Source organism: Phytophthora ramorum (assembly GCF_020800215.1).
Source record: "Phytophthora ramorum isolate Pr-102 chromosome Unknown Phyram_PR-102_s0002, whole genome shotgun sequence".
NCBI lineage: Eukaryota > Oomycota > Peronosporomycetes > Peronosporales > Peronosporaceae > Phytophthora > Phytophthora ramorum.
Genome location: NW_027150648.1, coordinates 819385 through 959811, shown reverse-complemented (window position 1 = coordinate 959811; position 140427 = coordinate 819385). Strand labels below are relative to the sequence as shown.

Below are 140427 nucleotides of genomic sequence, written 5' to 3'. Positions count from 1 at the left end.
TGACGGGTCCAGTAAGGAGAGTGACGATGAGAGCACGGTGACGGAGGGGGAGGACGATAACGAGAGCGAAAGGAAGCGCACGAAGAAAGACGCTATTAGTGCCTACAGCCAGGTGCCAGCTCTACGCTCGAGCTCGGTGCAGATCAGCTCCGCGGAGGACCTGCTGTCGAGTATGGATGATATTATCAAGAACGAAGCGGAAGCGGATGAAGCTGTGCAGCGAGGTAGCAGCAGTCAGGATGTGAAGTCAGAACCAGTTGTGTCTGCTGGCAGTTCACGAACAAAAAGGGCTGCTACAGTGAAGAAGAAGGTAAGCCCTCCGCCCAAGCCGACACCTGAACCGGTGAAGCCGCCTCGTTCAATTCCACAAGTGGATGAACCGATGGACTCGGAAGAAGAAGATATCCTTGACATGCTATCGTAGCCAGGCTTTGGTATTATTTCACGAATGAAAGTCAGTTTTGCTCTAGCAACTTGTGGGGTCTTGTGTCAGAAGAAATGTCTTGTTCAAGAGATGCCGACCTCGTGTCTGCAGCTCTGCAAGTTCCATCATATTGTACCGATCACCCTTTAGCTCCCCGTGTGAAACTCACGTTCCAAAGGCCAAGTCGCGCGCTAGCGAAACAAAATATGACTTGCAGGAAGATGATATCTCCAACAAGTTTATGAATGACCAATGGAGATGATAGAGTAGCGATGTACGACCAGAACACCTTTGCTCTTCATGCATATCTGATTATGATGCTGATGCCAGCACTATTGGCTGCCTTTGTACCTTTTGCTTTGGTCTCCCCATTTCGAGCATACCAACGAATTATTATGGCTTACAAAACGAAACTCCTTTTCCCTCAGTCAATGAGCTATCAGCCAGAAACTCGCAGTCATCCAGTTGATGCTTGCAGTACCGCAGTAGCCATTCCATGATTCCTACTCGAGCAGCCGACAAAATACATGCTGGGGGATCGATATTCTACACCTCTCTCTGCATACAGACAGATGCAGCACAATGTCAAAGTTTCCTCGGGACACAGCATCTTTTATTACTACAGGACTGCAACCCTCGGCTCGATGTCTGTGGATCCGTCCAGATACCCGGCACTCACTGCAAGCACTTCCATGGCGCGAGTAGAACATCATTTTGTGCACTTGGAATACAAAAACTTCACAGCCTCAAGGTGACCCCTGCCTGCAGTAGTGTCCATTGCTACCGTACTGCATCCTTCAGCTCGATTCGCATGCAAACATTCCACGATTTCTAACTGGCCTCTGCTGTAGAAGCGGCCAAATCCATGGTTGCAGATGTGCATCCCTCATTTCTATTCCCACTCAACCAAGCGACTCCAGCTAAATAAACCACTTTCAGCAGCGCCGTCCATTGCTGCAAATGTGCAGCGTCTGTGGTTCCTGGAATGGGCTGTTGAAGAGGAAGTGGTAGGCGACCGTACCGGGACAGGGGTTGCAGCTGATCATGACAGTTTACAGAACGACAAAGGCCACTGCGTTTGAGAATGCTGTCCAATGGAGATTTGAAAATGTTGAAGTGGTTTCATGAAAAAGACTGCAGCAACAGCACGATCAAAATTAGCAGACCGATCTTCCAGCTCACAATGCATGAGTATCCACTGTACCACTCCCCAATGGTACTTGTGCTGGGCCGTCCTCTTGTCTCCATCAGCTGCAACCCGATGCATCCTGTATCCACTCAACAAGACGTTGATCTCCTTGTGCAGCAGCCCCCAACAGCAATTTTGCCGCGTATTCTCGGTCAGATTGAGCATTTACCTTCAGCCACTCGATCACTTCAACGTCGTACTTCCAGATCGCGCCACACATTTCCATGCCACCTCGGTACCAGTAATCCCAAATTCCGGTGGTCGGCATGCAGCCCTTTCATAATTTCCAGATGTCCTCCTGCTGAAGATGCACTTACTGTCTTGGTGCGCTCGATAAAAATATTCCACCAGCCCTTTGCTTAAATGTTTGAGAGTGCTCATATCAACACTCATGACAACGTAAACTGAAGGAAGTCGGCAGGGCTGTTTTAAAATGAAGGCGGTTGTGGTGCAGTGCCGAAATGTTACATAACCGCTTGACCCGGAAATGGCCATCAAACCAAAAGCTACTCACAAACTTTTACTTCCAAGTATCTAAAATAATGCAATAAGTCGAGGATAACTTACAGTTAAGTTAACCTGAACTTTGACCAGTGTGATGATGATTCATCTATCCCATTAGATTCAATTTTGTCCTCGCATATTTCACGTAGTATCGGGAGTTTGCGTGATTTATCAGCACCTCTCCTGATACCCCCCTCATTCCCAGCGCCGTTACAACGTAATCGTTTGATCTTCCAGTCACTCCCCAAATCCACGCTCTCTCGAACATCTCCAGCTTGGACGCCTCGCTATCAAAATTAGTACTCACTAGAGGGGGCGTCTTGCGCCTGGCCTCCACTGCTCGCATAGCATTATCGTCAAAGATATTTACATAGCGGACGTAGGTCATGTAGGCGTCGGTACTGCGAAGCTTGTCAACAGGAATGTCACTCAGCTTCAAGCTGTGACAGGCCTCTGTCATACGGGTGCCACCGCGTGTGCGCGGTGGCCAATCAGAGTCGAGCGTACAACCGTTGGTTGGGACGGTCTCGAGTCTCGACACTGCATGTCCACATCAATCAATTAGAGTTCATTTTACCTACTTCCTCGCAACTACAGTATACGTCGGTAACGGGTTCTGTTAGCCCGTTACACCTGGTAGCACTTCGTCGTCCGTTCAACGCCCAAGATCAAGATGAACGACATCTCGAGTATGTCGTTGGAGCACGAGAACTTCCCGCACCTGACGCTGATGGAGTGGGAAGCACTCCACCGCCTGGCAGCGGTGTCAGGCGACACGGTCGTCAAGACGCTCCTGACGACTGGAACGGAACACGAACAACGCTTGTGTGCTCAAGAGTTCTTAACGCGTGAGCTCGCTGATCTACGTCGGCGTGCGACGACTCCCACGCCGTCCAAGAACAAGACCGACATCGTCAAGCTCGATGTCTCCACATACAGCGGCGAAGGCAAGACCCGCCTTCACCTGAACCGCTGGTTCTGCGAGGTGGACATAGCGATCGAAGCTCGGCAATTGTCTACCGAGCTCGCGCGCACGCGCTTCCTGCTTTCCAAGTTGTCCGGGAAGGCGAAGGAGTGGGCGCTCGGCCGACTCGTGGCCGACGCCTCCTGCTTCCCGACGATGGCAGCTATGCAGGCTGACCTGCGACTCGCGTTCGAGCCGCCCCAAGATGAAAGCGTTCAACGGTCGGCATTCCTTTCGCTAAAGCAGGGACGTCTGACCATGCTCGAGTACATTCAACGCGCGCGCCATCTCGCCTCGTGTATCACGACGCAGCCAGTCGACATGGCCACACAAGTCCACGTCTTTGTCTCCGGTATGAATGCTGGCTACCAGCGCTTCTACTTGACCCGCAAGACGCCATCGACGCTGGAGGAAGCCTTCACTGTCGCTTTGCGTGAAGACTATAGTGTGTCGGCATCGCAAGCTTTCGATGTCTCACGGCCTCTTGTCCCTGACCCAGAGCCCGAACCCATGGAGGTGGATGCTATCCAGTCCTATCGCGGACGTCGGGAGCCGACGTCGCCTTCACGCCAATCCTCCACTCGGGGGTCGCGTCCTATGAAGTGTTTTCGATGTGGCAAACCTGGCCATCGCGCGGCGGTGTGTCGTGCTCCGTCGCCCATGGCGGCGAACGCTACGACTGCGAACGACGTCGCCGCTCCAAAAAACGGCGACGACCAGTAGGTGCGGGGCGCCCTACTGGGTGTGTACGGAGCGATGGTTCTCTGGTGGCAGAACCTCCTCCTAGCCCTCCCGTGCTTCACGCACGCCTATCAGCCACCACATCTGGCAGCGACTCGAGACTGATCGTACTCAGTCTCCACGTTGAAGGTGCACAGCGCCCAATACGCGCCCTGCTGGATTCCGGCGCGACGAACAACTTCGTTCGCGCCGCGAGTTTGTCGGCATTGCCGGCGGACATGAGCATCCGCGAGAGCGGCGGTGAGATGATCGTAAAGTATGCTGACGGGAAGCCGCGGCGTACGCCACGGCGATCTGCCACCTTCGCGTACGAGTTTGACGGGTTCCGCGGCTCGGAGGAGTTCTTGGTGATCGAGCTGAGTGGCTCCTTCGACTGCGTCTTCGGAATCCCGTGGCTCGCTCGCCACCAGCCTGCCATCGATTGGCTCGCTGGTACAGTCCGCCCCCGCGATATCGACGTGAATGCCGTCGAAGCGTTCCTGTGCGGAACGCCAAACCAATGGCCGCATGTTACAGTCATGGACCCCGAATCCATGGCCCATGCTGCACCCGAAGCGAGCGATGGCCCTTCATGTGCAGTATGCGAAAACGCAACCTGCGCCGGTCCTGAGCAGGAGTCTCAGGACGCGTCCGATGTGGTCGAGCATGGGTTCCCACGTCCCGATGAGCAGTGGTTCTCGGATGAAGACGATGATGACGTGGTCGAGCATGGTTTCCCACGTCCGGATGAGCAGTGGCTCTCCCCCGAAGAAGAAGATGACGTGGTCGAGCATGGGTTCCCACGTCCGAGTGATGATGTGGTTGAGCGTGGCCTCCCACTTGCGGTCGAGCATGGATTCCCGCGGGTGGTCGAGCGAGAGCTCCCCGAAGAAGTTGACGCGGCCGAACAGCTGGCTCCGCGTCTTGGTGCCGATGTCGAGTTCCGGCACCCCGAGTCTGCTGACGTGATCGAGCATGGGTTCTCACTGTCAGCTGTGGAAGACTCTCCACGCCCGGTTCGTCGTCGCGGTCGTCGTAAACCGCGACGACCTCGTGCGCCGTCGCGGGATCCAGTCGAAGCTGAGACCGAGATGATCTCAGTCCTGGTGGGGAATGACGCGGACGAACCTCCGCGTGCGTGCAACGTCGAGGTCGCACGTCCTCCATGCGACGCTGCCGAGATCACTCGACTGCCTGGCCTCTCGTGGAAACATTTCCTTCGCGACTTGAAGAAGGGCGAGATCGAACAAGTGTGCATGATCGTCGCCGAAGACGCCGCATCCATCGCAGCCGTCGAGACCCACGCATCGGACTCAACGTCCGACGCTCGCACACGTCCGAAAGGTGCTGAGCCAAAGAACGCCCGCGCAGCACGATACGCTGCCCAGTCGTTGCCGGCTCTAGAGGCTGCCGGCAACCCAGTCGCTCCTCTTGTACGCGAGTTCAGCGACATCTTTCCGGACAAGGTTCCAGCCGCCCTTCCACCCGATCGTGGCGTTCGGCACGAGATCGACCTCGTGCCAGGCGCGAAGTACTGTGTGACGCGGCAGTGGCCGCTTCCCCGAGATCAAGTCGAAGCGATCGACGCTTTCTTCGAAGGTCGCCGGCAAGCCGGCCACGTCCGCGAGAGTCTGTCCCCGCATTCCAGCCCGACGTTCTGCGTGAAGAAAGCCACCGGCGGATGGCGGATCGTCCACGCCTTCAACAAGCTCAACGACGCCACCATCCCGGCGCAGACGCCGATTCCGAGGAAAGACATGGTGCTCGACACCATGTCCGGCAGCACCAAGTTCAGCGCCATCGACCTGATGGATGGCTTCTACCAGATCTTGATGCGCGAAGCCGACGTGCCGTTGACTGCCGTCAGCACGCCCAGTGGAATGCTCTGGGAATGGCTCGTGATGCCGCAGGGGCTCAAGAACGCCCCTGCCACCTTCAATCGCATGGTGTCAAATCTGCTCCGGCCGTTCCGCGACTTTGCGCCCAGCTACTTCGACGACATCTTCATTCACAGCCGTGCCGCGGGCGGCATGACGGACGTCGAGATGCACCTTCAACACCTGAGGCAGGTGTTCGAAGTGATGAGGGAGAACAAGCTGTATGCCAACTTGAAGAAGTGCATCTTCTGCGCTCCCGAGATCCCAGTGCTCGGGAGCTACGTCAGCACGGAAGGTGTCCGTGCTGACCCGGAGAAGATCGAAGCCATCTGCGCTTGGCCCGCTCCTCAGGATCAGAAGCAGCTCCGGCAGTGGCTTGGTCTCGCGACGTATACTCGAAGAACTTCGCGGCAATGATCCGTCCGTTGTCGCAGCTTCTGAAGGCAGATGCCGCGTGGTCGTGGCGTCCTGAGCACCAGTCGGCTTTTGACGCGGTGAAGACGAGCTTGTCCACCGCGCCCGTACTCATGCTTCCAGACCACTCGAAGCCCTTCCATGTCGTGTGCGACGCGAGCGACTTCGCGATCGGCTGCGCCTTGATGCAGTTCGATGACGAAGGGCGCGAGCGGGTCATCAGTTACCAGTCGCGCCAGCTGAAGCCGGCAGAGCGGAATTATCCGGTCCATGATAAGGAGCTGCTGGCCATGCGGTACGCCCTCATCAAGTTCCGCGTATATCTCCTCGGCGAGCAGACCTTCGCGATCTACACCGACCACGCGTCGTTGAGAACAGCGACGAAGAGCCCTCACTTGTCCCAGCGCATGGCGCGCTGGCTCTCGCTATTCTCCGAGTACAACTTCGTCGTCCACTACAAGCCGGGCAAGGCCAACATCCTCGCCGACGCGCTCTCGCGTCGGCCAGACTACGTGCAGTCGGGTCGACACGCAGTTGGCGACGAGGATGACGACGAGTGCGCTGTGTGTGTTGCTGAAGAGGTCGCTGCAGTGGAAGTCGCAGCGACTACTCCACTCCGAGACCTGATATCGGCCGCGTACGAGGCGGACGCGGCGTGCTCCGAGATGATCAAGTACTTGGGAGACCCGTCCGACACGGCGCGGCGCCGATTGTCCGCACGGAGCCGTGCCCGCATTGATCGATACCAACTGGAAGGAGGCCTGCTGACATACAGCGTCGATCGCGCCGATCCGCCGCGCATCGTCGTCCCGCTGGACGATGACCTTCGGGCTCGGCTGATTCACGAGTTCCATGACGCTCCCAGCGGCGGCCACCTCGGACGCGAGAAGACTTTCGCGTCGCTCTCGCGAGACTTCTATTGGCCGCACATGTACAAGTGGGTGCGGAAGTAGGTACGCTCCTGCGAAGCGTGCCAACGAGTCAAGCCGTCGCAGTCGAAGCAGGCCCCGCTTCGACCCCTCCCAGTTGCGGCGGATCCGTGGTCTTCCGTGAGTATGGACTTTGTCTTCGGGCTGCCTCGAGATGCTCAAGGCCGCACTGGGATTCTCGTCTTCGTAGATCGTTTCAGCAAGATGCTTCATCTTGCTCCGGTCGCTGTCACCATCACCGCGGCGCAGTCCGCGGCGATCTTTCTCGACATCGTCTACAGGCACCATGGACTGCCGACCTCGATCATCTCCGATCGCGATCCCCGCTTCACCGCCGCATTCTGGACCGAGCTCTTCAAGCTAGTGGGGACGCGGTTGAAGATGTCCACCGCGTCACACCCAGAGACGGACGGCCAGACCGAACGCGCAAACAGGGTCGTCGAGGACGTGCTGAGAAGCTTCGCCACGTCGTTCGAGTCGTGGAGCTCGTTCCTGCCTATGGTTGAGTTCGCTCTCAACAACGCCGTTCACACGTCGACCGGTCTCACGCCATTTTACGTCAACTACGGTCGCCATCCCCGCGTTCCAGCGCTCCTCGGCATGGAGCGCTCGATTCCCCAAGGCGGCGCTGACGACGAGAACGACTCGGCGCACCTTTCCAATGCCGACCAAGTGCCCAGCGGCACTGAGGCCGCTGACGGCGCTACCTCCGCCTTGATGAACGGTGTCACGACTCGGCACGGTGCCCGAGCCTCAACTCGAGGCATGCGTACGCGTGCCGCCACGAGGGCGGCACCATCCGACATCGCATCTTGGACACGTCGGACGCTGATCAACCCACGTCAGCGTCCTCGTGCAATTGCATATGAAGACACGTCCGGCGCGGCGACCCCGCCCGCGCCGCCTCCAGCAAACTTTGACCCCATTCCGTCCCCACAACCGCGCGACACAGCGGCTGTCAGCAAGTTCTTGCAGCGACGCCAGAGTGTGGCGCGCTATGTTCGTGACGCGATTGCAGTGGCAGTCGATCGTCAGAAGGAAAACGCTGATCGACGCGGCCGCAAGAACATGGAGAAGTTCGCCGTCGGCGACCGCGTCTTGCTATCGACGTCCGGCATTCAACCCATTTTGGTTACCAATTTGGGCGCGAACAAGCTCGCGCCAAGGTATATTGGACCATTTCAAGTGTTGAAAGTGTTAGGAGATGCCTACACGCTACAGCTACCTACAGCGCTCCGGCTTCATCCTACTTTCTACGTCGGTCGGCTGCGGCGATACCATCCCGCGCTTATCCCCAGCGACGACGCTGCCACTCCCCAGCGTTCCGGTCTTGGCCCCGCTGCGGCGATTGGCGCCGCGGCACTCGGCGACGCAGCTCCTGGTTCTCATTCTCCAGCACGTCCAGACGACGCGCCTTCCGATCCAGACGCTGCGCGATCGCAGCGTCCTGTCCGCGATTCTCCGTTTGAGCGGGACGGCCCCGCTCCTCTCGTCGATGGTGCTGGTAATATTCGCCACGTGGTCGAGGCCATTCTCCAGCACGATGATGCCCGTGCTGCCCCTCGTTCCGGCCGTCGGAGTCGCGGTGGTCGTCACCGCGACGACCCCGTCCCCAGTCACCGCCAGTATCTTGTTCGCTGGCTTGGCCCCATGCCGGATAGCTGGGAGCCCCGTGCGATCCTTCTTGCCGACATTCCGGACTGCGTGGCGGCGTACGAGGCAAGCCTTGGAGAGGGGGCAAGTCCTCCGGACGGCGCGGCGCGGCGCCACGCCGCGCCTAGACGCATGAAGCGAAGCTTCGAATCTTCCTATCAGTCGACGCTCGGACTCGGTGAGCGGATACTCCTCAACCTGGCGCTGCCACTCTTCTGCACTCGGTCGCGGGAGATCGAACCCGCGACATCGTGGACATCCTGTCTTGAAGTGCACGAAGCAGGATTTGCGGTCGGCGTCGTACGACGTCTCACAGATTTCGAGGGCCAGAGCACTGACGGACAAGCGCGAGTGCGTGGCCTCGCGCTGCTCGAGTCTCTGCGTGAAGATCTCCTCACCCTCAATGTTCCAGCGCTCCACGAAGGACGTCCACGATCGGTCCATGGACCGATAGGTCACGGTGCCTCTCGCCGCGACGGGCTTACTGCGAGTCGATCTCCATCGGTTGAACAACGCGATCATCTCGTCCGCACTCCGATCACCTTGCACGGCGCTGCAATCGTGCAGCGCCCACCGCTCCAGTGTCTCTTCGTACGTGAGGTCTCCAGTGTCCATCGCAGCTCCAATTCTCGACTGACGAAGATCCAAGCTTCGCCTTCTCTGCGTGTTTCTTAGCCTGAATGGGGAATGGTGTGACAGGCCTCTGTCATACGGGTGCCACCGCGTGTGCGCGGTGGCCAATCAGAGTCGAGCGTACAACCGTTGGTTGGGACGGTCTCGAGTCTCGACACTGCATGTCCACATCAATCAATTAGAGTTCATTTTACCTACTTCCTCGCAACTACAGTGTACGTCGGTAACGGGTTCTGTTAGCCCGTTACACAAGCGCTCCCAGGCACCAAGCGTGGTAAGCTTCTCGTTTCGGTACCACTTGCCGAGTTTGAAGTTCAGGTAGGTACGGTAGTTCGGATGCGCTTTAAGCGCTGCTCCTGACAAGGCCTTCATTCCGAGCTCGCTTTTGACAAAGTCGTCTGATTTGCCTCTCCAGCGCCACAATTTGAGTTTCACAGGCTTGGAAATTTTTGTCCACAAATTCACCCTCTCCTCGGAGTCGCCGTCTTCGACGTTTGTTGTTTGTTCCACACGCAGCGATCTTCCTCCCGCGACGATTGAGTGGTCATGAGTGAGAGTGTCAGTCAAAGTCACCGCTGAGCGCTTGATCGGGTCGGTTTCCACGGCTCCAGCGAGATCGCTACAGGCGAAGAGGGCAACGACGGTGACCAATAGAACTTGGGAAACTCCCATGGGATGCAGGAACACAAGCAATGCGTGGCGTTCGGAGTGAATTGGGAACTGTCAGAGGCTGGCCATTCATTGACCACCAGTGGTCGTTTATCCATTCCGCCAGAGTCTGTAAATCCTGCATTAGATACAGCATCTTATGCTTTGCTGTAGCCAGGTTTATGGACTCAAAGATCTGGCTACATCATGTAGCCTACATGTACCGTTACACGCAACAAATAGATCATCACTGAAGAAGGAGAAAACTCAAGATGGGATCCATCCAGACTTATCTTCAATACTAATCCATGTATGGAGTAGATAATGACTGTCAGCAGCCGCCCTGTTTTTTTAACAAGAGCAGGTGCCCTGCATCATCATTTCGGTCCGGGTGTACCATGTCAACATTGAATCGACTTCGATGCGTTTGAAGTGGCGTCCATAACTACAGATGTCCCCGGCAAATTTGCAACTGCAAGCAGCAATTTACCTCGCACAGGGAGTACAGATGTGCATGGGATTTGAAACTGGTCATCTGGGGAAGTACATGTACTACAGACAACGATGGATAAATCCGACAGACACTAAAATCCGACAGAACGAGTTGTACTTTTTACAGTGGGAATCGATCTAGCCAATCATACTAGTATTCTATTATTATACATGCTAAACCATTTGCTTTTGCGTATTTTCTACAACTTTACGGGTATTTTATGCGATGCTGCGCGTGGTTTATGCAGAATCCATGATGACATTAAGCCGATCCCGACAGAGAAGCAGCCCTTTTACAATGAATTTAGTATGGGGGATGTCAGTCAGTGGTGTCGGATTTATCCGTCGTTGTCTGTAACTCAGTGTACTTATGCATCTATATGACACCTGAGCGAATCTTGCAGCCTCGCAGTCTTTATTGGTCCGACCTTTGCAAATTTGCCGGGGACATCTGTACAGTGAAGGATGTGTATTATTAAGTATAGAAAATATCGTTACATGTATTACTGGTGAGATTACCGTATTTTCACACGAACCGATCTGAGCAACACAACAAGAATCCAACACAAAAAGATATGGGCGGGACAACAGACCGGCCCTTTCTGCCGGCCAGCCCAGCGCAGAGGAAATATAATTTTCAGACGTTAACATCTGACCAGCACCATAACCCATTTCCCACAATACGCAGGGACGGGTCAGTCTCGGAAGCCCCGCTCCCCGGCTGCGCCCAGTCGCCAATCCTGATGACACCGATGCGCACCGGGCTCCATTTAATGTGGACCACACCAGAAGAACGTGCTGTGGTGCACGCCACAATCTCCCTGACGAGGAAGCTTGCAGCGCATCCGCGCGTCCAGCACTCAGCCATCGACGATACCGAGCCTCAGCGCTGCGGAGCTGCCTCCGCAGGCGCTCCACGCAGGCGACGTGATAGAGTACTTCTCGCGCGCTTTCGTGTGGTGGGACAGCAGAGGGTTTCGCCGCGCCGTCGTCACCAGTGTTGACGGCGGCGGCAGCGGTAACTTCCCAATTTCGGTGGACACCGCCTAGGCCATGCCGACCGATATGATGGTCAAGCTGGTCAAGGCGCGGTCCAGCAAGCCCGTTCCCGGTCTTTGGCGCAAGACGCGGACGTTCCAGCTGGTACCTGGGACCTTCGTGGCTCCAAACCGTGCCGGCGCGCTCAAAACGGCGCTGGAAGGACCAGTCACAGCCGCTTATGAAGCTGTCCGTGAGGCGCTAGAGGACGCGTGCGGCGAGATCGTCCCAGAAACACCTCAGAGCAGCGTATGCAGCTCCCCGGACCGAGTGTCCGGGTTGGAGGACGTACCGGCGCCCGGCGCTCCCAGCAGCGCGATTTCAGCGCCAGCGGTGTAATGGGTCTGCTTAGACCCACTACTTAAGCATACACGTGTGCACACGTGTATGAGGAAGCGTAGGAGTGATTTACTTAAGTTCAGTATACTTGTATCCGCAAGTATACTTAAACCTAGATAAAGGAACTGAACGATAGCTTTGGTGCTGAATGAGAACTGTATTGATTGTAAATGGGGTTTCCTCCTAAAACTGATATTTCTAATGAGAGGTTCTGCCATTGGATGGCTGGCAGAGCCCCTATCTATTGAATGACTCTCATTGGTAGAAAGGTGTTACTTTCTACCAGTCATATGCCTTTTGCTATGAATGTGGACCACCCTGTGGGGTGGTCACCCGAATGTATTCCTTAGTGCATGTTGCACTAAGGTAGGAGGTGAACCGAATGTGTAGCCCCGCTACACCATCCCCCCGTTAGGATTTGACGTGCCGGTCTCGACACGTCAATCCGTATTTTCTTCGGGAGAACACGTGCTCATTCCCAATGAGCACGCCAACGACGTCTTCGTCTAAGACGCCGGCCGCTTCGGCAACAGAGAGTCGCCTCTCTGTCGCTGGATACCACTCGAGATGGCATGTTTCTCATGCCATCCGAAACAAGACAGGCAAGATCATTGCTGTCGAAACCGGAGTGGGTATCTACTCTCCGGGTGGAGAGGGAGTTCCCCTCGACTACGGAAGCGAAGTCGAGGAGGGAGAACTCGAAGGAGACAAGGACACCTTGTCTCCGGGCCACACTGACCCCAATGTGGGTCTACGTCGTCCACGCGAGGACGACTCGAACGCTTCGGGCTCGAAGCGTTCGCGCAGCGGCAGTGGAACACCGCTCGCTGCCGCTGGAGCCTTAACGACTCCGCGGGATGGAGATGACTCCGCTCCATCCGCTGTTGTTGTGGCCTCGCGCACTGAGCCAGTGCGCGAGCCGTGGATGCCGTCTCAACTTGAGATCGGCAGCCGATTCGGTGCGACCGCGCCACCGAATCTATACGCGCTGTATTCGTGCAACGCCATCGTTGACGATGACGTCGCGAAGCGATTGCACTTTGATCCGATGACGGACCAAAGGCGCGACTACTACATCGGGCTCTTCCATGAGCTCCGATGGTTTGCGAGCAAGAAGACTTCTCGCAGAAGCGAAGTGCCCGAGTGGCAGGCACTTTGTCAGAGTTGGAGTGCCTTTGTTGAAAACTTCAACAAAAACCCCGCTGGCTATCGCGATCGGATTAGCCAGGCGCGGGAGCGCTACGAGAAGTTCTCGAAGCGTGGTAAACTTGAACGACTGCACCATGGTGCAGTCGGTATTGGACTTCCTTGCGCAGTGCCTTATGACACTGCTTGTGAGTACTGCTACCCCGGAGCAGTACGCATTACTGAACGGGACATCAACGGGTACACGTCCATGTGTGTACCTGACGACCTCAAGACCCTGCGCGCTAGTTTTCAGGTGCATGCGTCTTCTAGTGCTGCGGATACTCGCAGCACTTATCCGAGTGCTGTAGGCGATTACAGCGCTCGCCCAAGTTTTACGCCCTTCGGTGGAGGTGGCGGCCTTCGTACGGGTCGTCTGCGCAACTTCCGCGAGCTGAGCCTTCAACAAGCTCAGCTCCTGACGCAGAGCAGCGAACTGCGACGCTTGGAGACGCTCAACAGCCTCCAAGCGAGACTCAAGGTTTGGTTGACCAAACCCGGGGCGTCTTCCCCCCACCCCGTTGCGAGACGCACGCGGGGCAACTCGCTGGATCGTCCAGCGAATTGTTGGTCATCGGTGTTGGCTTTTGTGTGCGCCGTGATGAATTTTGTGTGTGTGGGGTGTTGTGTGGTTTCCGTGATTCCCACGTATCGTGTTGGGGAGGAAATCCTCTCCAACGAATACGAAAATGAACCGGACCTCGGGTCTGGTTCCGGTGACCAACAATTCGCTGGACGATCCAGCGAGTTGCCCCGCGTGCGTCTCGCAACGGGGGTGGGGGGAAGACGCCCCGGGTTTGGTCAACCAAACCTTGAGTCTCGCTTGGAGGCTGTTGAGCGTCTCCAAGCGTCGCAGTTCGCTGCTCTGCGTCAGGAGCTGAGCTTGTTGAAGGCTCAGCTCGCGGAAGTTGCGCAGACGACCTCGACCTTTACGTTCGAGGTCGGGACGAGGCTCTCTGGCGCCTTGAAGCGCGTCGCCGCGCTCGAGAGCGCTTTGGCGAGTCACCAGACGTAGGTGACTCGTGCTGCATGTATGGCTTCAGTCGCCCAACGTAAAATGTTGGGTGCAAGCGCATGCTGGACGGTATGTCCAGTGTATACGCGTTGCCATGCTTCGCCAACACGGTGAATGGCCTAATGAAGCGCGGAGCAAGCTTGCTTGCTCCGAAATCGGAAACTGCATGTTTAGCTAGGTTCTGTGTAGCTAACAGAACTAATTAACCAACTTTGAATTCATTTGTGTTTCCTCTGCCGGTGTTATCGGCATCCAGCTTCTGTCGATCGACAGAAGCTGCTATTGCATCTTGGACAAACCGAATTACGGCTTGTCGGCGCTGGACAAAGTCCATTGCATCCGAGCTGAACCCCTGGTTCAGTTCGTGCTCCTTGTTCGCAGCAGGCCCGGCCTGCGCGTGATGTTCGTTGTTGTTTAAAGTGTCTACGCTCGTCGTAGACACTGTGTTGTCGTCGCCATGACTGCGCGCAGTACGTGCGCGAGTCGTCACAGCTGATACATTGCTTGTATCAGCGTGCTTATCCGGTTGTTTCGAATTAACCGGATACCCTCCCCCACTTAAGGAAGGAGCTACCGCACCGAGTACGCTCGGTACGCGTGGGTGCCTCATGGCATTCACGTAGAACGGTGTGTGTCCTGTCGAGACATGCACCGAGTTGTTGATGGCGAACTCCGCCATCGGCAAGCAGTCGCTCCATTGATGGAACGAGTGCGCGTAGCTCTTCATGGTGTCAACCAACACGCGGTTGACACGCTCTGTTTGTCCGTCGGTCTGCGGGTGATCCGCAGTCGACATGGACAACTGCGTCCCAAGAAGTGTAAACACTTCTTGCCAGAATCGCGCTGTAAAGCGCGGATCCCGATCCGACACGATGTCGAGTGGCATACCATGGTGTCTAAACACCATGTCGACAAACAGACATGCCGTCTGTTTGGCTGTCACCTCGGCTGGTACTGCAGCAAGATGCACCATCTTGCTGAAGCGGTCAACAAAGACCACTATACCAGTCCTCCGCTTGTTGTCTTGCGGAAGACCAAAAACAAAGTCCATTGAAATGGACTGCCAGCACTCCGACGGAGTCGGTAGTGATTGAAGCGGAGCCTGCGAGTTGGGCGCAGGCTTCACGCGCTGGCATACCTCGCAAGCACGACCGTACTTGCGTACCCATTTGTACTGGTGACTCCAGTAGAAGTCACGCGTGAGAAGCAAGTATATCTTCTCACGGCCAGGATGTCCCGATGTCGGGGCATCGTGGTACTCGTACGTGGTCTTGAGCTTCAACTCATGATCATCCGGCACGACAATGCGATCTGCGTTGTCGTCGACTGCGCTGTAAAGCAGCAGACCATTGTGTACACGATAACGGTGTACGCGAGCACGAAGGTGTTTGGCCAGCTTCTGACGAGACTTGTCAGAAGGTGTGGAGCAGTACTCCAACAACTGCTTCGCATCCGCATCATGCGCGTATGCGGCCTTCACGTCATCCAACAAGGACGACGAGGGTGTAGTCGTCCTGACGACGTCAACTGCGTTGGCGTCGGCCTCTTGCACCGCATAATCTGGTCGACACGAAAGCGCGTCGGCCACGACATTCAACCTTCCAGTTTTGTACTCAACCTGGAAGTTGTATTCCGCAAAGAATGACAGCCACCGTGCCATTCTTTGGGATATGCGCGGCGACTTAATCGCCGTACGCAACGATGCGTGGTCGGTGTAGACCACGAATGGTCTACTCCCACGTAGATACACTCGAAACTTTGCGAGTGCATACTTCATGGCAAGGAGTTGTAGCGGGGCTACACATTCGGTTCACCTCCTACCTTAGTGCAACATGCACTAAGGAATACATTCGGGTGACCACTCCACAGGGTGGTCCACATTCATAGCAAAAGGCATATGACTGGTAGAAAGTAACACCTTTCTACCAATGAGAGTCATTCAATAGATAGGGGCTCTGCCAGCCATCCAATGGCAGAACCTCTCATTAGAAATATCAGTTTTAGGAGGAAACCCCATTTACAATCAATACAGTTCTCATTCAGCACCAAAGCTATTGTTCGGTCCCTTTGTCTTAGTTTAAGTATACTTGCGGATACAAGTATACTGAACTTAAGTAAATCACTCCTACGCTTCCTCATACACGTGCGCACACGTGTAAGCTTAAGTAGTGGGTCTAAGCAGACCCATTACACCTGGTAGCACTTTGTAGTCCGTCCAACGACCGACTAACACGTTCGTATGGAATACGAACGCGGGGCTGAGAACCTGCCCTCGGACAGTAACATGTCTGTGGGTAGCCCAAACACGTCTGCAACGCATGTTGCGCGTGCAGACTGCCCCCACCTGTCGGAACCAGAATGGGAGGCCCTCCAACGACTGTCAACAGTCATTGGGGAAGCGGCGGTAGCAACGATGTTGCGAACGCTATCGCCGACGGAGCAACACGGTGTTGCTCTGGGTTTCATCGTGAAGGAACAGCGTAAAACCGCTGCTCGAACTTCGGTGTGGCCGATGGCGACACCGCGCGTGGAGTCATTGAAACTCCACGTAAGCAGCTACGTTGGAAGAGAGGGGGAACCTCTCCTCCGTTGGCTTGTCGAGGTCGACACTGCCATAGCGGCTCGACGTATCGTCGACCCGTTGTCGAAGGTTGCGTTCGCCATGTCATGTCTTGGCGGACGAGCGAGGAGTTGGGCGTACGGACGCCGACTCACGGACCCTACGTGCTTCATCACGTACGAAGAGTTCAAGGAGGAGCTCAGACTAGCGTTTGAGCCCCCGCAGAACGAGTTCCGATCGAGGGCGGAGTTCCTCGATCTGCAACAGGGCAAGCATGACGTGCATGCTTACGCCCAAAGAGCACGGTACTTGGTCTTGAACATCGTGACCAACCCGATTGACGAGGCGACAAAGGTCGTCACGTTCATGAAGGGCCTTAGAGATGGGCCTGTGAAGACCTATCTCTTCCGAGAGTATCCCAATACTCTCGAAGCTACCATTGCGCTCGCAATGCAAGAAGAGTTTAGCCTGCGGCAGGCTAAACTGCATGTGAACGCCCCACGGCTGATGCCACGACCGGTGGCAAGGCCGTCGGGAGGTCCCGAACCAATGGACCTCTCGAGTGCGACCGCTGCTGGTTCCCAGCAGCGTCGTGGATCAACGAGTGTGCGTTGTTTCCGCTGTGGAAACATCGGTCACTACGCCCGCGAGTGCACAGCACCTGTGCACGCGGCGAGGAGCCGTCGTGGCGATACTGGGTATCGCCACGGGCAATCAAAAAACTAAAGGGACCAGCAGACGCGGGGCGCCCTGCTGGTGATGCGGTCGAGCGTGTCGACATCAGACACGCTGCAATGAAGATCGCTGCCCCCAGTGAGAGTCAATCTCACTGCAAGAAGCAAGATGACAAGCCGAACCTTGTCATCCTGAAGGTAAGCTCGAAGAGAGAGAAGTCTCTTCGTGCTCTAGTGGACTGTGGAGCGTCGAACAACTTTGTTCGACTGCAGAGCCTTCCAAGACTTGACTTCGAGGAGGTGGAAACACCTCGAAGTCTATTGGAAGTGAGGCTAGAAACGGGTGTCGTTGTTAGAACCGAGAAGCGTATCGTACGCGTACGCTTCTCTTATCAAGAGAAGGAGTTCGTCGACGAGCTTATCGTCCTGGAACTGGACGATAAGTTCGATATGGTGCTGGGCATGCCGTGGCTTGCACGGCATGATCCGGTGATCGACTGGACGAAGCGCACGATCGTGCGCTTCGGGAGCAGCAGCAGCGCGACAGAGAGCGATGGCCCTGTCGGCGCAGCACATGCACCGCATGGTGCATGCGGCCCTCCACTAGAGACAGCGCGGAATGCGGCTGTCTCCGGTCACCCCAAGCGAACGCCAACGACTGCGAGAGTCGTTGGGAGAAGATGTGAACCGAATCAGCAGGGCCTGGTTCAATCCGATTCGAGAGGGTCTCGAAGCGTCCGGGGCGACGCGGTAGTGTCGACAGGTAATGTCGACACACAATTGGTCGAAAGACACTCCGCCGTTAGGCGTAGAGGTAAAGAAGACGCATCGGCTCTGGGAGCCGACGCTGCAAGCAGTGCGGACGGTTGCAACCGTCCCGCACCGGAAATGCTTGCGAGCTCGCGTGCAGCCGGACTGCACGACGAAGCGGTGCGCGATCAAGCCGGGCTTGAACGCGTGCGCCCGCGGGTAAAACCCGCCGGCGAATACAAGGAACAACTGTCCACGGCCGGGCCTGGACAAGAAGAAACTCGCGGAGCCGGGCTCCGCACGAGAAGTGAACGGCGCAAGCGAGAAAAGCTACGCAAGTCTCGGTCAGGGACCGAGACACTACAAGCAGTGTCTGCCGGGCAGACACAGGAGTTGGAGACGACCGTCGAGACATTGAGTGTCTTGACGCGTGCGAGTATCGGTCTCCAATACAAGAAGATGAGGCTGGATAATCCTCCGACGTTAGCGTCGGAGTTGATGTCGCTCCCAGTCACAAGCTGGAAGCGTTTCGCTCGCGACCTGCACGATGGACGCATCGAGCAGATCTGCATCCTCTCGGACGTCGAGAGGATGACGTGTGAAGCAGAAGAGCTGAATCAGCTCATCTCTGAGGGCGCGGACGCCCTCAGCGCGAAGTCGAAGAAGGAACTCTTCGACGAGCAAGGCTGGGACTCGCTCAAGGCGAGCCCCTTTTACAAGGTCTTGCGTGAGTACAAGGATGTACTCCCGGACGACATTCCTGCGGAGTTACCGCAGGACAAGGGTGTTCTGCACGAGATTGATCTCGTGCCGGGAACGAAGTACTGCGTCACACGACAGTGGCCACTGCCGCGTGAGCAAGTCAAGGCAATCGACGATTTCTTTGAAAGTCGTCGCAATGCAGGACAAGTGCGGGAATCGAAGTCCCCGCACAGCGCGCCTACGTTCTGTGTGAAGAAACCACAGGGCGGGTGGCGCATCGTTCATGCGTACAACAAGCTGAACGATGCGACGGTACCGGCGCAGACGCCGATATCTCGAAAAGATGTGATCATCGATTCGATGACCTCGAGTACTATCTTCAGTACTCTGGATCTGAGAGACGGGTTCTATCAGATCCTAATGCGTGAGAGTGATATCCCTCTCACAGCGGTAAGCACTCCGAGCGGCATGCTCTGGGAGTGGCTCGTAATGCCGCAGGGGCTAAAGAACGCCCCAGCGACGTTCAACAGGTGCATCACGCACTTGTTGCGCTCGGTGCGCGACTTCGCACCGAGCTATTTCGACGACGTGTTCATTCACAGCCGGGCTGTGAATGGGAGATCGGATGTGGAGATGCACACAGAGCATCTCCGCAAGTTGCTTGAGCTCATGCGAAAGTACAAGCTTTACGCGAACCTGAAGAAGTGCATCTTCGGGGCGACCGAGATACCCGTACTTGGGTGTCTCGTGGGGAAGAACGGCGTACGCCCTGACCCAGGAAAGGTCAGAGTGATCAATGAATGGCCTACGCCTTCAAACGTAAAGGAACTACGGCAGTTCCTTGGACTCGCCACGTACTTGTGCAAGTACGTGAGCAACTACGCGGGCAAGATTCGCCCGCTGTCGCAGCTCTTGAAGAAAGAGGCTGCATGGGAATGGCCTGCTGATTGTCAGCAGGCCTTCGAAGCAGTCAAGCAGGGCTTGACTGAGGCGCCGATCTTGGCGGTGGCCGACCAAGATCGCCCATTCCACGTTGTGTGCGATGCATCCGATTTCGCGATCGGATGCGCACTGATGCAACTCGATCACGAAGGTCGAGATCGTGTGGTTTACTACCAATCGCGTCAGCTGAAGCCAGCTGAGCGCAATTACCCGGTACATGACAAGGAACTCCTTGCCATAAAGTATGCACTCGCAAAGTTTCGAGTGTATCTACGTGGGAGTAGACCATTCGTGGTCTACACCGACCACGCATCGTTGCGTACGGCGATTAAGTCGCCGCGCATATCCCAAAGAATGGCACGGTGGCTGTCATTCTTTGCGGAATACAACTTCCAGATTGAGTACAAACCTGGAAGGTTGAATGTCGTGGCCGACGCGCTTTCGCGTCGACCCGATTATGCGGTTCAAGAGGCCGACGCCAACGCAGTTGGCGTCGTCCTTGTTGGACGACGTGAAGGCTGCATACGCGCATGATGCGGACGCGAAGCAGTCGTTGGAGTACTGCTCCACACCTTCTGACAAGTCTCGTCAGAAGCTGGCCAAACACCTTCGTGCTCGCGTACACCGTTATCGTGTACACAATGGTCTGCTGCTTTACAGCGCAGTCGACGACAACGCAGATCGCATTGTCGTGCCGGATGATCATGAGCTGAAGCTCAAGATCACGTACGAGTACCACGATGCCCCGACATCGGGACATCCTGGCCGTGAGAAGATATACTTGCTTCTCACGCGTGACTTCTACTGGAGTCACCAGTACAAATGGGTACGCAAGTACGGTCGTGCTTGCGAGGTATGCCAGCGCGCGAAGCCCGCGCCCAACTCGCAGGCTCCGCTTCAATCACTACCGACTCCGTCGGAGTGCTGGCAGTCCATTTCAATGGACTTTGTTTTTGGTCTTCCGCAAGACAACAAGCGGAGGACTGGTATAGTGGTCTTTGTTGACCGCTTCAGCAAGATGGTGCATCTTGCTGCAGTACCAGCCGAGGTGACAGCCAAACAGACGGCATGTCTGTTTGTCGACATGGTGTTTAGACACCATGGTATGCCACTCGACATCGTGTCGGATCGGGATCCGCGCTTTACAGCGCGATTCTGGCAAGAAGTGTTTACACTTCTTGGGACGCAGTTGTCCATGTCGACTGCGGATCACCCGCAGACCGACGGACAAACAGAGCGTGTCAACCGCGTGTTGGTTGACACCATGAAGAGCTACGCGCACTCGTTCCATCAATGGAGCGACTGCTTGCCGATGGCGGAGTTCGCCATCAACAACTCGGTGCATGTCTCGACAGGACACACACCGTTCTACGTGAATGCCATGAGGCACCCACGCGTACCGAGCGTACTCGGTGCGGTAGCTCCTTCCTTAAGTGGGGGAGGGTATCCGGTTAATTCGAAACAACCGGATAAGCACGCTGATACAAGCAATGTATCAGCTGTGACGACTCGCGCACGTACTGCGCGCAGTCATGGCGACGACAACACAGTGTCTACGACGAGCGTAGACACTTTAAACAACAACGAACATCACGCGCAGGCCGGGCCTGCTGCGAACAAGGAGCACGAACTGAACCAGGGGTTCAGCTCGGATGCAATGGACTTTGTCCAGCGCCGACAAGCCGTAATTCGGTTTGTCCAAGATGCAATAGCAGCTTCTGTCGATCGACAGAAGCTGGATGCCGATAACACCGGCAGAGGAAACACAAATGAATTCAAAGTTGGTTAATTAGTTCTGTTAGCTACACAGAACCTAGCTAAACATGCAGTTTCCGATTTCGGAGCAAGCAAGCTTGCTCCGCGCTTCATTAGGCCATTCACCGTGTTGGCGAAGCATGGCAACGCGTATACACTGGACATACCGTCCAGCATGCGCTTGCACCCAACATTTTACGTTGGGCGACTGAAGCCATACATGCAGCACGAGTCACCTACGTCTGGTGACTCGCCAAAGCGCTCTCGAGCGCGGCGACGCGCTTCAAGGCGCCAGAGAGCCTCGTCCCGACCTCGAACGTAAAGGTCGAGGTCGTCTGCGCAACTTCCGCGAGCTGAGCCTTCAACAAGCTCAGCTCCTGACGCAGAGCAGCGAACTGCGACGCTTGGAGACGCTCAACAGCCTCCAAGCGAGACTCAAGGTTTGGTTGACCAAACCCGGGGCGTCTTCCCCCCACCCCCGTTGCGAGACGCACGCGGGGCAACTCGCTGGATCGTCCAGCGAATTGTTGGTCACCGGAACCAGACCCGAGGTCCGGTTCATTTTCGTATTCGTTGGAGAGGATTTCCTCCCCAACACGATACGTGGGAATCACGGAAACCACACAACACCCCACACACACAAAATTCATCACGGCGCACACAAAAGCCAACACCGATGACCAACAATTCGCTGGACGATCCAGCGAGTTGCCCCGCGTGCGTCTCGCAACGGGGGTGGGGGGAAGACGCCCCGGGTTTGGTCAACCAAACCTTGAGTCTCGCTTGGAGGCTGTTGAGCGTCTCCAAGCGTCGCAGTTCGCTGCTCTGCGTCAGGAGCTGAGCTTGTTGAAGGCTCAGCTCGCGGAAGTTGCGCAGACGACCCGTACGAAGGCCGCCACCTCCACCGAAGGGCGTAAAACTTGGGCGAGCGCTGTAATCGCCTACAGCACTCGGATAAGTGCTGCGAGTATCCGCAGCACTAGAAGACGCATGCACCTGAAAACTAGCGCGCAGGGTCTTGAGGTCGTCAGGTACACACATGGACGTGTACCCGTTGATGTCCCGTTCAGTAATGCGTACTGCTCCGGGGTAGCAGTACTCACAAGCAGTGTCATAAGGCACTGCGCAAGGAAGTCCAATACCGACTGCACCATGGTGCAGTCGCTCAAGTTTACCACGCTTCGAGAACTCCTCGTAGCGCTCCCGCGCCTGGCTAATCCGGTCGCGATAGCCAGCGGGGGTTTTGTTGAAGTTTTCAACAAAGGCACTCCAACTCTGACAAAGTGCCTGCCACTCGGGCACTTCGCTTCTGCGAGAAGTCTTCTTGCTCGCAAACCATCGGAGCTCATGGAAGAGCCCGATGTAGTAATCGCGCCTTTGGTCCGTCATCGGATCAAAGTGCAATCGCTTCGCAACGTCATCGTCAACGATGGCGTTGCACGAATACAGCGCGTACAGATTCGGTGGCACGGTCGCACCGAATCGGCTGCTGATCTCGAGTTGAGACGGCATCCACGGCTCGCGCACTGGCTCAGTGCACGAGGCCGCAACAACAGCGGATGGAGCGGAGTCATCTCCATCCGCGGAGTCGTTAAGGCTCCAGCGGCAGCGAGCGGTGTTCCACTGCCGCTGCGCGAACGCTTCGAGCCCGAAGCGTTCGAGTCGTCCTCGCGTGGACGACGTAGACCCACATTGGGGTCAGTGTGGCCCGGAGACAAGGTGTCCTTGTCTCCTTCGAGTTCTCCCTCCTCGACTTCGCTTCCGTAGTCGAGGGGAACTCCCTCTCCACCCGGAGAGTAGATACCCACTCCGGTTTCGACAGCAATGATCTTGCCTGTCTTGTTTCGGATGGCATGAGAAACATGCCATCTCGAGTGGTATCCAGCGACAGAGAGGCGACTCTCTGTTGCCGAAGCGGCCGGCGTCTTAGACGAAGACGTCGTTGGCGTGCTCATTGGGAATGAGCACGTGTTCTCCCGAAGAAAATACGGATTGACGTGTCGAGACCGGCACGTCAAATCCTAACGGGGGGATGGTGTAGCGGGGCTACACATTCGGTTCACCTCCTACCTTAGTGCAACATGCACTAAGGAATACATTCGGGTGACCACCCCACAGGGTGGTCCACATTCATAGCAAAAGGCATATGACTGGTAGAAAGTAACACCTTTCTACCAATGAGAGTCATTCAATAGATAGGGGTTCTGCCAGCCATCCAATGGCAGAACCTCTCATTAGAAATATCAGTTTTAGGAGGAAACCCCATTTACAATCAATACAGTTCTCATTCAGCACCAAAGCTATTGTTCGGTCCCTTTGTCTTAGTTTAAGTATACTTGCGGATACAAGTATACTGAACTTAAGTAAATCACTCCTACGCTTCCTCATACACGTGCGCACACGTGTATGCTTAAGTAGTGGGTCTAAGCAGACCCATTACACATTGCCTATTCCGGCACCGACGTCCATGAAGACGTCGTCCTCGCTCAGTGGTCCCATCGCGGCAAGCATCGTGGCGACACCCGGCTGAAGCAGCTCACCCGCGTTAGTTTGGGTCCTGGCGAATATCACTCGCCGTGATGTTAAAAATGGTGGCCAGAGCGCTGGATGCGACAGGCGTCGTGAGCAGTGACGTGGACTGCACCGCCGGCGCAACAGCCGCCTCCTTCTCCGCAGACTCCTTCTCCTCGACCGTGAGCAGTGACACGGACTGCACCGCCGGCGCGACAGCCGGCTCCTCCTCCACAGACTGCTTTTCCACACTTTCTATTGTCTTCAGCTCCGCTGGTGTCCGTTCGGGTGATGGCGGGAGTGTCGGCAGTGAGCGCTGACTCCCAGCGCTTCTACAATGTGATGGACATCCGCTCGATGATAGCAGGCACCGCCCTGGCGCTGATCCACTGAAGAAGCAGCGCGGGAAGTCCTTGACCGCCTTCCCATAAGTCCGCTTGAGGGCCGCGAGGAGTAGTCGGAGCTGAGTGGCTGTCCGCTTGGACTTCGCCATGTGCCTCACCACGTAGCCCCATATCACCCGGATGCCTTCTCTCTCGAACTCGAGCGCAATCTGCACTAACTGTTTGTCTTCCCAATCAAGAAAGCTGGTCCGCATGGCGATCAGGAAGAGTGCGTGTCTCTTGATTTAACTATGACCACAGGACTGCTCAATGGTGCCTATGTCTTAGTCTTTGTATTGCCAAGACGAATGGCGCTGATTGGCTGACTGGTTTGGTAAGATATCAAAACATCATGAGATCCCCGGTTTATGGCCACAGATCAGGTGACTCCAGCGACGTGGCGCTATATATTACGAGCCAGTCCTTCGCACATGCCAGTACGCAACCTTTTGATTGGCGGAAACAAAAGACGATAGCGCCGACGCGCTTCAGAGCTAAAAGGGCACAAAATGCGCCCTTGTAGGGCCCTCTTGCCCACCGTGTTTTGCAAATGTGCTGAAAAATGTACCCTTCTACCGCGAAAGGGTTAATAATACACACCCTTCACTGTACATATGTTCCCGACAAAAAAAGGTCGGATCAATAAAACTGCGAGGCTGCACGATTCACTCAGGTGTCATACAGATACTATTCCGTTCCATTACAAGAGCACGAAGCTTGAAATATGATGCGTTTAAATTTTGTAACAAAAGGTGTTATAGCCTGTATCAAAACACGCGACTCGCTGCTGCCAGTAGTCTGGTATACTCAGTTGTCTATAGAGCTCAGTATTGGTGACGCAATGGTTGGTTGAGTGGCGCTAGCATGCCATCGCTGGCTGGAACGTAGATTCTCAAACGTAATTTCGCCCATCCTCGCCCAAAGACCACCAATTACCATGGAAAAGTCAGCCCCGCTAGCAAGACCAACCTAACTGGGCTTAGCGTCTGCAATTTTCACTATCGCACATACAGCGAGACACGATGTTGTACGACAAGATGTTCGACACCGTGCACGTAAACAAAAAACTTTTTTACATCACTCAGGCTTCCTGCTCCTGCCTGACGAAGAGGCACCTGTTCGACTACTTCGCAGCAAGCGCTACATCACTGAGGTGATGTTCTTGGCTGCGGTTGGCCGTCCGCGCTTCGACCCCGTAACACACCAGGTCTTCGACGGAAAGCTGGGCACCTGGCCCTTCGCTGAGCGCGCGCCAGCCCAGCGATCCTTAGCGCCACATGAAGAAGGCGAAGCTAGAGCGGGAGGGACGACCCCCCTTATCAATCCGCTGTTGCTTCCGTGCCGAGGAGATACTAACGGAATCAGCTGCTTTGTAGTCAGCAGTCCGATTGTTTAATCTAGTTTAATTTTCGTGCTCTTTTAATGAAACAACGATCAAGTTGGCTTCGTGCTCTTGTAATGGAACGGAGTGGTACATAAGTACTGAGTTACTCTGAATTTATTGTTTGCATGCACAGAAAGCTTCCCGTAACGATATTTTCTCACCAAGTTGCATCTACCTCAGTACCGCAAAACTCTTATCGAAAGGCACCCCTTGCAGCACCAGGGATGCCGAATGCATGGGAAGAGGCATCTGCAAATAAATAACAGCTGCATCACTCGGAATTTATTTATCAAGGATATTTTCCTGAATAGATTACGGTCACCTCGCTGGTTCAGTTGGTGAAAGCGGCTGTCGTTGATGCGACAGACTGAAAGCCCGTTGCCTTGGGCAACTTGTTTGGCGATGTCATCACGGGCTTCAAACCACTTGTGCAGTTGCCGCTTCGGGCTTCCGCTTGGAGAGAGGGATAGAAGCGTGTTACTGCTGCTGCCATGCCGTTCTGCTCGACGAAGGTATTAATAATATACTTGCGCTGGTAGCTGATAGCAGTGCGAAGGCACTGGCTTGGCGAAGCCTCGAAGCCTTTCACGCGTGGGCGGCTTCCTCGGGGCATTCTTGCAGACTGAGTAATGGCGAAGTGCAGTGCTGATGAATGGCTAGCTCGCTGCGTAACCAATCGACTGGTGGTAATATATCTCCGGGGTGCCTTTCGATATGTCTGATAGATGATCAAAATGGAGTAATCTGATAGGTTGATATTTTTTAACCGTCGCTTGCAAGGGGTGCCTTTCGATAAGAATTTTGCGGTGTATCCCATCCCGATCAGTTTCAAATCCCATGCACATCTGTACTCCCTGTGCGAGGTAAATTGCTGCTTGCAGTTGCAAATTTGCCAGGGACATCTGTAGTGACGGACGCCACTTACAGCGCATCGAAGTCGATTCAATGTTGACGTGGAAGGAAAAAACACATAAACATCAAATAGAAGGCCACTTTACTACAGTGGCCTTCTATTTGATGTAAGGTCCTCACCACCATGCCAAATGTTGACGTGGAAGGAAAAAACACATAAACATCAAATAGAAGGCTACCTTACCACCATGTCAAATGTTGACGTGGTACATCCGGATCGAAATGATGATGCAGGGCACCTGCTTTTTTTAAAATGGTCGGCTGCTAACAGTCATCATCTACTCCATACATGAAGTAGTATACCGTATAACCTGTGTAGTATCCGACACCCTTCTGACTTTTGGGTTTGGCCCCCTTAAAAATGATAATTCACAATCCCTGTGGAAAAGCAGACGTTTTGCTAAAAACCACCGAATTAGCACTCGCGAATGCTGCCATTAGATTCAGGAGGGGGGTTTACCCAGAGAACCCTCCCAGCGCGGGGAACGATTCGAACAAAGTCCAACGATTGCATTAGACGCTTACTTCTCCTCTAGACATCATATCTACTACGTCTTCTTCATCAGCAACCTCACCAACATCAGGATCAAGGAGCTGCAAACGCTCTAGTTCCTCAGCAAGAGCATTAGACGAGGCCTCGAACATTGGGTCGACAGGTGGCAAGGCAAGTATGCCGTTAAACCCGTTCGAGATCGTCGAAGCGGACAGCCCCTCCCACGCACTGGCAACCCAGTCAACCACATCATTCCTGGACGGCGCCTTGACCTCGCTGCTGCTGCTCTCCCTCCCCGCCATCTTGGTCATCATCCAGCTTACCCAGCGCTGCCGCAGACGCTGCATCAGCGGGCGGTTCCAAGCAATGTCCGCCGGCTGGCAGACGCCTGTGTGCCCTGCTGGTACGTCCAGCAAGTGGATGTTGAGGTCATGAGCGCGGTTGCGTACCTCCGGCGTCCAATGTGCAGAGAAGTCGTCGAGGAGTAGAAGGACAAGCTGTTCTGGATGCTGACGTCCACCGAAATGATACTCCAGCCAAATGAGAGTCAGCGACGTGTTCCACCAACCCGTGTTATTAACGTAGATTTGGACGCCATGTCTGTCCTGGAGGCTCTCGATCTGCTTCCAAAGATGCTTGCCGAAGCCGTGTCTTAGGTCCACGTTATCGGCTTGCGTCGCTGCGACCTTGGATGGGCGGCCCTTCAGTATCAAAAACGGCGTCCGCTTCTCGCCGAAAGAGGACCCAAGCAGCATGCACGTCATCCTCTCCTTGTCCTTGCCACATGTACGAACCCACACCGTTCGTGCGCCGCGCTTGTTGAGCGTCGTGCGCGGCACGTACTCGAAGACAACGGGCGTTTGATCGGCGTTGTAGACGACATCAACGCCTAGGCGGTGCATGACTGCGCGCATCCTGGTATTAAAAGCAAAAACAGCAGCCTCGCCGTCTGCGGGGCTCTTCTGTCCTTGGCGCGTACGCGCACGAATCCAGCCCGCCAAGCCCATGTACCGGTGAAAACGCCGCGCGGTATACCAGCTGCTGCCGCATACTCCTGGGCCTTGAGCTGGAGCATTAGAGTCGAAACTGGCGCCCCATCGGCGCGGTAGGAGTTGACCCAACGAAGAAGCTGAGACTCCGTCTCAGACGACAGCACAGTGGCACTTCCTGCAGGTCTGAGCTTGCGCAGTACGCTGGACGAGCTGCTCTTCCCGGCCTTCTCGATGGTATCGCGGCGTTTCCGCCACAGGTAGAAGCTCTTGCGCTTAGTCTCGAGCGAGGAGCCTTTGGCCTCAGGGTAGAACTTGGCGAGTGCAGAGGACACTCCGTGAGAATTAGAATGGTGAATGACATGGAGTCGAAACTCATACGTGCGTTGAGCGCTTGTACTGCCGAGCGCGGCGGCCTCCATCTTCACTTGCTCGTGCTCGGCCCATGAAGAGTTGGGAAATGACTGAGCTTCAGTGGTCTGGTGCCTAACTTTTATCGATCCTTGGCCACCATTTTTGGAGCTGTCGGAAATGACAACGATCCGGTGGTGTCGAAATTTCAGTCATTGGATTGGCTAATATGGCTTGTCGGATATAACATTCTATCAGATACTACACAGGTTATACGGTAGATAATTCGGGATGGATCCCATCTTGAGTTTTCTCCTTCTTCAATGATGATCTATTGTACATACATGTAGGCTACAGCGAAGCATAAGATGCTGTATCTGATGCAGGATTTACAGACTCTGGCGGAATGGATAAACGACCACTGGTGGTCAATGAATGGCCAGCCCCTGACAGTTCCCAATTCGCTCCGAACGCCACGCATTGCTTGTGTTCCTGCATCCCATGGGAGTTTCCCAAGTTCTATTGGTCACTGTCGTTGCCCTCTTCGCCTGTAGCGATCTCGCTGGAGCCGTGGAAACCGACCCGATCAAGCGCTCAGCGGTGACTTTGACTGACACTCTCACTCATGACCACTCAATCGTCGCGGGAGGAAGATCGCTGCGTGTGGAACAAACAACAAACGTCGAAGACGGCGACTCCGAGGAGAGGGTGAATTTGTGGACAAAAATTTCCAAGCCTGTGAAACTCAAATTGTGGCGCTGGAGAGGCAAATCAGACGACTTTGTCAAAAGCGAGCTCGGAATGAAGGCCTTGTCAGGAGCAGCGCTTAAAGCGCATCCGAACTACCGTACCTACCTGAACTTCAAACTCGGCAAGTGGTACCGAAACGAGAAGCTTACCACGCTTGGTGCCTGGGAGCGCTTGAAGCTGAGTGGCATTCCTGTTGACAAGCTTCGCAGTACCGACGACTACATGATCTACGTCCGCTATGTGAATATCTTTGACGATAATGCTATGCGAGCAGTGAAGGCCAAGCGCAAGACGCCCCCTCTAGTGAGTACTAATTTTGATAGTGAGGCGGCCAAGCTGGAGATGTTCGAGAGAGCGTGGATTTGGGGAGTGACTGAAAGATCCGACGATTACGTATTAACGGCACTGGGAATGAAAGAGGTATCAGAAGAGGAGGTGCTACACCACGCAAACTTCGGATATTATTACATATATATGAAAACATCATTGGAAATGACGTATCTAAAGGGATAGATGAATCATCACACTGGTCAAAGTTCAGGTTAACCCTTTCGCGCTAAAAGGATACTTTTTTCGCCCTTTAAGGGTTTTTGCAAAACATGGTGCGAATGAGACGTGTCCAGGGGCGCATTTTGTGCCCTTTTAGCTTTTTGAGGTCTGACGTACTCACGTATTTTGTTACTACCAATCACAGCAGAGGGTGCAAGCGCATGCCTTGGTCTGGCTCTTTAAAATACGTGCGACGTCACCCATTTGCGTTCATAAACTGAGGAACCCCCATCATTTTTTTTATCTTACCGATTCAACCCTCCCCTCAGCGCCAGTCCTTACAAACAGCTATACACATGCACCATTCAGTTGCAGTGGAGCTATAGTTAAATTAAGACACACGCACTACCTCAGCCATGCGCACCAGCTTTCTCGATTGGGAAGACAAACAACTTGTTCAGATTGCCTACGAGTTTGAGAAGGAAGGCATTCGGATCACATGGGCTTACGTGGTGCGTCGCATGACCAAGTCTAAGCGGACAGCTGCCGAGCTTCGGCTGCGCCTCGCATCTCTCAAGCGGATGTATGGTAAGTTCGTCAAGGACTTTCCGCGCTGCTTTTTCGGTGGATCAGCGCCAGAGCGGTGTTTGCTGTCGTCTGCAGATGCCCGGCACGTGGGGTCGTCAGGAAGCGTAGCAGTGAGGCGGAAGGTGGAGCCATCATGGTGAGGCGACAGATGGGCGCAGTGACGAAGCGGTCGGCTGCGGTGATGAAGCCGTCGAGCAGTGCAGTGATGGAGCAGTTGGGCGGCGCGTCGGATTCGTCGATCACTCCGGCGATGGAGCAGTTGATCTGCGCGTTGGAGCCGTCGGCGTGCGCAGTGGTGAAGAGACCTGATAATGCGTTGGAAACGCAGTCGGTCAGTGTAGTGCTGGACTTCAGGCTCCGCCCCGATTGCCAGCAACGTCATGCTCTTCGTTGCTCCTGCTGCATGACGCAATACGAGTCCTGGCCTCGATATTTAGCAATATTACTGCGGGAGACATTCGCCAGGACGCTGGTAGAACGCAAAACAATGCGGGGGAGTTGCTGCCACCCGGGGTTGCTGCCATGATCACGGCTCTGGGGCCATTGAACACGCATGACATCTTTCTTGATGTGGGCGCTGGTATTGGCAATGTACTAGCTCAAGTTGCTCTTACTACCTGCATTAGCAAATGTGTTGGGGTCGAAGTTCGCTCTGATTTGTGTACTCTCGGAGAACAGCACATTCAAAGACATGCTGATTCATTCCCACTTCTGCGGAAGGTGGTCATGAAGGCTACAGACGTACGAGACGTGGCACTATCTGTACGAAGTCCAACTTGTGATGCTACAATTATCTACGCGAATTACTTTCTTTTCGAAGAATCAGCAAAGCTGTTTGTAGCCCAAGAACTTAGCGCCATGCCAAACGCATGAATTATTGTTGCGACTGCTCGCTTCTGTCCGCGACACAGTGGTAGATGTTCGCAACCATTCTGTCTCCGCTGGAAGCTAGCCGACGAACGGATGGTTGAATGCAGCTGGAAGTCTAATTTGACCCCGATCTATATTTTCAACAAAATATAGTGATAAAACCACCAATACTACAAACTTCTTGAGCACTGCGAGGAACGCGTCTGCACGAACACCAATAGCTTGGCCGACAGCATGTTCACACCATCATCCCGACCGTCACCGCTAGCGGCGGTGGCAGAACCACCCCATCCAGCAGCAGCAGAAGCACAACCTGGCCAGCATCGCGCCAGCTTCAGCAGCTCACCCACCGACGACAGAAGCTATAAGATAATTTGACGCACAACGTCTGGCTTTGGGCTTGGTTCAGGTAGGTTGCGCTTGGTAGGATTACTTTCAGCAGCGGTGCTTTTAGCTTGAGCTAGAGACGAGCCCCTGCGAATGTTACCTTTCACGGTGGACAGATCTTGGAGCAAATAAAACCTGTGAAATTTATCCCAACATGTCCAAGATTGCTGTGGACACATCCAGCTCGGTGGGTGCTTCTCGTTTACTTCTTGACACAAGGACACACTGTGAGTAAGGCAGTATGTTGTTACCTCTGTCGGGTAGCGATCCTCCCAGCCGCACACAACACATCTGCGTCGTTTCCGGCTCTTCTTGCTGTGAATTTTCTTCGAGGCAACGGCAGTGCATCGCTGGACGGGAACGTTTGCACTGGGGATCGACACTAGTGTCGGCGCAACGCCTTCAACATCCACGGCCTCGTTTAGTGAACTACTTCCGTACACCATACGACCCTCGCTGGGAGCTTCAATCCACTTGCCATTCATGAGCTGACACGCCAAATCCATGACATATTCGCGATGTGGATCACGCGCAGGAGGACCGACTCCTGCTAGCCGCCGCGTCAAATACGCATTTGATCGAGCAATATCTATCATTGCTGAGGCAAGGTTTTTATGCCACTTCTTGAAGGAGTAACCATCTGCAATGGAAAATCTGCCTCGGATCTGGTCCAACCTGTCCACCCCTTGCATTTCTGGTTGTACTGACCTATGCATGTCGGAGCAGCAAATTCTTGTGACGAATTGCCCACCATTCTTGTAACAGGTGTAATCGTAGATGGGTCGGCATTCGACACCATGTTGACGATGTCGCCGTCGCACCATGACGCAGCGATCATGCTATAATCATGGGAGATGGCCTGGAGGAGGTCGCCGCGCGTACATTTAGAATCATCCAGGATCGTGTGACGAGGGAAGTGCTTGCTGTTAGATTTGATGGTTCCTCGACCGTAAAGACCTTTGAGCTTCAGCTCTTGAAGCAGTTGGACCGAAGTGTAGTAATTGTCCATGTTGATGATGCGGTTAGTGCCGAAAAATGGCCTCACGACCTCCAACACGTGCTGTCGAATCTTAGACACCTTGTCAAATTCTACTCGCAGCGACAGTGCTTCTTCCTGTACAACTACGCCATCGAGCCGGTCGCCAACATCACACCTACTGCAATGTAGCTTGTAGTTTAGAGCGATCCAGGTAGATGAGCAGCAGGCAACATAGAACCGAAAATTGTATTTACCCGTTGGCTTCATGGGATTGAATACAAGCATGTGCCTTTCTTGTCGAGCCCGACACGCTATACTGGCTTCGTCCAAAGCCACATTACGTCCAACCTTGACATAGAGACCACCAGTCACTTTCAGCAAGTTTAGTAGAGGTCGGATACGAGCAGCAGCGTCACGATCCAGTGTGGTCGGTACAGCATTGAAACTCAGGCAGCACCGCAGAAGTTTGAAGCGACTTAGAGACATCACGCTATCCAGCGAGACGGAGTTCCCACCAAATATCAGGTCTTCTGGTTGTTGGCCCCAGTAGTTCGCATAGTCACCTTTGTCGTTCAAGGCCATATAAAACATGATGCCTAGAAACGCCATCAGCTCCGCGAGTGTGAATGGTGCTCCAAATTTGATGTCGTGCACAATAGCATACTTGTTCGTCTCGAACAGCACTTGGCGCCAGAAGTACAGAGGCAGGTACGCAAAAAAGCTGGAGGTGGCCGAGTGTTCAAACAGGTGTTTATACTGTGGTAGAAGGGTCGTTTTCGTTGAGCCGTCGGCAAGCTGGTAGAGGTCAGTCGGCGCGTCAACTTCTCCGTTGGGCTCAAATCGCAGATTTCGATTCGCTTCGACTTCTTCCATATTGGCAGGAAGCAAAACACCCGGATCAAATTCTCTGTATTCTTCCACCACTTGCAAATTGTCGTCATCATCCACGTCAATGTCATCGTCGGCGTCACCCGTTACTATCCCTTGCCGGTCGGGGTTGTCCTTCAACCGGGTAAGCTCCTTCAGCTCCAGATTGAACACATCCGACACTCACATGTTCCACAGCGTTCTGGAACTGAGCATCCAGCCAGTGGATCTCAAACAGTGACGCAAACTTTCCTCGCATCGGACGTCGGCAAACACGTCCCACAATGTATGCCGGTCCGATAGGGCGGTAGAGCTTGGACTTCATCCAGGTCTCGCGCTCCGGAGTGAATGCCACCAACTTATTCATGTATACCTCCTGCAGCATTATCGGAGGTGTCCTCGCTGGCTGGGTCAGATGTAACGAGTAGGGCGTTTGCCCCCGAGTTGTGGCTTGTGGCGTCCCAGGAACAGCGCTTGATACTACAACAAGTATACAAATATCCATATTAATACATACATGATGAATGCTTAAACAGCAGACGGCAACAAGACAACTACGCACCCATTCCATCGCCACGTCCTTCATCACTGCCACGTCCGCCGACGCGGCCACCACTGCCACGGCCGCCGTCACTGCCTGCCATGTCACGTCCGTCGTCGCCACCAACATGTCCACGAGCGCGAGCAACAACACCACGTCCGCCGTCGCCACCAACAATGCCATGTCCGCCGTCGCTGCCACCACCACTGTCCGCGTTTGTTTTGAGCTCCATCCACACTTGGCCTGGATGCCGGCAGATTACCGCTGCCGTCTTTGTTACTGCCTGTTGCTGCTACGCACCACCACGCACAAATATCATCAGCTGCAGTCACTACTCTTGAATCAAGTCGAATACGCACCCGGTGCCACGCCATGGCCGCCATCGCGGCCATCACTGCCTCGCCCGCGCTCGCGCCCTCCTCGATCTTCGTCCACTCTTGACCTGGATTCGGCAAGCTCGTTGCTGCCGTTGTCGTTTCTGCCCCCTGATGACATAACAACCCCTCATGCGTCGTTAGCACCACCGCCGCGCACGTTCACACAAGCAAGACTCGTACTTGTGAGGGCGGCAGCATACCGAAGAACAGCAGCCTCGCCAAGAAGGTAATCGACGCCTTCTTGACCGTCTGCATCACCATCCGGTCGAACGTAGCGATAGCGCAGGTCCAGACTACGTCTGGGAGGCGGTTTAGAATACCAGCCAGACTTCTTGAGCCATGTCCACACGTCATTGAATGCGACGACACCGCCCAGATCGCTTGCTGCGCTCGCTAGGTGGCGCACCCGTCGACGTGGACGCTTCTCTATGATTTTTCGCGCTTCATCGCGGTCGCGCTTCGGCATCCCCGCGAGGGAGAAAAATGGGTTGTGTGGCCTGCGAGCGTCATGGGTTTTATGTCTCAAGGCATAAATTAATAGAGTTATGATGCCAGACATAATTTATTCATTACTCTAATTGATACCAATCGGTTTGGGAAGGTGATCATTTTATAGGTTCGCGCCAAAAACTAAAATTCACCCAGGGTCTCTTTGGATGAGTAAATCGGTCAACGGCATAGTGAGACAGAGATATTTACTCCCATTGGTGCTTATGGATAGAGCGGGAACAGACAGGCATAGGATTTACCAATCAGATGCATATATGGAAGACCAAATCAGTAAAACTCACAATTCATAATAGCCAAGCGCACAGCAGTTCAGCGCTCATCTCTGCTAACCAGCCTTGTAAACTCAACTCTCTGGTCTATCTATTCCTCTGCTAAACTACCTTTCCCCACTGCACTAGACGTCCATACGACTGTATATTGTGCTCCCGCACAGACCGCGGCTAGCCTGCGGCAGGCTGCCTGCCTCGCTAATCCAGGGCAACTAGCTTGCGTCGTCATCGTAGTGACGTGTACGCAGCTTCAACCGCGTCATCGCGCGGAGACGAGACTGGTATGGTATTTTACGAAGGCTGCGATTTCTTACCGCGTAAATTTCGTTGCATTTCAACCAATGATCGTCGAATTCGTCTAGTCGCCGCAAGAAAAAAAAATGAGCCAATCCGCTGCGTCTTTGGAAACTACCATGAAAACCTTAAAGGGCGAATTTTGTACCCTTTTAGACCGTCCGGCTTTCTCTATCCCGCATCCGGGAGGATAGTGAAGAGCACTCAAGCCTCACGCGAGTACCGTGAAAACCTTAAAGGGCGAATTTTGTGCCCTTTTAGATCGGAGTATCTTGACCTTGTATAGTATACTTTATCCAAGGGCGTCGCGAAAAGGTTAACTTAACTGTAAGTTATCCTCGACTTATTGCAACGCCGAGCATTGTTTTAGATACTTCGAAGTAAAAGTTTGCGAGTAGCTTTTGGTTTGATGGCCATTTCCGGGTCAAGCGGTTATGTAACATTTCGGCATAGTGCACCACAACCGCCTTCATTTTTAAAACAGCCCTACCGACTTCCTTCAGGTCACGTTGTCATGAGTGTTTGACGTCCCGAAATAAGAGATCTGGGCCATATGACACGCGCTATCGACGAGTTTCTGGACGTCTTCTCGCTGAAGTGGACACCTATACACACTCTGCGCCTCGTGTCGGCCATTGCAGTTTCTGCGCGCTCGAGAACCTCCGAGTCGTGACACAAGCTACAACGGCCCATTTTGAACGATGCGGCTTCTGCACAAGGTGATATGAGCACTCTCAAACATTTAAGCAAAGGGCTGGTGGAATATTTTTATCGAGCGCACCAAGACAGTAAGTGCATCTTCAGCAGGAGGACATCTGGAAATTATGAAAGGGCTGCATGCCGACCACCGGAATTTGGGATTACTGGTACCGAGGTGGCACGGAAATGTGTGGCGCGATCTGGAAGTACGACGTTGAAGTGATCGAGTGGCTGAAGGTAAATGCTCAATCTGACCGAGAATACGCGGCAAAATTGCTGTTGGGGGCTGCTGCACAAGGAGATCAACGTCTTGTTGAATGGATACAGGATGCATCGGGTTGGAGCACACGTATTTGACAGTACCCAACGTTCCTCTCGTCGCCCACACTCCGAAAATGCTTTGAATGGCTTTCTCTAAATACTGTAAGTAAACTAACATTGGAGTATCTGGACGGCGTCACGCTGGTAAATTACTCGACAGATCTAGCTGGCACGTTCCAAATGCACCACCTCGAGCCAACTAATCGGGCGCTCGCCCTCCACGGACAGAAAAATCGCGTTCCTGAGCGTGTTTTTATCTTGTCACTCCATTGCAGTTGCACGCAAGAAACAGAGAAGTGGACCATCGTGAGCGCCACCAGTACATTTTCAGCTAGACCAACACGAGCTATCCAGCATTTTTACGTTTGCAGCGCCCGTGTTTTACGTGAAGTGTACCTCCATACCGCCAGAGACGATGAAGCATGGGGGGCTTTGACTGACGTTCCAATATGATGGAGCATCAGTATTAGAGAGTTGAGGAGCAGAGTAAAGTACATGTAAGCAATTCAGGTAGCCATGTTCATTAGTATTGTTTGTAGTTAGCTTCCTGTTTTGGTTATCTTCAGTTTTACTTCATTCTCTTCTCCAGCGCCATATCTACTATTTGCACCCAGAAAATCACGAAGTGCAAGTTGAGTTGCTCTATGCCAAAAGACTTCTGTTGCTGGATGAAAAACGGCATTCTAGGTGGAAGATGAGGAAGTATTTGATGAAGACGTTCCTGTTATATTTCAGCTGTTCATGCTGAAAGGAGCGACCAAGTTCAGCTTTCCCAAAAACGTCAAAGCGGACCTCATCCGCTGGTTTGGCGTGAATCCAAGGGAAAATCCGACTGAAGAATATCTCAGCACTTTGAAGAAAATTGCGACACTGGACAAGAACTTGCAGCCACACAAGCCTGGAGTGGATACAAAGATTCCCGTGCGAATGGTAATTGGATTTACTTCGGACGCTTCAGGAGGATTATAGCGTTGCAAGATGTTTGAAATGCTGAAAATGCGGTAAGGGAGGAATGGGGAGTTTATCAGCGGAATGCGAAGGTCAAAGACGTCGAGCTTGGATCATTGCGATGCACATATGTGATGGAGCCAATAATTTTAGACCACGGCGACGCGGCGGTGCCTCCCTCAGTAGCCGATATGGTCATTGAGTTGATGCGCGACAATGCATGGTTGTCTCAAGTGCTCAACGCCTACGTGAACGCGGATCCAGAAAGTTATACTTTGATGAAACAACAGGTGAACAATCGCCATCACTCCAAATCGGAGCCGTTGATATGAACTTTGACAACCAGCCTCCGAGCCCATGATTATGAGGCAATGTGTTCCGCTGTCGTGAACAATAAGATAACCAAGAATATTTCGATGCATGCGAATAGAAATTCCAGCCTTGATGGTGGAAACAGTGGATACAAGTGTAAGGGACTTGCTTATGCCTTTTGAGCCCGTGAAAACTCGTCGCTGGAGTCTTTGGCACTCACTTCCATTGACACTGCCACCATCGAGGACATGGAGGGTTTTACTGCTATCCTGAATTCGGATCATCCCGAAGAAGCCCTTTGTGGCTAAAGACAGAAGCTAAGACCGCACTTCTGAGTGCACTTCTCCCCCAGAGAGTTTCATTAACAAACGGAAACGCGAGGACTGTGAGTCTATATTTCGCATTGGCGCGCTGGATGATCCCGTACTGTCCAACATTTTTCGGTTCGCTGCTCATATTCTACGTCAGGTCTATTTCGACAAGCCTATCGGTAGAGCAAGCAGTCTTTTTGAGTTTGAAAATTGCCGCGCTCCAGTACCGATTTAATAAATCCGCAAAGGTGATTGCTCTCTTAAACATCCCTTTCGGGGATGTTTCATTGAACTTCAGCACGACACAATCAAAGATAGCAGGTTACTGTTAGCAAATTCTGGAGCATGAAAGGTGGTACATTCATAATATCACGGTCACCAACTTCGAGCTTGAGATTTCGGAAACTGGTTGATCTAACAAAGTATCCAACATCTCACAACTTTGAAGAAGTATCTCGATGAGAACCTTAGCTCCTTTGGGACCGACATCACAATTCTGGGCGAGTGGATGCCTTATTACCGAAACGAGCGCCTCTGTTGTGGAACTAAAGAGTCAATCACCCAACAATGGGTTGATTGACACAGCGACACCACATTTCAGTTAGTTTAGCCCATCAAACCTCCTCACTTCACAATCTTATATGTCTCTGTCAGAAGTTGCTGCGGTGGATGCGGACGCCAGTGCTTCTTCGTCCCTGTCGCTCTTCGTCCTCTGCAGCCGCGTCTCGTCGTCCAAGCGGCAGAACGAGGTGCTGCAGCTGCAGCTTCTGGACGCCTCGACGCTGTTGGAGACCCAAGTCGCTCCCAGTCACAAACCGCGAGCGCTTGACTGCTCGGGCGTTGAATATGTCGCGGCCATCGAGACAGCGCTCAGTCCTTTAGCGAAGGATGAGGCACCTCGCTTCGAGCTCCGGTGGTCGAGAGAGACACGGACGTTGACGCTCATGGAGCGCGCAGGGTTCGCTATGAAGTTCTCGCGTATTAATTTCCAGAGGTCAGACGACGAGGACAAGTGGAGGGAGTTGCTGCATCTTGTGGCGCAGCAGCAGAGAGAAAATGGGGAGAAACTAAGAGATACAGAGGGGAAAGTCGCGCAGCTGGATACGCTGTTGAAGCAGAAGGAGGCGTTGCTGGACACGGCGTTGACGCACAAGCAGAAGACGGAGGATACGTTGTTTGAAGGGTTTTGTGCCGTGCTGAACGCCAAGAAAGATGAGATTAAGAGACTGCAGAATGAGATGGAGAGGGCTCAGGAGGTGGCGGCCTATGATATGCAATCGGATGCGAAGAGGAAAGTCCCGGCGGGGAAGAGAGCGAGGAAAAAACCAGGCGCGAAGCTCAAGAAGGTGGAGAAAGAAGAAGATGATGAAGATATGAGTGACGGGTCCAGTAAGGAGAGTGACGATGAGATCACGGTGACGGAGGGGGAGGACGATAACGAGAGCGAAAGGAAGCGCACGAAGAAAGACGCTATTAGTGCCTACAGCCAGGTGCCAGCTCTACGCTCGAGCTCGGTGCAGATCAGCTCCGCGGAGGACCTGCTGTCGAGTATGGATGATATTATCAAGAACGAAGCGGAAGCGGATGAAGCTGTGCAGCGAGGTAGCAGCAGTCAGGATGTGAAGTCAGAACCAGTTGTGTCTGCTGGCAGTTCACGAACAAAAAGGGCTGCTACAGTGAAGAAGAAGGTAAGCCCTCCGCCCAAGCCGACACCTGAACCGGTGAAGCCGCCTCGTTCAATTCCACAAGTGGATGAACCGATGGACTCGGAAGAAGAAGATATCCTTGACATGCTATCGTAGCCAGGCTTTGGTATTATTTCACGAATGAAAGTCAGTTTTGCTCTAGCAACTTGTGGGGTCTTGTGTCAGAAGAAATGTCTTGTTCAAGAGATGCCGACCTCGTGTCTGCAGCTCTGCAAGTTCCATCATATTGTACCGGTCACCCTTTAGCTCCCCGTGTGAAACTCACGTTCCAAAGGCCAAGTCGCGCGCTAGCGAAACAAAATATGACTTGCAGGAAGATGATATCTCCAACAAGTTTATGAATGACCAATGGAGATGATAGAGTAGCGATGTACGACCAGAACACCTTTGCTCTTCATGCATATCTGATTATGATGCTGATGCCAGCACTATTGGCTGCCTTTGTGCCTTTTGCTTTGGTCTTCCCATTTCGAGCATACCAACGAATTATTATGTCTTACAAAACGAAACTCCGTTCCCCTCAGCCATATCAATGTGAGCTGTCAGCCAGAAACTCGCAGTCATCCAGTTGGTGTTTGCAGTACCGCAGTAGCCATTCCATGATTCCTACTCGAGCAGCCGACAAAATACGTGCTGGGGGATCGATATTCTACACCTCTCTCTGCATACAGACAGATGCAGCACAATGTCAAAGTTTCCTCGGGACACAGCATCTTTTATTACTACAGGACTGCAACCCTCGGCTCGATGTCTGTGGATCCGTCGAGATGCCCGGCACTGCAAGCACTTTCATAGCGCGAGTAGAACATCATTTTGTGCGCTTGGAATACAAAAACTTCACAGCCTCAAGGTGACCCTAGTGTCCATTGCTACCGTACTGCATCCTTCAGCTCGATTCGCATGCAAACATTCCACGATTTCTAACTGGCCTCTGCTGTAGAAGCAGCCAAATCCATGGTTGCAGATGTGCATCCCTCATTTCTATTCCCACTCAACCAAGCGACTCCAGCTAAATAAACCACTTTCAGCAGCGCCGTCCATTGCTGCAAATGTGCAGCGTCTGTGGTTCCTGGAATGGGCTGTTGAAGAGGAAGTGGTAGGCGATCGTACCGGGACAGGGGTTGCAGCTGATCATGACAATTTACAGAACGACAAAGGCCACTGCGTTTGAGAATGCTGTCCAATGGAGATTTGAAAATGTTGAAGTGGTTTCATGAAAAGACTGCAGCAACAGCACGATCAAAATTAGCAGACCGATCTTCCAGCTCACAATGCATGAGTATCCACCCCAGTGGTACTTGTGCTGGGCCGTCCTCTTGTCTCCATCAGCTCCAACCTGATGCATCCTTTATCCACTCAACAAGACGTTGATCTCCTTGTGCAGCAGCCCCCAACAGCAATTTTGCCGCGTATTCTCGGTCAAGCTGAGCATTTACCTTCAGCCACTCGATCACTTCAACGTCGTGCTTCCAGATCGCGCCACAAATTTCCATGCCACCTCGGTACCAGTAATCCCAAATTCCGGTGGTCGGCATGCAGCCCTTTCATAATTTCCAGATGTCCTCCTGCTGAAGATGCACTTACTGTCTTGGTGCGCTCGACAAAAATATTCCACCAGCCCTTTGCTTAATGGGTTGAGAGTGCTCATATCACCTTGTGCAGAAGCCGCATCGTTCAAAATGGGCCGTTGTAGCTTGTGTCACGACTCGGAGGTTCTCGAGCGCGCAGAAACTGCAATGGCCGACACGAGGCGCAGAGTGTGTATAGGTGTCCACTTCAGCGAGAAGACGTCCAGAAGCTCGTCGATAACGCGTGTCATATGGCCCAGATCTCTTGTTTCGGGACGTCAAACACTCATGACAACGTGACCTGAAGGAAGTCGGCAGGACTGTTTTAAAATGAAGGCGGTTGTGGTGCACTGTGCCGAAATATTACATAACCGCTTGACCCGGGAATGGCCATCAAACCAAAAGCTACTCGCAAACTTTTACTTCGAAGTATCTAAAACAATGCTCGGCGTTGCAATAAGTCGAGGATAACTTACAGTTAGGTTAACCTGAACATTGACCAGTGTGATGATTCATCTATCTTTCTAGATTCAATTTCGTCCTCGCATATTTCACGTAGTAGTCGAAGTTTGCGTGACGTACCAGCGCCTCTCCTGATACCTCCTTCATTCCCAGCGCCGTTAAAACGTAATCGTCGGATCTTTTAGTCACTCCCCAAATCCACGCTCTCTCGAACATCTCCAGCTTGGACGCCTCACTATCAAAATTAGTACTCACTAGAGGGGGCGTCTTGCGCTTGGCCTTCACTGCTCGCATAGCATTATCGTCAAAGATATTCACATAGCGGACGTAGATCATGTAGTCGTCGGTACTGCGAAGCTTGTCAACAGGAATGCCACTCAGCTTCAAGCGCTCCCAGGCACCAAGCGTGGTAAGCTTCTCGTTTCGGTACCACTTGCCGAGTTTGAAGTTCAGGTAGGTACGGTAGTTCGGATGCGCTTTAAGCGCTGCTCCTGACAAGGCCTTCATTCCGAGCTCGCTTTTGACAAAGTCGTCTGATTTGCCTCTCCAGCGCCACAATTTGAGTTTCACAGGCTTGGAAATTTTTGTCCACAAATTCACCCTCTCCTCGGAGTCGCCATCTTCGACGTTTGTTGTTTGTTCCACACGCAGCGATCTTCCTCCCGCGACGATTGAGTGGCCATGAGTGAGAGTGTCAGTCGAAGTCACCGCTGAGCGCTTGATCGGGTCGGTTTCCACGGCTCCAGCGAGATCGCTACAGGCGAAGAGGGCAACGACGGTGACCAATAGAACTTGGGAAACTCCCATGGGATGCAGGAACACAAGCAATGCGTGGCGTTCGGAGCGAATTGGGAACTGTCAGGGGCTGGCCATTCATTGACCACCAGTGATCGTTTATCCATTCCGCCAGAGTCTGTAAATCCTGCATCAGATGCAGCATCTTATGCTTTGCTGTAGCCAGGTTTATGGACACAAAGATCTGGCTACATGTACACACGCGCAGACAGCAAAGTTTGCTGCAAACGAAGTGGTTACCTACAGCCACATACTATTCCACACAAAAAACGAGTATGTGACGAGTATGTGGCTCAACACATCATAGGGCATAAATAAATTCCCGCTGTCGCGGGCCGCAGCGCTGTGCAGCAAGCGAAAGCAAAGGGCCCTGCAGCTCATCGCGCACGACCAGAACACAGCGGTCCCGGAGGTGGGGAGTCTCCTGCTCTCCGTCGTCGCGGACCGCCGCCGCCTTACAGACACGAACGGCAAGTTACGTGGTGCCGTCGGCATTCAACGCAGACGAAAGCAGGTACGAGGGGAAATAGATCACTAAAAAGCATAATGGTCAGGTGAGGACCAGTCTGTCTACGATGGGATGTAGGTCCATAACGAGCGCTCAGGATGCGGTACGCACTTCTTGGGTGAGTATATTTGCTACATTCGTATCACTAGGTCTTAGTGACTTCTAACGTGTTCTCTATGTGTGTTTCAGGTAAACACCACGCCCATGAACGCGCTCTCGCTTCAGTTGAATTGTCCCAAACGAACAGCATCGCTCGTAGCCCTACGACCTTGTCTCTCTCCGCGTCTGCTATTATGGCTATCTCGCAAAGAGTACTGTGACTATACGTTTTAAGATTGGCACTAATAATGATATCCATTTCTCATTTTCGACTGCAGGTAAGGTAAGGTAAGTATTTACGTGTTCGCGAAACCAAATTATACTTGCGCTAGGCTCAACTTAGCTAGTCGGCGGCATATAGTGGTGATTGTACCGTCGTGCGCGGCTAGCATTCTTGCTTCTAGCGCTTATTGTTCTCCGCTTTCTACAGGCCTCGAGCAGATGCAGCTTGATGTGCTTACTTAATCGGAACTTTGCGGTAGTTGGAGTATGAGAGCTGTAAATTACGATCTTCGAATATATTCTTGAACCACATACATGTCCTTTCTCAAGGAATAGTATGTGGCAGTATACTGTACTCGTCCCAAACAAATGGACCAAGGAGAGAACGCAAGATGGGATCCATCCAGACTTATCTATACTACTTCATGTATGGAGTAGATGGTGACTGTCAGCAGCCGCCCTCTTTTTTAACAAGAGCAGGTGCCCTGCTCATCAATCCGGCTGTACTTAAGAACCACGTCAACATTGAATCGACTTCGATGCGTTTGAAGTGGCGTCCGTCACTACAGATGTCCCTGGCAAATTTGCAACTGCAAGCAGCAATTTACCTCGCACAGGGAGTACAGATGTGCATGGGATTTGAAACTGGTCATCTGGGGAAGTACTGAGGTAGATGCAACTTGGTGGGAAAATGTCGTGCTCGGGAAGCTTCCTGTATTAATACATGCAAACAATACAGTGAAGAATGTGTATTATTAAGTATAGAAAATATCGTCATTACTGGTACAGAATCTGCAAAAGGTCGATCATTTCAGTAAACCAGTAAGGCAATGAGTGGACACTGCCTGAAGTCCGGAGGCCTGACAGCCTTTTCACAAGCCGCAATGGGGCAACGCTGGTGAGTGCTGAAGACTTAATCGGATACAGCTGCAGATGAGAGGCTTGTTTCAAAGTGGACACTCATTCTCCAGTATAATTCGTTTGAGCGGCAAGTATGCGAACAAGTATCCGAATACGACTAGCCTAAGCGCGGAGCCGGTGGTGCAAAACCCGCACAAGGAAAATTGTGGACGTTTGCCGAGTGAAGCTTAGTCGAGAGAGAAAAGGGCACGGAATGTGGGTGATGTTCACTCGGCTAATGGCGTCGGTCTTCGTCACTATGCGTTGCGTATCGGAACTTGCATATTAGCGCTTAAATGGGGCAGTATCCATCTGGAGTGTACGTGTACATGTCTTTTCATGTTGAATCGTTTGGTGAGCCAGACTACAAAAATGCAGGTGAAAACGGAGCCGCACGACGAGACAAGCTCAAGCTGGGAAATGGCTAGCGTGCGCGTTGTTTCGAGACATGCACGAACTTATTTGTCTGCTTCCACTCCTTTTCGATTCGTGTATGAGTACTGCTGAAGTGGAACCCTTTGCGACTGGGATCACCCAGAACACTCTATTGGCTGTCCTTGCGTCAGCGTCGAAGCCAGAGATGCTACAGTGAAAGAAGAAGCTTCGGTGAATTGGGAACTAAACAATCGTGGTCAACCGAGAAAAAGCTGCCGTGTTACAACTTGTCTGTCTGATATGCGCTCGGTCAGTTTCTGCCGTCCATGTAAAACTCCCATGGGAGTGCATTTCTTCGAAGCTTCCCTGAGCTACCGCTTATTGATAGCGCGACATGAGGGCGCTCAAGCTCCCGGCTGAGGTGAAGCTTGCTTTTCTGAGCGTGTATTCAACCCGATCGAATCGAGGATCGCTTTTCTGAGCGTGTATTCAACCCGATCGAATCGAGGATCACTAGGTCGGAACTGAATCGATTGCGTTTGCAGCTCCTCGTAGATCCACCTCACGACAATGGGGAGAAGCTAGACTGGATGGCTATTTGGATTGGCAAACTCGAAGGGCAGATACATCTGCGGAAGCACTTGTCTGGCATGAGGTATCTCGATTCGTGGCGACCATAAGTCACTCAGAAACATGGAAGGAGATAAGGAGAAGAACGCAATCAAGCATGACAAAACTATGCATTCTGTGCAGTCCATCAACAACTCCGAAAGTTGCTTCCTCACACCGGTATAATCATGACTTCCTACTTCGTCTCAAGCGTCCCTGCTGACTGTACCTCGGACGCATACTCCCTTTCACGAAACCCCCGAACACAACTTCAGCGTACTAGTGAAAATTCATGTTCTGCGCGAGATCTGCACTCTCCAGGGCAGTCAACTCCGCAGCCAGAACATCCTTGATCACCTCCAAGAAGAACTTCGGACATCCGCCCATTTCGATTAGCAGTTGGGCATCTTCTCGGAACAAGTCCTTCTTCTGAAGGTGCAAGTTCGCCACCATTCGGTACCAGTAGATCTTGATACTCGCGTCGAGTGAAGGCTGGTCCGTCTCGAGGAGAGTCGTGAATAGGTTTACAGCAGCCACGTAGTCCTTCGCCAAAAACGTGTCCAGGTTATTTTCCAGGAGTGAAGGTGCTGCTGGATTGATTCGCCACTTGTGGCACTCATTCCACGATTGATCCAGTGGACGGTAGCTACTAGTGAGCACGAGACGCCGAAAAGCAGAGCCCGAGGCTGGTGGAGAGATCAAATACGTGTCTTGGCTCACATTGTAGATTGCAAAAGCCTGGTCTGGATCCCTCAGGACCTGCGTGGCAGTATTTTCGAGCTCCATTTCCGTTCTGCATCGTTGAAATCGTAGACAAAGGCGGTGTGTTGCCGCCAACCGTTCGAGTTCATGAGCGCCTGGGACGCTGTTCCTCTTTTGCAAGCCCCCGGGTATGAAGTCACCATTAAATTCAATAGGTTAGAATTTGTCGCTAGCTTTTGTACGCTTGCTAAATGGGACGTGTTTTTTTTATTGTTGTCTAGTTTGGCCAGTAATGCCAATGCGAACGTGGCTGAACTACGTAGGACACAAACATTAGCATGTCGAGGATCACGCGTACAATCGTCTCCTCTCCCTTCGGTATCTGCCTCGGAATTTGGGGCTAAGCAGGTGATTGTAGCCAAGCGCAACAAATCCGACGTTTTCGTGGCATCTCCTGGGTGAGAAATTCTGGTGGTCCAGACGGGGGAGCTGCTGATCGTCCACTGGCAACAAAGGCCACCGAGTTCTTGGCCATTAGTTTGGCGATCTTCAACAGAGTCGTTCTCGCAGAGATCCTTGGTCCATTTCAGCCCAGATTCTCCAAAGTCTCGGCCGAAAGCGTTGCGTCTGGGGAAGTCGGTCGCGAAGTGGCCAACGGCGGGAGACTCGGGACGTTGACACTGTTTGGCACGAGCCACACGAAGTTTGACATAGCAACCACCAAAGAAACTGAGAATGAAGCAGTCGCAAATGTGCCGATGATGAAACTGCGAGGACGCAGCTTAGTGACCAAAGTCTAACGAGGTATAAGCGATATTGGGGAGTGAACTGAGCAAGGCGACCGGAGGAAGTGCAGTTTACATGAAAACAAGGCCTTGCACTTCGTGTCACTGCAAATACGTATTAGATGGTGTGAGGATACCTGCGGAGCGACAAGTTCTTGCACAATCCCAACATTGATGTTGAGCTAGATATTTCGTGGCCGATTCTGGATAAGGACACAGGATAAACGTCAACATCATCAACTCCTTGCTACTTTATTACGATTTTTGTAGGTGTTCAGCAGACTGTTGCTTTATCACTGATATCGTTGCTACCACACAATCTGCAGCACAGCGGGGATGGCTGCGAGCATCATAACGATTGCACTGGTGGGTTGCAATATCAAAGCTGCTGATGCGTCACCCATCGAGATGTCCACTTCACTATCTTCATCTTCATCTGGACTGTTCTTGCTCGCTTCAGCCTCTGCTTTAGCCTCGGCGTCCGCTTCAGCTTTAGCTCGTACGACTTCACAGTCGAGACTCACCCAGCGAGACTCGTCCGACGTCTTGGAATCATCACCAGGGTGCGATACACCTTTAGTCCACTGGGGCGTGTTGCGCTCGGCCCAGATGCAACAAGGGTCTCCCAGTTCTTGGCCATTTGTCTGGCCGTCCTCGTCGGAGTCTGCCTCGCATAGTTCCCTCGTCCATTCTGTACCAGCTTCCTCGAAAGCGATGCCGAAAACGTTTCGAATCGATTCATCGCCAGTGGTGTCTTCATGGCCGAGGGCGTTGACGCCCGGGACATTGTCGCCATTCGGGATCCGCGTCACGTACAATGGGACACCTTCGACGTGCGAAAGCAGTGCCGCTGCGAGGATAGTTACACTGGCTGCCTTCATGATTGGATGGGGATCGGATTAAGTTGTGGGCACGCCGTTCCAGCTCTGAGGTGAGCATCAGGCAGATCAGACCCGACGATTCTAGCTAGTCTCAGAATGGAAGACGAAACTCCTCACCAACTTGTTTTTAGGGTTCAATTTCAAGACTGCAGCTCGCACTTAGGTACCGGAACAAAGTAAATTGCATTGAAACATGTACTATACTGTGTGTTTCCTCCGTGGACGAAACACCACGACTTGAAGCCTTCATGCAGCGAATGTTCGATAGACCTTGGTGTCACCCACGCGCTTCGCACTCATGTAAGCAGCTTTATTAAGTTAGTATGGTCAAAATTGCATGCCTAAGAAATCGAGGCTGTTGTTGACGACGTAATTGGTCTATTGTTGGCTCTCACCTCCATATTTTGCTTTCCCTTCTTTGTGTCCCTTGAACTCGAAGCCGTATCATTATCGCCGTCACCTTAGCAGGAATCATATTCTTCCTTTACGATGATCCCGATCTGTTCTTCGCCGCCTCCAGTCGCTTCCTCTATCTCCGTCTGGAACAGATTGGGGTCTATCGAGAGTACCATTTCACAGCACACCTTCCGCTTGGACCACTCCCTCCCTCTAATCAGTTAATATCAATAATACTTGAACGCTTTGTGGTAGCATACACGCCACTCTGCCGTCAGCTGCAGAAAAAATTGCCAGATATTGCTTCATAGATACCCTTCGGGCATTGGTGCCCCCATTAGGGTAGCGTGTTAGTATCACCCATGGCCGCCGCTTGCGTCGCCTCTTGCTCACCTTCGTTCTCCTCAAGTTGAAGCGATTTCCGCGCACTAAACTTTCTAAAATATCCCACCTAATATCTGAAATTTACTGAAATAGCCTTCAGGCGGTCGATTCGTAGAGTTCTCACTGTTTAGTACTCGAAGCTCAGACGAAACCGGACAAAACTAAACACGCACTCACTTCCCTCTGTTGACCGTCGTGGCTGTCGCCATCACTTCTAAAGCAGCGATCGATTGAGAACATCGAATGACCGCTCAGGAAAAAGCTGTGGTGACTGGGAGTGAACCACATCAAAAGACAGAGGCTACTAAAGAGGGAAATATCCAAAAGTATTTGACTTCAATTGAATAAAGGAGTCTCTATTGCAAGCATCACGGAGGGGTAAATATCCAGGGCTTCCCGGAAAACGCATGGCATTAGTACGATGGCATTGGTCGCGGCTGTTTGCAGACTTTGCTGAAACAGAAATGGTCCATTTTGAATGACGCTACGGTAGTAGTAAACGTGTTCTCGCTTTCATTACGCTAGTGTAGAGTCATTTGGTTGAGCTTGAGCTTCCTTGCTGTTGGAGTCCTGCTTCCGTCTGCTGTCGGTGACAGCCTCTGGACTGTAGCCAGACCCATGCTGAACTCATGCTGGCCACATGTGTGCATGGACCAACCAGTATTTCGTACTGAAGTCAGAAGTCAACTTGATAGGTTATGCAAGTGAAGGTTGTTGAAGTGCACCGGAGTGATTGCTAAGGGTCCTGGTGCGAAGCAGCTCCTCTGCCCATAACCGGCTGAGCAAACATGTAGGTAGAAGTAGGTAGAGCTTTAGGTAGCTCGGCTAGCACGAGAAGAGATCGCTCACTCCAAATGCACTCGTTTTCCCAAAAAACCTCAAGCATCACAAGCGTCCTACAACAAGCACCTCATTAGCCTTGCTAGTGTAGCGTTCACATATGGCGGATCTCTCTCTTATAAGGACGGGTGGCTGGTGGAATAGTATTATCCCGGCCATTTCCTCACGAAGACAGTAAGTGCAGCACCAAGAAGATTATTTTAATACATGCAGCAGCAAAAACTGGCAACACGAGAATCGGACACTGTGCATATCAGTAAGGTAGGGCTTCGCTTGGATTACGCTACTTTTTCGGCAGCAAGGATTACATCTATTAATACAACTGTATTCGAGGTATATTATATTGTATGAATACATGGCGTGTTATCATTCAGTCTCTTACTCCTCAAATCTCTGTTGCTACAAGAAATCCGCCATGCGTACCAGGTACCTTTTGGCTCTTGTGCTGGTCCTATTCGCCCCAAGCTGCAGTGGTCTGCGTCCCGACGATTCCGCCCGGAATGCCGAAGCTGCTATCAATCGCATCGAACGCACGGCAGACAACGCGGAGACCCTTGATGCGCGAAATGAAGAGATAGGCATTTTTGACCTCTTCAAGTTTAAAAATCCGTTCCGGAAGAATCAGGCGCTGAAGACTTTGTCACAGAAGAATCTCGCTTCCGACACGGTGATGGCAGTTGCTCAGAAGAACCCTGCTAGCAGCAGACTCGTGGGGGCCCTAGGAAAGAATTAACCGAAACTCACGGAGAAGGACGTCTTGTTCTTCAAGAAAAACCCTGTATTCGGGAAACTGAAGGCGGTTTTCTCAAAGAAGCCGGCGGAGATCACCAAGAAGGACGTCCAGCTGATGCAGCAGACTCCTGGTTTGAGCAGAGCGAAGTCACTGTTGGGGAAGGACCCGTCCAAGGCGACACCGAAGGATTTCAAGCGTGTGGGAACCTTTCTGTCGAAGAACCGTGGCAACCCTGACAAGTACTGGAATATCTTCTACGGCCTCATTTGCTTGGCTGTGCTGGGAGTTATTGTTTCCATTGCGTTTGTTGGGTTGTAAAAGGTGGGCAATTCTGCATCAAGCGCCCGGGCGTCCAGAACAAACAAATGAAATCTGAGTGGGTTGATGTACTACTGAATTATGACCATAAACGACAAGAGTCGTAGTATTTTGCATTGGTCGAATCAAAGAGTCGTCCTTACTTCGGTGCGCTAGTAGCAAGAGCATAGATCAAGACTGCGAGTGCACTTACTCCAAAAGTTGCCATCACGACATCTATAGACCCGCTTCATGCCATTCTTGGCCAAATACCCCCGAAGTATGCCAGCACTCTCTTTGTTGAGCGTCGATGGTTTTTTGCTCAGTAGTCCTTTGAGTTTGTTCTTCTTCTTGAGATCCTCGACATTCTTTTGGGTGAGCTTGGTTGGATTCTTTCCGACTAGTTCTTTGAAGCGGTTGAAAGAGGAGTTCTTGTCCTTCTGTGCGAATGTCTTCAGCACGCTGGGACTTGGGCCTCTCTCTTCTTTATGGACGTCCATCGGCTTCGCAGCACTCGTCGTATCGGTGTTCCGTAGATCCCGTAAATGAAATGTTGATAAATCCGCGTTATGAACTTCGCCTCGTTCTTCGGCCTCAGCTCTGGGTTTGATCTGTTCGAGGTTTACACGGGTACCGTGGGGAATGGAGCGAATCTGGACATGGCTGTTGCCATCGATTTTCTTCATGTTCAGTCCATGGCAATTGGCAGCGAGCACGACGAGCTCTATTAACAACAGGGATCTAAGGTGCATCCTGGGTGGCGTCGTGTGAAATGTTGAAGGCAAGGAGAAGGTAAATTCAGAATGAAAGGATGCATGAATTCCAGGTTCTTATCGTATTTCCCAATGGTAAACACATACTACTGTAACAGGGTGGTGACGGGCAGTGACCCCGAGCGGCTGGATCGGCACCGAAGGCGTGGACAGCAGACGGAGTACAACGAGTACACGCGCCAGAGGCTGACGACGATGAGTGGTGACACGATCGACGGACAATTGAAGTACGACGGTGGGACGAATGAGGTCTCAGGAGCTGCAGAGTGGATGGATCGGCAGCACAACGAAGTGGGTGAGCAGTCGAATGGGCGGGTTGGACAGCAGTGCGAGCAGCATGGAGCTGCTCACCTCGAAAGCTGTCTCGGAGGGCACTAAGCAGAGTTTCGAGGGAGGTTTGAGGTAGAGGACAGTCGACTGAATAGCTGCACGGATAGTACAGGCGCCCGAGGCGTACGTCCGAGTGGCCAAGTTCGGCGTCGGCCAGGAAAACTTCATTAGGAACTCTAATGGGCAGCTAAGTGTAGACGACAAGTGGACGTAAATAAAGTAGGTGTCGCTACCAGACGGGTACGCACCGGCGCGGACGACAACAGTTGTCTCCGACGGCCATCCAGACTTTGGACTTTATCAGCACTGGGCATACGGCCAAGCCCCACGTGCAGGGTAGAAGAAGACATGGTCATACAGGGGCGCTGATTTGAAATTTTTCCGAGACTAGAATGACCAAGGGGAAAGAAAGGACGAAAACAAAAACGGCGGCGCCTGGTAGAGCAGTTACCAGATCGCAATCGGCTCCCAGAACGACGGGCGCGGTACAGATCACGATAACGACGACGACGGTGGACGCTCCGGTCACGCAGACTTCTGTGTGGGCGGCGACAGGACTCCCCGTAAGCGATCAAGTGGCGGCAACCCCAGCAGTGAGTACGACAACACGCAGTGACACGCCTGTCTCAACAACACCCGGCGGAGTCGGCGGAGTCGAAAATCAACCAACCATGACGACGCCAACGACCAGCGGCGGCACGGCGACGGCGATGCATACGAGCGACAGTGCAGCCTTAGTGACGACCCTCCAACAACTGATGACTACAGTGGGTCGGCTGGAGCAACGGATTGATGGCATGGAAACTACGCGTACGACATCCGTAGTGCCACCACGGACGACACTAACGACGACGGTACCTCAAGTCGGGGTGGCAGTAGGCGCGACTCCTGCGGTGCACACAGCAACTGTAACGGCTCCTGTTCCAGCGAAGACAACGATCAACGCACCACCGGCGCTCGCCGCGCTCGGAGAAAGTGTGGTGAGGTCGATGAAACCTTTACCGCCCAGAGGGGTTCGTATAGCGCGCTCCAGGAATTCCTTCTCCAGGATTGAAAAGGGAAGACTTGTAGGAGTCAACAATTACCCAAGCTTCCACCGCGAAGCGAAACCTTGGGTTCTTGGTGGCGTGGGTACCTTGCGGAATCCCTGTCGGCTCGTTTGTCTTTGACGAAACGGCACTTCACCGAGCTTGTGGCCTTGAAGTTGTGCCGAGCGTACGTCCACTTCAGGATGCACTCTCAACGACAGAAAGGCAGAGTGTAGTCTGGATTTCACACCCAGAGTATCGGAGATTCAGGATGCATCTTTACCCTGGACGCACCCCAAACACCAATAGCCAACAAATACAGAGTTATATACAATACACACAGCCGTCACTTATTCTTATCGACCCTTGGACGGTGGGTCACTCGCTAGGCTCACTCGAGTCTTACAATTCAGACACCTAGTCCCTCTGAACACTCGTACAAAACGCGCATCACTCTCAATTAAGAGAAAAACTATCAAATACTATAGTCAGTCGATACACACAGCAGTTAAACTATCACTTCGGGGGACAACTGCTAGTCAGTCACCTCAAATAGCAAGGGAATATGAAATGGGCAAACACCAGCACGCTAGCGACCCAACTAGAATATGAAATAGGTGGGTCATCCCAGGGTGCCGGAGCGCCTCTGGTCACCACCTAACTGGACTTGATGTTATGAGGTGGAGATGCCACAGACGACCCGACCTTAATGGTCGCTGCGCCCCTTGTTGTATCGCAATCGTAGTCTCGGGTCCTCCGTATTTCCGTCGGCAGGCTTGGCCAAATTCACTTGCGCAGTACGGGGTGAAACAAACACTGTTGTTGGCTGTAAGCCTTAAACTATCAGTTCTTTCTAGATCTCGGCTCTGGGTGATTTATCTTGATTTCACTATGGCTTGGGTCAAATTGTCTTCGTAGCTTCAAAAGTGTCGACTCAACAGTTCTGTAATGGGTCTGCTTAGACCCACTACTTAAGCTTACACGTGTGCGCACGTGTAGGAGGAAGCGTAGGAGTAAATTACTTAAGTTCAGTATACTTGTATCAACAAGTATACTTAAACCTAGATAAATGAACCAAACGGAAGCTTTGGTGGTAAATGAGAACTGTATTGATTGTAAATGGGGTTTCCTCCTAAAACTGATATTTCTAATGAGAGGTTCTGCCATTGGATGGCTGGCAGAACCCCTATCTATTAAATGACTCTCATTGGTAGAAAGGTGTTACTTTCTACCAGTCATATGCCTTTTGCTATGAATGTGGACCACCCTGTGGTGGTCACCTGAATGTATGCCTTAGTGCATGTTGCACTAAGGTAGGAGGTGAACCGAATGTGTAGCCCCGCTACACCATCCCCCCGTTAGGATTTGACGTGCCGGTCTCGACACGTCAATCCGTATTTTCTTCGGGAGAACACGTGCTCATTCCCAATGAGCACGCCAACGACGTCTTCGCCCAAGACGTCGGCCGCTTCGGCAACAGCAAGTGCTGTCGTCGCCTCCAAGGCGACGACGGCCGCTGCCTCAGTCACGACCGCTACTGGCATCGCCTCGACGGCGATGCCGACAAGCGCGGCAACAGAGAGTCGCCTCTCTGTTGCTGGATACCACTCGAGATGGCATGAGAAACATGCCATCCGAAACAAGACAGGCAAGATCATTGCTGTCGAAACCGGAGTGGGTATCTACTCTCCGGGTGGAGAGGGAGTTCCCCTCGACTACGGAAGCGAAGTCGAGGAGGGGGAACTCGAAGGAGACAAGGACATCTTGTCTCCGGGCCACACTGACCCCAATGTGGGTCTGCGTCGTCCACGCGAGGACGACCCGAACGCTTCGAGCTCGAAGCGTTCGCGCAGCGGCAGTGGAACACCGCTCGCTGCCGCTGGAGCCTTGTCGACTCCGCGGGATGGAGATGACTCCACTCCATCCGCTGCTGTTGCGGCCTCGCGCACTGAACCAGTGCGTGAGCCGTGGATGCCGTCTCAGTCTGAGATCGGCAGCCGATTCGGTGCGACCGCGCCACCGAATCTGTACGCGCTGTATTCGTGCAACGCCATCGTTGACGATGACGTCGCGAAGCGAGTACACTTTGATCCGTTAACGAATCAAAGGCGCGACTACTACATCGGGCTCTTCCATGAGCTCCGATGGTTTGCGAGCAAGAAGACTTCTCGCAGAAGCAAAGTGCCCGAGTGGCAGGCACTTTGTCAAAGTTGGAGTGCCTTTGTTGAAAACTTCAACAAGAACCCCGCTGGCTATCGCGACCGGATTAGCCAGGCGCGGGAGCGCTACGAGAAATTCTCGAAGCGTGGTAAACTTGAACGACTGCACCATGGTGCAGTCGGTATTGGACTTCCTTGCGCAGTGCCTTATGACACTGCTTGTGAGTACTGCTACCCCGGAGCAGTACGCATCACCGAGCGGGACGTCAACGGGTACACGTCCATGTGTGTACCTGACGACCTCAAGACCCTGCGCGCCAGTTTTCAGGCGCAGGCGTCTTCTAGTGCTGCGGATAATCGCAGCACTTATCCGAGTGCTGTAGGCGACTACAGCGCTCGCCCAAGTTTTACGCCCTTCGGCGGAGGTGGTGGTGGCGGCCTTCGTACGCCGTCACCATTTCCGGAATGTCCTCCATCAGGACATTCCGTGATTCCCACGTATCGTGTTGGGGAGGAAATCCTCTCCAACGAATACGAAAATGAACCGGACCTCGGGTCTGGTTCCGATGACCAACAATTCGCTGGACGATCCAGCGAGTTGCCCCGCGTGCGTCTCGCAACGGGGGTGGGGGGGGCGGGAAGACGCCCCGGGTTTGGTCAACCAAACCTTGAGTCTCGCTTGGAGGCTGTTGAGCGTCTCCAAGCGTCGCAGTTCGCTGCTCTGCGTCAGGAGCTGAGCTTGTTGAAGGCTCAGCTCGCGGAGGTTGCGCAGACGACCTCGACCTTTACGTTCGAGGTCGGGACGAGGCTCTCTGGCGTCTCGAAGCGCGTCGCCGCGCTCGAGAGCGCTTTGGCGAGTCACCAGACGTAGGTGACTCGTGCTGCACGTACGGCTTCAGTCGCCCAACGTAAAACGTTGGGTGCAAGCGCATGCTGGACGGTATGTCCAGTGTGTACGCGTTGCCATGCTTCGCCAACACGGTGAATGGCCCAATGAAGCGCGGAGCAAGCTTGCTTGCTCCGAAATCGGAAACTGCATGTTTAGCTAGGTTCTGAGTAGCTAACAGAACTAATGAACCAACTTTGAATTCATTTGTGTTTCCCCTGCCGATGTTATCGGCATCCAGCTTCTGTCGATCGACAGAAGCTGCTATTGCATCTTGGACAAACCGAATTACGGCTTGTCGGCGCTGGACAAAGTCCATTGCATCCGAGCTGAACCCCTGGTTCAGTTCGTGCTCCTTGTTCGCAGCAGGCCCGGCCTGCGCGTGATGTCCGTTGTGGTTTAAAGTGTCTACGCCCGTCGTAGACACTGCGTTGTCGACGCCATGACTGCGCGCAGTACGTGCGCGAGTCGTCACAGCTGATACATTGCTTGTATCAGCGTGCTTATCCGGTTGTTTTGAATTAACCGGATATCCTCCCCCACTTAAGGAAGGAGCTACCGCACCGAGTACGCTCGGTACGCGTGGGTGCCTCATGGCATTCACGTAGAACGGTGTGTGTCCTGTCGAGACATGCACCGAGTTGTTGATGGCGAACTCCGCCATCGGCAAGCAGTCGCTCCATTGATGGAACGAGTGCGCGTAGCTCTTCATGGTGTCAACCAGCACGCGGTTGACACGCTCTGTTTGTCCGTCGGTCTGCGGGTGATCCGCAGTCGACATGGACAACTGCGTCCCAAGAAGTGTAAACACTTCTTGCCAGAATCGCGCTGTGAAGCGCGGATCCCGATCCGACACGATGTCGAGTGGCATACCATGGTGTCTAAACACCATGTCGACAAACAGACATGCCGTCTGTTTGGCTGTCACCTCGGCTGGTACTGCAGCAAGATGCACCATCTTGCTGAAGCGGTCAACAAAGACCACAATACCAGTCCTCCGCTTGTTGTCTTGCGGAAGACCAAAAACAAAGTCCATTAAAATGGACTGCCAGCACTCCGACGGAGTCGGTAGTGATTGAAGCGGAGCCTGCGAGTTGGGCGCAGGCTTCACGCGCTGGCATACCTCGCAAGCACGAACGTACTTGCGTACCCACTTGTACTGGTGACTCCAATAGAAGTCACGCGTGAGAAGCAAATATGTCTTCTCACGGCCAGGATGTCCCGATGTCGGGGCATCGTGGTACTCGTACGTGATCTTGAGCTTCAGCTCATGATCATCCGGCACGACAATGCGATCTGCGTTGTCGTCGACTGCGCTGTAAAGCAGCAGACCATTGTGTACACGATAACGGTGTACACGGGCACGAAGGTGTTTGGCCAGCTTCTGACAAGACTTGTCAGAAGGTGTGGAGAAGTACTCCACCAATTGCTTCGCATCCGCATCATGTGCGTATGCGGCCTTCACTTCGTCCAGCAAGGACGACGAGGGTGTAGTCGTCCTGACGACGCCAACTGCGTTGGCGTCGACCTCTTGCACCGCATAATCTGGTCGACGCGAAAGCGCGTCGGCCACGACATTCAACCTTCCAGGTTTGTACTCAACCTGGAAGTTGTATTCAGCAAAGAATGACAGCCACCGTGCCATTCTTTGTGATATGTGCGGCGACTTGATCGCCGTACGCAACGATGCGTGGTCGGTGTAGACCACGAATGGTCTACTCCCACGTAGATACACTCGAAACTTTGCGAGTGCATACTTCATGGCAAGGAGTTCCTTGTCATGTACCGGGTAATTGCGCTCAGCTGGCTTCAGCTGACGCGATTGGTAGTAAACCACACGATCACGACCTTCGTGATCGAGTTGCATCAGTGCGCATCCGATCGCGAAATCGGATGCATCGCACACCACGTGGAATGGGCGATCTTGGTCGGCCACCGCCAAGATCGGCGCCTCAGTCAAGCCCTGCTTGACCGCTTCGAAGGCCTGCTGACTATCAGCAGTCCATTCCCATGCAGCCTCTTTCTTTAAGAGCTGCGACAGCGGGCGAATCTTGCCCGCGTAGTTGCTCACGTACTTGCACAAGTACGTGGCGAGTCCAAGGAACTGCCGCAGTTCCTTTACATTTGAAGGCGTAGGCCATTCATTGATCACTCTGACCTTTCCTGGGTCAGGGCGTACGCCGTTCTTCCCCACGAGACACCCAAGTACGGGTATCTCGGTCGCCCCGAAGATACACTTCTTCAGGTTCGCGTAGAGCTTGTGCTTTCGCATGAGCTCAAGCAACTTGCGGAGATGCTCTGTATGCATCTCCACATCCGATTTCCCATTCACAGCCCGGCTGTGAATGAACACGTCGTCGAAATAGCTCGGTGCGAAGTCGCGCACCGAGCGCAACAAGTGCGTGACGCACCTGTTGAACGTCGCTGGGGCGTTCTTCAGCCCCTGCGGCATCACGAGCCACTCCCAGAGCATGCCGCTCGGAGTGCTTACCGCCGTGAGAGGAATATCACTCTCACGCATGAGGATCTGATAGAACCCGTCTCTCAGATCCAGAGTACTGAAGATAGTACTCGAGGTCATCGAATCGATGATCACATCTTTTCGAGGTATCGGCGTTTGCGCCGGTACCGTCGCATCGTTCAGCTTGTTGTACGCATGAACGATGCGCCACCCGCCCTGTGGTTTCTTCACACAGAACGTAGGCGCGCTGTGCGGGGACTTCGATTCCCGCACTTGTCCTGCATTGCGACGACTTTCAAAGAAATCGTCGATTGCCTTGACTTGCTCACGCGGCAGTGGCCACTGTCGTGTGACGCAGTACTTCGTTCCCGGCACGAGATCAATCTCGTGCAGAACACCCTTGTCCTGCGGTAACTCCGCAGGAATGTCGTCCGGGAGTACATCCTTGTACTCACGCAAGACCTTGTAAAAGGGGCTCGCCTTGAGCGAGTCCCAGCCTTGCTCGTCGAAGCGTTCCATCTTCGACTTCGCGCTGAGGGCGTCCGCGCCCTCAGAGATGAGCTGATTCAGCTCTTCTGCTTCACACGTCATCCTCTCGACGTCCGAGAGGATGCAGATCTGCTCGATGCGTCCATCGTGCAGGTCGCGAGCGAAACGCTTCCAGCTTGTGACTGGGAGCGACATCAACTCCGACGCTAACGTCGGAGGATTATCCAGCCTCATCTTCTTGTATTGGAGACCGATACTCGCACGCGTCAAGACACTCAATGTCTCGACGGTCGTCTCCAACTCCTGTGTCTGCCCGGCAGACACTGCTTGTAGTGTCTCGGTCCCTGACCGAGACTTGCGTAGCTTTTCTCGCTTGCGCCGTTCACTTCTCGTGCGGAGCCCGGCTCCGCGAGTTTCTTCTTGTCCAGGCCCGGCCGTGGACAGTTGTTCCTTGTATTCGCCGGCGGGTTCTACCCGCGGGCGCACGCGTTCAAGCCCGGCTTGATCGCGCACCGCTTCGTCGTGCAGCCCGGCTGCACGCGAGCTCGCAAGCATTTCCGGTGCGGGACGTTTGCAACCGTCCGCACTGCTTGCAGCGTCGGCTCCCAGAGCCGACGCGTCTTCTTTACCTCTACGCCTAACGGCGGAGTGTCTTTCGACCAATTGTGTGTCGACATTACCTGTCGACACTACCGCGTCGCTCCGGACGCTTCGAGACCCTCTCGAATCGGATTGAACCAGGCCCTGCTGATTCGTTTCACATCTTCTTCCAACGACTCTCGCAGTCGTTGGCGTTCGCTTCGGGTGACCGGAGACAGCCGCATTCCGCGCTGTCTCTGATGGAGGGCCGCATGCACCACGTGGTGCATGTGCTGCGCCGACAGGGCCATCGCTCTCTGTCGCGCTGCTGCTGCTCCCGAAGCGCACGATCGTGCGCTTCGTCCAGTCGATCACCGGATCATGCCGTGCAAGCCACGGCATGCCCAACACCATATCGAACTTATCGTCCAGTTCGAGGACGATAAGCTCGTCGACGAACTCCTTCTCTTGGTAAGAGAAGCGTACGCGTACGATACGCTTCTCGGTTCTAACAACGACACCCGTTGCTAGCCTCACTTCCAATAGACTTCGAGGTGTTTCCACTTCCTCGAAGTCAAGCCTTGGAAGGCTCTGCAGTCGAACAAAGTTGTTCGACGCTCCACAGTCCACTAGAGCACGAAGAGACTTCTCTCTCTTCGAGCTTACCTTCAGGATGACAAGGTTCGGCTTGTCATCTTGCTTCTTGCAGTGAGATTGACTCTCACTGGGGGCAGCGATCTTCATTGCAGCGTGTCCGATGTCGACACGCTCGATCGCATCACCAGCAGGGCGCCCCGCGCCTGCTGGTCCCTTTAGTTTTTTGATTGCCCGTGACGATACCCAGTATCGCCACGACGGCTCCTCGCCGCGTGCACAGGTGCTGTGCACTCGCGGGCGTAGTGACCGATGTTTCCGCAGCGGAAACAACGCACATTCGTTGATCCACGACGCTGCTGGGAACCAGCAGCGGTCGCACTCGAGAGGTCCATTGGTTCGGGACCTCCCGACGGCCTTGCCACCGGTCGTGGCATCAGCCGTGGGGCGTTCACATGCAGTTTAGCCTGCCGCAGGCTAAACTCTTCTTGCATTGCAAGCGCAATTGCAGCCTCGAGAGTATTTGGATACTCTCGGAAGAGATAGGTCTTCACAGGCCCATCTCTAAGGCCCTTCATGAACGTGACGACCTTTGTCGCCTCGTCAATCGGGTTGGTCACGATGTTCGAGACCAAGTACCGTGCCCTTTGGGCGTAAGCATGCACGTCATGCTTGCCCTGTTGCAGATCGAGGAACTCCGCCCTCGATCGGAACTCGTTTTGCGGGGGCTCAAACGCTAGTTTGAGCTCCTACTTGAACTCTTCGTACGTGCTAAAGCACGTAGGATCTGTGAGTCGGCGTCCGTACGCCCAACTCCTCGCTCGTCCGCCAAGACATGACATGGCGAACGCAACCTTCGACAACGGGTCGACGATACGTCGAGCCGTAATGGCAGTGTCGACTTCGACAAGCCAACGGAGGAGAGGTTCGCCCTCTCTTCCAACGTAGCTGCTTACGTGGAGTTTTAATGACTCCACGCGCGGTGTGGCCGATGGCGACACCGAAGTTCGAGCAGCGGTTTCACGCTGTTCCTTCACGATGAAACCCAGAGCAACACCGTGTTGCTCCGTCGGTGATAGCGTTCGCAACATCGTTGCTACCGCCGCTTCCCCAATGACTGTTGACAGTCGTTGGAGGGCCTCCCACTCTGGTTCCGACAGGTGGGGGCAGTCTGCACGCGCAACATGCGTTGCAGACGTGTTTGGGCTACCCACGGACATGTTACTGTCCGAGGGCAGGTTCTCAGCCCCGCGTTCGTATTCCATACGAACGTGTTAGTCGGTCGTTGGACGGACTACAAAGTGCTACCAGGTGTAATGGGTCTGCTTAGACCCACTACTTAAGCTTACACGTGTGCGCACGTGTAGGAGGAAGCGTAGGAGTAAATTACTTAAGTTCAGTATACTTGTATCAACAAGTATACTTAAACCTAGATAAATGAACCAAACGGAAGCTTTGGTGGTAAATGAGAACTGTATTGATTGTAAATGGGGTTTCCTCCTAAAACTGATATTTCTAATGAGAGGTTCTGCCATTGGATGGCTGGCAGAACCCCTATCTATTGAATGACTCTCATTGGTAGAAAGGTGTTACTTTCTACCAGTCATATGCCTTTTGCTATGAATGTGGACCACCCTGTGGTGGTCACCTGAATGTATGCCTTAGTGCATGTTGCACTAAGGTAGGAGGTGAACCGAATGTGTAGCCCCGCTACAAGTTCTGCTGGGTTCTTTGGCGGTAGTTCAAGTGCGTTTCACTTGATGACGTACCACTGTCTTCGAAGTCAAATAGTCAGTGGTCAACCGTCAAGATTCTGGTATTCTGGATTCAGGATTTTGGAGTCAGGATTCAGGATGTACTTGACATCCAGACTCTTTGGGCTTCCAGCGCACGACTTGGGTGTTGGTAGTGTATGATCTTGGTTCAGTATCTTTAGTAGTCACTCTGAACCACAGCAAGATGAGGTACAATCTGAGATACGTTCTCAACCGCACTTCCCGCCAAGCTTTAGGCACTCATCGTAAGGGAAAGTCCGGGGGTTGGACATAATGCGGGTTTGCAATCGTGGATTTGTACACACCCAGGATGCGCACTTCCAGCCAGTTGGGCCCATCTGTGGTTAGGCGTAAGAACTTTCCATATATCAGTCGCACTCCATACGTCACCCATGTCGTACGGGTACAGCCGAGTCACATTCTTCATTTCATCCAATAGTATCCATGCTCGAAATTTTAGATCAGAGTCGCGATGGCGGTGCGTCACAGAAAAACCAGGAACTCTTCCTGTCAACCGCCCCACCTGGTCCAGATCCATCAGAGAGGAAATATCCCCGAGCTGGCGAATCATGGCCAGGACATTCAAACGAGAACCAACCCAAGAAATCGAATCAAACACTGTCGTTGCACTCTGCCGTCTGCCAGAATTCAGCGTATTGCCGTACCATGTCGCTCCAACGGTCGGTCACAATCCATCTTCAATGTTCTCCTCCCGGATACCACAGCATTCACGTACAATACGCGGTCATATCACAATTTCCCAACTTGTGAACATGGCGGAGACCGGCAACACCCCGGCCCCAGCGCCTTCCTCGACGCCAGCGGCCAGCGGCGGCAACACACAGCCTCCTCCGGCTTCTGCTTCTCCTCCAGACACCGGCAACGTCGAGAAGCGCCCCCCAGAAGACTCAACCCAGCCTTCAGGTGCGGAATCACAGGAGATCGTCCTGCGTCAACCTGATGGTGACGACAGCACCAAGAACGCTCCAGACGCGAGCAAAAAACACTGATGACGGTGGCGTCAGCCCCATTCCGATGGGCGAGGGCGTGGTGATGCCTTCCTTCTCGCGCCTACGCTACGTGCGGATGGAAGATGTTGACGCACTGTGTTACAAGGGCGTCCTGTCGCAGCAAAAGCGTCTGGACGACAGTACCATGGATCCTTGGACGCTGTCCGCCTTCATGCAGAAGCACGCTGATGTCTCCGGCAACTGGGATCGGCTGCATGACTTGTTCGTACACTGCGTGAATGGCTGCGTTTCTCCATCTGCTTGGGACACCGTCGTCAACATCACGGCTATGGATCAGCGCAAGGCTCCAATTACAGCGATTCCTGCGTCTCGTCTGGCTGTTCCAGTTCCCAAGCCTCCGATTTCCAATCCTGTCATTCTGAACTTGACCAATACGTCTGGCATTCGGGAGTCCAAGTCGCATCCTGGTGGCAAGTCTTCACAGAAGTCGCACATTCCTTGACGAATTTCTCGACATCGGCATACATACCGGACCAGTAGAATTCAGAACGAAGCTTCTCATACGTCCGCGTGATCCCTTGGTGTCCACCTTGGAAATCCTCGTGTGCGTAGTGCAGCATGTCAGAATGTAGACTCCTTGGCACGACTAGTCTGAGTTCGTCGACCATGTCACGTGGGCGATCTCTGGTAGACCGACTCAGGCGGTAGATGACTTCCCGAGAGTCAAGCACGAAATCATCGGCGACTTTGGCGAGCTTCCTGGTTTGGGCGTGCGACATCTCTGTTACATCACTCTTCATGAAATGATTGAGTTGCATCAGGAAAGCGTCCTCATCTTGATGCAGCTTGATACGTTGCCATCGTTCCGCATGGTACTCGATCGGGCCCATCACATCGCCTTGGTCTGGTTCACCCTGAGCTCATGCACGAGTTACGGCAACAAGCACCTTGGCGGCCAGTGGTAGAGGTGCAGAGTCTGGTCCAGGGAGATTCATGGAATCAGCATCCTGGTCGTTGTCGTCCTACACTCCCGCATTCAGGATTTGAGCGGGTTTCATTAGCTTCTTGTGGATTTTGGATACCAATTGCAAGTGTGTCAGCTCGCCCTCGTCCTCAACCTTCCAGGATTCGTCAAGTAGTAGCGTCTTAGATGTCAAGTAGTCTGCCGCCTGGTTGAATTCACGTTTCACGTGCACCAGTCTGACGGACTTAAATCTTGGTCTCAGAGCCTCATACTCAGCTAGTTTCCTTTGTAGGTTTGGTTGGTGACAATTGATCAAGCCTTGTGCTTGCTGGATGATGATCCTGGAATCGCCGACCACAACGATCTCCTGGATGTCATGTTCTAACACCATGTTCAATCCCTTGAGCAGCCCGTTGTATTCAACATCATTCACGGTCACATCTTCCAAAACAAATCCTTGTGCATCTAGGACCTTCCATCCAGGGAGGCGCCACAGAATGCATCCGCAACTGCCACGGCGTGTAGACGTCTTGGCTGCACCGTCGAAACTCAGGATGTGGCCTTCAAAGTCAGCACCCACCAACTCCAGACTAATGGGAATTTTTGGTGCGACTCGACCTTTGGCCGGGATCAAATTCTCCGCGACTTCGTCCAGGTGTTCTCTGGGTGTGATTCCTGCATCTAGGATGGCAGGTAGTCCGTCTTCATCACGTTGCACTCTGCCGATCTCCAGATTCCAGTGTGACAGGATTACACCCCACTTGACGTTTTTACCGTCTGCCGACTTGGATGTCAGTAGCCACTTCAGCACAGAATATCGGGTGTATACTACGATCTTTGGACTGTGTTCCACCAGATTCCTGAACACTTCTCGGACTCGCATGATTGAAATCACTTCCTTCTCGGCGAGCTGGTATCTCAGCTCAGCGTCGTTCAGGACGCGCCCCGTGAAGCGAACCGGATGAATGACTCCGTCGTACTCTTGGCCTAGTACCGCAGACGCTGCCCACTGATTAGCATGCGTGATGATCACAAATGGTCGTGTGCGGTCAGGATGCCGCAGTTGTGGAGTCGATACAATCTTGCGCTTCAGGATCTCAAACGCTTCCTTGGCTCTCGACAAGTCTCGTCCAGCACGTATCTGTTCGTCCGTCAGCTCATATAGGACAGCTGTGATCACGGGGAGGTCTTCGATAAACTTATTATAGTAATTCAGACTTCCCATGAAAGACCTTGAGTGTCTTCGGGAACGGCGAATCCTCGACTCCCTTCGCAATCTTTGGCTTCGCGCGGATACCTTCAGCACTAATTTCATGCGAGAGGTACGGGATGGACAACTTGCCAAATTCGCTCTTGGGTAGAGTCACAGAGATATTCCAATAGCGTAACCGAAACAGTAAAGCGTTTAAGTCTTCACACAGGTGGTCCCATGTTGGTGCACCGTGAGCAATGTCGTCAATGAACGAGCTGCGCCCGAGCACAGGGCCCATCTGAGGTGGGGCTGGGATGTTACGCTGAAAGACTGTCATCTTATCCGTTAGAATCGAGAAATCCCATTCAGTACTGTCAGGACTCCTGGCTCTCAGAGAATCAAGTTTCAGGAAATCAAGTACATCAGGATCCATCTTTACTTCTTCCTCAGAATCTAGGCGAACAAATCCCCACAGACAGTTGTTGATGACTGCTTGGTAAATGAGTGGGGCGTTCTTTAGACCGAACGGAATCCTGACTCATTCGAAATGCCCAAACGGACACACAAACGCAGAGATCAGCTTGGTTCGCTCGGTCATTAAGACTGCCCAGAATCCAATTGCCATATACAGACTCATAAACCACATGGCCGACTCAAAACCAATCAGCAAGTCGTCAATGAGTGGCAGAGGGTAGTGCAGTAACTTGATAAACTCATTCACCACACGATAGTCGATGCACATCCTGATGTCAATCCCATTCTTCTTCAGAACGATCAGGATCGGTGATGCCCTCTGCGATTTAGAATGCTCAATAAGTCCGGTTTCCAAGAGTGTTTTCAGGAGTTTGTACACTTTGAGCATCAAGTGAGGCGCGATGGATCTTGGGCGCTGAGCAACAGGCTTCGCATCACCGGCATCTACGTCACAGACCACTCCACGAACAGGAGCAGCATGACCATCACCAAGGAAGATCTTACGATGCTACTTCAGGATTCGTTTAAACTTGTTGACCATCTCAGGCGTGGACTTCACTGGATCGCCGACATCTGCCCCCTCAATACCAGAGACAAATCTTGCAAGTCAGGAAGTAAGGCCAGTTGGTCTCGTAAGTGAGACAGGGTTTCACTGCTCTCGCACATGTAAACTGCTGGCTCGAAGTCAAGCTCCTCAATAGTAACTCGCATACAGCAGTCATACTCCTCCTTGAGCTTGTCCATGGGCGTGCCAGTCATGACTGACACCGGCAGATCCAGGGAATCATTAGCGTCTAGGTTGTAGCAACCTTTTGAACCGTGATCCAAGTTTTCAGCATCCGTTGCGACTTCTAATGTCGTGCATTCTGGGTTATTCTCACCACAGGGCACGGCCTCCATAATGCCGTCACTGGAACCATCAAACAAGGTCACTGGCATCCACTCCGACACTACGCATGAGAACAATGTTCTCTTCAGGATCGACTTCAGTTTGGGTAGCGGCGTCCTGGGCGAAACGCACTCGACGCGTACCTGATGCAGGCTGTAACCTCACCATCTGCGCTCTGTTCGGACCATCCATCGGTCGCGTCAACAACTTTGTTGGCCACTTGTACTTTGGAGTGTTGGTGTTAGTGTACGGCGAGTCAAACGCTTCCCGGATTTCAGCCAGACGTTTAGCACGAATCTTGGCATCCCGCGACGAAACAATTTCCTGAATGAGGCTTTGCCATTCACGATACGCTGGAGATCCAGGCCGCACAAATCGACCGGCTTGCGGAAAGGGACCGTACTCCACAATCCTGGCTAAAGGCATCTTGTCGTCGATCCAGAGTATTTTGGTCGAAACATTTACCACTCGCACAGCAATAGGCCAGGATTTCGCAGCGTAGATAATCTGCGTTACCCATTGATCACCACGTCCAGCCCACACAACCGTAGATTGCGGGTTAGCCTGACCATACTGGATACGTACAACTGAATCTTCACCAGGGCGTAAGTACATGTAACGTTGAGCATGTATTGGTAAATCTCCACACCCAATCGCCGTTATGACGACCATCCACACATCCGATCGTTTCTTCGTCAGGGAGCGTGACTAATCCTTCACGAACACTGATCCGGATCCCAGCCGCATACATGAAGCCAACTCCAAGAAGCACATCAATCCCTTCACCGATATTCGCAATCCAGACATCCAGGATGTACACCACTCTCGGACCGAGAGTAATCTTCACCTGGGCACTAGCAGAACTGTACGTCGGCACTCCTCCCATTCCAAAAATCTTCGTTTGTTTGTGCGTCTGGAGCTTGAGTCCTAACTTACGCGCTAAGTCAAGACTCACAATACTCACGGTCGCCCCGGTATCAAGGAGAATCTTTGTCCGATAGTCGTTAACTGCACTGTGCACCATCACTACATCACGCTTCTTCGACTCCAGCCTGTGATCTTCCCACCAACAATACCGTTGTCCTGGATAAAGCCTGTACTCCACGATTTCATCAGTGGTATCAGGATCCATGTAGTCTGGATTCGGTTGGCTAAGATGTAAAGTCGGATCTTGAGTCAAAGTTGTCATGCATTGTTGGTTATCTTGGAATCTTCTTCTCAGCTCTGGGCCTACAAACACTAGGACACACAATTCTGGGGCCTTCCTCTGCCCGACGCGTACTGGATCCCCATCCAGCGGGCTTAGAGGTTTAACGGCTTCCCAGTACTGGCCTCGCCATCCACGAGTTTATCCAGGATGTGGCTTGGCAGGTCCTTGAGTGCGCCTTGGCGAGCGATCTTCTTTAGGTCTTCCAACGCTTTCCAGTCTTCACACGGCTTTCCTTGATGCAGCTTGCCACAGCTGTCGCATTGTTGTGTGCGGCACATGTGAGTAGGGTGTCCCAATTCTTGACAGCGGTCACACTTGATGTCCTTCTAGCAGTTCTCCTCAGGATGTCCCCACTCGTGGCACTTCTCGCAATAATTGTCCCAGTTCGGGTTCTCGCGACGTCCTGAGTTTGGCACGGGATTGCCATGAGGCGCGTGTCCAGGTGGTCTCCAACCCATATTATCCATCACACGGTACACCTCGTTCGTGAGCGTCTGTCCACTCAGCACCAGAAGGACCAGTATTCACGGTGCCACCATCTTCTCTGGCTTCCACACCAAAGATACACAAAGAATGACATTTCGACCCCTCAAAATGCACACAACGTCATTTAATATAGCAAAGAGTATGCATTCATCTGGACGCCGATATGAAGGACAACGGAACAGGTTTGATACACCACACGTGACCATGTTGATGAAGACGGAAAGGTGAGTATGTGTGCCAAGTTTGACACCAATTGGTAATTTTCCGGATTTTTTCACTTTGCAAGAACCCCCTTTGTCTGCCCAGTTCTTACGGAGACTCTCTGTTAAGAGACTGCAGAATGAGGAGGAGAGGACTCAGGAAGTGGCGTCGTATGATATGCAATCGGATGCGAAGAGGAAAGTCCCTGCGAGGAAGAGAGCGAGGAAAAAACCAGGTGCGAAGCTCATGAAGGTGGAGAAAGAAGATGAGGATGAAGATATGAGTGACGGGTCCAGTAAGGAGAGTGACGATGAGATCACGGTGACGGGGGGAGGACGATAACGAGAGCGAAAGGAAGCGCACGAAGAAAGACGGTATTAGTGCCTACAGCCAGGTGCCAGCTCTACGCTCGAGCTCGGTGCAGATCAGCTCCGCGGAGGACCTGCTGTCGAGTATGGATGATATTATCAAGAACGAAGCGGAAGCGGATGAAGCTGTGCAGCGAGGTAGCAGCAGTCGGGATGTGAAGTCAGAACCAGTTGTGTCTGCTGGCAGTTCACGAACAAAAAGGGCTGCTACAGTGAAGAAGAAGGTAAGCCCTCCGCCCAAGCCGACACCTGAACCGATGAAGCCGCCTCGTTCAATTCCACAAGTGGATGAACCGACGGACTCGGAAGAAGAAGATATCCTTGACATGCTGTCGTAGCCAGGCTTGGCATTATTTCACGAATGAAAGTCAGTTTTGCTCTAGCAACTTGTGGGGTCTTGTGTCAGAAGAAATGTCTTGTTCAAGAGATGCCGACCTCGTGTCTGCTGCTCTGCAAGTTCCATCATATTGTACCGATCACCCTTTAGCTCCCCGTGTGAAACTCACGTTCCAAAGGCCAAGTCGCGCGCTAGCGAAACAAAATATGACTTGCAGGAAGATGATATCTCCAACAAGTTTATGAATGACCAATGGAGATGATAGAGTAGCGATGTACGACCAGAACACCTTTGCTCTTCATGCATATCTGATTATGATGCTGATGCCAGCACTATTGGCTGCCTTTGTGCCTTTTGCTTTGGTCTTCCCATTTCGAGCATACCAACGAATTATTATGGCTTACAAAACGAAACTCCGTTCCCCTCAGCCATATCAATGTGAGCTGTCAGCCAGAAACTCGCAGTCATCCAGTTGGTGTTTGCAGTACCGCAGTAGCCATTCCATGATTCCTACTCGAGCAGCCGACAAAATACATGCTGGGGGATCGATATTCTACACCTCTCTCTGCATACAGACAGATGCAGCACAATGTCAAAGTTTCCTCGGGACACAGCCTCTTTTATTACTACAGGACTGCAACCCTCGGCTCGATGTCTGTGGATCCTTCGAGATGCCCGGCACTGCAAGCACTTCCATGGCGCGAGTAGAACATCATTTTGTGCGCTTGGAATACAAAAACTTCACAGTCTCAAGGTGACCCCTGCCTGCAGTAGTGTCCATTGCTACCGTACTGCATCCTTCAGCTCGATTCGCATGCAAACATTCCACGATTTCTAACTGGCCTCTGCTGTATAAGCGGCCAAATCCATGGTTGCAGGTGTGCATCCCTCATTTCTATTCCCACTCAACCAAGCGATTGCAGCTAAATAAACCACTTTCAGCAGCGCCGTCCATTGCTGCAAATGTGCAGCACTCGCTTCGGTGAGCGTGCAGCCACTTAACGACCTCTAGAAATCCATAACTCGCTGCCTTGTCCGTCCCTTGAGTGCTGCCCCCTCTTGTAAGACGTGAGCTAGTAGAAGGCCGCGAGTGAAGGTAGTCCGCAATGTGGAAGCGTGTAGGTGGTTAGACGCAAATTGCAAAGTGATATTAGTTGGTTAAGGCCCTGTGGCCGGCCGTCTGAGCAGTGCCCAAGGCGGTGCTAAAATGAATGAATTTGATTGGTCAATCCACTTCAAGTTGAAGTGGGTTGACGTGCGCTATACAAAAGTAAATGTGTACGACAGAGATCATGCACCACAGTGCATGGTCCTTACTTACCCGCTTGTCTTTGCGTAGTAGTGGATGTTGTAGTTTGGATATGCGGGCCTTGACGTGCTCGTCACGTCTCGGTCCTTACATCCTCCCGGGTTTGACTTCATGTTGACGGCGCTTGAAGTCGTCGACGAAAACTTTTCAGTGAGAGACGTGCTTGATGTCTTTCTCGAGTTCCCACGAAGATTCGTGGTCTGGGAGATCATGCCACTTGACAAGCCACTCAGTCTTGCGATTGAACTTACGCTTGCGTAGAAGTTTCTCGATAATGTGGAGGTCTTCTCCAGTGTCTTCATTCGTGGTGATGTGAGATGCTTTCGGAAGAACACGAGTCTCAAACTTGTCCGGGTAGGAGACGTAATGGTTCAGAACGTCTACGTTGAAAGTAGGGTTCAGCGACTTCATACTGCGTGGAAAAATCAGACGAGCAGCGTTGTCGTTGATCATGCGCTTGATAACGAACGGACCAACTTTACGAGCGGCTAACTTTGCACGTTTGACTTCAATGTCTTTCGCAGCATGCTTGAGTGGAATACGGCGTGTATCCAGCATAACCAAATCTCCTTCCTTGAATTGCACATTGCTATGGTGTTGATCGTAGTACTTCTTTTGCGATGCTTGAGCCTTGAGTAGGTGCTCCTTGGCTTTGCCAATTATCTTGTCACGTTCATCCTTGAAGCGGTTTGCATACTCAGACAGTCCTTGTTGTACTTGAACTGTGGTAGACAGCGTAGGAAAAGTTCCGAAGGGATTGCGTTCCTTACGCCCTGTGTCTACTTCAAATGGCGAAAGTCCTGTAGAGGCACTAACTAGCGTGGCATGAGCATACTCAATCGTCCCCAACTTGGCAGCCCAGTCATCACCATGATACGAGACCATGCAACGAAGTGCGTCTTCTAGTACCAGGTTTTGACGTTCGAGCGCGGGACGACGTTGTCATATTCAATTGTATACCCATGACCTGCGCGAGAGATTTCCAAAATCGCGATGTGAATTTGGGATCACGATCACTGATGACCACTGCAGGCACTCCATGATGCCGAACGACGTTGTCGAAGAAATAATGAGCGATTTCTTTGGCATCATCGGTAGTGTGAACGGGACAGTAGATCGGACGCTTGGACAACTTGTCCACGATGGTCATGATAGCATCATAGCCATCTGATTCTGGCAATCCAGTAACGAAATCCATGGAGACGACTTCCCAACATTCCTTAGGAATCGGAATTGGAATCAGCTTGCCATTCTTCTTGGCGTTGCTGTGCTTCCAACATGTGCATGTTTTACAACTTTGCACGTAATCGGAAACGTCTTCATGAAGCGACGCCCAGTAGTACCATTGCTTGATACGGAGGTACGTACGACGAATTCCTGGGTGCGCGGCAATACTGGAATCATGAAATTGCTCAATAATCTTCGTCCTTAGATGATTGCGCTGCGATCTCGGGACACAAAGTCTCATCACTTTGGACTCCTTGTTGTCCGTGAATTGCACATAAAGCAATTGATCCTTGAGTATGTATGGATCATGCGGACTACGATACTTGTCACGAAATCCGGGATCAGTGCGGTAGGCTTTGATGAACTCTTCTTTGAGATTCGAAGTCCATCCTAGCGAACTTGCGTGTTGCATGTGCACAACTGATGTGGCAATCTTTGCATCTTGAACAGGAGTGTAGAGATAACCATCGGAAAGATCATGTAAGGCGATGTGACCAGTAGAAACATCCGCCATCTCCTCCCCCAAAAATTCAACAGGCGAGAGAGCTGCAGATATCATGGTCGTATTCACCTTCTGGGAGTCCCCATCATGGTGCTGTGCACGGTAGCCTGATCCAAAACTGGCACACTGCGGTGTACACGTATAAAAGCTGATCGTATTGATAGCGGAACGCGCAACATACTGTGAGGCTGGAACCGTCGCGATTTGATTGTCTGGAGTCGATAGCGAAGCATTGACTGTGCGTAGATTGCTAATTACGCGAAAACTCGATGTCAGTTTATCACTTTCAGACTCACAATGATGAAAACTGATTGTGCAGACAAGAGGCGGAGCCAATTGTGGTGATATCAACGCAGTCGGAGTTGAATCCATTGGAGGACGGGACAGTGCATCAGCTACGACATTCATCGATCCTTTCAGGTGATGCAGGGTGAAGTCGAACTGAGCAAAGAAGGTCAAGAAGCGTGCAAGCTTCGAAGAAACCTTCGGGTGGTGTAACAACCACTGACATGCACTGTTGTCCGTGTAGATGTCGAAATGACGACCACAGAGGTAATGACGCCATTTTTCCAGTTACAGCTTAATTGCATAGAGTTCCTTCTCGTGGGTAGGACAATTTTGTTTGTGCACACCCAACTTCTTGGAGAGGAAAGCTAACGGATGATCGTGTCCGTTGTGCTTTTGCGAAAGTACTCCACCCACACAATATCCTGAAGCATCGGTTGTCACGATGAACGGAAGAGAGAGATCCGGTAAAGTCAGGACTGGGGCGGATTGCAATGCTGATTTTAGCTTGCTGAAGGCGGTATCATGCTCTTCATTCCAATTCCAGGTATGGTCCTTCTTGACTAGAGGTCCAAACGGTAAGGCGATTGTCGCGTAGTTGTAAATGAAGCGACGGTAGTAGCCTGCTAGACCCAAAAAGCTTTGCAATTGCTTTTGGTTCATGGGAATTGGCCAATTGGCGATCACTTCAGTTTTCTTGGAATCCACCGCAATACCTTGACTTGACACGGTGTGACCCAGGAACTGAACTTGATTCTGCCCAAAATGACACTTCGAGCGATGACAGTACAGCTTCTCTCTGCGTAACACTTCGAAGAGCGTGCGGAGATGCTGCAGATGCTCCTTCATGTTCTTGGAAAATACACAAATGTCATCCAGATACACCACGATAAACGGATATTTGCCTAGTAGGACACGCATAAGACGTGACCAGACACCTGGCATTCCAGCAAGACCCATTGGCGCAACACACCACTGATAGGTCTCAGAATGAGTGCGGAACGCTGTGTACTGACGACTTTTCAAGGCAATCCTCATCTGATGGTAACCTTGCGCGAGATCCATACATCTTGTCAAATGTTTAGTCAACTCTTGGGAGTGGAATTCTGGCGATGATCGTTTGCGAGTTTAGCCAACGATAATCAATCACCCAACGAATCGGTTACGTGACGTTTCCCGACCGTAGCCACTCAGCTCGAGAAAGTTGTTCCCTGATTTCGGGTCTTTCTTCGGGATACCAAAGATGTTGGAGACCCAATGTGAATCGGATAGTTCAATCCAACCTTTCTTCAACTTTTCTTCGACAAACAGATCAAGGGCATCTTGTTCTGTCTTCGAGAGCCGAAAAGGTGCGCGTGTGCTTGGCATAGCATCTGACTTCATGTTGAACTCGAATTCCACGCGTCGATGAGGAGGTAACCCATCGGGTAAAACGTCTGGAAACACGTCAGCAAACTCATCAAGGAGAGGCACAATTTCTTGTGGTTCCTCCGTGACGGGTTGAGCTGGAGTAATTTTGACGCGGTAAATCTCATCGTAGTCATGGCGCTTAGCTTTGGCTTTGAACTCAGCACCAGATACTTCCACCTTGCGCAACACTGGCTTCATTCCTTGCGGTTTGAACTGCAGGTAATGAGTACGCCAATCAATAATTGGTTGGTACTTGGTAAACCAAGGTTTTCCGAGAATGACATCGTGTTCAGGACTCATAGACCATTCCAGGACCTCTAAGTCTCTGAATCAATAACCATCCATCTCAATAGTGACCTTGCCCTTGTGAACGGCACGTTTCTTCGTTGTGCTTCCGTCAAACAAGGTGACTTGAGAGATCATGGTGTCAGGGATAGTATCCACCAATCCAGGACGAATGACAGTGCATGTGGCTCCCGTGTCTAACATAATGGTAACACGTTTGCCTTCACACAGACCTGGCTTCCGCATCAACTCATTCGGAGCTCGTAGTGACTGGATGGTAGCAGCGTTGAGATCATTTATCTCAACAACTTCAACGGACTCTGGATTCTCAGTGGCCAAAGTGTGAACAGCAAACTGACCACGCTTAGTGTCAGACTGATAGCTGTTGTTCGTTCCATGCGTCTGTCGATTTTGAAGCTTGAAGCACTGTTCAATCGTGTGACCAGGCTTCTTACAATACCGACACTTCTTCGGGTTGCCACTGTTGCGGTTATTGTTCTGAACAGGTCGACGGTAATTGTCACAGCGGGGGTTATGCACATGACCAGTGTCGATTTCCATAGGCTCAGGTTCATTCTCAGCAGGACGCTGTGGAGCCGTGTTGGAACGAGCGAATGACGTGGAGTTGGAACGTCCAAAAGATCTTGGAGGTGTCCAACGATTCTTCTCAAACGGACCAGCACGAAAGTGCGATCTGTCATACTCGAGTGCAATTGAGAGAGCCTCAGATACCGTCGTCCAACGACGATACTGAACTTCTTCTTTCGTGGGGCTAACAAGACCTCGAATGAAGTACGTGATCTTGTCAAGCTCACTCATGTCCTTGACTTGCATGATAGCAACGCGGAACCGAGAGATGTAGTCCTCCAAGCTAGAACAACGTTTTTGCTTGAGACTGTACAATCGATCTCGAAGGCGCTCCTGAAGATCCGGACGAACAAATTCCTTCGTGAGCTTCTGGATCAAGTCTTGAACGTCACTAATGGAATCCCTGCAAAGCATGTACCATGCAGCAGCATTTCCCCTGAAATTGGCAGTCATCATGGCAATGATGCGCTTACTCTGATTCTCATCTTGCCAATTAATGTTCTTCGCCTCAAAGTAATGAATAACTTGGTCGAAGTACAATTCAACCGAGTCACCCATGTTTCCATAGAAGCGAGGTAGGCTTATACCTTCAATTTTGACTTCCTTGCGTTGCGAAGTCAAAACGTCGATTAGTGCTTGTTGCTTCTGCACCATTTCGACCACAGACTGTGTCAGACGGTCAGCAGACCTTCCGCCAGGATTTAACGAAGTCATGATAGTGTAACTTGAGCTAAAAGCTGATTAAAGTTACGCTACGAATGTACAGCTGCTAGCTACTGAACTAGAGCTATAACGACATTGTCGACAGCTACTCGAAACGGGCGCGCTTGATGCTGATAACGCGATCAACGAAAGCACGAACTTCGGTGTCGATACGGTTGACACAGGTGTTCAAGTTGTCGACGATCTCGTAGAGAAACTGTCCAAACCCAGTATCGATAACACGGTCGAGGTGAGTTTCGAAAAACGGAAAGAAAACTTCACGGAGATGTTCCGTCAAGCAAGTAACCTCGTACTGCAAATAGATAGCAGCACGAACTGTGAAAGCGTTGAACGGCTTGTTCAATGGTGAGAATGCGACGATGTTGCTGATCTTCTTCCCACTCGCGAGCAGTACGCTTAGGCATAGACTAGAAAAATACCCGAAGCTTACGCCAAAGTTTACTCGAAAATTACGCGAAAATTCAGGATACGACTGGAAATTACGCGGATTCTCAAATTCGGCATTATACGGGTGCTGGGGGTTAGGTAACTACTGATTGGCTGAGCCAAAGTGCAATTACACTAAAACAATGCGAATTTTTTTTAAAACAACACTTAAACAACGCTACTTAGCGCTAATTCAAGCGTTGGCGCTTTGCCTTGTGATTGGATTTCTTCTGACCGAAACCCTGAACAAGTAGCTCTTCCTTTTGAGCCTCTTCAAGTGCTCTTTTACGCGAGCTCTCCTTAAGTTCACGGTCGAATACAGTAGTGAGTGTGTTATGAATACGCACCACTTGTAAACTTAGGATACGGCAAGCTTCTCGATAAAGTATACGCTCGGACTTGGAGTGAAAACTCTTCTCCTGGTCTTGTAAGTGGTGAGTTAAGCTTGCAAGGCGATTAACTGAGTTTAATCCCTTAATACGAAGTCGATCTACTGCTTGTAGATTAGGGTCTGGGTTTGAGTTGAGGTTTTTACTTTTTTTGTTGTTCACCTTGGTCATACAAGGCCAAAGGTTTCCGCAATATACTAGGCTTACGTGCGGGAAGGTGACTAGTGAAGCGAAAAGCGTTAAAAAAAAAGAAGGTACAAATCCTTCGGATAACTAACCGTTAGCAAAAAGCGTGAGGCTAGTTAGCGTAATCGACTAGCGAAAAGCGTTAATGTCGATTATGCAAGACTTTATACGGCTAGCGAAAAGCGTTAATGCCGCTAAGTCAGAGAACACGTAAAGTAGCAGTAAATGCGAAATCAGTAACCCTAACCCGGATACTGTAGCAGTAGTCGAGCTGAAAGCCGAAGTAGCGAGTCGAGTCGGTCGATTGAAGATCTTCTGACCACTTGCCCAGCGAAAATGACCGTAAGTGCTACCAGATGTAAGGCTTGAGCTAGTAGAAGGCCGCGAGTGAAGGTAGTCCGCGATGTGGAAGCGTGTAGGTGGTTAGACGCAAATTGCAAAGTGATATTAGTTGGTTAAGGCCCTGTGGCCGGCCGTCTGAGCAGTGCCCAAGGCGGTGCTAAAATGAATGAATTTGATTGGTCAATCCACTTCAAGTTGAAGTGGGTTGACGTGCGCTATACAAAAGTAAATGTGTACGACAGAGATCATGCACCACAGTGCATGGTCCTTACTTACCCACATGTCTTTGCGTAGTAGTGGATGCTGTAGTTTGGATATGCGGGCCTTGACGTGCTCGTCACGTCTCAGTCCTTACACCTTTGAACGATGTTCATGCAACCACGCTCCTACAGTCAGATTCCCGTTTTGTGCTGCTCCATCCATCGTCGCCTTTGTACGTGTACAAACCCTCACTATGGGTAACACGAAACCACTGCACAACTTCTAGAAAGTCCTCCCCAGCAGCACCACCATCCATTGCCGAAGTGGTACAACCTTTGCAGTCTTTTTCATGAAGCCACTTCAACATCTTCAAATCTCCATTGGACAGCATTCTCAAGCACAGTGGCCATTGTCGTTCTGTAAACTGTCATGATCAGCTGCAACCCCTGTCCCGGTACGGTCGCCTGCCACTCCCTCTTCAACAGCCCATTTCGGGAACCACAGACATCCATCACCAACAGCACGATCAAAATTAGCAGACCGATCTTCCAGCTCGCAATGCATGAGTATCCACTGCGCCACTCCCCAATGGTACTTGTGCTGGGCCGTCCTCTTGTTTCCATCAGCTCCAACCTGATGCATCCTTTATCCACTCAACAAGACGTTGATCTCCTTGTGCAGCAGCCCCCAACAGCAATTCTGCCGCGTATTCTCGGTCAGATTGAGCATTTACCTTCAGCCACTCGATCACTTCAACGTCGTTCTTCCAGATCGCGCCACAAATTTCCATGCCACCTCGGTACCAGTAATCCCAAATTCCGGTGGTCGGCATGCAGCCCTTTCATAATTTCCAGATGTCCTCCTGCTGAAGATGCACTTACTGTCTTGGTGCGCTCGACAAAAATATTCCACCAGCCCTTTGCTTAATGGGTTGAGAGTGCTCATATCACCTTGTGCAGAAGCCGCATCGTTCAAAATGGGCCGTTGTAGCTTGTGTCACGACTCGGAGGTTCTCGAGCGCGCAGAAACTGCAATGGCCGACACGAGGCGCAGAGTGTGTATAGGTGTCCACTTCAGCGAGAAGACGTCCAGAAGCTCGTCGATAACGCGTGTCATATGGCCCAGATCTCTTGTTTCGGGACGTCAAACACTCATGACAACGTGACCTGAAGGAAGTCGGCAGGACTGTTTTAAAATGAAGGCGGTTGTGGTGCACTGTGCCGAAATATTACATAACCGCTTGACCCGGGAATGGCCATCAAACCAAAAGCTACTCGCAAACTTTTACTTCGAAGTATCTAAAACAATGCTCGGCGTTGCAATAAGTCGAGGATAACTTACAGTTAAGTTAACCTGAACTTTGACCAGTGTGATGATGCATCTATCCCTTTAGATACGTCATTTCCAATGATGTTTTCATATATCTGTAATAATATCCGAAGTTTGCGTGGTGTAGCACCTCCTCTTCTGATACCCCCTTCATTCTCAGCGCCGTTAAAACGTAATCGTCGGATCTTTCAGTCACTCCCCAAATCCACGCTCTCTCGAACATCTCCAGCTTGGACGCCTTGCTATCAAAATTAGTACTCACTAGAGGGGGCGTCTTGCGCTTGGCCTTCACTGCTCGCATAGCATTATCGTCAAAGATATTCACATAGCGGACGTAGATCATGTAGGCGTCGGTACTGCGAAGCTTGTCAACAGGAATGTCACTCAGCTTCAAGCGCTCCCATGCACCAAGCGTGGTAAGCTTCTCGTTTCGGTACCACTTGCCGAGTTTGAAGTTCAGGTAGGTACGGTAGTTCGGATGCGCTTTAAGCGCTGCTCCTGACAAGGCCTTCATTCCGAGCTCGCTTTTGACAAAGTCGTCTGATTTGCCTCTCCAGCGCCACAATTTGAGTTTCACAGGCTTGGAAATTTTTGTCCACAAATTCACCCTCTCCTCGGAGTCGCCGTCTTCGACGTTTGTTGTTTGTTCCACACGCAGCGATCTTCCTCCCGCGACGATTGAGTGGCCATGAGTGAGAGTGTCAGTCGAAGTCACCGCTGAGCGCTTGATCGGGTAGGCTTCTACGACTCCAGCAAAATCGCTACAGGCGATGAGGGCAACGACGGTGACCAATAGAACTTGAGAAACTCCCATGGGATAGGAACACAAGCAATGCCTGGCGTTCGGAGTACTGTCAGAGATAGGGGTGGCGACGTTATTGTTTTTAACGCTAAATAACGATATGTGTTTTACGGTTAATATGTGTCCGAGTTAGTTGTTTACATGTTAGCTCATAACAACACACAATTCACAGGCTTGCTCATTGGTCAAGATCAAGCCAATCACCGAACCAGGATTCTTGAAATTTGGAAAGACCACATATAAGCTGTATGATATTGCCATAAGCAACGCTGATTCAGCGGACGGAACTTACAAGTTGGTCGGAGGGGAGCATTCACGCTGATCGGACTTCGACCGACGCCGGGAGGCGTTCAAACCGATCGGAGGGAGGCGCTCAGGGGTGTACCAAACCTATACTTACTACGTGGAGACACCATTCCTGGTCAAATGCGAATTGTAACAACATGTTGGCGTACAGTCTGCCTTCCTGGACGACGTGGTGTTCCCTGGGCCAGGGACTCTGGCAGCCTGTCAGGGCAGGGAATCCCTGTTCCTGATCAGACCAGCTTGACCTACCCGGACTATTGTCGCTGGCCACGTGATTCCATCAAGTTGGTGGTATTGTCTGCCCAGCCAGTGGAAGGGGGGGTATCTCGTATTAAAGCGAAGTGGAGGAAGGCATCACATTTTCCAATTTGCCATTGACGTCTCAGTCACCTCCAGCAAGATGGAAGACGAAGACGACCCCAGACGACAAGCGAATCAATATTTCGTTTCTCAGTGAGGTACATTGATGTCATCTAGCTCTATCACTAACGACCTCTTATGTCCGTTCTGTCGGCTGCCTCTTGATCAGCCGTCAGCTTTTGGGCACCGCTCTGCTGTTGGCAGATCGATTCACCTGGCCGTCCCTTAAGGAACAGCACTGGCATCCCTTGTCTGGTGTGCTGCACCATATTCCAAATGACAATGCCCGACGTCTCCGTCCGCCAGTTCATTGACTCGTGTCCATTGGGCTGGATATGCTCGACCCGCTTCTATTGTGGTTTGCCAGCTCCGCTTCGTGTCCATGGCATGGTTGGCCAACCAGTCGAGCATCTTATTGTGTTCTCTGCGGTGGTGGGTTCATGTTAGAACCACTACCGTCGCCATCTTCCGTCTGCTTTGCCAATACAGTCTTTAAATGAACTGCTTTTGGTGGGTGTCTGGCCCGATGTTGCCTGATTATCATGGCACTATCTCCAGCCACATGTACAAGGGAATAACCCTCTTGTCCGCAGGCCGTCAACCCCACATACAGTCCCATATTTCCTGCAACGTTGTTCGTGGTCGATTTGGCCGCGTACGACATACTCCCCACCCAGACCACTTGATATCGCCCGGAATGCTCCCCAATGCGCACCATAACTGCCCCTGCACCACCCGGCTCTGGGTTACCTCTGGAGCCTCCATCGAAGAAAAGGAGGTAGCTGCACCCCTCCGTTTGCACTTGCTGGGGAATACAGTTGCGGTCTTCCTCTAGGACCTGAGCGACAACCGCCGTTGCTTGCTCCAAAAGTTTCATGTGTTTGGGCACCTGTATGTGTTTGTGCATGGTGTGATACCCCACTCGTAGCTTATTAGCAAAGGTCTTCGCGTGATACTGCTCCGTTACGTTGTTCATTTCGTCAAAGTATTGTACCCGCCACCTCCAAATCGCATGGAAGTAGAGCGCAGCCCCGAGACGCCAACAGCCTTGACCAACTTAGTGATATATTCATCCAGCCAACTGGCGTGTCTAGGCATGACCTCCTTCCTGGCAGCTGCCACCTCCCAAAAATGTTGTGGAATCTGTCTGAGGCAGTGTGAGCCCAAAGAAGGCCTCTTCTATTTGATCAGCCCGTAATCCCATGGGTGTCCATTTCTGCGTTAATATTGCCCTTAGTTACAAGCGAATCAATATTCCACACACCATCGACCCTCTCGAAACCCGAAAGCACCCTGTCAAAGATCAGAATTTGTAGTGTTGATTGAAAATGTACTGTAGTAGGACGCGTAGAAAAGATATACTCGTTGTATCCAGTTCCGTCGTACACCCACGCACCATCAGTGATTGCTCCAGCGCCATCCATCTCAAGCAGGTAGTAGTAATAAGCACCTGTCGTGTGCGAGCCCGAAGACACCAGAGGACCATCAGTGTACCTCTCGAAAATCCACGAGAGACGACGAGTCTTAACGTACACGGTGTTCTTAGCAGCCGAGCTCCACGGTTACTCCTCCAGGCCGTCTGGGCATCCTCTTCCAGGAACACGGCAGTCTGCTCGTACACCTTAAAATCTCCGAGCCGGCCGTGACATTAACGATGAAGATCGAGTTCAGACTGCTGAGTAGGGTCACAGCGGCGATGTGGAAGTAAGCAGGGTTCAGGTCACAGTACGAGTCACTCGAGTGACGTCCGTACGAGTTGGTCGAGACGGTGGCGCCGACAGCAGAGCCTTGAGGTCCATGGGCTGGGATGTCGCGCCGTTGGGCGTCACGGCGCACTGGGGATCCCCTTCTGCGTAGGGGCAGGCGTCCCGGCGTGGCAGATGCCGTACCAGTCGTTGTCCACAATGACTAGTCTTCAGCTGTGGAACCAGTGACCTCCTCCGGCTCGGACAGAACGCAAAGCAATCGTCAGACAGAGGCGACAGCCATCCACCAGAAAAGAAGCTCAGAGCAGTTATAGAGTGTGGCACAAGATGCCAAGAATGACTTTAGCGGACTTTGCAAAAGTATGGCATCTACAATGCCATAAGCACAAAAATAGCTACACCATGTTCATGTTATTGCAAATATCATACAGTGTTAAAGTAACGCTAAAACAATAACTTAACCCAAATGACGTTATTTCCCGTGTTAGAGACATAACGGTAACGTCGCCACCACTATTTGTAAATTTACTCGTAGCGCAATAACGACTGCGACTCAGCCTCTTTCAGATTTTGAGTCTGAAGTTGGGCCTAGATTTCAGAAACGAGGTCAAAATCAGGAAGGTCATTCTGTGTTGCAGCGCAAGTTAACGATAAACATTTTGTCCCTGATCTTCACACAGAATTAGTGGAAACAGCGGGAGGTGTTGCTGTTTTATATTTTAAAAAATAATATTAATAATAAAGTACCGGCAGCAATACGGCGCAAACACGTTGCCAATCTCGAACAAGATCCAAGCCGGTTCGAGTGCCGATCTCTCCCGAAATCGTGTTCTGAATCCTAGTGACGGTACCGCGAAAGGCCTCATTTAATAAAGACTCAAAATTATGGAGTTGAGGTAAGTGAAAACAGCAAAGATGCGGTGGCGAGTTGACGTGGTTTTATAGTGTAAAGTTTACATTTTAAAAACCATGCCAAACGCTGTAAATACTGTTTTGGCGATCGCTGGCTCAGATCTGCTTTTCCTGGTCAGCATATGCTTCATAGCCTTCTTCATCCGGCAGATCTTGATTATGAGGCTTTCCAACATCTGGACTCATTTGAGTGCAACACGGTATTATAATAATTAATAGTAGATTATATTATAATGCTTTATTATAAATAATGGACCGATTCCCAAAGCATTTTCCCGACTAAACCTCGGATGCAGACCCGTTTATTTGGGTGTGCACATGTTTGGACTCGATAGAGGCAAAACAAGTTTAGTTGGGTTTAGACACGATTCTACGTGTAGCTCCGCGAATAGGAAAGAGATCAGTTGTGAACCAGCTTATGAATCTGTTGGGTATTATCCCCCCCCCCCCGGGAATCTGTCGAGTTGGTGCAACCATGTAAGGCGCAATCGAAATGTAAGCAAAAGTGTCTACAATTGGCCGTTTGCTGTCCATTTATTCACGAAATTGATGGGATAAATCCTGCTGGGATCAGCCCAATACCTAGGTTCGTAGGCGCTCTTTCTCCCAAGGCTACAGATCGTTGATGTGCAGCCCGCACAAATCTCACCTGCTGTCCCAATGGGACTCCTATTGGTGGCCTCCAACTCACCTGCTCAGTCCACAACTCGCTAACAACCGCTCACGGGACTTCAGGGAAGACGAACTCGCTAAGTGACCATGCGGCCGTACTATCTGCTTCTTGTGGCCTTGGCGCTCTTGCTCGCTAGTACCAACGCTGCGCTGGCGAGTGCTCGCACTTCGGATCGATCATTTGAGGTGATCAGTGACAAAAGTATCTCTCGACACCTTCGCCCAGCGCTGAAAACGGAGGTTGATGATGGTACCGACGAGGACAGGATGATGACCACGTTCAAGATTTGGTGGATGAAGTTTGTTGCAACGATCAAAAACACTAAGCTGGCCAAGAAGCATGAGACGATGCTGAAGTCGTGGATTCAGAACCCGGATATGACACCGACCCAAGCTTACCAGACCCTGAAACTCGACAAACTGGGTCTGCGAGCGCAGGAGAGTCCAAACTTCAAGGTCTATAAGAAATACACGGACCAGTTGGTGGAGAGGTGGGTCAACTTCGACGCGCAGCCCACGACTGTGTACAAGGCGCTCAAACTCGACCAAATTGCTGACTCTTCGAGTCCAAGCTTTGCGGTATACGGAAACTACTTGAAAGCCCTCTATGCCCAGCAACCTAGCGGTACAAGGGTTACCAAGGCGTTTGTTGAGAACTCGGATATGACGCCGACCTACGCCTACAAGCTTCTCGGTCTCGATAAACTCGGTTCGCAAGCGCCGAATAGCCCATACTTCAAGCTTTATAAGAGTTACACGGATCAGTTGGTGACGAGGTGGGTCAACTTCGAAGCGCAGCCCACGACTGTGTACAAGGCGCTCAAACTCGACCAAATTGCTGACTCTTCGAGTCCAAGCTTTGCGGTATACGAAAAATTCCTGAAAGCTTACTACGCGTAAGCTTGTGCAACCGCTTGCTTTGAGGGGCTAGCCGATCGACTTGTAAACGTCAATCGTCAATTACCTATTGCACACAGTTTCTCCATTTGACGCCATAATTTCAAGGGGGTAATAACACCAAAGCACAACGATGACCTCGACACCTACCTGTACAAACAATTTCCAGGGACTAATCCATTTCCCATTCGTTTCTTCAGCCACCGGATGGATGACGGCAATGCAGTTCGCCCATAATTACCCGGTCAGTTGTCACGCTACTCCCCTGTGAGGTGGTAAATTTCAGAGAAACCATTCACCCCAGTAATGCTTCAAGGACTCATTTGCGTGAACGCTACCTATTCCAGCGGTGAACGCCCTCCCTCGCTTCGAGAACACCGCTAGTTATCTGTATCCCATAGGCAAACGATATATTTGATTCACACTTATCGCAGAACCGCATCGACAAATCCCGTATTAACTTGACTGTGCCAACTGTAGTGCGCTACGCGTGCTCATAGCGGAAGAAGCCGAGGGAGATCGGCCAAATACACGCGCCAGTCTCATTGCCGGTATCGCATCGAGTACTACCTCCGTAACGGATGCACTCGGTATGTGCCGTTTTCCGGTGATGCTGGCCATCTTCTTCATACTTGGTCTGAAGTTGGTACTAAGGGTTAATTCCAGAGACGACGGGCAAGTCCGCTGAAGAAATCGTGGCCGAGTGTGACTCGCGCCGCGAGAAGTAAACATCGATGTTACGTGTAAGTGGCGAAACTAAAATAGTAGCTGCTGGAACGATAGGTAAGGCTTCCTCGATAACAACCCCAAACAATATTGTCCGGTTGCGGAGAAAAAGGAGTTTCGTTTTGTAAGCCAGAATAATTCGTTGGTATGCTCGAAATGGGGAGACCAAAGCAAAAGGTACAAAGGCAGCCAATAGTGCTGGCATCAGCATCATAATCAGATATGCATGAACAGCAAGGGTGTTCTGGTCGTACATCGCTACTCTATCATCTCCATTGGTCATTCATAAACTTGTTGGAGATATCATCTTCCTGCAAGTCATATTTTGTTTCGCTAGCGCGCGACTTGGCCTTTGGAACGTGAGTTTCACACGGGGAGCTAAAGGGTGATCGGTACAATATGATGGAACTTGCAGAGCTGCAGACACGAGGTCGGCATCTCTTGAACAAGACATTTCTTCTGACACAAGACCCCACAAGTTGTTAGAGCAAAACTGACTTTCATTCGTGAAATAATACCAAAGCCTGGCTACGATAGCATGTCAAGGATATCTTCTTCTTCCGAGTCCATCGGTTCATCCACTTGTGGAATTGAACGAGGCGGCTTCACTGGTTCAGGTGTCGGCTTGGGCGGAGGGCTTACCTTCTTCTTCACTGTAGCAGCCCTTTTTGTTCGTGAACTGCCAGCAGACACAACTGGTTCTGACTTCACATCCTGACTGCTGCTACCTCGCTGCACAGCTTCATCCGCTTCCGCTTCGTTCTTGATAATATCATCCATACTCGACAGCAGGTCCTCCGCGGAGCTGATCTGCACCGAGCTCGAGCGTAGAGCTGGCACCTGGCTGTAGGCACTAATAGCGTCTTTCTTCGTGCGCTTCCTTTCGCTCTCGTTATCGTCCTCCCCCTCCGTCACCGTGCTCTCATCGTCACTCTCCTTACTGGACCCGTCACTCATATCTTCATCCTCATCTTCTTTCTCCACCTTCTTGAGCTTCGCACCTGGTTTTTTCCTCGCTCTCTTCCTCGCAGGGACTTTCCTCTTCGCATCCGATTGCATATCATAGGCCGCCACCTCCTGAGCCCTCTCCACCTCATTCTGCAGTCTCTTAATCTCATCTTTCTTGGCGTTCAGCACGGCACAAAACCCTTCAAACAACGTATCCTCCGTCTTCTGCTTGTGCGTCAACGTCGTGTCCAGCAACGCCTCCTTCTGCTTCAACAGCGTCTCCAGCTGCGCGACTTTCCCCTCTGTATCTCTTAGTTTCTCCCCATTTTCTCTCTGCTGCTGCGCCACAAGATGCAGCAGCTCCCTCCACTTGTCCTCGTCGTCTGACCTCTGGAAAATAATACTCGAGAACTTCATAGCGAACCCTGCGCGCTCCATGAGCGTCAACGTCCGTGTGTCTCTCGACCACCGGAGCTCGAAGCGAGGTGCCTCGTCCTTCGCTAAAGGACTGAGCGCTGTCTCGATTGCCGCGACATATTCAACGCCCGAGCAGTCAAGCGCTCGCGGTTTGTGACTGGGAGCGACTTGGGTCTCCAACAGCGTCGAGGCGTCCAGAAGCTGCAGCTGCAGCACCTCGTTCTGCCGCTTGGACGACGAGACGCGGCTGCAGAGGACGAAGAGCGACAGGGACGAAGAAGCACTGGCGTCCGCATCCACCGCAGCAACTTCTGACAGAGACATATAAGATTGTGAAGTGAGGAGGTTGATGGGCTAAACTAACTGAAATGTGGTGTCGCTGTGTCAATCAACCCATTGTTGGGTGATTGACTCTTTAGTTCCACAACAGAGGCGCTCGTTTCGGTAATGAGGCATCCACTCGCCCAGAATTGTGGTATCGATCCCAAAGGAGCTAAGGTTCTCATCGAGATATTTCTTCAAAGTTGCGAGATGTTGGATTCTTTGTTAGATCAACCAGTTTTCGAAATCTCAAGCTCGAAGTCGGTGACCGTGATATTATGAATGTACCACCTTTCATGCTCCAGAATTTGCTAACAGTAACTTGCTATCTTTGATTGTGTCGTGCTGAAGTTCAATGAAACATCCCCTAAAGGGATGTTTAAGAGAGCAATCACCTTTGCGGATTTATTAAATCGGTACTGGAGCGCGGCAATTTTCGAACTCAAAAAGACTGCTTGCTCTACCGATAGGCTTGTCGAAATAGACCTGACGTAGAATATGAGCAGCGAACCAAAAAATGTTGGACAGTACGGGATCATCCAGTGCGCCAATGCGAAATATAGACTCACAGTCCTCGCGTTTCCGTTTGTTATACAACTTGAATGAAACTCTCTGGGGAAGAAGTGCACTCAGAAGTGCGGTCTTAGCTTCTGTCTTTAGCCACAATGGACTTCTTCGGGATGATCCGAATTCAGGATAGCAGTAAAACCCTCCATGTCCTCGATGGTGGCAGTGTCAATGGAAGTGAGTGCCAAAGACTCCAGCGACGAGTTTTCACGGGCTCAAAAGGCATAAGCAAGTCCCTTCCACTTGTATCCACTGTTTCCACCAAGGCTGGAATTTATATTCGCATACATCGAAATATTCTTGGTTATCTGATTGTTCACGACAGCGGAACACATTGCCTCATAATCATGGGCTCGGAGGCTGGTTGTCAAAGTTCATATCAACGGCTCCGATTTGGAGTGATGGCGAATGTTCACCTGCTGTTTCATCAAAGTATAACTTTCTGGATCCGCGTCCACGTGGGCGTTGAGCACTTGAGACAACCATGCATTGTCGCGCATCAACTCAATGACCATGTCGGCTACTGAGGGAGGCACCGCCGCGTCGCCGTGGTCTAAAATTATTGGCTCCATCACATATGTGCATCGCAATGATCCAAGCTCGACGTCTTTGACCTTCGCACTCCGCTGATAAACTCCCCATTCCTCCCTTACCGCATTTTCAGCATTTTAAACATCTTGCAACGCTATAATCCTCCTGAAGTGTCCGAAGTAAATCCAATAACTATTCGCACGGGAATCTTTATATCCACTCCAGGCTTGTGTGGCTGCAAGTTCTTGTCCAGTGTCGCAATTTTCTTCAAAGTGCTGAGATATTCTTCAGTCGGATTTTCCCTTGGATTCACGCCAAACCAGCGGATGAGGTCCGCTCTGACGTTTTTGGGAAAGCTGAACTTGGTCGCTCCGTTCAGTATGTAGAGCTGAAATATAACAGGAACGTCTTCGTCAAATACTTCCTCATCTTCCACCTAGAATGCCGTTTTTCATCCAGCAACAGAAGTCTTTTGGCATAGAGCAACTCAACTTGCACTTTGTGATTTTCTGGGTGCAAATAGTAGATATGGCGCTGGAGAAGAAAATGAAGTAAAACTGAAGATAATCAAAACAGGAAGCTAACTACAAACGATGCTCCATCATATTGGAACGTCGGTCAAAGCCCCCCATGCTTCATCGTCTCTGGCGGTATGGAGGTACACTTCACGTAAAACACGGGCGCCGCAAACGTAAAAATGCTGGATAGCTCGTGTTGGTCTAGCTGAGAACGTACTGGTGGCGCTCGCGATGGTCCACTTCTCTGTTTCTTGCGTGCAACTGCAATGGAGTGACAAGATAAAACACGCTCAGGAACGCGATTTTTCTGTCCGTGGAGGGCGAGCGGCCGATTAGTCGGCTCGAGGTGGTGCATTTGGAACGGGCCAGCTAGATCTGTCGAGTAATTTACCAGCGTGACGCCGTCCAGATACTCCAATGTTGGTTTACTTACAGTATTTAGAGAAAGCCATTCAAAGCATTTTCGACGTGTGGGCGATTGTATTCGAGAGGAACGTTGGGTACTGTCAAATACATGTGCTCCGACCCGATGCATCCTGTATCCATTCAACAAGACTTTCATCTCCTTGTGCAGCAGCCCCCAACAGCAATTTTGCCGCGTATTCTCGGTCAGATTGAGCATTTACCTTCAGCCACTCGATCACTTCAACGTCGTTCTTCCAGATCGCGCCACAAATTTCCATGCCACCTCGGTACCAGTAATCCCAAATTCCGGTGGTCGGCATGCAGCCCTTTCATAATTTCCAGATGTCCTCCTGCTGAAGATGCACTTACTGTCTTGGTGCGCTCGATAAAAATATTCCACCAGCCCTTTGCTTAAAGGTTTGATAGTGCTCATATCACCTTGTGCAGAAGCCGCATCGTTCAAAATGGGCCGTTGTAGCTTGTGTCACGACTCGGAGGTTCTCGAGCGCGCAGAAACTGCAATGGCCGACACGAGGCGCAGAGTGTGTATAGGTGTCCACTTCAGCGAGACGACGTCCAGAAGCTCGTCGATAGCGCGTGTCATATGGCCCAGATCTCTTATTTCGGGACGTCAAACACTCATGACAACGTGACCTGAAGGAAGTCGGCAGGACTGTTTTAAAATGAAGGCGGTTCTGGTGCACTGTGCCGAAATATTACATAGCCGCTTGACCCGGAAATGGCCATCAAACCAAAAGCTACTCACAAACTTTTACTTCGAAGTATCTAAAACAATGTTCGGCGTTGCAATAAGTCGAGGATAACTTACAGTTAAGTTAACCTGAACTTTGACCAGTGTGATGATGCATCTATCCCTTTAGATACGTCATTTCCAATGATGTTTTCATATATCTGTAATAATATCCGAAGTTTGCGTGGTGTAGCACCTCCTCTTCTGATACCCCCTTCATTCTCAGCGCCGTTAAAACGTAATCGTCGGATCTTTCAGTCAGTCCCCAAATCCGCGCTCTCTCCAACATCTCCAGCTTGGACGCCTTGCTATCAAAATTAGTACTCACTAGAGGGGGCGTCTTACGCTTGGCCTTCATTGCTCGCATAGCATTATCGTCAAAGATATTCACATAGCGGACGTAGGTCATGTAGTCGTCGGTACTGCGAAGCTTGTCAACAGGAATGTCACTCAGCTTCAAGCGCTCCCATGCACCAAGCGTGGTAAGCTTCTCGTTTCGGTACCACTTGCCGAGTTTGAAGTTCAGGTAGGTACGGTAGTTCGGATGCGCTTTAAGCGCTGCTCCTGACAAGGCCTTCATTCCGAGCTCGCTTTTGACAAAGTCGTCTGATTTGCCTCTCCAGCGCCACAATTTGAGTTTCACAGGCTTGGAAATTTTTGTCCACAAATTCACCCTCTCCTCGGAGTCGCCGTCTTCGACGTTTGTTGTTTGTTCCACACGCAGCGATCTTCCTCCCGCGACGATTGAGTGGCCATGAGTGAGAGTGTCAGTCGAAGCCACGGATGAACGCTTGATCGGGTAGGCTTCTACGACTCCAGCAAAATCGCTACAGGCGAAGAGGGCAACGACGGTGACCAATAGAACTTGAGAAACTCCCATGGGATAGGAACACAAGCAATGCGTGGCGTTCGGAGCGAATTGGGAACTGTCAGGGGCTGGCCATTCATTGACCACCAGTAGTCGTTTATCCATTCCGCCAGAGTCTGTAAATCCTGCATCAGATACAGCATCTTATGCTTCGCTGTAGCCTACATGTATGTACAATAGATAATCATTGAAGAAGGAGAAAACTCAAGATGGGATCCATCCAGAATTATCTATACATGTACTACTTCATGTATGGAGTAGATGATGACTGTCAGCAGCCGACCATTTTTAAAAGAGCAGGTGCCCTGCATCATCATTTCGGTCCGGATGTACCACGTCAGCATTTGGCATGGTGGTAAGGTGGCCTTCTATTTGATGTTTATGTGTTTTTTCCTTCCACGTCAACATTTGGCATGGTGGTAAGGACCTTACATCAAATAGAAGGCCACTGTAGTAAGGTGGCCTTCTATTTGATGTTTATGTGTTTTTTCCTTCCACGTCAACATTGAATCGACTTCGATGCGTTTGAAGTGGCGTCCGTCACTACAGATGTCCCTGGCAAATTTGCAACTGTAAGCAGCAATTTACCTCGCACAGGGAGTACAGATGTGCATGGGATTTGAAACTGGTCATCTGGGGATGTACTGAGGTAGATGCAACTTGGTGGGAAAATGTCATTACGGGAAGCTTTCTGTGCATGCAAACAATAAATTCAGAGTAACTCAGTGTACTTATGCATCTATATGACACCTGAGTGAATCGTGCAGCCTCGCAGTTTTATTGGTCCGACCTTTTTTTTGTCGGGGACATCTGTACAGTGAAGGGTGTGTATTATTAACCCTTTCGCGGTAGAAGGGTACATTTTTCGCTCTTTAAGCACATTTGCAAAACACGGTGGGCGAGAGAGCCCTACAAGGGCGCATTTTGTGCCCTTTTAGCGGCGCTATCGTCTTTTGTTTCCGCCAACCAAAAAGTTGCGTACTGGCATGTGCGAAGGACTGGCTCGTAATATATAGCGCCACGCCGCCGGAGTCACCTGATTTGTGGCCATAAACCGGGGATCTCATGATGTTTTGATATCTTACCAAACCAGTCAGCCAATCAGCGCCATTCGTCTTGGCAATACAAAGACTAAGACATATGCACCATTGAGCAGTCCTGTGGTCATAGTTAAATCAAGAGACACGCACTCTTCCTGATCGCCATGTGGACCAGCTTTCTTGATTGGGAAGACAAACAGTTAGTGCAGATTGCGCTCGATTTCGAGAGAGAAGGCATTCGGGTGATATGGGGCTACGTGGTGAGGCACATGGCGAAGTCCAAGCGGACAGCCACTCAGCTCCGACTGCTCCTCGCGACCCTCAAGCGGACTTATGGGAAGGCGGTCAAGGACTTCCCGCGCTGCTTCTTCAGTGGATCAGCGCCAGGGCGGCGCCTGCTATCATCGAGCGGATGTCCATCCCGTTGTAGAAGCGCTGGGAGTCAGCGCTCACTGCCGACACCCCCGCCATCGCCCGAACGGACACCAGCGGAGCTGAAGACAATAGAAAGTGTGGAGAAACAGTCTGTGAAGGAGGAACCGGCTGGTGCGCCGGCGGTGCAGTCCGTGTCACTGCTCACGGTCGAGGAGAAGGAGTCTGCGGAGAAGGAGGCCACTGTTGCGCCGGCGGTGCAGTCCACGTCACTGCTCACGACGCCTGTCGCATCCAGCGCTCTGGCCACCATTTTCAGTAACATCACAGCGAGTGATATTCGCCAGGACCCAAACTAACGCGAGTGAGCTGCTTCCGCCGGGTGTCGCCTCGATGCTTGCCGCGATGGGACCACTGAGCTAGAACGACATCTTCATGGACGTCGGTGCCGGAATAGGCAATGTGTTGGCACAGGTTGCGCTAACAACCAAGGTAAAAAGGTGCGTTGGTATTGAGATGCGCAACGATCGGTGCTCGCTCGCCGTACGACTATTCCATCGTCACGCTGCCGCTTACCCACTACTGCGCAAAGTGATTATGGCGGCAGCCGATGTGCGCGACGTGTTGCTTTCAACTCAATCTCCAACGTCTGAAGCTACAATTGTCTTCACCAATTACTTCCTTTTTGAGGAATCTGCAAAGCTTGAGCTGGCTAGAGAGCTCAGCCCAATGCCGAAAGCGCGCTTCATTGCACTTACTTCTTTGTTTTGTCCGAGGCACAGGACGCGCTGCACACAGTTATTTTGCGCTTGTTTGAAGCTGACGCACACATTGAAGGTAGAATGTAGTTGGAAGTCAGCATTAACGCCTCTATACATCTCCGTGAAGTCGTGAATTTCCTCTACCGACATGCTCTACTTGTACATCCTCGGCCATCACGTCCAGGCCAGAAGCTCGACCACCACATCCAGGCCATTGTCCGGCGGCATTTTGACCACCAAATCCAGGCCAATGTCCGGCAGCAGCTCGGCCACCACGTCCAGGCGAGCAGCTAAAGAACAATTTGGCGGGCGATGGCGGGCCTTGGAGTGATCCTAGAATTAGGCAGATCGCATTTGCTTGTATCCGTGCCAGTAGCAGCGCTCTTTAGCTGAGCTAGCAATGACCCACGGCGGACATTTCCTTTCACCGTGAACAGTTTCTGGGGCAAATAAAACTTATGAAACTTATCCCAGCAAGTCCACGACTGCTTTGGGCACATCCAAGTAGCTGGCAGCTATACGTTCACTTCATGGAATAAACACACCCCGTCAGTGAGGCAGTATGTTGTCACCTCCGTTGGGTAGCGATCTTCCCATCGGCAAACAATACACCGTCGATTCCTACTTTTCTTGTCGTGAATTTGCTTAGAGGCAACGGCAGTGCATCGCTGCAGTGGACTGGTGACACTGGAGGCTAACGGTTGAGTTGGCTTAATGCTGGAGTAACCACCGCCACACATGACCGAACGTTCGTCCAACAGCCGTGCTCCATAGATCATACGAACCTCGCTCGGTACCTCGGCCCACTTGCCGTTCATGAGCTCACTAGCTAATCCATAACAAATTGCCGGTGCGGGTCACGCGCGGTTGAGTCTGGTTTTGCCATTCGCCGCGTCGAGTACGCGTTCGACCGTGCAATATCAATCATGGCCAAAGCCAGTTTCTTGTGCCATCTTTTGTAAGAATGCCCGTCAGCAATGGAAAACCTGTCCCGGATCTGATCCAATCTGTCCACGCCTTGCCTGTTCTGGTACTCACCAACGCAGGTTGTGGCTGCAAACTCAGCCGACACATTGCCAACCATCCTAGTGACAGGCGTGACCGTCGATGCGTCGGCGTTTGACACCATGTTGATAATGTCTCCGTCACACCAGGAGGCAGCAATCATACTGTATTCACGGGAGATGGGCTGGCGGAGATCGCCGCGAGTACACTTAGTCTCATCGAGGATCGTGTGACGTGGGAATTGCTTGCTATTGGATTTGATGGTGCCCCGAGCGTACAGACCTTTGAGCTCGAGCTCCTGAAGCAGCTGGACTGACGTATAGTAATTGTCCATATTGACGATGCGTTTGGTGCCGAAAAATGGCCTCATGATCTCCAGCACGTGCTGTCGAATCTTTGACACTTTATAGAATTCATCCCGCAGCGACTGCGCTTCTGCTTGACCAACAATACCATCAAGTCGGTCTCCAACGTCGCATCTTTTACAGTGCAATTTTTAGTTGAGTGCAATCCACGTAGACGAACAGCAGATAACATAGAATCGGAAGTGATACTTTCCTGTTGGTTTCATTGTGTTGAATACAATCATGTGCCTTCCTTGTCGAGACCTGTAGGTAATACTGGCTTATTTCAGAGCCACAATCCTACCAACCTTGATGTATAGGCCTCCAGTCACTTTCAGTAAATTCAGCAAAGGTCTAATACGGGCAGCAGCGTCCTGATTCAGCGTAGTCGGCAACGCGTTGAAACTGAGACTGCGTCGCAGCAGTTTGTACCGATTGAGAGTCATCACACTATCCAACGAGATTGAACTGCCCCCAAGTATCATGTCTTCTGGTTGCTGGCCCCACTAGTTTACATACTCGCCTTTGTCGTTTAAAGCCATGTAGAACATGACGCTTAGAAAAGCCATCAGCTCCGAGAGTGTGAACGGTGCTGAAACCCTGATGTCATTAGCAACAGCGTACTTGTTGGTTTGGAACAATACTTGACGCGAGAAGTACAGAGGCAAGTACCCAAAAAAGCTGGAAGTGGCCGAGTGTTCAAACAGATGCTTGTATTCAGGCAGCAGCGACGTCATTTTTGAGCCATCAGCGCACTGGTAGAGGTCGCCCGGTGCATCTACTTCTGCTGTAGGCTCAAATCGCAAGCTCTGAATGGCCTCGACCTCTCTCAAACTCGTCGGAAGCAAGATACCAGGATCATATTCTTCGTAGTTGTTCACAACTTGCAGGTCGTCATCATCATCCACATCAATGTCGTCAATGTCGTCATTGGCGTCATTCATAATCAATTCTTGCCCGTCGGGGTTGCGTTTCAATCGGATACGTGATTCGTAATTGTCGATACCACGTTGAGCACAACCGACACTGACATGCTCCACCGCGTTCTGGAACTGGGTGTCAAACCAGCGAATTTCAAATAGGGAGCCGAACTTGCTTCGCATCGGCCGCCGACAGATACGTCCAACAATATATGCTGTCCCGATAGGGCGATAGAGTTTAGATTTCATCCAACCCTCTCGCTCCGGAGTGAATACCACCGACTTGTCCAAGTACACATACTGCAGGATCGCTGGGGGCGTCCGTATTGCTGACGTCTGACGTGACGGGTCCGGTGACTGGGGGGGTTGTCTCCACGGTGGCTTGGACTGACTCAGGAACTACACTTGTCTGTCCAGGTCGATACCTCGCTCCAGCCACGACACCACGGCGGCCTGCACCGCGCCCACGACCTCGTCCTTGTTGGGCTCCGCCTTCTTCGGCACCGGGGGTCCCAGCTTCAGCTTACTCACGTCCGACATCGCTGGGGTTGGCGCTGCTGCCACTGCGCACTGCTGCTTGCTCTCCGCCTTGGTCGCGGCTGCCACCAAACGTAGTGGCTCCTGCTACACAAACAATGATATGGTTAGCACACGCTCGCACACCACGCAGCGGACAAACACCGCACCATTCGCTGCAGCAGCGTGTTGGAGGATAGCAGCCTCCCCAAGCAAGAAATCGATGCCTTCCTGGCCGTCTGGGTTGCCGTCTGGTCGGATGTACGTGTACCGAGGGTCCAGACTTCGCCTTGGGGGTGGTTTTGAGTGCCTGCATGCGCTTCTCAGCCATGACCACGCATCATTGAAGTCGACCCCCCCCCCCCTCAGATTGCTTGCAGCAGAAGCTGGACGTGACGCCTGTCGCCGTTTCGCGTGGCTTCCGATGCCCGTTTCCTCCCGTCCCCGCGCCCGCTTCGGCACGCTCCCTAAAAAGCAAATTATATTGTGTGGCGTGAGAGCGGTGGCGTTTCATGTCTGAACAAAATAAATTGACAGGGGGATAATTACATACAAAAGTGTATTATTCAATAAATGATATCAATCGGTTAGGGGGGGGGTAAACAATTTTCGGGTTCCCGCCAAAATTCTGCGCGGGGATCGCTGGATGTGCAATATAGTACGCAGGTAGTAACATTAAGATATTTACAGACAACGACACAAATACCCGGGCAACACAAAACCCGGGAACACAAGAAAATGCATTTATTTTGACCAATCAAATTACTAGAAAAATATATATTTACCAATCATGAAAAAATAAACATTGGATGGCCAGGAGCTAAAACGCCGAGGCACCGGCCAGTCCTGCCACTGCAACAAATACCGCGGAAGCAACATAGCTACACCGTGAAGGTGAAGCTGGTGGCGCTGGACTCCATCGAGCGGATCGGCTTGATCGCGACGGTCGCCGAGCTCCGGTACCCCCATGGGACCGTGGACGGGTGGTGGCGGGCGCGTAACAAGCTCCGAGCGTACGCAGAAAACAAGCTGCCCAAGACGATAATAGGGCAGGGGCGCAAGGAAAGCTTTCCTTTCACCCCAGCCCTCGTCACCTTCATGAAGGACACTCGGCGGGACGAAGAGGTACGCTTTATCATATTTTACAATTTTTGCATTATTTCTAACGTTAATCGTCTATGTAGTGGCTCACTACGTCAATAATGATAGGTTTTATAGCGGAGAACTATGAAGAATGACTAGAACAATATGAAGAAGGCAAGACGTCGCCTCAGAGCTGCCGAAAGGCGCTGGAGAGACTACTGCAGAGAGCAGCAAATCGGTAAAAACGTTTGTATCAGTACATTGAACATTATATTTATACTAAATGTGTCATGTACTGTCGTTATGTACTGTTTTTAGATATGGAATTTCGACTCAAAAGGCTCAAGAAACGAAGTTGCCGTGCTTAGATCTGATGCAGATTAAGCAGGACTTTGCTATTGAGTTTTGGTCTGTCTACAGCTCCTACTCACCATCTGAAATTTACAACATGGACGAAACTGCGATAAATTTCAAGCATTAAAGAGCACCTCCGTCTGTCAGCCGCTAGACGTCGGGGGTAATGGGACCACTAAAAGCACGGATTAGAGGTTGCTACACTCCTAAAAAGGATCTCTCTGCTCCCGAAAAACGTCTTAAAGCTATCAAGTCTACAATCAAGGCATGGGAAGAGTTTTCAGAGGAGCTAGTAATTCGTAGCTTTCAGAGAGCAATTGCTAGGATCGAGTCAATGACAGTTTAAGCGATTAATAAAATGGCGTTTTTATATTTTCTTTGAAGTTTGTATTTACCAATCAGCGCATTGGTCTGGGGCCTATTTGACCCGGGTATTTGTGTCGCTGTCTGTACATCTTTTGATGCTTATCACAAGAGCGGAAAACACACGGACATACAATTGGCTATATATATGCATATGTGAACCCAAAATCCAGCAGCAGGCCCGGCACTCGTTCCTCTGGTAAACTCCATTATAACAGTAGCAGCAACTTTTCGCCTCAGCACAACCTCAGTTTTCCTACCGCCATAGCCCAGCACGAATTCAGCTAGCCTACCGCTCTAACTCGGCGCTATTTGATCGCCGGCTACCGCTGCACTGTCTTGGTGACGCACACGCACACAAGCGTCGACCAGACGCGTCATCGTGCGGAGACGGGACCGTCGTGGTAAATTACGATGTTCCGATTCCTTACCGCGTAAATTTCGTTGTATTTTAACCAATGATCGTCGAATTTGTCTAGTCGCCGAGAAAAGAAAATATGAGCCGATCCGCTGCGCCCTTGGAAACTACCGTGAATTTCTATAAGGGCACTTTTGTTCCCTTTTATCGCTCCCGTCTTTCTCTATCCCGCATCCGGGAGGATAGTGAGCAGCAACCAAGCCTCCGGCGAGTATCGTGAATTCCTTAAAGGGCGAATTTTGTGCCCTTTAGATCAGAGTATCTTGACCTTGTATAGTATACTTTAGGCGAGCGGCTCGCGAAAGGGTTAAATATAGAAAATATCTTTATTGCTGGTACAGAATCTGCAAAAGGTCGATCATTTCAGTAAACCAGCAAGGCAACGCATGGACACTGCCTGAAGCCGGGAGGCCTGACAGCCTTTTCACAAGACGCAATGGGGCAACGCTGGTGAGTGCTGAAGACTCAATCGGACACAGTTGCAAAAAAGATGAGAGGCTTGTTTCAAAGTGGACATTCATTCTCCAGTATAATTCGTTTGAGCGGCAAGTATGCGAACAAGTATCCGAATACGACTAGCCTAAGCGCGAAGCCGGTGGTGCAAAACCCGCACAAGGAAAATTGTGGACGTTTGCCGAGTCGAGAGAGAAAAGAGCACGGAATGTGGGTGATGTTCACTCGGCTAATGGCGTCGGTCTTCGTCACTATGCGTTGCGTATCGGAACTTGCATATTAGCGCTTAAATGGGGCAGTATCCATCTGGAGTGTACGTGTACATGTCTTTTCATGTTGAATCGTTTGGTGAGCCAGTGTGGAGATTGGATCAGACGACGGCGACAAGCGGACCAAGGACGACGCCGGCACCGACGATGCAGCAACCCAACCGACACTGGCAGCACCAACCGACAGCAGCACCCGAGAACCCGTAAACACTACACCTGCATAATACATGCCGCGTCAACCGCGGCACTGCATAATCAAGCACCAGTGGTTGGTGCTGGAGAGCTGGAGGGCGTTGCCACACAGCACGCCCCCCCCTTGCAAGGCGAGTAGCGCTAGAGAGCTTCGTCTAACTGCTAAATGAACTCACTTCGCAACTTACTCTGAAGCGCGCAACGTCATAAAGAATTCTTTAACGAACACAAGTACAAGCATCGCAATGCCAGGCATGGTGGACTACGAATACGACGCAGAGGGCGACGTCAGGATGACCGTGCCTCAGCCGATCTTTGAGGTGGTGGCTGCACCGGAGCTTGCCGTGTGGAGCCAGGCTGCTATCACTACGTTCATTCGAGAGCGCAGGCAGTATGAGGCCAAGATCGCTGAGCGGTGCTCGACCACGGGCGAAGTCCAAGAAACCGTGGCCAGGAGTATCCGGACGTCTTTGAAACCCCGGGTACTGGAGCATGTGGCTCACTACATTCTCAAGAAGGAAGTGGAGAGTGTGACCGACGCTATGCTTCTAGCAGAGATGAAGCGTAAGGTTGGAGGAATGGTGAACGACCGAGTCCCCGATGTGTCCCGGCTCTTTGCTGAGCTGAAGATGGACTTGGAAGAGGTCGATGTCGAAGCCCGGATCGCAAAGTATTTCATGGGCTTCGACAGACTGGTCGAAGACAACGGTCTAACTGGTATGTTGGGCCGTGGACCAGCTGTTGGTGAGGCGGGTCGGCAGAGACTGAAGATGAGATGCAAGCTGCTACTGACACACGTGACCCCCGAGATTTTGAAAGTCGACTTGACTCGGTTGGTCGAGTTGACCCATCGCGAAGCGAAGGTCGATGACCTCGCACTTCATGACCTGATGATTGAGCGAGCGACACGTCAGCAGCAGTACTATTTGATGCAGAATGAGATGAAGCAAAGCTCCAGTCTGCGACCGAAGGAGGACGGCGGTGCGGCAGCCAAAGCGCACGGTCGACCTGCAAAGCAACTTCCCAAGCCATCGAGCATCCAGGGCGGTGGTCGGGGTGCCGCGGGCCCCCGGAAACCTCCTCGCGACGGGTGCTTGGTGTGTAAGGGGCCTCACTGGGCCCGAGACTGCCCGACGGCAACAGCGGAGCAGAAGGCCAACGTGGAGAAGATGCTGCGTGAGAAACGGAGTCGTGCGCAGGAGCGTGTCAAGAGGATCACAACCGATGGGGAACCAGCTTTCCGCAGTGCTGTAATCAACGGTGTGCTGGACGTTCCTTACTGCCCAGACACGGGCTCTGACGTCAACATTATTGGCCGCCCAGTGATGGCCGAACTCAGGGAGTTGTTGCCAGAGCTGTCAACGGTGATTATTGATCCACCGCTGGAGGTTGTCGCTGCTGGCGGCAATGCGATGCTTTGTCACGAGAAAATACATCTCGATGTGCAAATCGTAACGGCGGCGGGGCCATTGCGCTTGAGCGGCATTGAGTGCCTTGTGCTTGAAGCACCCGAGGAGGAGCTGTTGCTCGGCAAGTCGACACTGCAATCGATCGGCGTGGACCTTGATGGGGTTTTCGAGCAGTTGGCTCAACAGCACATTGAGGCCGCCGAGTTTGAAGCTGATGACATCCCGTGCGAACACATGGATGTGCTTGGAAATAGTGAGGACAATGAGGTCGATACATTGTTGCACAACATGGTCGATGAGGCCATTCAAGCCGGCTTTGAACCGGCTATGGCGGATGAACTACGGCAAATGGTGCTGGAATACTCCGACGTCTTCAGGGTCCGCCTTGGCCGTGATGAAGCTGCAGATGTCCAACCACTCGAAGTGCGGTTGGAGAGCGGTGTGCAGCCGTATCGTAGCGGCGTCCGGCGCTATCCTGAGGCTCAGCGCCAATTTCTTCGGGAGTATGTGCGAGAACTGGAGGATGCAGGACTCGTTGAGCGGAACACCCAGAGTCGTTGGGCCTGTCCCGCGCTGCCGGTAGCTAAACGTGGCACGGATGAATTTCGAATCACTATCGACTACAGGCCCGTCAATCGGCTCACGGTGCCACTGGCTGGTGCTGCGCCGAATCTCGCCGTGGTGACGGAGTCCGTGCGTGGGTCGTACGGATTTGGTGCATTTGACTTCCACAAAGGGTTCTGGCAGATGCCTCTCCATCCGAACAGCCGGGAGCTGTTCAGTTTCGTGACGGAAGACGGCGTTTTCACGCCATCCCGCGTGCCACAGGGAGCTTGCGACTCTGCAGTGCACTTTCAAGCCCAAATGCACGAAGTACTGAGGGACCTATTATTTCGGAACGTGCTTGTCTGGATTGACGACGTGTTGCTGTACGCATGCACTGCTGGAGCTTTTCTGGAGAGTCTTGGCAAGTTCTTCGCCATTCTACGGCAGCGAAAGTTGAAGTTGAACGCTCGCAAGTGCAAACTTTTTGCGAAGCGTGTTAAATGGTGTGGCAAGGTGATCGATGGAGCTGGTGTCGAGCACGACCCTGAACGATTAGCCGCACTGCGGCAGATGCCATTGCCACCGACCGGTGCTGCGCTCCAGCATTTCCTGTGCGCACTGAATTGGCTGAGAGACTCGATGGTCGATTATGCACGCACAACTGCGCCGCTGCAGGAAAAACTCGAGCGCGTGATGCAGTCTCGTGGGCGTCGTAAAGCTCAGCTAAGTGGAGCTGTGGTGGAATGGAGTAAGGAAGAGGCGGAAACATTTCGGAAAACACTCGAGATGATCGAGCGATCATGCAAGCTGGCGTTCCCGGATAAATGGGCGACGGTGTGCTTGTTCTCGGACGCCTCGCTGACTGGGTATGCACTGGTGTTGACCCAGGTCTTGAATTGGCAGGATGGAGTCCCGGTTGAAGAGCAGCAGCATGAACTGCTGATCTGCCGAGGCGGACTGTTCAAGAATGCGCAGAGGAACTGGTCGATCGTCGAGAAGGAAGGGTATCCGATCGTGAAGGCGTGTGGGGACCTGGACTACATGCTCACGCGTGAGAAAGGGTTCCACGTGTACTGCGACCATTCAAACCTTATTCAGATCTTCACACCTGACAGAGAGGTGAAGCAGCACGTGAAGGGGAAACTGCAACGCTGGGCGCTGAAGCTAGTGGGCTGTCGCTATGTCATCCATCATATCGCCGGCGAGAACAACCTTTGGGCGGATATCATATCACGCTGGGGGCAGCCTGCGCCTCCTGATACAGTCAAGTCTCTGGCCGTTAAGCGAGTGACTACACGGTCGGCTCAGGCACTGTCTGAGCTGCGTCCACTACAGGACGACGAGTTCACGTGGCCGACGCGCTCTGAGATTGTTCGAGCACAGCATCAGTATGAGGGAGATGCACCCGACAGCGCCGTGATGACTAGTGACGGGATTGAAGTGGATGACAAGCTGTGGCTGCCTGCACAAGCAAAGGCGGTGTTGAAGCGTCTGTTTGTGGTGGCGCATTGTGGCCCCCAAGGGCACCGAGGTGTGAATGTGATGGTGGAGCTTTTGGATCGCAGGTTCGTCTTAGCGAACGCTCGCCAAGCGGTGATTCGGTTTGTCAACCAGTGTCTCTTGTGCAAACATGTCAAGGGTGGCCTGGTGATTCAAAGGAACTGGACGGTGGACCGACCAGTAGCAAAGCGCAACGAATGTCTGCACCTGGACTACCTCTACCTTGGAGAGAGCTATGGCGACACCAAGTACGTGTTGGTCCTCAAGGACGAGCTCACCCACTTCTGTGAGCTTGTGCCGGCAGACGTAGCAGACAGCCAAACTGCTGTGGCAGCCATCCTTGACTGGAACAAGAGGTTCGGGGCCCCTCCAACATGGATGTCCGACAATGGTTCGCACTTTAAGAGCGAAGTTGTGGGGCTGCTTGCGGAGAGGCTCGGTGCGAGCCACCAGTTCGCGCCAGTGTACACACCTTGGATTAACGGCACCGTTGAACGGGTCAACCGTGACATCCTTCAGGTGCTGCGTGTCATGCTGTTGGAGAGTCGCCTGGATACCCGCAACTGGGTGTATCTCCTGCCCATTATACAGGCAAACCTGAACCACACTCCGGTGTACTCACTGGGCAACTGTGCCCCTGTGGAGCTTTTCACTGGGCTACCTGCTGTTTCCGCTCTCGACATTGTGGCTACACCTACGGAGCGAGTGCTGCGAAATCTACCCATGGAGAAGGCTGCGCTACGCGAGGCGGTTGAAGAGCTCCGACGTAGCCTGCACGGACTGCACCGTGTTGTCCGTGACCGCCGCGAGCAGCAGCGTGTGGCCGCGATGGCACGCTCTAACGGCACTGTGTGCAATTTTTCTGAAGGGGACTACGTCCTCTGGTCGCGAGTGGACAAGCGACTGCAGGGGAACAAACTGCTTGTGCGCTGGGTCGGACCTTTCCAGGTCACCAAGGCCCTCCCGCACTCGTTCCTCATCCGCCATTTACTCACTGGGGCTGAGTATGATGTGCATGGCTCGCGCTTGAAGTTCTACCACGATGCTGACCTCGACGAGACGGCCGAGATCCGTGAGCATGTGTCTTTGCAAGGCATTATACTCGAAGTTCGGGATGTAGTTTCACACCGTTTCAATGCTACGTCTGGTGAGCTGGAGCTCCTGGTGGCTTGGCGCGGCCTGCAGGACATCGAGAACTCTTGGGAACCTGCCCATTCGATCAAGCGTGATGTTCCAACGCTGGTCTCGAAGTATGCGACGGAGAACAGCGTGGCTGAATTGCTGTAGAAGTTTGGGGGTCCAATTTTTCCTGGTTGCTGAGTTACTGCTGATCCTTTCGAAAGGGTACATGTTGAACACGTTGCCGTTGAAGTTGGGCGCATACGACGGGACATGGATACATAAGTTCAGAATCAATCACAGACGAATGTGACACGAAGGTGCTCTGAAGGTGTCTTGTCGTCTTGGGGGGCAGTGTGGAGATTGGATCAGACGACGGCGACAAGCGGACCAAGGACGACGCCGGCACCGACGATGCAGCAACCCAACCGACACTGGCAGCACCAACCGACAGCAGCACCCGAGAACCCGTAAACACTACACCTGCATAATACATGCCGCGTCAACCGCGGCACTGCATAATCAAGCACCAGTGGTTGGTGCTGGAGAGCTGGAGGGCGTTGCCACACAGCACGCCCCCCCCCTTGCAAGGCGAGTAGCGCTAGAGAGCTTCGTCTAACTGCTAAATGAACTCACTTCGCAACTTACTCTGAAGCGCGCAACGTCATAGCCAGACTACAAAAATACAGTTGAAAACGGAGCCGCACGACGAGACAAGCACAAGCTGGGAAATGGCTAGCGTACGAGTTGTTTTCGAAACAAGCACGAACTTATTTGTCTGCTTCCACTCCTTTTCGATTCGTGTATGAGTACTGCTGAAGTGGAACCCTTTGCGACTGTCTTGGCATGGGATCACCCAGAACACTCTATTGGCTGTCCTTGCGTCAGCGTCGAAGCCAGAGATGCTACAGTGAAAGAAGAAGCTTCGGTGTATTGGGAACCAAACAATCGTGGCCAACCGAGAAAAAGCTGCCGTGCTGCAACTTGTCTGTCTGATATGCGCTCGGTCAGTTTCTGTCGTAACGTTACATGTAAAACTCCCATGGGAGTGGATTTCTTCGAAGCGTCCCTGAGCTACCGCTTATTGATAGCGCGACATGAGGGCGCTCAAGCTCCCGGTTGAGGTGAAGCTTGCTTTTCTGAGCTGGAGGATCACTAGATCGGAAATGAATCAATTGCGTTTGCAGCTCCTCGTAGATCCACCTCACGACAATGGGGAGAAGCTAGACTGGATGGCTATTTGGATTGGCAAACTCGAAGGGCAGATATATTTGCGGAAGCACCTGTCTGGCATGAGGTATCTCGATTCGGGGCGACCATAAGTCACTCAGAAACATGGAAGGAGATAAGGAGAGGAACGCAATCAAACATGACAAAACTATGCATTCTGTGCAGTCCATTAACAACTCCGAAAGCTGCTTCCTCACACCGGTATAATCATGACTTCCTACTTCGTCTCAGGCGTCCCTGCTGACTGTACCTCGGACGCATACTCTCTTTCACGGCCCCCCTCCCTCATCGTAACTTCAGTGCACTAGTGAAAAATCAGGTTCTGCGCGAGGTCTGCACTCTCCAGGGCAGTCAACTCCGCAGCCAGAACATCATTGATCACCTCCAAGAAGAACTTCGGACATCCGCCCATTTCGGTGAGCAGTTGGGCATCTTCTCGGAACAAGTCCTTCTTCTGAAGGCGCAAGTTCGCCACCATTCGGTACCAGTAGATCTTGATACTCGCGTCGAGTGAAGGCCGGTCCGTCTCCAGGAGAGTCGTGAACAGGTTTACAGCAGCCACGTAGTCCTTCGCCAAAAACGAGTCCAGGCCTTTCTCCAGGGGGGAAGGTGCTGCTGGGTTGATTCGCCACTTGTGGCACTCGTCCCACGACTGATCCAGTGGACGGTAGCTACTAGTGAGCACGAGACGCCGAAAAGCAGAGCCCGAGGCTGGTGGAGAGATCAAATACGTGTCTTGCATTGTAGATTGCAAAAGCCCCGTCCACGGGAATGAGCCGCCACAGACCTCGTTCGCCAGGCAGCTCCCCTCCACGCCAAGTGAATGCTCGCTTTTCTCCGAAGCCTTCAGCAGTCTCCGATGCAGCAACATCAGATGTGAACAGATATTCCTGTGCGAATACACTGAGGATGTAGAATTCTGTGAAGGTTGGGCTCGCAGGTACAAACCGCCACATTTCCTTGCTTTGGTCCGCCTCCCACTCATCCGCCCAGCAAAAGACACAGCGACGTGTTTCATCGTACAGGAAATAGTCCTCAGCTGCGAACAGCAAGTTGTCCTTCAGCACGGAAGCGACCATGACAGGTGCATTGCTGGCAAGTGCTCGAGCAGCGGGCGAAACGCTGCGAACCCAGCAGATTTCAGCCAGCATCAACGTCTTGCCTCGTGCTTGAGCCATTACTTTGTCTAGCAGTGAAGCTACCGCTACCGCATTCCAACGGCCACCAGCTTCCAGCAGGAACTGGCAGCCCACTACTGTCCACTCTGGATTAGGAAGACTCGCTAGGAATTTCAGTACAGCTTTTTGAATGGTGAGGAGCTGGACACGCTTGGTGGAGAGCAAGTTCTTCAGCAAATATCTCCTCGGTATTCGACATCGCGGATCCCGAGAAAGCAGCTAACGGCCTGAGCACAGGCATCGGGAGAAGTTCTTCCCAACTGAATACCGGTCCAACGTATCGCATTGCTCTCGTCAGGCTCCATGTCGTTTCCTGTCTGCAGAATGTGTGAAAGAATGTGATAGCGAAATGGAGAATGAATAGCAATTCCGCGAAGCATTTTGTGCGCCAGTTAGGCGCGAATGCGACACGGCACAACGAGAGAGGGCAGCAAGCCCCCACAGTTAGCCCGTGCAAGTTGTCATTCAGGGTTAGTGTAGAGTTCTCAGTAGAAAATGAAAAAATCCACTACATGTCTTTGTTAGCACCGCCACTGCATCTCCCGCAAAGTCACTCGACACTCAACTGGTGGTGTTGGTCCAATATCGTCTTCTCTCGGTCAGTTAATTGCTTGGCAAGTGCACCAAAGAAATAGTCGGGCACGCCATCCTTGTCATTTTGCAGATCAAAATCCTCCTTAAAGCACCTTTCATTCTCCAACATCAAATTTGCTGCCATTCGATAGCATATAATTTTTGTCCAGTCCACAGTAGAGAGGCCATCGGTGGCTACAACACTCGAGAATGTCTTCACAGCTTCCTTGTACTTTCGCGCGAAAAACAACTTCAATCCCCGCTCCATTCGCGTAGACAATGCCGCAGCTATCGTCCATTTGCGGCAAGCACTCCTTGTCTCATCAAGAGGACGGAACGGGGCGGTCACGGCATCGCGCCGAGCGCCATCGTATGCTTGCACGGGAGAAGTCAGGAAAGCAGCCTGGCCGACATTGTAGATGGTGTAAGTATTCCCTTCGGACTTTATCAAACGCCAGATACCAGAGTCGTTCGGCAACTGGTCTTCACGTCGAATAAAGACTCGCTTCATTGATATCCCCTCAACGTTTACAATACGGACATTTGAGCCGCACAGAAACTCGTCCATGTATACGCTGACAATATAGAAATCGCGGCATCCTGTTGAAACTGGAACAAATCACCAAAACTCTTTGTTGTTGTCGGTCGCCCACTGCTGCTTCCAGAGAACCGAGCGATTAGTCCCATCACGCTCATAGATATCGCCCAAGTATAACTTATCGTTTCCCAACTGTGAAGTTATCGAAATAGGCAAGTTGCTGGCGATGGCTCGAGTAGCAACATCCAAGCGCTGAATCCAAAAAATTTCGGCCAGCATGAGAGTCTTGTCGGTTGCGTATCCCATCGCTCTGTGGAGCATGCACGCTACTACCAAAGTATCCCACCGAGTCGGTTCTTGGAGCATGACATCGCACGTCAAAATGATCCACTCAGTCTGCGGAAGTGCCTCCACAAACTTGACCATCGCATCAAGTGCAACACGATGCCGCGTATTTTCTACCTGCAGCAGCTTGTTGAGATCCCTCTCCACGTCAGTCGACCCCTCCAATAAAATCTCGAGCGCTTTCGTTTGCCCCCACTGGCTTTCTACGAAATGGTCTAGGACAGCTTGAATCATGATCTCACCGGAGGGCATCTTCTTCTAGCTTTTGGTATCGACTGCGTTGAAAACGACAAGTTTCCGAATGAAATGGATCAGGCTGTGCTCAGTGATGACGTTGTGCGACCTGGCTAGCAGAGTTCATGGCTTTCATCACCAACTCTTCCTGGACTAGTATCCTACAGAGCCAAACTCAAGCATCAATTTGCATCAATCGTGCCAAATTGGCCTTGCACCATTTTCTTATGTCCACAGGAAGTCTTACCAGCTGCGATGCCAAGTCTCTTGCCAATAATTGACGGGGGTCAAATTTCTTCCGTCATCCTCACTCCAAATTGTTTCCTGGTAGATTCACCAAGCATCTGCGAGGCTGCCTTCCCGGATTCACACTCCTGTATTGCTTGACAATTCTTTCTACCCCGTCCCATTTGATCGCTGCTCAACTGTCTAAAGTTTACAGTTTACCCGGCTACAATTTGAGCACAAGGTCTGGTCTGGATCCCTCAGGAGTATTTTCGAGCTCCATTTCCGTTCTGCATCGTTGAAATCTTAGACAAAGGCGGTGTGTTGCCGCCAACCGTTCGAGTTCATGAGCGCCTGGGACGCTGTTCCTCTTTTGCAAGCCCCCGGGTATGAAGTCACCATTAAATTCAATAGGTTAGAATTTGTCGCTAGCTTTTGTACGCTTGCTAAATGGGACGTGTTTTTTTTTATTGTTGTCTAGTTTGGCCAGTAATGCCAATGCGAACGTGGCTGAACTATGTAGGACACAAACATTAGCATGTCGAGGATCACGCGTACAATCGTCTCCTCTCCCTTCGGTATCTGCCTCGGAATTTGGGGCTAAGCAGGTGATTGTAGCCAAGCGCGACAAATCCGACGTTTTCGTGGCATCTCCTGGGTGAGAGATTCTGGTGGTCCAGACGGGGGAACTACCGATCATTCACTGGCAACAAAGGCCACCGAGTTCTTGGCCATTAGTTTGGCGATCTTCAACAGAGTCGTTCTCGCAGAGATCCTTGGTCCATTTCAGCCCAGATTCTCCAAAGTCTCGGCCGAAAGCGTTGCGTCTGGGGAAGTCGGTCGCGAGGTGGCCAACTGCGGGAGACTCGGGACGTTGACACGATTCGGCACGAGCCACACGAAGTTTGACATAGCAACCACCAAAGAAACTGAGAAAGAAGCAGTCGCAAATGTGCCGATGATGAAACTGCGAGGACGCAGCTTAGTGACCAAAGTCTAACGAGGTAAAGGCGGTATTGGGGAGTGAACTGAGCAAGGCGACCGGAGGAAGTGCAGTTTACATGAAAACAAGGCCTTGCACTTCGTGTCACTGCAAATACGTATTAGATGGTGTGAGGATACCTGCGGAGCGACAAGTTCTTGCACAATCCCAACATTGATGTTGAGCTAGATATTTCGTGGCCGATTCTGGATAAGGACACAGGATAAACGTCAACATCATCAACTCCTTGCTACTTTATTACGATTTTTGTAGGTGTTCAGCAGACTGTTGCTTTATCACTGACATCGTTGCTACCACGCAATCTGCAGCACAGCGGGGATGGCTGCAAGCATCATAACGATTGCACTGGTGGGTTGCAATATCGAAGCTGCTGATGCGTCACCCATCGAGATGTCCACTTCACTATCTTCATCTTCATCAGGACTATTCTTGCTCGCTTCAGCCTCTGCTTTAGCCTCGGCGTCCGCTTCAGCTTTAGCTCGTACGACTTCACAGTCGAGACTCACCCAGCGAGACTCGTCCGACGTCTTGGAATCATCACCAGGGTGCGATACACCTTTAGTCCACTGGGGCGTGTTGCGCTCGGCCCAGATGCAACAAGGGTCTCCCAGTTCTTGGCCATTTGTCTGGCCGTCCTCGTCGGAGTCTGCCTCGCATAGTTCCCTCGTCCATTCTGTACCAGCTTCCTCGAAAGCGATGCCGAAAACGTTTCGAATCGATTCATCGCCAGTGGTGTCTTCATGGCCGAGGGCGCTGACGCCCGGAACATTGTCACCATTCGGGATCCGCGTCACGTACAATGGGACACCTTCGACGTGCGAAAGCAGTGCCACTGCGAGGATAGTTACACTGGCTGCCTTCATGGTTGGATGGGGATCGGATTAAGTTGTGGGCACGCCGTTCCAGCTCTGAGGTGAGCATCAGGCAGATCAGACCTGACGATTCTAGCTAGTCTCAGAATGGAAGACGAAACTCCTCACCAACTTGTTTTTAGGGTTCAATTTCAAGACTGCAGCTCGCACTTAGGTACCGGAACAAAGTAAATTGCATTGGAACATGCACTATACTGTGTGTTTCCTCCGCGGACGAAACACCACGACTTTGAAGCCTTCATGCAGCGAATGTTCGATAGACCTTGGTGTCACCCACGCGCTTCGCACTCATGTAAGCAGCTTTATTAAGTTAGTATGGTAAAATTGCATGCCTAAGAAATCGAGGCTGTTGTTGACGACGTAATTGGTCTATTGTTGGCTCTCACCTCCATATTTTGCTTCCCCTGCTTTGTGTCCCTTGAACTCGAAGCCGTATCATTATCGCCGTCACCTTAGCAGGAATCATATTCTTCCTTTACGATGATCCCGATCTGTTCTTCGCCGCCTCCAGTCGCTTCCTCTATCTCCGTCTGGAACAGATTGGGGTCTATCGAGAGTACCATTTCACAGCACACCTTCCGCTTGGACCACTCCCTCCCTCTAATCAGTTAATATCAATAATACTTGAACGCTTTGTGGTAGCATACACGCCACTCTGCCGTCAGCTGCAGAAAAAATTGCCAGATATTGCTTCATAGATACCCTTCGGGCATTGGTGCCCCCATTAGGGTAGCGTGTTAGTATCACCCATGGCCGCCGCTTGCGTCGCCTCTTGCTCACCTTCGTTCTCCTCAAGTTGAAGCGATTTCCGCGCACTAAACTTTCTAAAATATCCCACCTAATATCTGAAAATTACTGAAATAGCCTTCAGGCGGTCGATTCGTAGAGTTCTCAACTGTTTAGTACTCGAAGCTCAGACGAAACCGGACAAAACTAAACACGCACTCACTTCCCTCTGTTGACCGTCGTGGCTGTCGCCATCACTTCTAAAGCAGCGATCGATTGAGAACATCGAACGACCGCTCAAGAAAAAGCTGTGGTGACTGGGAGTGAACCACATCAAAAGACAGATGCTACTAAAGGGGAACATATCCAAGAGTATTTGACTTCAACTGAATAAAGGAGTCTCTATTGCAAGCATCACGGAGGGGTAAATATCCAGGGCTTCCCGGAAAACGCATGGCATTAGTACGATGTCGTTTGTCGCGGCTGTTTGCAGACTTTGCTGGAACAGAAATGGTCCATTTTGAATGACGCTACGGTAGTAGTAAACGTGTTCTTGGTTTCATTACGCTAGTGTAGAGTCATTTGGTTGAGCTTCCTTGCTAGTGTAGCGTTCGCATAGGGCGGATCTCTCTCTTATAAGGGCAGATGGCTGGTGGAATAGTATTTTCCCGGCCATTTCCTCACGAAGACAGTAAGTGCAGCACCAAGAAAATTATTTTAATACATGCAGCAGCAAAACAGAATCGGACACTGTGCATATCGGTAAGGTAGGGCTTCGCTTGGATTACGCTACTTTTTCGGCAGCAAGGATTACATCTATTAGTACAACTGTATTCGAGGTATATTATATTGTATGAATACATGGCGTGTTATCATTCAGTCTCTTACTCCTCAAACCTCCGTTGCCACAAGAAATCCGCCATGGGTGCCAGGTACCTTTTGGCTCTTGTGCTGGTCCTATTCGCCTCAAGCTGCAGTGGTCTGCGTCCCGACGATCCCGCCCGGAATGCCGAAACTGCTATCAATCGCATCGAACGCACGGCAGACAACGCGGAGACCCTTGATGCGCAAAATGAAGAGAGGGGCATTTTTGACCTCTTCAAGTTTAAAAATCCGTTCCGGAAGAATCAGGCGCTAAAGACTTTGTCACAGAAGAATCTCGCTTTTGACACGATGATGGCAGTTGCTCAGAAGAACCCTGCTAGCAGCAGACTCGTGGGGGCCCTGGGAAAGAACCAACCGAAACTCACGGAGAAGGACGTCTCGTTCTTCAAGAGCAACCCTGTATTCGGGAAACTGAAGGCGGTTTTATCAAAGAAGCCGGCGGAGATCACCAAGAAGGACGTCCAGCTGATGCAGCAGACTCCTGGTTTGAGCAGAGCGAAGTCGCTGTTGGGGAAGGACCCGTCCAAGGCGACACCGAAGGATCTCAAGCGTGTGGGAACCTTTATGTCGAAGAACCGTGGCAACCCTGACAAGTACTGGAATATCTTCTACGGCCTCATTTGCTTGGCTGTGCTGGGAGTTATTGTTTCCATTGCGTTTGTTGGGTTGTAAAAGGTGGGCAATTCTGCATCAAGCGCCTGGGCGTCCAGAACAAACAAATGAAATCTGAGTGGGTTGATTTACTACTGAATTACGACCATAAACGACAAGAGTCGTAGTATTTTGCATTGGTCGAATCAAAGAGTCGTCCTTACTTCGGTGCGCTAGTAGCAAGAGCATAGATCAAGACTGCGAGTGCACTTACTCCAAAAGTTGCCATCACGACATCTATATAGACCCGCTTCATGCCATTCTTGGCCAAATACCCCCGAAGTATGCCAGCACTCTCTTTGTTGAGCGTCGAGGGTTTTTTGTTCAGTAGTCCTTTGAGTTTGCTCTTCTTCTTGAGATCCTCGACATTCTTTTGGGTGAGCTTGGTTGGATTCTTTCCGAGTAGTCCTTTGAGACGGTTGAAAGCGGAGTTCTTGTCCTTCTGTGCGAATGTCTTCAGCACGCTGGGACTTGGTCCTCTCTCTTCTTTTTGGACGTCCATCGGCTTCGCAGCACTCGTCGTATCGGTGCTCCGTAGATCCCGTAAACGAAATGTTGATAAATCCACGTTATGATCTTCGCCTCGTTCCTCGGCCTCAGTTTTGGGTTTGATCTGTTCGAGGTTTACACGGGTACCGTGGGGAATGGAGCGAATCTGGACATGGCTGTTGCCATCGATTTTCTTCATGCTCAGTCCATGGCAATTGGCAGCGAGCACGACGAGCACTACTACCAACAGGGATCTAAGGTGCATCCTGGGTGGCGTCGTGTGAAATGTTGAAGGCAAGGAGGGGGTCAATTCAGAATGAAAGGATTGTCCTGTCAATTTGTGATCAAAACTAAGCGGAAATAGTAAGTTACTAAACTCCAAAGATATACTTCCGATTATGGTAGTCTAAAACGGGTAGGCCTTCTTGAGCTTCGTCATGAAAACGTCATCACTCATGGGCATCACAACCTTCCTGACTGACCAGTCGACGTCGAAGTCGGCATCAGTCAATGCAGTTCGTGCTTCTTCCGTCATCTGCTCCCACGTGATGAGATCCTGCATTTCCCCCTCCTTGGTCGTGAGTTTCACACCCATCTTGCTGCCCCAGAAACTCCGGAAAGAGTCGAACTTGACGGTCGTACCATCCACAACATACTTCGACTTCGGAGGGGTGGCTTTTCCAAAGCCAACACCAGCGGACATTGACACACCCAGAATGGTCGAGTTATCAGGTGACGAGCTGTCAGTCCACACGATTCCATACGACCAGTAGTGGCGGTGGCCCGTGCGGTACGCAGAAGTGTACTGTCGGCCCTTGGGGAAGTACCAGGCGTACATGATAGCCCATTTGTCCTTGTACCAGTCCGAGCGCGAGTACACTTGTGAGCCCAGCCCAGAGCCCTTGCAGTCTCCGTCGTCCCAGCCAGCCCACTTCAGTCCCGCGTTAACAGAGCCATTCGCATTTACTGCAGGGTACGGGTGGCATCCGTACGAAATGTGGAGCTGCGGCTTGAACTTGACGGCAGTCTTCTCGGAGTCGGTGGTGGGCTCTGGCTGAGCGAACGGTTGGACGGTGTCGTGGTCGATCATCTCAACGTCAGCTTTGACCACAGCGAGCGAGGCAATCGCAGCGAGGAGGAAAGCACGAAGGTTCATGGTCGCGTAGCAAGTCTTCAACTATTCTGCAGTAGATGTGAGTGTTGCCTGGAAGGTTGCGAAGTGATTCCTTTGAATCCAACGGTGCCGAATGAAGAGACTTAACTTTACAGCATCAGATCTGGTTCAGGCACTGGTTGCGATGTGCTCAAACAGTAAAGGTGCCGCCATAGTGAATGCTGGAGCCCGGGGGATTGGCGTCCTGTATCTTTCAGACATATGAAATTGATTCATTCCGAGGCAAATCGTGCGAGTACATGTAATTTTGTGTTTACGCGAGGACAACGTAGTATGTGTTTACCATTGGGAAATATGATAAGAACCTGTAATTCAGGCATCTTTCATTCTGAATTTACCTCCTCTTTGCCTTCAACCTTTCACACGACACCACCCAGGATGCACCTTAGATCCCTGTTGGTAGTAGTGCTCGTCGTGCTCGCTGCCAATTGCCATGGACTGAGCATGAAGAAAATCGATGGCAACAGCCATGTCCAGATTCGCTCCATTCCCCACGGTACCCGTGTAAACCTCGAACAGATCAAACCCAAAACTGAGGCCGAGGAACGAGGCGAAGATCATAACGTGGATTTATCAACATTTCGTTTACGGGATCTACGGAGCACCGATACGACGAGTGCTGCGAAGCCGATGGACGTCCAAAAAGAAGAGAGAGGACCAAGTCCCAGCGTGCTGAAGACATTCGCACAGAAGGACAAGAACTCCGCTTTCAACCGTCTCAAAGGACTACTCGGAAAGAATCCAACCAAGCTCACCCAAAAGAATGTCGAGGATCTCAAGAAGAAGAGCAAACTCAAAGGACTACTGAACAAAAAACCCTCGACGCTCAACAAAGAGAGTGCTGGCATACTTCGGGGGTATTTGGCCAAGAATGGCATGAAGCGGGTCTATATAGATGTCGTGATGGCAACTTTTGGAGTAAGTGCACTCGCAGTCTTGATCTATGCTCTTGCTACTAGCGCACCGAAGTAAGGACGACTCTTTGATTCGACCAATGCAAAATACTACGACTCTTGTCGTTTATGGTCGTAATTCAGTAGTAAATCAACCCACTCAGATTTCATTTGTTTGTTCTGGACGCCCAGGCGCTTGATGCAGAATTGCCCACCTTTTACAACCCAACAAACGCAATGGAAACAATAACTCCCAGCACAGCCAAGCAAATGAGGCCGTAGAAGATATTCCAGTACTTGTCAGGGTTGCCACGGTTCTTCGACATAAAGGTTCCCACACGCTTGAGATCCTTCGGTGTCGCCTTGGACGGGTCCTTCCCCAACAGCGACTTCGCTCTGCTCAAACCAGGAGTCTGCTGCATCAGCTGGACGTCCTTCTTGGTGATCTCCGCCGGCTTCTTTGATAAAACCGCCTTCAGTTTCCCGAATACAGGGTTGCTCTTGAAGAACGAGACGTCCTTCTCCGTGAGTTTCGGTTGGTTCTTTCCCAGGGCCCCCACGAGTCTGCTGCTAGCAGGGTTCTTCTGAGCAACTGCCATCATCGTGTCAAAAGCGAGATTCTTCTGTGACAAAGTCTTTAGCGCCTGATTCTTCCGGAACGGATTTTTAAACTTGAAGAGGTCAAAAATGCCCCTCTCTTCATTTTGCGCATCAAGGGTCTCCGCGTTGTCTGCCGTGCGTTCGATGCGATTGATAGCAGTTTCGGCATTCCGGGCGGGATCGTCGGGACGCAGACCACTGCAGCTTGAGGCGAATAGGACCAGCACAAGAGCCAAAAGGTACCTGGTACGCTATATTACTATTACCAATATCATTTATTTGGATCTACAAATATAGTCGTTAGCAATGCAAAGCCCTAGTAATTCATAATATGAGGTACAGTACAAAATTAGCTTCTATTCTACAGGATCAATCCAAGCCCAATATCTTCGAAGGCCGTGCGCAAATGAGTGGCTCTTCAGTATCTCTATCACCTTTTCCCGCTCATTTGAAGAGTACATCCAGGTCCAACGAGGTGCTCCAAGGCCAGCCTGGGGTAAAAAAAGCGACGTCTTGCTGTATTTGTGGTCCCCTGCTCATCATATTTGAAGTAACGAGCTTTGGGGCGATCTCTAAACAGATACCGACCACCACAAGCTTTTACAAGTTCGTGATTCTGTGTTTAATTTCTTAGCTAAACACAAATAGACGACCTCTTAACCCCCTCGTGATTCTGTGTGGACTGTGATTCAAATGTAGACGTCATCTGGGAAACATACACGCATATTTGCACGATTCGAAAGAAAACACTGCCATGAAAGAAAAAGAGCTCTACGTATATGTGGGCCCACAGCTACAATACCTTTCCAATAGTAACTCTGTTCGCGCGAGTCTAGCTGGGCCATTGTTCATCAATAGTTCCAGGAGAAAGTGTATTCGACGATACATTTGTCATAAGCCCTCTTCACACCTGTACGTGCACTGAGCGAGCTCAGCGCCAGCTAATTCTCTATCACAACAGCAATGAGATCAAGCGCATGGAGAAGTGCGAGCGGAATCTGTGGTACGACTGTTTTAGTAGTTTGATTCTACTATTAATACTTCTTATTAGTAATATTACATTTATCACCCCATTAGTAATTTCAATATAGTAAGTAAAAAATAATTATCCCAAATTAGTAATATTACGATGGAGACAAAATCCATTTTATTACTACCAATAGCCGATTCAAAAAAGTTACCAAAAAGTGCAAACGTGATGATGAAAAAAGTCCTGGTCCTTCCCTCACTTGCGAAAATGACTTTTCCGAACCGCGCCAACTACCGCCTGCGCTCTCGAGAGAAATCCCAGCAAAGCGGCGCTGACGGCTAACGACGTCCCGGTTGAGGCTTTCGAGGCATTTCGCCATGTGACACACGAGGACGTCATGGCCGCGGCCTTGCAGTGCTGCGACGCCGAGGAGGAGGAGAAGGCGGCTGCTCCAATGCACGACCACGCGCTGCTGCCGCTCGCGCACAAGCTCCTGGCCATGATCGCGCAGCCGGCGAAGCTTCTCGCAGCGCTGGTCGTCCACTGTACGGACCGGACGTCCAAGCAGGAATTCTGGGTCAAGGCGGTCGCGTACCAGCACGCAGAGCTGCGTACAGTGTCCGACTGCTGGTGCATCCTTATTGCGGAGTTGGACGACCAGAGCGAAATGTGTCCGACGGATGTGGCCATGCTCAAGGCGGCGCTGTACCTGTGGCGGCTGTGGCAGTTTGTATGTCTGATGTGCGTGGACGCCGTAGCGTCCGTGGAGGAGACGGCGACGCTCAAGCAGGAGCAAAAGTGGACGACCACGCTGCTGCAGAAGCGTCATGCACCCGCCTTGAACGACCAGAGCGCGGACGCACTGACCCAGGGCATGATCCTGTCGGGCAGCGGTCCGGCCAAGCGCTCGCGTATCACCAAAAAGTCGAACGAGTTCCTCGTGGCGTGGTTCCTGGCCCACAAGGACAACCCGTACCCGTCGCCCGACGAGCGCACCGAGATCGCGGACAAGACGGGACTGGCCGAGCAGCAGGTGCGCAGCTGGTTCGCCAACATGCGCAAGCGCCACTGGAAACCCAACCGCTCGAACGCCAAGAAGCCGCGCTGTCTGCTGGACTACGTCCTGCGTCAGACCGAAGCCTGAAGTACCTGTACGACCGATCGATTGCTACCGATCGATGTAGCAAATGAACTCTGCGTCCTAACTATCACTCTGCGTCGTTGTACATGTAAGACGGTAAGTTCCAAAAAAGAAATTGGCGATGCTAGCTAGATCCATTAAATATCCAGAAAAATAGGCCTCTGTTTCAAATTCAGAGCGGTTTCGCGTCCGCTCTCATTCTGCAACACTATGGTTTTCTAGAGGCCCTCTGCCAGAATGTAATATTCTATTCATTTAACGAGGGTAACCTTCGAGATTTGATGGCATGTACAAATTCAGAGCGGAACGAAAATTCGTTTTCAGAATCACTTGAACAAAGTATAGTGAAATCGACAAATTGAGAGCGATTGTTTGCAAACCTGTGGAAATGGATATTTGCTTGGCATATGGTTTTACAGGTTTGGCAAACGTTTCGCTCTGAATTTGTTGATCTCATCAAGTCTCACAGGAAAGTGTGTATCTGGATAATATTGATTTTATCCGGGATAGTCGGAATGCAGGACACGCGCCCTGCACGAAACGTCTCGTCAGTGCGGTGGTTTTCTCGAGACGCCGACGCCGAGGACAAGGTCGTGTACTATCTTGGCCTGGCCGCTAGACCACGGGGTTCGCTGGACATCTGCCACATGTCCATTACGAACGATCGCATTGGAGAGGCCATACTGAAGGCGCTTGAAGCCGGCTGCGTCGTTCGCATGATTGTCGACGAGCGAAGCGCGCTCCAGACCAAAAACATGGCTTGGCTACACAAGTTTAAGGACGCGGGGATCCCTGTCAAGACTGGACGCGTGCCCAGCTTAATGGTCCACAACAAGTGGACCGTCGTCAACAACGAGTTCATTTTAGAAGGCACGGGCAACTACAGCGAGGCCGCGTTCGATGGAGCTCGCCATGTAGAGACGTTTCTGACGACCACGGATCAGACGCACGTTGATTCGACCAAGCGCGAGTTCGAGCAGCTTTGGCGTGAAGGACGGGTGCTTCAATGGGCCTCGAGGCGTTCTCCTTGCGTCATGTACTTGAGGGAGGACGAGGACGAATCAAAGTACCCATCGGGAGAGCAGGACGAAGACGAGGACGCAACGATGTGCTACTTGAGAGAGGAGGACGGCGACGAGAAAGAAGAAACGAAAATGAACCCCCCGGGAGAGTAGGACGAGGACGAGAACGTTGTTGAATTGTAAGAGGTGGCTGAACGTGCGCGCCATTGTTCAGCAGATGCCCGGTGCGTAAGCGTCTCGGATCACCCCACCGTCAGTTTACGCGAGCGAGCGACATCCATTGCCGAGCGAGAGCTCATTCTGCAACAACCTGCAAGCAGCACACTCCAAGCAACCAACTTCACCTAGCGATGTCCGCCTCTAACAAGACTGTTCTCATCACTGGCGCCACCCGCAGCCTCGGTCTCACCTTCGCCAAGCACTACACCAAAGCTGGCTGGAAGGTCATTGGCACGGCACGCGACGTTGGAGAAGGCTCACGATGTACGGACTCACCCTCTGCACTGGAGAACACACAATCAAAACGCGTTTTGGATATCCAACTTTCGAATCTTGGTTATTTTCATCGTTCCCGTTGCCGACGGGTTTCGACCCGTCCAAGCTGATGGAGTACCTGGCGTCTCTGCCCGAAGAAGAGCAGATCAATCTGCTCCAAAATGCCATGGGAAAGACGGGCGAGTACGAGGAGCAGGTGCAGCAGTCGCGCACCCGTGAGGGTCTCATCAAGCGGTTCAGGAAAGCGCGATCCCGATTTGTGCGACCCGGGGGCGCTGTTGCGGGACAAATTGAGCCGGACGGAGTTCAATTTAGTTTATCTAACACAAACGCTAAACCGAACCTCGATATGAGGTTCCTCAAGTTGCTAAAGCCGATGATCGGTATGGAATTAGTGGTGGGCACCAACCACAGAGGACGATATTTGTTGGGTGGGTGGGTATCGAGGAGGCTTTTTTATTGCGTCGTCCTCGCTGTTACTGGAAGATGTGAGGGAGCACTTGGTGGAAATTGGAGCTTATGGTCTGGTTGACCCAGATTTACCCCCTCACGAGTGGCAGTATGCACTTGCTGGTCGTTTCTCAAAAGGGCAACCAATTGTGGTTTTTGAGCCGTATTTTAAAGTTCGACAAGACATGTCGGAAGGAATTCGAGTCGAACAGGCCAAAGAGACGATTCCGTGGAGGGATGTTCCGAAAGACATGGAGACGTGGAAGAAGCTTGGAAATGAGTACTTCGGTGTTGTGACCACGGGAAATGAAGGGAGTGGAGCACTGGCGTGTTATGAACGAGCGATTCAAGCGGTAAAGGAGGATGTGGGGATAATCGCAGTTTTGCTGAACAATATTGCGACGTCCCGGTTCAAGATAGGAGACTACAGGACTGCGACCCATCTTTCAGGCACGGCCGTTCATCTCAACCCGACCTACGTGAAGGGGTGGTTTCGACTTGCAACAGCTCTTGTTGAGGATGCTGGGACGCAAGGAGAGGAGAAAGGGAAGCATGGCGGCCGAGTGATTGCAGAACGTGTGATTGCTCATGTGCGTAGTGTTATCCCTCGCTTGACTGTCAAAGATGGAAGGAACGCTCAAGAAGCAGGAGATCCCCAAATCATCCACTGCTTATTCGCCATTTCACTCTACGTCGAGTGGTGTGCGACGCTAGAATCTCCGGGATGTCTTACCAAGGACACTGCAGGGGGAGCGTTGGCGGCGGAGTCTAAGGATGCGGACGCATGACGCAAAGCAGGAGCAGAACACTTTACCAAGGGCGAATGTCATGCCGCTGAGGAATGTTACCGGAAGGGAATTGCAGCGAGAGCGTCTTGTTGCCATGACATAGCTCCTGTGCTAAACAACATTGCTGCCGTGCACCTGATGCTGCACCGAGAAACTAGAGATGTCCCGGTTATCAGTGTCGGGGGAAACAGTGGATCTTCCACTAAGAATGATTCGGTGCCTAGAACCGAGGCGGCCCTTTTGAGTTCCACCATTGCAGGCATTATAGATCTGCGCAACTACAAGGCTTGGACACGCTGGGCCCGCTGCATGCAAATACTGGGGTACACACAGGAAGAATGCATCGCTGACTTGAATGCGATTCGTTGTTTCGAAGGCGTTTTCGACTGCAGAGAGCAGAGAGCGGGTGCAAGAGTTCAAACAGAAAATGAGCGCCGATGTCGAACGACGTTCAGAGCAGTCCTCAGAGACTAAAACCACTGAGCAAGTATCAAATGTGCCAACAGATGTCCAGCGAGAACAGCGAAATGCCCAGTTACCTGACAACATTGCTGCCAGTCTTCAGAGCAAAAAAAAAAAACGGATGAAGCAGATTTCCTTCTGCCCTGCCACGCGGGGAGAAAAATGAGTCAATCGACGAGTATATTGCTCGTATGGAAGCTTTTGAGCAGATGATGCGCTTTGGTTTTGCTTCTGCAATGTCCAAGTTGAGTCGTCAGCAGCAAGACCTCCCACGCGAGATAATGATGCTCGTGAAGCACCCACCCCCGCAACTTCATACCGATTTTCCAAAGCTTCGTGGCTGGCCTGAAGGGCTTGACATAAACGTTGCTCAGAAGGTTCTCCACCGCGCTTACCTCGATGCAAGCGCAAGTCCTTGGACTATGGTGCACAGCACGCGCGACAACTTCTTATATAAGAATATGGACCCTGGTGACTTGACCAAGTGATGGCATAGGACACCAGCGTTGGAGGTTCTCCAAGGTAGGTAAGGGTGCTTCGTTGAGCTTGGGTACCATTACTGACGGCCGGGTCGGTCAAGGCGATGGTCTACCAGAATATGATGCTCGGATCCGGTCAAATTTTGCCAACAACCCGAACCGAGCGGAGGTCTCCTTCTTTGGAAGCACCCACGTCGCTATTGGCTTCAACGACTTCAGCAGTTTACTTTCAACTGCATCTTCAGGATAAAACTGCCGACAGCAATGGCCCGTTGAGGTTCGTTGGCTTTGAGATGAGTGAGTTTGCTGTTGCCAAATGCAAGGTCACCACGCAGATATCTGCATCTCCCACCATTTCAGTTTCAAGCGTTATGGAAGTGTGGCTTCGTCGACCTGGAGCGAGACTACCCCAGATGACTTCCGGAAAAGTGTGAAGTCGGTGCTGGAGTCGCTTCAAGAGTAACATGAAAACCCCAAGTTGCCGTACTTGAAGCACTGGGCATCAGCGGAGATAATCTCTGCGTCGAAGGCACGATCCGAGTTCTTCCTGAATATGGAGAGGTACAACGAGAAATCGCTGATTGCCCCTTTTTGCTTTCGCCGAGAGATTGACAGACTTGATTTGACCCAGTACATGCTGACTGGCGTCCCCCACATGTTGTTATCAAATTGGAGAAGGACGCAACGATTTCAGGTGCCCATGCTCGTGAGGCTACACAATCGAGCAAGAACCGTAAAAAGAAAAAGGGAAAGCAAGCAGTGTCGAGTGGCACACGGTTGGTCGGTAGCTTGATGATGTGGAACGTGCCAGCTAGCGCTCCACCCCTTGAAGAGGAGATCGCGTACAATGCGGTGGACTTTATGACCAGACCGGAGAAGTTCGTTGAACGGCAAAGCAAGGAGAAGAAGTCCGTGGATCGACTTTCTGTGGCGGATCTGTTTATGATTCACATCATGGAGAACCTCATCCGTCTTCGTGGGCTGATGCTAACCAACAAACTGACCATTGACGTGATGTGCGATGTCGTCAAAGCAGTTCGAGGACATGCCGCTGATGACCCCGACAATTTGAAGCTGCTCAAACGTATCGCCAGTATGCGACCGTACACGATCTCATGGTCTAACGTGCTCGATTGTTTTTTTTGCCTGAGGATTTCCACGAGCGAGGTCGTCGTTGTTCTATTCATGACGACTGTATGCACTACGGCTACAGCATGAACTGGCCAACTCAAGTGTATGGAGCGTCGATCATCGACTATAGCCCGGTGGATTGCAAGCAGCTTACCCATATCACACTTGACACGGCGCTTGGATTTCCGACCAACTCAGGGTCATCAATGGCGTCATCAATGGATTTGTTCAAGATGATGGATCTGGAGAAGTCGCTAGTTCTCCCCTTTCGTGAGCACCCTCTCAATAGCACAGGCTACGTTTCCCCCCACGCCTTAAAACAGCACTGGATTGATCCCCCATGGGGGCTGGTTCCAGCAGGCGAGTAGATGTGATCTCGAATTCACAGAATTCGTTTATCGTGGCTAGCTGCGCTACTGCTTGGAAGTACTTCAAGTACTAAGCAAAATAGCCTGGTTCATTGCATTGGTTGGGGCGGTCTATTTGCGGTATCGATTTCTTTTCAGTGCACCTGGTGGTGGTGGTAAGGTGGCCTTCTATTTGATGTTTATGTGTTTTTTCCTATAGAAGCCTTATAATATGCAAGACGTGACTTGATGTCTGTTGTCTGTCGTGGAGGGGTTTGTCGTTTTTGATCTTGAGTCGTGAATCGGCTGAGGTAGGCGTGTAGCGGGTCTTGTGCGACTTGAGAGTTGTGTAGAGTGAAATGTCGTGTCTGCTTGGTATTTGCGAGTATGCGTACGGCTTCCAGACTTGCTTTCGCTGGAGTGCTCCATTGGACTGTGAAGAACTGATGGAGTGTCTGATCCAGTACTTGGACTTCATTGCTGTCGTTGACTTCGTTGCTTTCGCTTGTTGTTTCCGATACATTGTTGATAGCTTTTTGTGCTGTTTTGTCCACGCTCGCAAGTCGTAGGTATGTCTCTGCTGCTCTGCCGTGGTGTTCCACTGCTTGTAGTCCATGTGCCAATAAGTGTACTGCCTTCGCCTGCCGTGACCCCTTGTCGAAAAGCTGACACTTGCTGCTTCAACGCCATGCCACTGCTCGTCCTGTTCTTCTGCTAATAGTATCCATCCTCCGTGTACTTGTTCTTCTGGTGTCGTGCTAAAGTGGTACTGTAGCGTCCATTTGACTAACTTGGGTATTGTTTCGTTCGTGTTGATTGTCATCATGATGCTATGACAGATGCTCAAACAGATTCCTTGGATTCGTGTTCGTGGATTCCGTTTCCAGGCACTTGCCACTGCTAGGACTTGAAAATTTCCTGCTGCATAGACTGCTGCTTGTGTATCTTGTGTTGACATTTCCTCACCTTCAAATATGATCTTGTTTCGTAGTCGCCAAAGCAAAACTGGGGTCACTGTGGTCCAGATTCTCCATAATGTTGTCATTGCCGTGGTGTGGTGTGGTGTCCATCTAGTGATGCATTTCTGCGCCATCGCTAGAAACTCCATTGTAAGTGGAGGTGCTGTTCTTGATGCTGCTGCTGGTTCTAGGTCTTGCCGTCTTCGTTCGCTGACTGATTGGCCCATCCATTGGTTGATCCATTTTGCCCATGCTGATTGCGCTGTTGGGCAGTCCCAGAGTATGTGGTCGATCGTCTCAGTTGTACAGGTGCATTCATTTTGTGGGCAGTTTTGGTTGTCAGGCCACTTTCTGTGCCATAGATTTAGTGCTCCGATTGCTGCTCGATATATTGTCCAATTTTGGTAGTCAGTAAACACTCCATGTTGGTCCCATAAATTGTCAGGACTTTGCGTCAGTGCTGCGTTCCCCCAAATTGATGTTGTTGCTCGTTTCGTGATTTTTTCGATGATTTGTTGTAGATCTATATCCTGGGATTGTCGAAAGTATCTTGTTCGTTGTCGTCGAAGTTGTGCTGTGATGTTCTTGGCCATTGTCGCTGTGTTTGCCGTCCATGGATATAAGGCTGTTTGCGGGTTGGGGGTGAATACTATGCCAACAACACGTATCCAAGCTTGTAGTTCTTGGTAGTCCTCGCTGTTCTTGTAATTTGTCGCCGACCATGCAATTCTCCAAGTCCACCCGTCGCTGCATAGCTCTAGTCGTAGTACTGGTGAGTGAGTGTTGATCATTGTCGTTGCAATGATGCTGCCCTCACGAGTTGGATCATTGGTCCACTTAAGTTGCATCTGGATCTTGGGGAGAGTTATAGGTGTAGCTGCGTGCTCAGGTTGTTCCCACAAGTTCCATGGTACGCTGTGGAGCACGTTGTTACACCATTGTCTGACTTGTTCTTCTTGCCGTCCCCTAGCTAGTGATTTCCTTGTGTTCGGTTTGATTTTTGCGCCATGTTCTCCAATTTCAACTAGCGTCGTCATAGCTGTTACCTCGATATCAGCGATTCGACATGTTGGGATCATTGAAAAATCTTGTCTCCGTAGTGGTTTTCCGTGTTTGTCAATGATGTATGCATTGTTGTCCCATGGTGCTTGAAGTAAAAATGCCGCCTGATCTGGTAGCGTTGCTGTTCGTGTCACTTTTGACGATCTGAAGTAGATTGTGTCATCGGTAAGCCAGAAACTAGATGCGTGAGCTGGTCCTGCTGCTAATACTTGTCTTAGTTGGTCATCCTGGCCCTCATCTCGAAGCAGTCCTTGTGACTGCGCCTCCCATAATTCTAGTTTACCCAGGGCTTGTGCTGAAATTCTCAGTTGTCCGTTGGTTTCTCGTGTTGAGTTGCTAATCATTTTCTTCGAGGTCGGTCGAAATGCACAGCATATGTCCGTTGTTGCTTCTCCAGAGCGTGCCACGCTTCCGTGTATACGTCCGCTGGTGTGTTTAGCCATTTTTCCGCCAAATTACAGCGAGTTGCTTGGAGTGCTCTCGAGATATCCTGAAGTCCTAATCCTCCTGCTGATTTGGGCGAGAAGAGTAAAGCTGCATTGATTTTGTGAGTGCTGGATTCTGTGCTCGCGGATGCTCTCCATAGAAATTGTTTCTGTATGTTTTCGAGTTGTCTAAGTGTTGATTTGGGTGGGATGAATTGCTTGCCCGTGTAGAGAATTGCCGGTAGTGCGATCACGTTGAATAGCATGATCCTCTGTGCCACCGAGTTCCCTACTGTGGTCGCTATCCTGAGGCGTCGTTGTATCTTTTCAATCCGGATGTTCCAGTTCTCTGTCGTTGCTTCTTTGTTGCCTACCCAGTATCCCAGCTGCCGCGTCGTCTCTCCTGGCTGTAAAACGGGGTATCCTTGCCACTTGGTTGGCGTTCCTGCGGTGTTGAGTCCGATGAGTATGCTTTTTTCCGGTTGTACCTGTAGTCCTGAGAGTTCACCAAATGTTCGTAGTGTCCGTTGTACTGCTGGTAGTTCTTTTAGCGAGTTCATGTACACTGTGCTGTCGTCCACGAAGGCTGAGAACTTGTGTCTGATCTTTGAGTTCCCTGGTATTGTGATGCCGGTGATTTCGGGTTGCTGATCAATTGCGTGGCTGAGAATTTCGACTGCCAGAATGAATAGTAATGGCGCTAACGGGCACCCTTGGCGTATTCCTGACCCTACCGTCCATTTGGTTGAAGTTTTGCCATTGACAAGAAATCGAGCTGTGGTTCCGTTGTGTAGTCGCTGTATAACTGAGATAAATTTTTCTGAGAAGCCAAATTTACTGAGTACCATGAGCATGAATGATCTGTCAAGGGTGTCATAGGCTTTTCTCAAATCCAGACACAGGACCGCTGATAAATCTGACCATGCTTTGACTGGGTCATGAACACTTGTTGTTAATACGTTTCGTAATATCGTGACAGTTTTGTCAATGTTTCTTCCTCTGACAAAGCCTTGTTGTGCTGGGCTAATGAGTGTTGGGAGAAATTGGTGGAGTCGATCTGCTAGAATTCGTCCGAAAAGTTTATATGCCGTGTTTAGCAAGGCAATAGGTCGATAGTCCATAGCATCTGTGGAATCTCCTTTTTTCCGCAGAGGTACTATAGTTGCTTCGAGGAAGGATTGAGGTACTTCTCCTGCGCCATCGAGAATTGTATTGAAAAGTTTTGTAAGTCCAGGTGTAAGTACCTCGAAGAAGTCTTTGTAGAAGTCGTGGTTGAGACCTGTTGTCCCGCCTGTTTTGTTCCGTTTGAGATGTTCAATTGCTGCCCTAGTTTCGCCTTCCGAGATCGGTGAGACTAAGCTTTCCGCTTCCTCTGGTGTTAGTCTGTGTTGTTTTGGTATAGTGGCCAGCTTCTGAAGAATTCCTTCTCGTCTAGTTGGGTCACTCGTAGCGTGGGATTTTCGAAACACATGGCTCCATTCCGCTGCCATTCTCTCTTCAATTGGATAGTCATTTGGGTAGAAGTGACCTGGTGATGGTTTAATCTCCGTCACTGTCTGATCTCGTTGCCAATCTGAGTTCCTCTTGAAGTGCGCTCTTGTGTTTTCCGGATTTTTTTGTAAGTTCCTACCAAATGATCGTGCTGCTTTGTTCATAGCGTCAGTCTGTGCTGCTTTTTGTATTTCCTGTTGAGAAACTCGAACAATCCTAGTTGATGCTCGGATATTGGCAAAATACCTTTTGCTTTGGCGTGCGTCCGCTGTCTGGATTTGTTGAAGTAATTGTTGAATACTTTCAATGGCTGTGTCCCAGTTAGCGACCGGGTCTTGTGTTAGTTCATATATGTCCATAATTTCACTAAGTCCTTTTCCAATGGCTTCCTTAACCCGTTGGGGTCTGCCTGTTTGGATAGGGTAGTGCAGTATTCGTTTTGTTGTCGTAGTCGTCGTTGTTCCTGTTGTGAGTTCCAGTCTCACCTCCCGGTGGTCGGAGTTATGCGCTGCTTCCAGCACGCTAACCCATTGTGTTGCAGTAAAGGGTTCTCCTTTTACATAATATCTGTCTAGTCGACTGGCTCCGTTCTGGGTCCAATGTGTATAGTAATGGAGAGGGTCGTGGTCCTCTTCATCGTCATCCAAATTACGTGAGAGGCTGATAGCATCAGTGAAGTCCCACTTATCAAGCAGTGTGCTGAGAAGTTTGCTTTCATTGCTGGAATTACTTGGTTTTCTGGCTGTTACTCGGTCTTGGTGAGGTTGTAGTACACAGTTGTAGTCCCCTCCGACTATAATGGAGGAGTGTTGTGATATCCACGGCTCAAGGTCTGCGAAAAATTGGTCTTGGTCTTTGTGCTGCGCAGGTGCGTACATGTTGATTATGAGCCATTCATCAAGTTCTACTGCCATCACTCGTGATGTCCAGCTTGCTTGCTGCCATGGTTTGATTCGAGCGCTGATTTCGGGTGTTACTAGGATACCCAGTCCTGCTGATTTCGTCGTTGTTTTTGTCCAGTAGCTCAAGTCATGGTCTGGTTTAGATATCTGCCATGCTCTTTGCCATTGGTCTATCATTTTGTTTGTTGCTTGGTTGTTTTTTAGTTGTGTGTCTTGGAGTAAAATAATATCAGGTCTTCGGTTGCCTCGAATTCTACGCCACCCGCTCATCCATTGTCGACGTGATTTCTTCGCAAATCCACGTAAGTTTTGAGTGCTGATGGTTAAGTTGGTTCGAGGTCCTAGTTTGTGTCGTCGTGTTACTGGTGGTTGTTCAAATAAAGTAGCTATGTTGTGTAGGTCACTGTAGTAGTCTCCTTCCGGAGGGTTGTTGTTCGGTAGCTGATTCATGATTTATTGTTGCCCTGTCGACTCGCTTTCTGGAATAATCTCGACTCTGTTGGACCGAGATGTGAGCAGTTCTTCGATCTTGGCCCATACCCCAGCTGTATCCTGTTGGTGGATAGTTGCGTTAATAGCTGCATTCTCTTGCATGACCTCAAAGAGTATGTCGAGGTACTCAATTGTGGTCGTGGGTTGTCGGCCTCCAAAATTCCTAGTTAATCTCTGAAGTTCATTGGTGTACACATGTGCTGCTACAATAATTCTCGACAGATATTTCAGTCGTCCCTTACTGCAGAGTTTGAGTAATTCCATGTCTCCACATTTCATCAGTTTCAGTTTCTTCCATAGTTCAGTCGGGAATAGGTTGAGTTGTTCTTGATTTAGCGCTGCTTGTTGCTGCAGTTCTCCAATACATAACTCCAGCCAGTTTGTGCTGGCGCTGTCTCCTGTTTCACCAGCTTTTTCCGCCAGTTGACCCAGACAGTGAATCAGGCAGTCCAAGCGAGCCGCTGTAGTCCAAGAATCCAGTACTGCGTCTGTCATTGTTGAGAGTATGAACTCTGGAGATTGATACTTTCTAAGCGTTGATAGCAAAGTCCCTTGAGCATGCGTCACTACCGATTTCCATGTCTCCGTTGTTGCTGGTAGTGTAGGGAATGCTGTTGTGGTCTCCTGTTCCCACTTCGGTGCTTCTTTGTGCCACAGCTTCCGTAGTTCTCTTTGTCGAGCCCTACTAGCACCGATGGTAGTATAGTTGGGGTCAAATCGGCTTGGATGTGGGTTTATTGTGCTGTCTATCTCTTTGGAGCTCGCGTCTGGTAGGATTTCTGGGTCGTCTTGTTCCCATACCGAGCTGCTTGAGTGAGGGTCGCTGGACTGTGACGAAGTAAAAATAGATGATGGTCCTTTATCCAGTAGTTCATCTTGCCATTGTTTTAGCGTTGTTTGATCTACGTCGTACCGTTTCATCCATTCTTGCACTGCTGCTTCATCTAACCATTGTAAGTCACGTAAATCCTGTCTCCTACCAGGTGCAATTCCATCAATTCCAGCGGTTGAGAACACTCGTAATTCCTCCTCTCGACCCTTTCCGTTAATTTGCTCCTCGCTGCGTTCGTGAATTTCTGCTGCTGTAAGTTGTCGATCTCCTTCATTGGCTTTGTTGTCCGCTTGCTGTTGTTCACTCGGTCCTCCTTCTGCGTCGTCGCTTGGCTCGTTCATAACTTCATCAGTGTTTTCACTTAGAGAGCTCATAGTTTCGTCCTCTAAGCTGGTTTCCTTGGGTTCGGCTTGCTTAGGGTCGGTCTGAAGTCCTTTTATTACCGCCTTGGGGTTGAATCGAAGGTGGCAATAATGTTTTGGTCTGAATAATAGTACTATCGGTAGCTCTTCTGGTGACTGTCGCTCCTTGCAGTCTTGGCGAATCTGGTTAATCCAATGCTGAGCTTGTTCCGCTTCGTAGTTACGTTCCTTAGCTGTGCTGTATGTTTTACCAAATTTCGTTACCCGCGCCGGTGTGAACTGCTGATACGTCGCTTGTGCCAGTCCTGGTCGTGCTATCACTACAAAGATGTTCCTCTGCAGTATTTTCGCGAGCATTCGCAGTGTTTCGTCATTACCCCAGTGACGTCCCGAAATGTATCCACTGCGTCGTGATTCCGATTTGCCCAGTTCTAGGAAGTGAGCTTTCAGAGCTTGCGCCGATTGTCCAGGGCGTAAGTTTTGAGTTGAGCGTTCGATTCCTGTTAGGATTTTGAGTCGAGTGTTGTGATCAAATTCTTCAGTAAAGAAATGGTCACTAGCGGCTGCTATACCCTTCTTGAGTTTGTGGGTAAGGATTTCAAGCGGGTAGGTGCTGTTGGTTTCTTGAAATTCTCGGTTTAGAAGCGCTGCTGCGACTGCATAATATTGACAGTTTCCGTTTGCTGGTGTTGCTGTTTCTTCAAGTCCACACGCTTGCAGTACTTGCTGTCCTGTCAGCACCGTTCCTTCTTGTTGCACTATAGTTGGTTCTGCTATCTTCTCCAGCGCTTGTTTCGTAGCTGGAGCGCGGAAATCCGCTATGTGTTTGTTGATTAGTCCTCGTTGTTTCTGCATCTGTTGTGAGCGTTGGCTCAGTGTCTTCTGGATAATTTCAGCTGAGGTTTGTTCCTTTGTTGGTGTGATCGGGTGTGGGTGTTCCTGCTCAGTGTGTTCTCCAGTCTCCTTCTGAGGGGAGTGGTCTGCTATTCCAGGTGGTCTCGCTGTATAGGTTGATGTTGGTGTTGAGCATTCTACAATTCTTTCCCCCTGTTGATCAGAACGACGATTGTTGTTAGATCCAACCGTGTGCCACTCATACTTACCTTTGTTGTGTGTTTGGTGAGTTGCCGTTGTACTGGGTGTTTGCTGGTTCTGGTTGGTTGTTGGTTGATTCATGGGCGTTGTTGATTGCTGAAGATCCGTCGTTGTTGATACCTGTTCCTTGCTCTCTGGTTCGTTTTCTTCGTCAACCCAGTATTCTGCCATCTCCTCAAAACTGGTAATTGTTCGTGGTTGTTTTGGCAGTTCTGCAATGTTTTCGGCTATGACTTGTAAGCAGTGTTCTGATTTGTACCAGTAGTCATCTTGAGCGTTGCATCTGTTGCGTGTGTGTCCGATTGCACCGCATTGGAAGCATGGTGGTGCTGGTTTGACATTCACATGGTGGATCAAAATCTTGGTCCCGTTCCAGTTAAGGAATCTCTGGCTTACTAGGAATGGCGGGCATAGCGGGCTTCTGAAGTAGACGTCCCAAGTGTCCGTTTGTCTCTCATAAGATCCTGCTGATGGTTTTTGCCAAGTCGTGTACTTGCCCTTGAAGTTCTGCTGTAGATATGCGTCAAGGGCTGCTTCGTCCATGAACCTTGACACGTTAAGTAGTCGAACATGGTACCTGTCTCGGGATTTCTCGTCCCGTACTCCATCTGCTCCCATTTGTCTGGCCCATACTGATGTGGATCTATGACTTATAGTGGTAGTTGGTTCCCCGGCGTTCTCATTTTCATTTCGCAGGGCGAAGTTCTTGTGGCGGAATGGTAGAGACTTGAATTCTTTCCCCCACACAGCTGCTTGCTCTCGTGTCCAGAAAATCAAATGGATCGCATGCTGGTTACGGTCGTAACAGACTTGTTTTGCGCTTTTCAGGAGTGCTACGAGTCGCTCCTCTGGGTGTTCACTTCTGCGTTTCCCTAGTAGGATCATACCTACTAGTCTTTCTCTCGTTTGGAAGTCAGGGTACACTGGGAAATCTACCGGTAGATGAATGGCTAGGTCTCCTTCCACTTGGGCTTGGATTGTATTCTGGATCATCCGAAGAGCCGCATTAGTGCATACGCGCTTGAGGAATGATGGCAAGTGGGCACAGAGAATGGTCCCCTCCAGCAGTCCTCTGATGATGGTTTCTTCTTTTTCTGTTGGCTTGCGGATTTTGCTAGGGAATCCGTAAGGAGTTTCACAAATTTGGCGATATACAGGAATTTCAGATGCTGGAAATGCAGTGGTCATGAATCGGTACGACGAGCTTTCATCGCCCGTCATGTCGACGTCTGTGTCCGGTTCCTTCTGGGGAGCTAGTTGGTCATGTTGCTGGGCCCAGGCGTTGACTACTGGGGCTGTGGATGCCTTGGAGGTTGCGACTCTGTGGTCAACTATTTCAGTCAGCATGCGACGTGTTTTATACAGTGATCGCGTGATATCATACAGGCGCGCCCTCCATTTTCTCGCGTCTGGTCGACCAATGGCCGCGTCCACCAAGAACAAGTTCAGTAGTTGTTCTTTTTCATCGTCAGTCAGAGTCGGGTATCTGCGTTTGTTCTCCGTTAACGTCAGGTCTGGGTGCGTTTTGAAGACTGTAGTGAACATGTTCTCCATATATTCCAGCGCACTGACGGTGTCTTTTGTTTCTTCAATCCCCTTGCCTGCTAGTTCTCCGTGCAGGTAGAGATACATCTCCGCGAACGTTAAAGGCTCCTCTTCAATCTCTTCGTACGTTGGCTGATCATGGTGCTTCATGTCCTCATCCTCTTGGTTGTCTTGCTTAGTTTCTTCTTCTTCTTCCAGCACCTCAGGCATTTCCTTGTCTTCCGTTGTTTCTCCACTCTCCTTCCAGCGGCGTTTCGGCGTGCTTTCCATAACCAGTTCTTCTTCTCTTTCGGTCGGATCTTGGTGACGTTTGACGCCTGCTGTCTGCTCTCCCTTGCCTTCCTCTGGCGGAGGTGATGGTGTGCAGACGTCGATCACCTCCCCTGGATTGTCTGGAGGTTGGTCCGTGGCCTGCATCCTGCTTGACGGTGATTCTTGCACGATCTTCCCGTCCAGCTTGAGCAGAGCCCCTATACTTTAATCAAGTGATTCCCCCCTCGAGATCTTTGACTCTTGGCTTTTCGTGCGGTTAACTCCCAGTCACCGCTGTTGTTTCTTTTGCGACCTTTCCCCTTCGACGCAAATATGGAAGTGTCTTTTCAGTGCACCTGGCAGATGTAAGGATTGGGTGATGTCCGGATTCAGTTTGCGATGCTTGGCGCAGTGCTGCCATGACTTTATCCAGCAGAAGGATGACTTATTCGAGGGAGCCGATCGAGCAGCGCCAGAGATTCTTATTCCGGTGGATGTTCGATACATCTACACTGTAGAATACGCACTTCCGTACCACGAAGACGATACGACGGTTTGAAGTCCCGAAAATGATGACGCTGTGTGGTTGTTGGCTTCAACGGAAATTGTTTTCAGATCACACAGCATGTGCGATGGGGACGTGAGACCCTGATTGTCAGTCATGATTCCCCGTGTAAAACACGGCATTATTATTAGCCCAGCGAATATACTACCGCGGCGTGGATTTTTGGGAGGAAGATGAACGGGTCTTCGAAGGAAGGATACCCTTCGACTTTACGAGTATCAACACTCGAGGGAGGCTACAGAAGTATTATGATGATCTGCTTCTGTTTTGTCGTCATACTTGGAGACAAGCGATGAAGTTTCGAAGGGAAACAGTGACATGAAAGGTGACAAGCCGAGCATGAATTTTATTGTACGGTGGTCCAGTTCAAATGTGTATAGTAAGCTTCATGCCAAAATCTATGACCTCATGGCGAGAATTTTCCTTCTTCTTGCTGTAGACCTGGTTTGCTCGACATACCTTTCAGTATAGCCACTGTAACGTGTCTTCTTCTACCCTGTACGCCGGGCTTGGTCGTATGCCCAGTGCTGATTTCGGTCCAAAACCCGGATGGCCGTCAAGGACAAGCAATGTCTCTCGCGCCGGCGTGTGCCCGACTGGCAGCACCGCCTGTTTTATTTATGACCATTAGTCGTCTACACTTATCTGCCCTAGAGTTTCTAATGAAGTTTTCCTGGCCGACGCCGAACATGGCTACTTGGACGTACGCCTCAGGCGCCTGTCCTATCCGTGCAGCTATTCAGTCGACTTGGACAGCTCGGCTGTCCTCTACCTCGAACCTCCCTCGAAACTCTGTGCAATACAGCCTCGTCCAGTCCACCAATCCGTGCGTCCGTTCGTCGGTCCAAAGAGCAGGGCGCGATGTGTCCACCGCCAGCTCCACTCGTCCGCCCAAAGTTAGTCACCAGTCGGTACCTCGTGTACCATTCGGGACTCGATCGTCCATGCCTCTTACTTGGTGCCCTCCGAGGTAACTTCTGAAGTGAGCAGCTCCATGCTGCTCGCACTACCGTCCAACCCGCCCATTCGACTGCTCACCCACTTCGCTGTGTTGCCGATCCATCCACTCTGCAGCTCCTGAGACGTCATTTGTCCCACCGTCGTACTTCAATTGTGCGCCGATCGGGTCACCACTCATCGTCGTCACCCTCTGGCGCGTGTACTCGTTGTACTCCGTCTGCCGCCCACGCCATCGGTGCTGATCCAGCCGCTCGGGGTCGCTGCTCGTCACCAACCTGTTACACCACTGTTTCCCCACCTCACGAGTTGACAGAACGATGAAGTCTTGAGTGAGAACACGTGATACCGTTGCGTTCCGCAATTTTGTTGACTGAGGATACTGTCCTGTAGGAACACGCAGAAAATCTCACTACCGAACGGTATTAGTCCCACCAACAACACACGCTTCCCTCGCGAAAGGTCATCAGACATTGGATCAACACCTGAAGACCAGGAGCAATCCCTTACACCGGGTTGGTTGCAAGCACCTCTGTATACCAAGGTTGAGTTCGGTCAACCTTAAAACCTGCACTACTAGCCACGAGCGAGGGCTAGAATGCAATATTGCGCTTTCGCGCGAACCCCCGCAGTCCCTCAGAAGGAAGGGTACCGGCAATCACGTCTAATACGGGTTTGCCGAGGGTGACCTCGGGGGGGGGGTAGTGAAATACACTTGGGAACACTCGGGTTCCTCCAATATATAGGGACCGACACTCTCCGTCGTCCCTAACTCTCGGCCACTCCTATCTCTTGGACTGACCAGCAACAAACTCTAGGTTCAATGTACCTCAAGCTCGCTGACAGGCATCCCACGCAGCCGAGCGTATCCAGACTCTAAGACAAGCTAGCTAGACTTATCAAAGACGGACTTGACCCTTGGTGGCTTGGGGGGAAGACTGCTGACTTATTTCTTTTATCCTACAGTTCTGGGAGCCTCTGTAGGTCATCATTTAGCTAGTCCTATATCTCTATACAAATATCAAGTGTAAACAGATCTCTGCGGGAAATCGTATAGTTGGCTCTATACAGCCGAGGGTACGACGCCGAAGTGAGTACAAACGAGGCTTTTAACCTCGGCCGGGGTTTTATTAGACCCAGCCGAGACCTCGGTCACTACTGTTCCTAGGTCACTATAACGCGGGAAATGAGACCAGCCAATCAAGACGCCCTGTCACCTTTCACTGAAAGGTGCAGCGTCCGTCGGACCTTGCGGCTCCAAAACCCAACGCCACAATACATAGAGGCTATTAGAGCAGTGACTCAAGACAAACAAGAAATATTACCAGGGCAACTGCGATACACATTATGCCTTCAATCCTCACTATCTTAGACGTCGGTGCTGAGCTTGTTCGGACATGAGAAGCTTTAGTGTTGGACAATGTGTAGCTCTGTGTAGAGGAATATGTTGTAGCAGCTGATGAACGTGGGATGAAAGTTTGACAAAGTATATTTGATGTATTCGTCGCTTAAGTGAGCGTCCCAAAGTGCACTACTGCTCAGAATACGATGGTGCCTGCGTTCCCGTGACTTCACATAGTTTTGTGATTGCCCTCGTGATACGACGGTAAAGTAGACCTTCGATACGATAGCAGTTTGAAACCCGTTGCCAACTTTGAAGAACTACTATGGATGCCTGGTTGCTTTTCGATCTGCTGCTGTTCCAAATTTATCAATAATAGTGCACTCATTGAATGCGCTGGCTCGTGGTGTCAAATGACTTGACTGAAGCAACAGTTCGTTTCGGCTAGGGTTGGCCCAACAACCAATGGGTTATCTATGACTTTCGAAGCCAGCAGTTCGTAGTTGAAGTTCATATCTTTAAAATGACCAGTATTCCGACAGGGGATCTGAACAAGAACGCAATCATTCAAAGCTGCAGGTGGTACTCAAACGAGTAATTCAGATAGTAACATGGAAGCAAGCGATCCATCCCACAACGTTTAATTCATGCGATGCAGCAGAAGATGGACGATACTCTCCAAGATAGTTCGTCGGGTGACCGTGATGAACGACTCCAGAATTATATTGTCATTCATGAGTCGTTTGGTTAACTCCACAGCACTACGTGATGTCTGTTGTTACGATACTAAAAGAAAACAATATCTTGACGTTATAATGCCCCATAAAACATTGAGGCGTTCAGGAGACACCATCTCGAGCCGATCAATCGCCGCCTCGAGCCATTCCCCATCCAGGGCAAATTGGCGTTTCTGATTGTACTATTGGTTTGAGGTACGAGATGATCACTGCCGCGTCATTGCGTTTACTAGTACTGGACACTCTGTACAGGTGCATTGCTGTTGGGTGTGCGCGAGTGCTTACCATAACGGAAAGTGCCAATTCAATGCACGCAATTGAATGAACTTGGAGAGCGGCTCGTGCGCGACATTAACAAATAATTAGCAGCTCGTGCTGACGTACATTTATTGCAGAAGAACAAACAACCTAAATATTATTGACGTCCCGACTAGTTACTCACTGGCACAGCAAATACGAGCAGTTGCATACACGCCAATAGTAACAAAAAAACAAGTGGTTAATTTAGTGCACGCTGTTATTTTCATTCACGATGAATACTAAGAAATATCTTCAGTAACTCTAGCTTTCTCGCCCGCCTTGTCCGCAGCAGGTGGAAGCGTCAGTGACACGTGGCGACTGGACGTAAAATGTCCGAGCGTCGTTTCCCATTTCCCATGGAAGTACTCGCAGTGATGATTGGTCCAGAAGTGCACGCGACAGGGAAGAACAAGGACGAACGGAGAACTGGTACAAGTTCCCACAGCATTCTGAGACCAAGTGACTTCCAGAAGTCCTCCCAATAGCGAGTTACTTCTGGAAGTCACGTGTGCCTTCCGAAAGTTCCTTTCTGATGCGACTCGCAGATGACCCAGACGTTGTGGGTGCGGAGGCTGACCAGACGCTCCTGATTTGTACCCACCAAGACCTTTCCAATTTTCCAGTATACAAATCCCAAGATATTAGCGACCGACCAAGACGACCAGCCGGATATGTTATGCACGAAGAGCCGGCTTGCGACCAGGATGTGTCAGCCTCCCGGATGCTGATTACGCCAAAGAACCCTATAGTGAAACCAAGACAAATGTGCATGTGGAAGACTTCCAGCAGAGACCTTGACAGAAGACTTCTAGCAGAGACTAAAAATAACAGAGAGTTCGTTTTGCCACCAAGGGCGCAAGTGTTTTCCAGGGCCCTTCTCAGTTGGCCTGGAAGCACGCTGGGATAACGCCGGACAAGCCGCCGTGTATTTCCGGGGACCCGGGTTCACCCAGCCTGCGTTTGGACGCGTCGTGATCGCGAAGACCGCCGTGGAACTCTCCGAAAGGCTCAAGACCAAATTAGGCGGTGACCGAGTGACGCGCATTCGTATGTGATCTGTCCTATTTCATATTTCAGTTGGGAGTGTGTCCTCTAGACTCCCCATTTCATAGTAATTGCCGTTTCAGGAGGTTGTTAGTAGTCACCCCCCGGAATTTGATCGAATAGACTGCTGTGTGATAAGACTGTATATTGAGTGATCCGGAAGTGGCTTTCCTTTTGGATATATTTGAAAGTTATCTTCTGGAAGGAGTTATAAATCCTCCTTACTGAAAGTGGTGCGCAACAAGGGTGCATCTGGAAGTGACCAGTCTTCCAGGTGAAACACAAGTAGACTGGTGTACGGACCCACTGCTCAAGGGTCCAAAAGAATAAGTAGCAGCTGTATATTGTGTATAACTCTCTGTATTATTTGGTCATCTGGGAAGGCTTTGCTAGTGGTCTAACCCCAGCTGTACTAATTGCGTCGGGAAGTGAATGTACGCACTCTGTATTCTTGTATTCATTTTGATTGTGTAGGAACAACTCATCAGGTGGAGTCCGGTCTTCCGAAGACAAACGACACCTATAGGGATTACACAAGGTCACACGCCAAGCTACTTCCGGAGGTCCCGTACTTTTGGAGGTAGTCTGACCCCATTGGGCTTTCCGAAAAGCGAAGTTTAAGCTTCCTGATCGGCTGAGTCTTCTGGCGCGCGTGCACTATACACCCTGGACGATAAAGGCGTTCACCCGCCTCGCCTCATCAGTATCTCACTTCGCGACTTCAACCCGACCTCCTCACGCTTCCGCTTCAGCCAATAGTCTGTACCAATCTCGCCCTTTGCTCCACCGTCGGTATACAGCTTCAGTCGCTTCGTCATGTTGGCGATCGATTGAGGAAACAACCCGGTGCAGGAAACCCCGCAAATGGCATTGTTGGGTTGCTCAATAATGAAGTCTGGTAGGCCGCACACGCATTTTGAATTGAGGCTCTATGGACAGCACTATGTCAGCTGTATCGTGGAGCTTCGACTTCAGTGCGTCCGTAACTGCGTTCGTAAAAGACTTGAATACGGCGACGTCTAGCGGCTGGTACATATGGGTAGCATTTGGTGGCAACGCGAGCACCAAAATGCCTTTGTCGTGCGCTGCGCCAATTGACCCTTAAATAAAAATACCCGTCCAAACCAGTAAACAAAATTATTATCAGTTTGAGCGTATTTTGGTAAGTGCAGCATGTACAGTCACATCTCTATAAGTGACGCCCGATCTGGCTGATCCTTGACGTTGTTTCATTTAGAGAATGTGTCAGTTATGGAAATGGCTACATTTACATTGGTGTAAAAAAAGTATCCAGTGATGTCTGCCGCCGCCGCTACACTACTTGGGCTCTAGCTACCATTGTCAAGGTCTGTATCATTTCCTGTTCCCGCTTTGCATTCTCTTCACACTGGGATAGAAACGAAGAAAGCTCCATACAATAGGCGAGTGCTGTCGATGCTGACACAGGGGGTTTGTCGTTCTCGTCGTCCACGTCACCATCCACCTCCTCAGCATCATTGTCCTCGACATCGCCTTCTGGGAGCTCGTGAACTTCAACGTCAGAATCAATCTCCAAGTAATGGGCAACATGCTAACCCCCTCCAGCATGCTCACAATATTGTTTACCTTCAGCAGCCAACGCATACTCCCCTGCCTGGATGAGCTCCCCCAACAACGTAGCGTCTACGATACTTGACTTCGCCCAGTAGTTGCGTATGCGATCGGCCGTCACATCGCCCTAACTATCGATGCTGAACTGGGTTGCCTCGAGAAGGTTCAGTTCCCGCTTTATGTCGCCTTCCATTGCGTCAAGGGATCAGCGGACAAATCGACGACGGTGTCGGGCTTTAAACTATCGGATGTTGCCTACAAATATAATATCAATCAGTAAGTTCACCAAGCATTAGCCGAATTTCCTCAGTCATCTCGCTTGAAGTGGGGGTCAAATCGCAGATTGTATTTGCCTCTGAAATCTCGAGGGCGTGGTGTGGCGGGTATGTCCGCTATGCGAAAAGCCGAATGACCCCTCGTGGGCCATACTTACTTTGCTAACATTGTCGCACCTACGTGCCTAACTAAGAATAACTTCAGAGCTTCCTTCCTCGTCGGAAAACGGATCATCCTCACGGCCTGATCCAGATTTCCTCAGTCATCTCGCTTGAAGTGGGGGTCAAATCGGATATTGTATTTGCCTCTGAAATCTCGAGGGCGTGGTGTGCCCCCCCCAAAAAAAGAATGTGCGACCCACGCAATCGGGATATCGATGCTTATACCATGCGGCCGGCCAGTCCCTTGGTAGCTGCTGCTGCTTGCACGGGATATTCTTCGTAACACCTTGATACCCACCGCCCCAAAAGTTTAATCGACAGACTGTCGACGTGGCCGTTCATTAAAGCCGATGCTCCGCCAATTCTTAGTGAGTGAGTGGCATAATTCCACGGGCTGACTTTCGCTGCAACCGCGGCCTTCTTGAGCACTCTTGACATTGTTGCAGAGTCCAGGTTCACACACAGATGATCTGCGTTTGTAGCCCCGAGTTGTTGTCTCGCCGATCTGATGTGACGAAGTGCCCTTACCGGACAGAGCAGTTTGTCCCCAGACTCGTGCATAGTTCGCCAGGCCCCGCGACCGTACTGGTCGTTTTTCGATCCTTCTAGACCGATTGTTACTGCTTTGGCTGCTGCAGACGATGTCGGATTTCCCTCCTCGTCTGAAAAATAGACGTTCTTGTTCTTCAGGCAGTATTTGCTCCTCTTGCGACCTATCACCAGATATTCTGACCGCCGTAACAGGAAAAAATATGCAATCAACACGCTACCCCACAAAAGGCGTTGCTGCGGTGAGGAGAACGACGCAGCACCCGGAGAAAAGCGGGCGTGACGGGAAATTTCTTCCGGACGGGGTCTGAAAGCCGTTTGATACCTTGTAAAATCATGCGCAAACGGGGTGATCGGACGACTTCGACACCTTGATAACGCTTGTGAAACCAAATGACCGAAGAAATCTTAGTTTGAATCGTAGAGTAATGATTTCCTTTGCTGGACGCGTTCCAGCCGAATTTCCACAGATACACTTCAAAATAGCCCAGCTTATTGCCCCTTGTCTGCCCCGCACCCGACAGCCATGGTGACCAGCCCATCATTCGTGCGAATCGTGACCATTGTTTCCAGGTACTTCCGTACTTGGATTTGGTAGCGCCCGCCAAGGCTTGGTCGCACAGCATGCTTCCCAAATGGCGGAGAGATTGTCGAAGGGAGGGCGAACGAAGACCTGCGACCATGAAGCGGAAAGGTTAGTCCAATTAGACCATAGCGGATCTGTTGGAGTCCATTCCCTTGAACCTGCATCGGCCATTGTGTTCTCTCGGCCAGCAATGTGTTCGGCTGTGAACAGGCATCGGTATTGAAGCTCCGCCAGAGAAAGAAGGCGATTTAGCATCTGAGCCCGAGGATGACGGCTGAGTCGCTTATTTGACCATGACACCGCCGAAATATTGTCTATATGAAATCGGACGTGAGTTGGGCCCCCGGAAGCACGCTGTTGCCACGACGGGCCCCAGTGGAGAGCTGCCAATACTGCACTGGTCAGCTCGCGCGCATTAATAGAATATTCGTACGTCTCCGACCGAATAGCGTCCAGTTCCGCACGATTGAACCGAGAACGGATGTATTCCTGCCGCTCGGGATTGATGGCACACAGTCCTGTTTTGGAAGCGTCCATGTACACATGAACGGAAGGCGGGATGACGTTTGCAAACTGTTCAACGGGAATGCTGTTAAACCGAGACTTGAATGCAAGGACCGCACGAAACCATCGTAAGTCGTCGATCACTTCCGGACTGAGCTGTCGCTTTCCGAACGAATACATCCGGACGGCAAAATCAGGACCCTCTGATAAAAAGATCTAGCTGACGGAAAACACACGGCCACGTGCCAAAAAACACCGAGAACCTTATTTAGATCCGTTTTGGACGCCCGTCTCGCCTTTAGGAGCTGCTCAGCAATCTGGAAAGCCCGCGACATCTTGTCGTCCGGTATCGACACAGTGCCCTTGGACGTGTCAAAATTTAATCCGAGTGCCTTACCCCGTGTATCCCAGTGTGTAAATTTGTTTCTCGTTGACGGCGGAAGGCCCGAGAACCGTAATCATCGCCTGACGTAGAGCAATGTTGGCTTCTTGACACCGCGATCCAGTATTCACCTCGACACACGTGTGGTCATCACACCACACGTTGCCGACGAAGTGACTGGAATCGAGAGGCGACGAGCCGATCGGCTGCGAGCACTCGTACTGATGGTTGATAATTTTGCCTGCCACTGAATAATACGCGGGCGAACCGCACCAGCCGAACCCGCACGAAAGGTCGATGACCACGTGGTCATCGAAAAGAAAAGCAAACATGTGCACATCGTTTTCGCTCATCGGCACGTGCCGAAAAGCGCCGGAGACGTCTCCGAGCATCAATAACACCTCATCGTGAGGATGCAACTCCCGCAACGCGTGAATACGGGATGCAATATCTCGCGGAGGATTATATGTAATCTCCGGAAAGTTGTTAGTGTCGGTGAAGTCATTCACCGATGATCCCGTAGGAAATGAGTAATTGTTGATCACTCGGACGTCGTTGTCGCCCTTCTCCACCACCCTAACAGGGCTGATGAATATTTCCGGCCAAATATCGAGGGCGTCCTTCTCAAGCACGAGGTACCGTCCCTCAAGTTGTCATTTTCGAATGTGCTGACGCACCTTCGCGAGGTGAATTGGCGGGATTTTGTGGTTGGACGGTCGTTCATGTTGCCTGCTTGGCTTCGAAGTTGTCCGGTTTGGTCTCACACCCTGACGAACGATCGTGTTCCACGCGTTGTACGTGTCACGAAAATCGGTATCAGCCGGAACTGGTAACTCGTGTAGCGCTTTATTTGGTCGGGTGTCAGCAGCGGTTTGGCCACGGACAAGCCGGACGAATGCAGGTAGTGAGATCTTGGACAGACGAGCGAGAGTAGATAAGTACTTGACTTGAACAGTATCAACGACCGTGGTGTCACGATTAATGTCGGGAACAGCGATATCATACTGAGACGCAAAATCGGACAAATTGTGACGAATGGCGTCGACCTCGACCTCATATAGCCGTTGGTAGGCGCGAGATGTCCGTTCCAGTGATGTTTGTAAGCGACTACCCGAATCAAAGGCGCTGGGGCCTTGATGTTTTGGGGCCTTGCGTCACAGGTCTTGGTGCTCC

General features: G+C 51.4%; 24 protein-coding genes across 24 annotated transcripts in view; 12 read left to right on the top strand and 12 right to left on the bottom strand.

Annotated features, from left to right (window-relative positions):
- The window catches only part of KRP23_1761 (uncharacterized protein), a gene marked incomplete at both ends in the record, with an annotated part of 1161 nt that extends 737 nt beyond the window's left edge, over nt 1–424 (top strand). The window contains one exon of the mRNA XM_067886416.1: nt 1–424. This exon is cut by the window's left edge and continues 737 nt beyond it. Coding sequence (XP_067749094.1) covers nt 1–424 — 424 coding nt within the window.
- Nucleotides 425–9481: 9057 nt separating this feature from the next.
- On the bottom strand, nt 9482–9979 carry KRP23_1760 (RxLR effector protein Avr1; the record flags this gene model as incomplete). The annotated part of the gene is made up of 1 exon (XM_067896044.1): nt 9482–9979. One exon carries the CDS (start codon nt 9977–9979, stop codon nt 9482–9484), a length of 498 nt encoding a protein of 165 aa, XP_067749093.1.
- Nucleotides 9980–28931: 18952 nt separating this feature from the next.
- On the top strand, nt 28932–29693 carry KRP23_1759 (RxLR effector protein Avr1; the record flags this gene model as incomplete). Its single annotated transcript, XM_067896043.1, has 1 exon — nt 28932–29693. One exon carries the CDS (start codon nt 28932–28934, stop codon nt 29691–29693), a length of 762 nt encoding a protein of 253 aa, XP_067749092.1.
- An 8890-nt stretch (nt 29694–38583) lies between these two features.
- On the top strand, nt 38584–39744 carry KRP23_1758 (uncharacterized protein; the record flags this gene model as incomplete). Its single annotated transcript, XM_067886415.1, has 1 exon — nt 38584–39744. One exon carries the CDS (start codon nt 38584–38586, stop codon nt 39742–39744), a length of 1161 nt encoding a protein of 386 aa, XP_067749091.1.
- A 1988-nt stretch (nt 39745–41732) lies between these two features.
- Nucleotides 41733–42485, bottom strand: KRP23_1757 (RxLR effector protein Avr1; the record flags this gene model as incomplete). Its single annotated transcript, XM_067896042.1, has 1 exon — nt 41733–42485. The coding sequence occupies one exon, from the start codon at nt 42483–42485 to the stop codon at nt 41733–41735; it is 753 nt and encodes a 250-aa protein (XP_067749090.1).
- A 124-nt stretch (nt 42486–42609) lies between these two features.
- On the top strand, nt 42610–43301 carry KRP23_1756 (uncharacterized protein; the record flags this gene model as incomplete). The annotated part of the gene is made up of 4 exons (XM_067886414.1): nt 42610–42639; nt 42781–42987; nt 43060–43099; nt 43171–43301. 4 exons carry the CDS (start codon nt 42610–42612, stop codon nt 43299–43301), a joined length of 408 nt encoding a protein of 135 aa, XP_067749089.1.
- Nucleotides 43302–45465: 2164 nt separating this feature from the next.
- KRP23_1755 (uncharacterized protein) lies at nt 45466–45972 on the bottom strand (the record flags this gene model as incomplete). The annotated part of the gene is made up of 1 exon (XM_067886413.1): nt 45466–45972. One exon carries the CDS (start codon nt 45970–45972, stop codon nt 45466–45468), a length of 507 nt encoding a protein of 168 aa, XP_067749088.1.
- Nucleotides 45973–46981: 1009 nt separating this feature from the next.
- KRP23_1754 (Temptin) lies at nt 46982–47554 on the bottom strand (the record flags this gene model as incomplete). The annotated part of the gene is made up of 1 exon (XM_067886412.1): nt 46982–47554. The coding sequence occupies one exon, from the start codon at nt 47552–47554 to the stop codon at nt 46982–46984; it is 573 nt and encodes a 190-aa protein (XP_067749087.1).
- Nucleotides 47555–49589: 2035 nt separating this feature from the next.
- Nucleotides 49590–50225, top strand: KRP23_1753 (uncharacterized protein; the record flags this gene model as incomplete). The annotated part of the gene is made up of 2 exons (XM_067886411.1): nt 49590–49883; nt 49944–50225. The coding sequence occupies 2 exons, from the start codon at nt 49590–49592 to the stop codon at nt 50223–50225; spliced, it is 576 nt and encodes a 191-aa protein (XP_067749086.1).
- A 751-nt stretch (nt 50226–50976) lies between these two features.
- On the top strand, nt 50977–51355 carry KRP23_1752 (uncharacterized protein; the record flags this gene model as incomplete). The annotated part of the gene is made up of 2 exons (XM_067886410.1): nt 50977–50996; nt 51076–51355. The coding sequence occupies 2 exons, from the start codon at nt 50977–50979 to the stop codon at nt 51353–51355; spliced, it is 300 nt and encodes a 99-aa protein (XP_067749085.1).
- Nucleotides 51356–65434: 14079 nt separating this feature from the next.
- KRP23_1751 (uncharacterized protein) lies at nt 65435–66194 on the bottom strand (the record flags this gene model as incomplete). The annotated part of the gene is made up of 2 exons (XM_067886407.1): nt 65435–65829; nt 65912–66194. 2 exons carry the CDS (start codon nt 66192–66194, stop codon nt 65435–65437), a joined length of 678 nt encoding a protein of 225 aa, XP_067749084.1.
- A 1717-nt stretch (nt 66195–67911) lies between these two features.
- Nucleotides 67912–68371, top strand: KRP23_1750 (uncharacterized protein; the record flags this gene model as incomplete). Its single annotated transcript, XM_067886406.1, has 2 exons — nt 67912–67917; nt 68000–68371. The coding sequence occupies 2 exons, from the start codon at nt 67912–67914 to the stop codon at nt 68369–68371; spliced, it is 378 nt and encodes a 125-aa protein (XP_067749083.1).
- A 9253-nt stretch (nt 68372–77624) lies between these two features.
- On the bottom strand, nt 77625–78386 carry KRP23_1749 (RxLR effector protein Avr1; the record flags this gene model as incomplete). Its single annotated transcript, XM_067896041.1, has 1 exon — nt 77625–78386. One exon carries the CDS (start codon nt 78384–78386, stop codon nt 77625–77627), a length of 762 nt encoding a protein of 253 aa, XP_067749082.1.
- A 4031-nt stretch (nt 78387–82417) lies between these two features.
- Nucleotides 82418–83230, top strand: KRP23_1748 (RxLR effector protein; the record flags this gene model as incomplete). The annotated part of the gene is made up of 1 exon (XM_067886405.1): nt 82418–83230. One exon carries the CDS (start codon nt 82418–82420, stop codon nt 83228–83230), a length of 813 nt encoding a protein of 270 aa, XP_067749081.1.
- Nucleotides 83231–84481: 1251 nt separating this feature from the next.
- On the bottom strand, nt 84482–85642 carry KRP23_1747 (uncharacterized protein; the record flags this gene model as incomplete). Its single annotated transcript, XM_067886404.1, has 1 exon — nt 84482–85642. The coding sequence occupies one exon, from the start codon at nt 85640–85642 to the stop codon at nt 84482–84484; it is 1161 nt and encodes a 386-aa protein (XP_067749080.1).
- A 2887-nt stretch (nt 85643–88529) lies between these two features.
- On the bottom strand, nt 88530–89384 carry KRP23_1746 (RxLR effector protein Avr1; the record flags this gene model as incomplete). Its single annotated transcript, XM_067896040.1, has 1 exon — nt 88530–89384. The coding sequence occupies one exon, from the start codon at nt 89382–89384 to the stop codon at nt 88530–88532; it is 855 nt and encodes a 284-aa protein (XP_067749079.1).
- Nucleotides 89385–94120: 4736 nt separating this feature from the next.
- Nucleotides 94121–94410, bottom strand: KRP23_1745 (uncharacterized protein; the record flags this gene model as incomplete). Its single annotated transcript, XM_067886403.1, has 2 exons — nt 94121–94342; nt 94408–94410. The coding sequence occupies 2 exons, from the start codon at nt 94408–94410 to the stop codon at nt 94121–94123; spliced, it is 225 nt and encodes a 74-aa protein (XP_067749078.1).
- A 9067-nt stretch (nt 94411–103477) lies between these two features.
- KRP23_1744 (uncharacterized protein) lies at nt 103478–104351 on the bottom strand (the record flags this gene model as incomplete). The annotated part of the gene is made up of 2 exons (XM_067886402.1): nt 103478–103884; nt 103961–104351. The coding sequence occupies 2 exons, from the start codon at nt 104349–104351 to the stop codon at nt 103478–103480; spliced, it is 798 nt and encodes a 265-aa protein (XP_067749077.1).
- Nucleotides 104352–107559: 3208 nt separating this feature from the next.
- KRP23_1743 (Temptin) lies at nt 107560–108132 on the bottom strand (the record flags this gene model as incomplete). The annotated part of the gene is made up of 1 exon (XM_067886401.1): nt 107560–108132. One exon carries the CDS (start codon nt 108130–108132, stop codon nt 107560–107562), a length of 573 nt encoding a protein of 190 aa, XP_067749076.1.
- Nucleotides 108133–109788: 1656 nt separating this feature from the next.
- KRP23_1742 (uncharacterized protein) lies at nt 109789–110424 on the top strand (the record flags this gene model as incomplete). Its single annotated transcript, XM_067886400.1, has 1 exon — nt 109789–110424. The coding sequence occupies one exon, from the start codon at nt 109789–109791 to the stop codon at nt 110422–110424; it is 636 nt and encodes a 211-aa protein (XP_067749075.1).
- A 2753-nt stretch (nt 110425–113177) lies between these two features.
- On the bottom strand, nt 113178–113561 carry KRP23_1741 (uncharacterized protein; the record flags this gene model as incomplete). Its single annotated transcript, XM_067886398.1, has 1 exon — nt 113178–113561. The coding sequence occupies one exon, from the start codon at nt 113559–113561 to the stop codon at nt 113178–113180; it is 384 nt and encodes a 127-aa protein (XP_067749074.1).
- A 1365-nt stretch (nt 113562–114926) lies between these two features.
- Nucleotides 114927–115673, top strand: KRP23_1740 (Homeobox protein knotted-1-like LET6; the record flags this gene model as incomplete). The annotated part of the gene is made up of 1 exon (XM_067886397.1): nt 114927–115673. One exon carries the CDS (start codon nt 114927–114929, stop codon nt 115671–115673), a length of 747 nt encoding a protein of 248 aa, XP_067749073.1.
- Nucleotides 115674–117296: 1623 nt separating this feature from the next.
- On the top strand, nt 117297–118425 carry KRP23_1739 (uncharacterized protein; the record flags this gene model as incomplete). The annotated part of the gene is made up of 2 exons (XM_067886396.1): nt 117297–117618; nt 117674–118425. 2 exons carry the CDS (start codon nt 117297–117299, stop codon nt 118423–118425), a joined length of 1074 nt encoding a protein of 357 aa, XP_067749072.1.
- A 1733-nt stretch (nt 118426–120158) lies between these two features.
- Nucleotides 120159–120584, top strand: KRP23_1738 (uncharacterized protein; the record flags this gene model as incomplete). The annotated part of the gene is made up of 1 exon (XM_067886395.1): nt 120159–120584. The coding sequence occupies one exon, from the start codon at nt 120159–120161 to the stop codon at nt 120582–120584; it is 426 nt and encodes a 141-aa protein (XP_067749071.1).
- Between the last annotated feature and the right edge of the window lie 19843 nt (nt 120585–140427).